Source organism: Carcharodon carcharias, chromosome 22, assembly GCF_017639515.1.
Source record: "Carcharodon carcharias isolate sCarCar2 chromosome 22, sCarCar2.pri, whole genome shotgun sequence".
NCBI lineage: Eukaryota > Metazoa > Chordata > Chondrichthyes > Lamniformes > Lamnidae > Carcharodon > Carcharodon carcharias.
The window spans coordinates 44,370,575-44,514,753 of NC_054488.1; the positions used below are offsets into that span (position 1 = coordinate 44,370,575).

The 144,179-nt window shown below is 43.7% G+C and overlaps 1 long non-coding RNA gene across 1 annotated transcript; it reads left to right on the forward strand.

Moving 5' to 3' along the window:
* Positions 1-138,232: 138,232 nt before the first annotated feature.
* On the forward strand, positions 138,233-139,940 carry LOC121293868. Its single transcript, XR_005946625.1, has 2 exons — positions 138,233-138,287; positions 139,469-139,940. It is a non-coding gene; the product is annotated as an uncharacterized LOC121293868 (long non-coding RNA).
* The last annotated feature ends 4,239 nt before the right edge of the window (positions 139,941-144,179 follow it).

Here is a 144,179-nt window from a genome sequence, read left to right on the forward strand (position 1 = left end):
GGTTACCGATAATCTCTGCCACAGCAAGTTTTGGTCAATGATGTGTGAAAGAAGGATGCAGCCAAGCTTATTTTGATAAAAGAGTTCCTTGTGTACATATTACTGCTGCTATGCCCACTGCTGGATCAATGTGATACTCCAGGCAATGGTCCATCAAGCTAATCTATCAAACACAGAGGCCTGAATTTTTTGGATGGCGGGGTCTCCCTTCCTGCCGTCTGAAGAGTTGGCAGGGATCCAAGTGCCCCGCAGCCATATCACACTCGAATGGGCATCAGTTGGCTATAGGCAGGAATTCTGCCCCTCACTCGGAAGGAAGTAATCTGATTGGCCGACAGCTCTCCAGGCCCTGCAGTGACAAGGGCTGCAGTCTGAGACTAAATCCGGGCACTGGAGGCCAAGGTAAGTTTAAGAGGTCCCAGGACAGGGAGAGTAGGGAAGGCCTGGGGGGAGGGGGGGGTGCAAAAGGGGCAATTGGGGCCTCTGGGGAGAGGCCGGGGGCAGGGGGGAGATGAGTCTGGAAGCCACCGTACCTTAAGGTGGGGGGCACCTGACTTCAGGAAGGGGCTTCTGATGGAGGCCCCACCCTCCTTCACACCGGAGATCTAAGTCCTTTGCTTTTTGTGCTTCCTCCACTCAGGGTCAATCCTCCCTTAAGTGGAGGAAGCCCAAAAGTCAGCCTAAAAATTGAAGCTGGGCAGGAAACGGCCCTTAACTGGACAATAATTGGCCACATAAGGGCCTCAATTGGGGCAGGGGTGGGCTTCCCGTCCGAGGCCTTGCCCGCGCCCGTGTAAAACTGCTGAGCATTCACGGCGGGCGGGAACCCGGAGGACATCCCGTCCCTTCAATTTCATGCTCTCCCACCTCACCCCGCGCCTAAAAGCCCGCCGGTGAGGGGGCATAAAATCCTGGCCAGGCTATACTGCAGAGAGCCACCAGGTTCTACATTCTTGTTCTCCCACAGAGATCTGAAATCTATTTTGACATCCCAAAAGGTTTTTTTTTTGTAGATGCGATTTCAGGTGCTTTATTGTATCTCGCTTCAACCGTTGAACTGCATTTTGGCAGTGTCATCAGCCAGAGCTCCGCGCCTCAGCATTGTTGCACACCAGTCAGCCATGCCAGCTGCCTTCTTCAAAGTATCAAGGTAAAGCCACTTACAGCAGAGGGAGGGAGTCATAACAGAGTCCTATGAAAAGCACCCGGATGGTGATATTTTGAGTTTGGCAGCCAGATGTCAAAGTGCCCGGTGAAGCCAGGACACTTAGAAGAATTGCAGTTATGCAGGGCTTCTTGCTTTAAGATTAACCATTTCATGTCGCCAGACGTTATGAAGAGATTTAACTGATTCATATTCTGAGCTTTATTAATACCTGTTCATTTCACCCCCTTGTTAGAATATTCAAGGTATGGTTTGAGAAATATGCTTTTTTAATGCATCAGGGGATGGGAGGGAGGCATCAGAGGCCTTGGGGTGGAAGTGGAATCAAAGCTCTCAGGAAGAGGTCAGAGACTTTGTGGGGAAGGTCAGGGGCAGATCGGAAGGGTCGGTGGGAGGTGTCCAATTGCAGGAGGTCGCCCAGACAGGCACACTTGACCCAACTGGTTAGTGGAAAGGCTGGGTATCTGAGGCTTGGGGAAAACCAGCCACCTGGCCCGAGTTAAATTCAAAATGGTGAATAAAAATGAGGTTTCATGATGTTTAAAATGTCAACCGTCATCCCGGGAGCAGGTTGGCTGCCTGTTCCCCAGCCCTGCCTCCATTAAAGCCTGAAGTGTGTGGGTTGGGGTTGGGATCAGTTTTTGAACGTTTAACCCAACCCAAAACCTGCCCATTATTTGGAGCCAACAATCCCCCGAAGTGTGGTCCTTGTGTTGTGCTGGTACAGCGTGCTCCTGTTGTGTTTGCCTGCTTTGAAACGAGTTACATGTAATCCAGGGCTATGCAGCAGCAGAATATTCTACTCCTGTGTGGATTATGCTACGGTTACAAATTTGCTTGTTATCTCTTGTTTGTCTTGTTTAGGTGCAAGTTGATTTTAATCAGGGTGGGAGGTGCTACACCAGTTGAAAGACTAAAGAAAGCAAAAAATATTTTCAGTTTCTCTTCAGCTCCTCTGCCCAGTAAAACATACCCACATATAGGATCAAACACCCATAACATTAATCAAATTATACCAGTTTAGTGCAAAAGAAGGAAACCCAACCATTCATATCTACTTCAGATAATAAGACTCTGTACTTTCTAACACTACGGATGCTTTAAGATTACTGTTGAGCAGTTGACAACTACAAGTAGTTAGTGCACATGTATCAAATGCCTTTCTGTTATTTTAACTGTGGTGTGAGCCCATTTTCGTATGATGATTTTCACCATAGGATAAAATCCTCTACTATAGTGCCATTCCCCTATCACTCCTATGCTCACTGACCTGCATTGGCTGTTGGTCAAGCAACGGCCTGATTTTTACAAATCTTATCCTTGTTTCCAAATCCCCCATAGTCTCGCTCCCTCCCTATCTCTGTAATCTCCTCTGGCCTCAACCCTCTGAGATAGCTGCGCTGATCTAATTCTGGCCTCTTGAACATTTCTGGTTTTAATTGCTCCACCACTGACCACTGGATCTTCAATTGCTTATGCCCTAAGCTCCGGAATTACCCCACTAAACCTCCTCACCTCTCTACCTCTCTTTCCTCTTATATAAGACCCCTTAAATCCTACCCTAAACCCACTCTTTGACCAAGCTTTGGGCCATCTACTCTAAAATAGCTTTGTATGGTTCAGTGTCAAATTTTGCATTGTAACACTGATGTGAAGCACTTTGGAATATTAGATAATGATAAAGGCACATATGAATGCAAGTTATTGTTGCTGTTGAAAATACACTCCCAAGCCAATTAAAGCATTGATTAGTAGATACCGGATAAACCCTTTTATATGCTGGTCGGGTAATATGCTTGAACTTCAATATCACAAAGGCACCTGTTACTGCCTCAGTGTAAAACTTTTTCATCTTCCTACCAACCATCCATACGGTTCTAAATGAGACTGTAAATTTAGAGACAATTAGTGCTGAATTATGTTCAATTTTGTGCTGCAGAGTCACATACACTAAGAACTAGATTGAGACTGTTCAGCCTCATTGTAAGATCAATTTTGCTAAGCTTGTATTGTTAGATTCCATTTTCAGGTGTGTTTTGTGAAAAGGGTGTTCTTGACAATTTGACAGGGCAGTAGATAAACAATCTACAGAACATAAATTTTTCATCAAATGCCGCTCACCATGGTCTTTCATCTATTGCAAATACTTAAGTCAAATACTCTCAACTAGTGGCCTGATAGCAGTTCCCACCCTTCTACTATTAAAGTGGATGTCAAAGGTGGTTTTTTCACCTTTTGTACACTCCACAAATGTAAAAAAAAATCACTTTGTGCTGAATGAATGAATTTTTATTTCTCGTTGTAGTTATTTCTCTTTTGCACACTTTCACATTTCCTTCTGCAGGTTCCGTTCTGCGCCTATTTGTAACTCATTTAAATATTCAATTTGCATCTACAATTTGACAGATTGCAACTTAATGTAGATAAGTGTAAAGTCACACATTTCGGGATACAGAATCAGCAGAAGGATTTATAGGATTAAATACTGACAAAGATGAATCAGGAAAGGGATCTGGGAATCAGAGGAGATGGGTCCCTCAAGACATCATGCCAATATCCAGCTAAAACAGCAAATGAGGTGTTTGGTTGTACAGTGTGAAAAAGACAAGTAGGTTGAAGACAAAAGGGAGTTATTCAGCTACTGCATGGAAAAGTGAGGGCCAATTATTTCGGTTGGAGGACCACTTAACAATTTTGGTGAGCTATTGAGGATGGTGTGCAAAAAATGAATTGTCTTAACAACTTACCATTAAAGGTATGAAGAACCTATCTGAGGTTAGTTAATTGGTTAGGTATGATTAGCAATCACGGGCCCCACCCCACCATCCAAATTATAATACGCAAAATGAAAGTGCCACATTTAAACGTGGAGTATTTTAATAATGCTTTTCAGGAAACAGGCATCAGATATGCAAATTTTCCCTCAGTGTTGTTCTTGTTATGGGTAGGGATGAAATAATTATTGACCTATAAATCATTGAAATCAGAGCAGCATAAATGTTTACCAGGTCAATATATTTGATAGGCACAGTTACAGATACATTTTATAAACAACCTATTTTATGCCACTTTAAACCACTTCAGTTCAATGTGTTCCAGTGTTTAACACAAGGTCAGCAGAGATCAGCAGACATTCAGGGGGCTCCTTACATGGTGAATCTTCGTTTTGCTCTCAGTGTTTCTCCATGTATGCTTTCCCTCCCTTCTCATGGTGGCCAGTCTCCCTTCCAACTTTGCAAAACGCACCCCCCCACCATCACCACTACCACCTCTGGCCAGTGCTCCTTGGCTTATCTTGGACCACTTTCTGCTGTCATTCACTAGAGGTATTTCTGTACAGATAAAAACAGGTAATCTGGCTACCTTCCCCTCTCAAAGCCTCCAATTCTTGGTCTTGAGGATATTTCTTGGACACCCTGGATGGCTTGGCAATTAAAGCCTCTATGGATGCAACGTAGCTCAGAGGCCAGATGAAAAGTTCCAGTGGGTCAGATTTGGCCTTTGGGCCATAGTTTGCCCACATCTGATGTAGGACATTGTTTAGGCTGCACCTGAAATATTGTGAACTGTCATGGAATGGACAGTGAGGATGGAGGTGAGCTGAAAAAGATGTGGAGAAGAACTACTAGCACAATGAGGGGGTCTAAAAGGTCAGGATAGCTCAAAGATTGGGACTTTCCCATTGGAGGGAATGCTGAGGTTGGTCTATAATTTACTCAGGGATTATAGAGGTTTAATCAGAGCTATTTGATTTGGCACGAGACTATAGAACAAGGAGACATGTATAGAAACTGAGGTACATTCAGAAAGAATATAAGAAAATATTACCTAACTTGGAAAATGATTGGCTTTTAGAATACCTTACCATTAAAGTTGTAGTGGCAATTAGCTTAGATTTAGTTGCTTGGTAGTACAGAATTTGAGTATTACTGAAAAAAAGAGACATGTAAAAATTTTTGGCTTGTACTCATCAGGGCAGATGGAAGAATGCCAAAATTCAAAGGAAGCAGCAATTTATATTGCATGAGAAAAGGGTGCTGATTGGTTGGAAAATTGCTCCATCCAATCAGAGTTGACTTGCCAACCAATCAGCACCCTTTTCTTATGCATTATAAATCGTTGCTCCCTTTGAAATTTGATTTTCTTGTATCTGTCCGGATGAGTGTAAGGTGAAAAGCTTTGACAGCCTGTCTCTTTTCTTGGCAACACTCTACCTTAGATTTCTTCAAAATACCACTGCTAGGGCAGCAGGAAGGCAGTCTTGATGGACCAATGATCCTTTCCAACCTTGAAATTTTCTATATTTCTAGCTTGTCCTATAAGTCAGTGTATATTCACATGCATTACACATAAGGGTATTCCAGCTTCATTTACCCAAGTCTTTGCACAAATGCAGCATGAACACAAAGGGAGAAAAAATGACCCCAGTGTGTTTTAAAGCAATTTATACAAAAGCAAAATACTGTGGATGCTGGAAATCTGAAATAGAAACAGAAAGTGCTAGAAATACTCAGCAATCTGGCAGCATCTGTGAAGAGAGAAACAGAGTCAATGCTTCAGATCTTTGACCTTATTACGTCCGCCACTGTTAGTCTGTTTGTCTGTAAACAATATATCTCAAAAACTAATGGACGGATTTCAACAAAAATGGTACACAGATAAGGCAAAGTCCAAGGAAGAACTGATTAATTTTTGACAAAAATGCGATTGGGATCCAGATCCTGGAATTTTTTTAAAGAATCCATTAACATTGGGAGTTAAGGTGAATTGACATTTTTGAAAACTGTGGATTGTTCTATTTAAAATATTGTTGATTGCTTTAGAATGTTGTCCAATTTGTCACAGATGCTGTGCTGGTTTGTCATAGCTGTTAAAATGTGAGCAGAGTTTTCAGAGCAAGTTGTTGGATATGGATAGGCCTGGAGCCTCCTCAGTGAGATGGAAGCTCCTATTCAAAAAATTATTTTTTCAGCTTTGTACTTATAGAGCATCAATAAAAATCTGCAATAGTGAAGAATATCTGATTGCAAATTCTGTTGGCACATTTTATGGGGGCAAAAGATCAGCTAGATGTGCATAAATTTTATAATGCAGTTTAACGATGAGTGAACACAACATGGCAGGGGTATTCCCTCTAGTGAGTGCATTCTTCATTTATTTCATAATTTGTTATACACCTAGTTATTTCCCCTTTTCTGAGGAGAATCCGACATGCAGCTGAAGAAAACTTACAATGAAAATATTTCAGCAGGTTTGAACTTAGGATTAATCAATTGTCCCTTTTACAATGTTGTGCTAACTTTCTTTACTGGAGCTGGAGTACAGTCTAGAGACCAAGGCTCTCTTCCTACTTCCCCAAGTAGCACTCTTTATAGACTGAGTGTAACTTTGTTTCATTAAACTGTAGCAGACTCCCTTATGCCAATAGCTATGGTTAGCCTTAATTTTACTAACCAATATTGTTTTTAAATGAGACAAGGATCCTACACAATTTGCGCATTGTATATTTTGTCAATCAAGCTTCACTTACACATTTATGTAAAGACTGTGTTTACATTTCTGCAGTTAATTTGATTTGCAGTCTTTACTTTCTAATTAATTTGATTACTTAGCTGCTTGACACTGCAATCCTTACATGGGGATTAAATTTCCCATCTAATTCTGAGCAGCAAATTTATTTTGCTAGAATTTTGCAGCAGCTTTATAGTAACTGATGAAGTATACGTGGTGGGGGTATTTACACTGTTTAATGCTCAGAGCTCTTTATGGTTGAAAAGCAGTAATTTCACATCAATGGTATTTTAAGCTGTCGAAACTAAACTCCTGCCACTTCATTTAAAAGTTAGTACAGGGGCTGGGCCAGTTATTCAATCTGTCTCAGTAAATGAGTTGATTCAAGGCAATCATCAGTATAATCCAAATTCAAATTGGTCTAAATTGGATCCAAATTAATTTGAGAAAAATGACAAGATTTGCGTCACTGAAAATCCATGTTTCCTAAAGATGATAGTGCAGAGGTTTGTACCCACTGGAGTTTAGAAGAGTAAGAGGTGACTAGATCGAAACATGTAAGATCCTGAGGGGTCTTGACAGGGTGGATGTAGAAAGGATGTTTCATCTTGTGAAAAAATCTAGAACTAGGGGTCACAGTTTAAAAATAGTGGGGTCACCCATTTAAGGCAGAGATAAGGAGACATTTTTTTCTGTCAGAGGGTCGTGAGTCTTTGGAACTCTCTTTCTCAAAAGGTGTTGAAAGCAGAGTTTTTGAGTATTTTAAAGGCAGAGCTAGATAGATTCTTGACTAACAAGGAGTGAAAGGTTATCAAGGGTGAGCGGGAATGTGGGATTGAGGTTACAGTCAGATCAGCCATGATCTTATTGAATGGCAGAGCAGGCTCGAGGGGCCAAGTGGCCTACTCCTGCTCCTAATTTATATGTTTGTATGTGCACAGATTTCATGTTTTTTCCCTTTGAAGGGACGTGCAAATCCAAATCTAAAATGTCCAAAGTAGTTCAATTTTCAGTATTGGGGGAAGTTTGTCTTTCTCAGATGCAAAGTGGATAACCTCCCACTTTCCCCATATTGCACTCCATTTACCACAGTTTTGCCCACTCACTGAGCCTGTTTAGACCCCCCTTTTCAATTTCCTCCTCCCATCCCTACAACATGCTGTGCCTCCTGCCATATTGTCCTTACAACTCTCCATTCCTTCATCTAAGCCATTGATCTATGTTGTCAAAAAATTGTGGCTCCGGTACAGATTCCTTGGGAATGCAATTGTCACATCCCACCAATCAGAAAATGAATCCTTTATCCCTTATCACCGTTTCCTATCTTCTAACTAATCACCAATCCATACCACAAAGTTACTTTCAATTCCACATGTGCTAACTTTTTCTCATAATCTTCTGTTTAAAACCTTATCAAATGCCTTATGGAATTCATATAGGTGACATCTATGGACACTCCCCTCCCTATCCACTATGCTAATGAACTTCTCAAACATGTCAGCTAGATTAGTCAGACACAATCTGCCACAGATCCATGTTGATTCTCTCTGATCAGCTCATACTTGTCCAAGTGCTGAGTCACTCTGATGACAGATTCCAATAACCTCCTCACAATTGATGTAAATCTGACAGCTCTGGTTTCTCTCTCCTCCCCCTTCTTAATGAATGGGTGACACCTGCAATTTTTCAACCCAAGGCGCAATTCCTGAATCTGGAGAGCTTTAGAAAATTATGAGTCACACCTGTTTCTTTTACTTCCTTGGAATGGAGACCATCAGGTCCTGGAGCTTTGTCTATATTAAAGCTTATTATTTTCCCTATGATTGTTTTTAAATTTATATTAATGCCACTGAGTTCATCCTCATGGTTTACGTTAAAGCTCCCTTGCATCGCTGGCATTTTATCCTCTTCCTCCATTGTGAAAACAGATACAAAGTACTCATTTGGCTAGTCTGCCATTTTATTTTTATTCACTATAGCCTTTAATGGCTCCTCACTTCACTCATATAATCATCCACTAGGTCAATCCATTTTTGGTATATTATTTGACATTGGCTAAGTGATAGTATATCACATTGGCATTTTGAAGAAGATGTATCTTCTGCTGCAGTTCCCTGCCTGAAGGCAGGTCTGATCCAAAGCTCCACAACAGTCAGGCCAAGGAGGCACATCCTGAATCCATGCCCAGCCCAGATAGGGATATGAACCCTATGCTATTGAAGCCAATCAGACCCAACTGCCCAGCCAACCCCCCACGGGGGGCTGGGGGGGGCAGGGGGGGGACAAGTTGCTGTGGCGACATGCACTTTTATATGCACATTGTAGTCTGGAGCTATCGTAGAGGTTCCAATTTTCCTTCCATCACATGGAATCTCTCCCATTCTTACTGTCTGTCATTGGCATATGTTGGAAAGATTTAAATGCACCTTCCTCAACCATCAAATGCTGGAGTGGGCCTTGAACCCAGGGCTCCTGGCTCAGGGACAGGAGCACTACCACTGTGCCACAAGGTCCCCTGGATGTATTGTATGATAAGCTGATGTGTCACTGTGATATTATTGTGGTATCGTATCGTCTGGCTGACTTTGAAATGTGGTCTTGTTGTGCTTGATAATACTGCTGCCATCTTTTTTTCTGGATGATTATGCTCCATGTGAGATATTGGGCTAGATTTTTAAGGAAAAAGGGCTGTCTCCTAAGGCTAGGGGACCAATAGGAGGCCTTCCAGCAGTGCCACATCAGCATCCCGCTGGTTGAGGTGGGAGCTGCCAATGCAGGTGAAGACAGAGAGAGAGAGGGCACCTTCAACATGGGGGCACCCCTGGAGACAAGTCTTTTTTTAATTAAAAAGGGCCACATCTGTGGCCTGATGGCCATGTAGGTTGCTCTGTGGGGGGAGGTCCCTCCTGGGGTTAAGCGTGCCCATGCCCCGCACTGTGTTGCTGCCTCATTGCACTGGCCATGTATAGGCCACAGTGCTTAGCCTGAATGCCAACTGGATAACCCCGGTTGGTGTGCGAAAGCTCTTAATTGGCCTCATCTGGCTACCCATCACTTGGGGGCTGATAGTCATTCCAAACCCAACCTTCTTAAAATTGGCCCAGGGTGGGGATCACGGCACCAAACTGGCATGAGGGTCAGTATCATGGACTTTTTGGCCTGCCCACCTCCGACCCCAACCCTACACCCCATAGAGTCTGCAGGGTGTATTAAAGATAAGGCGGCATCCTTCAAAAGATCTTTAATTGCCCTCAATCTTCCGCATTGCAAAACAACAGCTGACTTAGCTAAAACTCAACCAACTACTAACCATGCAGTTACTGAACCCAGTCTTTCCAGCGGCTTTGAAACATTCATTCAACGGGTTTAAAATCAGGCAAGGATTTGGTCACCTCATCCACTCATAGTTCCTTATAAACCATGGGCAGCACTGGAAGACTATCACATCAACACAATAAATATCACATGTATGAACTTTCTCAGACATTTTATTAATCACTAAGGGTAATGCGGCATTAGAAAGAGTTTATGGGTAAACATGAAATAAGCCTCATTCACTGGATGATTGCCAAGGCATCACTGGCATGCTGGCTTTTTATAGTGCATTCATTCCTTTCAACACATGCTTTGTTACTCAATAAATACCTGTATGCAGGATCTTAAACTTAATGGGATACACAACACCTTTCTTTCTGTGGTTTGGAACAGACCAACTTAATTTCCAGTGTGTGAATGGTAATATATAAGAATTTGCAGGGCGATACTTTGGAGAATAATTGGATAAGGCCCAATAAAGGCCAAGGGGATCACAATGCATGATTAAGCTGCACCCATTCATTATGGTGCAGACAACAAGCAAATTTCATGCTCCCTGCTCATTATATTGATAGCAGTGTGTCTTCTTCTTAGGCAGTCCCTCAGGATTGAGGATGACTTGCTTCCACTCTGGTTCATTGGGTTCTGGGATGGCTGAAAGTCCACTGCATAATCTGCAGACTCTGCCACATGTGGGTAAGGTGTTGTTTGAATGGTCAGCCAGATGAGGTGTTTGGAGGTTTGTGCACTCTCCCTCTGATGCCTCAACTTCACCTCGGTGCACTCCCAATATACTCTCTCGATGTATTTGATGTCTTCCAGAGTAATTCTTCTCTATTTTGGTCATCACAAGCCATGGATTCGCATAAGTCAGAGAGGGTGTTTGCTCTCTTCGGGGGTTCTTTGAGAACACCCCTAAAGCAATTCCACTATCCTTCTGGGAGTCGCCTGCTCCCACTGAGTTCCGAGTAGAGCAGTTGCTTCAGGAGTTTGATGTCAGGCACACAAATGAAATGTGTGTAACCCAGTGCTAAATGCACTGCTGAGTGGTTCCACACCTCAGCAGGGGGCTCAACGTTCATGTGAAGCTAGGACCACTAAAAACTAACCCACTCATTTTAAAGGGAAGGTACATTTCTGGCTGCAGCATGTGCTGGAGGTGGCTGGGGAAGAATATGGGCAGGAAGAATTGTGCAAATGTTGCAACAGGTAATGGAGGGTACTTCAATGTTCTCTGATGCAGCGCTACAGGCCTTAGTGCTGGTGGTGGACAGGGGTAGAGACGTCCTCTACTCACAGGGGACCAGGAGGCTTTCCACTGAGAAGGCAGTGGGAGCAAATAACCACCATTATCATTGTAAGCAGCCTAGGCCCAAGGAAATGGATGCAGTGCAAGAAAAAGTCTAATGACCTCACATGAGCATTCAAGATCAGTTAATACATCTTTAAATGTCATATACTTATAAGTGAACCACTAGCCTCAGACAATTTTTCAAATCACCTGCCCTGCTTCTTTCACTTACCAACAATCTCCATCAAGCATGTCTCAAGCCTAACATTCAAAGCCTCATCTCATCCTCACACACTCACACGACTGCATGCCTCATACACATCTCACAGCTTGCACATACTGCAGGCTTTTTTAAGCATGACAGCCAAATCAACCATACAAATCCCACAACTCTCACTGACACACTTCCCTCTCTCTTGCAGGACAAGATAGTTTTATAACTCTGAGCAGCAACATCTAACCGGTGGGGGACAGGTACGGTTGGTTATATGTACTCACTCTCAAGGAGGCAATAGTACCTCAGACATCAGTTGAGCATCTGTGGCTGAGACAGTGGTGAGCAGTGGGTTGAAAGCATTGATTATGGTATTTTCCAACCTAATGCACTATCTCAGATCCAAGTTCCTCCTCATTCCACACTCTCTTCTGATTTAGAAGCTGCAGATGGTGCGTCTCTTACTTTCCCCTCCAAACCTCATTCTACCCTTGTGGCTTTCTCCTTTCAGATATCCAAGAACTGTCACCTGGTCAAGCACTAGTGTAGAGTGCAAGAGGAGCAGAACACCGACAGTAAAGAAACATTGTCGTTTAATCTCACACTTGCAACCATCAGCTCAGATACTGGCATTGTGCAAAATTTGGAGGGCAGTAAAGCAGCAGGATCTGCATGTGCTGAGCCGCTGGGCAAGAGTGGCCTGCAATCAGGGCAGGCAGGGAACAGGTAACACTGGTGCCAGCTCCGCAGAGGGTGAAGTCACACACAGGCTCTCCTGTAGAGGATTCAGATGAGAACTGCAATGGTGCGTTGTGCAATGGTGTGGAATGCATACTGAGATGCTTGGTGTATTAGGCCTGTCAGGAAGCTTGATGTCACTGTCAAAGAGCATGCAGAAGTCCAGTATCAAACTAACACAGGGATTTGTACAGAGCTTGGAGCTCATCTTTTCCAATGTAGGAGTGATGGTGAGTTCCATGACTCATGAACCCAACCATGATGCAGCGTCTGGTGGCCAATATCTCAGCGTCCATTACAACGCAAGCAGAAACCACCCAATGTCTGGGTGCTGCAGTGGAAGCTTAGATTGAGGTCAGCTTGTTGCCATGCAGATTGAGCTTGGAGCCATGCAGGCTCAGACTGCTACCATCATGGGTGTGGATATTTTCTTTTCTTTTTATTCTTTCACAGGATGTGGGCGTCGCTGGCTAGGCCAGCATTTATTGTCCATCCCTCATTGCCCTTGAGAAGGTGGTGGTGAATTGCCGTCTTGAACTGCTGCAGTCCATGTGATGTGGGTACACGGTGCGGACGCCATTTTGGTGGCACCGAAACCAAATTCTGTGGCCGCTATCATTACAGTTTCTACCTTAGTCAACTGCTGCGTCTGTTGAAACTTTGGGATAAACAAGCAGGTTCAATTCATGCTGTTCATCCCAATTCCAGTGCAGAATCACAGCAGAGAGCAGGCTGTTGCATGCTTCTTGGGTAACAACTTACTGTAATTGATGGAATAGGCCTCCGGAGCAGAATTCTGATTGATTATCCTTAAGTCAGATGATGGAGCTTCCTTGCTGCATTTCGTGTTGAAATGTAATTGAATGTGTGGATGACGAGAAAACGTTGCAAGGAAGAAAATAGCCTGTGCTGCAAATGTTGCAGCTATCTTGGAGATTAGTGTGGGATGAATGAGCACAGCAGCTGAATGTTCTATTTTCTCTGCTAGATCACAGATTAGCACATTAATGTAAAACTCATTTGTGCAACATTTTTACGGTTATGACTGTGAACAGGTTACGATGGTACTTCAGTCACATATATAATGGTTTCATGTGAATAGGTTAACCTGTGCACTACCTTAGGAAGTTAGCACCCTAGTAAGATCATTATGAAATTCCTGACATTAAATACAATGACAATTAATATCATCTATCTGAGGAAATAAGTTATCCATTTGGAACTTGTGTAATTGAGTCTGATTCCATTGCCAATGCAATATACAGTGGTGGAATCTCAAGACAAAGATTTGCTTTGGCTCTGATCATATAAAAACATTGTTGATGCAGCATGTAATCCCCTTACAAAAATAGCAAAAAAAACTTACTTTACAAAATTTATTCCTCTTGAAAGAAGTTGTATTTTGTTTCTTTCTTCCCCAGCTTTTTCTCCCACAAGCTTTGACGACTTCCTTCACTAAGATTTAGAATGGTAAGTGCAAAAAAACCTTGATGGTTAACGTCGCCTGTGTCCTGTCAGCAGTGAGAGAAGGTTTGCCTTTCAATAGGAGGAGAAATGGCCAGACTTGATGCCAACATCCTGTGTCTCAGTGAAGGGAGAGGCAGCAACCCAATTGCTGCTGTCTTGAAGGCCTGGGGTTTCTGCTCGATTGCATTGTTACTTCCAGCGCAATTTGCTCGAAATCGGCACAACATTGCAAAAGATCGGAGAATTTCCAATGCAAATTACTACCAGCTCAACTTCAACCTTTTGCGTTACTTTCAAAGTCATTGTGCTAAAAGCTGCCCAAAAAGTGACCGTGCCCCTGGGTTGAAATAACGCGAGTTTCTTCTAATAGCACGTGTCTGTAGCCCTTCGAAGAGGCTCTTAAAATTAAAGTGGTTTTTTGAGCATAAAGACAATAACATTTATGTTTTGGAAGTTTTTGAATACACCTTTCAATATACTAATGACTTTATTTTTTTATTCATTCATGGGATGTGGGCATCACTGGCTGGGCCAGCATTTATTGCCCATCCCTAATTGCCCTTGAGAAGGTGGTGGTGAGCTGCCTTTTTGAACCGCTGCAGTCCATGTAGTGTAGGTACACCCACAGTGCTGTTAGGGAGGGAGCTCCAGGATTTTGACCCTGCGACAGTGAAAGAACAGCGATATATTTCCAAGTCAGAATGGTGAGTGACTTGGAAGGGAACTTGCAGCTAGTGGTGTTCCCATGCATCTGGTGCCCTTGTCCTTCTGGATGGTTGCAGTCATGGATTTGGAAGGTGCTGCCTAAGGAATTTTGATAAGTTTGTGCAGTGCATCTTGTAGAAGGTACGCACTGCTACCATTGAGCGTCGCTGGTGGAGAGAGTGAATGTTTGTGGATGTGCTGCCAATCAAGTGGGCTGCTTTGTCCTGGATGGTGTTGAGCTTCTTGAGTATTGTTGGACTCATCCAGGCAAGTTGGGAGTGTTCCTTCACACTCCTGACTTGTGCCTTGTAGATGGTGGACAGGCTTTGGGAGTCAGGAGGTGAGTTATTCGCTGCAGGATCCCCAGTTCTGACCTACTGTTGTAACCACAGTATTTATAGGGCTAGTCCAGTTCAGTTTTTGTACATCAATATAACTAGCAAATGGCTTTGTGTAGCTTTTTAAAGTCATTTTCAGGTACTTAAAACTGGGTTACACACAGGTGTTATACTAGACACTCCGATCAAAAATGTTCAGCTTTTGTGATTATCCCATTTTCAGGTGCATGACCCAAACTCCACCACATTACTGCTCTTAAATAAGTCAAGGACTGTGTGTAAAATAAAACATTATTAAAGCTTCCACTCATCTGCTGCTGAAACGCTCACCCATGTCTTTTGTTACCTCTAGATTTGAATGTTTCAACATACTCCTGGCCAGCCTCTCATGTTCCACCCTCTGTAACGTGCAGTCATCCAAAACCCTTCTGCCCACATCCTAATTCATTCGTCTATCAGCGCTGTGCTCACTGACCTACATTGGCTTCAAATTAAGCAAAGCCTCAATTTTAAATTTCTGATCCTTGTTTCCTAATGCCTCATGCTCTCACCTCTCTATCTCTGAATTCTCCTCAAATCCTAAAGCCCTCTAAGGAGGCTACACCTCTCCAATTTCTGGCCTCTTGCACATTCCCAATTTTAACCATTCCACCGTTGGTGGCCGGGTCTTCAGTAGCCGAGGCCCTAAGCACTGGAATTCCCTCTCTAAACACGTTTCTGCCTTTCTTCTTCTCTTACCTCCTTTAAGAAGCTTCTTAAAAACTGCCTCTTTGACCAAACTTTGGACCATCTGCCCTAATAACTCCTAACATGGATCAGTGTCAAACTCTCTTTGATGACCCTCCTGTGAAGCACCTTGGGATGTTTTATTATGTTAAAGGCGCTATTCAAATTCATGTTGCTGCTTTAAAAAATGCCATTCTAAAAGCTTGCCCAATTGCCGATTTTATATGCAGTGACATGTAAGTGAATTTGAGCAGAAACTTGATTTAAAAAAAACACTTTGCAAAACCAGCTCAATTTTGGGTGCTTTTCTCACTGCATCACCGATGGGACTAAAGCTGGAATCTTATTTTAAAATAGCGTTCTGAATGAAGAATTATTTCACAAATAACTGCATAGAACTGAAGTGGATCTTCCACAATAGCATGAAAAATAAACCTAATTAATGATGATTCTGTCTGGAATGCAAACATCATTTATGAAATTTCCTAACGTGAGTGCTCAGGGTTTGAAACAGAATAAATGTACTGGGTGAAGTCTTTTTTGTTGAAAACACAGTTGTGGCAGGCACATTATCCATTGTCTGGTGACAGGTGAGCCTGTTCCTAGTTGCTGGATGTTGAAAGACGATGCACTCTGCTCTCTTTCCTCTGTTTGTTTTGTGGAGTTTCAGAAAAAGCCTGATAAACACAGGCTCAGTCTAAACAGTATTCAAACCATGCAGCTGCATAGGGCCTCCAAGGTAAGGGGGCCCGAGCAGCCCAAAGTGAATTCTATTCTAGTTGAAGAATGTTGTGCTTTATTCCATGGTGTGGAGGGGGTGGGTGGGGAGTGTTGGGGTGGTGGGGTGCTGAAAGATGCAGAGGGAAGAGTATAGACAAAACCAGCACTGGAATAACCACATCAACAAAGGACTTTGCATCACTATTGTGCTCAGATCCATATTCTTACAATCGTATCAGGAATAAATAGTGACAGTCAGGGTCATTTATGTGACAAAACTATTCATTGGAGTAATGTGCTTCATTCAGAATTATATGTAAAAGTATATTGTGCATCAAGAAACGAGAGACAATCTGTCTCTGAAGATCACATTGAAAGGGGCTTGTTAAAATATGTGTTTACCTGAACAGGACACATAACATGTCCTTCATGGTGACATTTTTCTCCATATAAGACATGTATGTAAATAGATGGTTTAAGTTGACCATAAAAGCACTTCATCAAAGTGGAGTAGCTGATTCCTTAAGACATGCGGAGCACATATAGGCTGGTTGTTGTATGTATAAATGTCACTAATATTTTAATATTGTATTACCAATTGCACATAATGCATACATTGGATAATCAACTGATTTGCTTCAGTTGCTGTAGTCCATGCTATTCAGTCAGGAATTGCAGGTATGGTGCAAAAGATGCAATATTATAATGATTCCAAAAATCAGTGTAGTGGAGAGGTTGAACTCATACCTGAGAGAAAATAGATATTTTACAGCTTATATTTAAACTTTCTCCTAATTTATTCCATTGAGTCTGAGACGGGTTTTTCCTGCAGTGGTCCTGTCCATCCTGCTGGCTGTAACATTGTACTTCTATATGTTACAGATGCCAACTTGTACATACTCAGTTAGATCTAGCTAACTGTTGGGCAAATATCAAATAAGAACTACAATTTGAGTTTTGCATACTTGTGATATGGCAGTAAATTAAACTTAGCCGCTTTTTCATGTCACAAGCGATCTTACCTATTTATGGCTGCTGCCTTCTGAAATTCGTAGTTTAAAGAAGAAACATTGTTTGTTCTAAGATTGATCAGTCAAAACCGGGAAAATATTTGACAATCTATATGTTTTGTCTCTTGCATTTTACGTCAAAAATAAGAAAGAATGGCTGGCATTTATAGGGGCCTATCACATCTGGGGAGCCTTTGATAATTTTCCATAGAAAGGGTGCACAGTATAAAAACTTTTGATTTTAAAACACAGGAGATTTTATAAAAGGAGGCTGCAAATAGCAGCAGCCATATCTGCAAGATGTACTTTAAAGTCAGACATCAATACCGTTACCCAGGATGTTTGGGGACAATAAGGGGAGTCATTCCCTTATCCCAGTGATGAGAAATAAACATTCACACGATAAGGAGATGGAATGTCCCTCTTTATTGCCCCTCATATGCAGCTAGTTATGAAGAATAGCAGGATTCCAATCCCCAGGTCAGAGGGCCAGAAGTCAGGAACTAAGCCCCAACTGAGGACAGAAGGAGGTGAACAATGATTTGTTTAATTGAAAGGTTTTAATGTTAAAAGAGCAGCATTAAGAGGTAGAGAGATGAGAAATTCTGTAGGAAAGTTACATAATTTTCTGCCCATACCAAAGAATAAGACTAACTTATGTGGGGAATGTGGAATATTCTTTATTTTGTATCACTACATGAATTTAAGTTGTCCCATTTAAAGTAAGTGAATCTGATCATAACTGTTCCTCTCGTCATTCACAATGGTCTGAAATAACACAGTTTAATGATTCACACCAAGCCTCATTTTACTTAGTGTTAGCTTAGTCCAACTTTGAATAGATTAGAGAGGTACTTGGTGTTCTATTCTGAAAAGCCAACTGGTGAAGGATAATATTGGAACCAATCTTTACTCAGTCATACATTTATTTACAGAGGTAAACATTGCAAGCATATACTTCCTAATTCAACCACACCACAGTTTCACTAAATATACCCACCACCTGCAGACACACTATCCAGTGTGTATGTCAAGGAAGGTTCACTGCGTAACTCTATTGCTTTGATCAATAATAAATAACAATCTCAAAGATGCATGGGATGCAATCCTGACAATTACACTATGCTTATGCCTGTTGCCATCCAATGCTGATGCCACTAGTGTTTATATGGGTCTGGTGGGTGTTTGTGCCACAACAGGCAAATGCAAGCTGTCACCTACAGCATGGCACCGGAAGGGTGGAACCCAGGCCTCCCACATGGAAATGACACGCCCCCCTGCGCACCCCACTCCCCCCCACCCCACTCAACGCCCTGTTTAAAGATGCTGATAGTATCAGATTTACCCATCTTAGGCAGTCAAGAATGAATCTCTGCCAGTGGATCTTCTACCATCCAAGAAAAAAAGGACCTGTCTACTTCATCTCTCAGCCTCCTGTGTTATGCTCCCTTCTGTACTGGAGAAGCTTAAACTCCCAGTGTTGGGGGCCTTGTCCTGCTCCATGTGACATGTCTGGCCTTGTAAGGGGTGAGTGAAGAATCTACCCCTACATGGCTGACCAGAAATTCCCAAGTAAAGTTGGCAACCGGTGTATTCAAGTTTAATCTAAGCTGTTCCACCAGGCTCCCTTGGAAGTCTGGCAGAATGGTCAAGGGAGTTTGACCTCCATAATTGGACAACCAGGAAAAAGTGAATTCTCAGTGATGCCCATCATTAAAATTTAAGGTATCTGCCAAACAGGATGCAACAAAAGTTCCCAAGTCAGCAATGAGTAAACAGATGCTGAAAAATCAACAAAGAGAAGATTGTCCAAATGAAATTGTTCAAAATATATTTTGAATGATCTATTTAGCTGCTATCTTGTTTCCTCATACCACAAACACACAGTGGGCCTTCTTCCTCCTTCTTGGATTCTAAGTGAGGGTCTGGTCCTGTATAGGAAATGCTAATGACTGGAATTTAAGGAAGCTCTTTCAGGGCAAAAGTGGAGTGAGTTAGAACTTGCCTTCTCCCCACACCACTCAACCACCACCCAGCTGATGCATCCAGGACCTTGTCACCACAAATTTGAGAAGTAAGCAAATTAGTGGGTAAGTAAGATTTAAACTCTTATGCGGCCCTGAGGTTTCCTGGCATATATTAAGATTTTAAACTGGAGAAGTTAAATCAGTCTTACACCCCATAACACAGCAGTGAATTGAATATACTTTTTAATAAATTGCCTTAGAAACGTAGATATTTATATGCAGAGTTGAAACTCAGAACAAAGGGAAAATTCTTAATTGCGTAAAGAGTCCCTGGACACAGAACCACAAAAGACTCAGTCTCCAATGTCAGATTATACTCAAAGTCACTGCATTAACAGAAGATATTTGGTTAGTTTTCATCCAGGCTACTCAGAGGAACATGTTAAAGCAACAGAAAACTTTCCAAAAAGATAAAGCCAGCAGGGCTTATCTCACCGCACGTACAAATCCCCTTCTCTTTGCTGACTCACTAGACCAACATGGGTGTCTCAGATCTAAACTTGTCCCCTTTCACAAGTGGAAAAAGGAGCCCGAGATTCCTTTGGTAACATGGTGAACAATGATGTGGAGAAGAGCTGGCGCAAATAGAAAGCTTTAAGCTTATTTTTTAAAAACTAGATGTGGTGGACACAGGCAGGCGTGTTCTGAGTTGAGTACCACATGGGTGTGGGCGATGTCAGCGATTGAAAGATTAGTCAGCATAGCAAAGCAGATACGAAAGATACAGCTTGAATTTCATCTCTGAACTCGCTGCCAAAAAATAATTCTGTTGAATGATCTTGACTGCTAATTGCCAGAGCCTTGCTGAGAACTGTAGTTGGTCGTTTCTCAAGGAAAAAAAATGTACTTTTTTAACTACAGTAATTAGAACCACCAAACAGCCATTTGTCCAGGTGAAGGGAGATCCTTGTTGAGCTGGTTCCAAAACATTGATTCTAGGGATAAAATTGGCCTTCGGTGGTTGTGTAAATGGGCAGTAGTGAATCAGGATCCCTGTGTTACACCCTACTTGAACTTCTCTTCTGTGTTAATGGTAAAGAAAATGGAGCAGGATGTGCAAGCAGCTGCCAATTCACAATTACCCATTTTGCGCAACTGCCGAAGGCCTAACTTCACCCACTTTCTTCTCCGTATCGATGGAGCTTAGTCACACACTTGAATGAAAAAGTTGAAAGACGAACACCCAACTCAGTTACAAAATAAAAGTCTTTGAAAGAAACTTGAACAGGCTGGCCTGGGGTGCTCACTCCCAGATAACGCTTTTGGTTACTAAAAACAGGAAATGCCAAAAATATTCAGCAGGTCTGGCAGCAACTGTGGAGAGAGAAACAGAGTTAACGTTTCAGGTCAACAATGTTTCATCAGAACCGGAAGAAGTTGCAGGTTTAACTCGCTTTTAAGCAAGTACAGAGCCAATAAAAGGATGGGTGAAGGAGGATGGGAAGAAAGATCAAGAGGTATAGGGTAAAGACAGGTCTGTTTTACTTATGGTATACCATTCCAGCTATTTTCTCACTGATTGTTTTTACTCAGTATTATACCATTCAATGCAGTCATCCTCCAAGTTGTATAACTTCACTCCATCATTGTATTAATGCACTGATGTAGTCTTCAGCATGTTCTGTATACGCCATCCTTTTCTCTATCTGTGAGCACTTTGTTTGCTCTCCAGAGATACCATTACTTATGTGATTTTTCCCTTCCATTATTTGGTCTCCCTTTTTGTGATTTAAATGTTCACATTGTTTCTTTTCCAGCATATATACAAGGTGTGTCATGCCAGTAGAAGCTTTATTTCCATTCAGACTTCATGCAAATCAGTGCAAAATTACAGCATCCTCCAGACAGGTAACATAATAGAGGGAAGGGAGAGATTGTGCTGATATTGATCTAGCTGTGAAACTTAAACCATTACCAGGATTCTCAAATTTTGTTACAGGCTCTGTTATGGTTCAGATGGTTGTTGAATATGACATACATAGTAATTGCTGGAATTGGGAAGCAAACCATTCAGCATCTTCATGAAGGGTTACATCCAAAACATGAACTGATTGCTTCTTTTTCAGTTGCTAATGATCTGCTGTACGTTTCCAGAAAATTTACACTTTAATTCCCAATTTCTAGCATTCGAGTCTTTCTTTTTCATTGATCATTTACACATTCTTCTCTCTCAGTTTGCAATAATATTTACTCTTTGTGTTCACTATGTTTTCTTAGATGGGCTGGCATCTTACACTGTGGCTGCAAATTTTAGTTATAATTGTTTATATCTTGCAGCCAGCCTTGCTGTTTGTACACTTCAGCTTTGTCCTTCAGTTCTTTATCTTCTTACTTAGGTTGGGTTTATATTCTTCAATGCTTATCCTCTACATCGATTGCCAGGTTTTGCCAGCAGCATGAAAGGATGAAGCAAGGACTGCGATATAAGAGACGTGACAGCAACTTACAGAAAGAGATGGTTGGCGGAGAGATTTTTCACAGAAACGCAGAATTGTTACAATGCAATATGCAATTTGGCCTATCGTATCTGCACCGACATTTTTAATGAGCAATTCACCTAGTTCCATTCTCTTGCCATCTCCCAGTAACCCTGCACCTTCTTCCTTTTCAGATAATTGTCTAATTTCCTTTTGAATGTTTTGATTGAACCTACCTCCACCACACGCTCAGGCAGTGCATCCACACCCCAACCACTCGCTGTGTCTAAAAGTTTTTTCTCACATCACAACTGCTTCTTTTACTAATTACTTTAATCCTGTGCCCTCTCATTCTCGATCTTTTCAGAAGTGGGAACAGTTTCTCCCTATCTACTCTGTCCAGACCCCTCGTGATTTTGAATACCTCAATCAAATCTGTTCTCAGCCTTCTTTTCTCCAAGGAAAACAGTCTCAACTTCTCCAATCTATCCTCATAACTGAAGTTCTTCATCCCAGGAACCACTCTCATGAATCCTTGTTGCACTCTCTCCAATGCCTCCACATCTTTCCTAAAGTGAAGTGCCCAGAACTGCACGCAAATACTCCAAGAGGCCAAACTCATGTCTTATACAAGTTCAACAAAACCTCCTTGCCCTTGTACTCTATGCCCCTATTAATAAAGCCTAGGATACTGTATGCTTTTTTAACTGCTGTCTCAACCCTCCCTGCTACCTTGAATGATTTATGCACTTGTACATCTAGATTCCTCTGATCCTGCACCCCTTTAGAGTTGTACCCTATACTTTATTCTGTCTCTCCATGTTCTTCTTGCCAAAATAAATTGCTTCACATTTCTCTGCATTAAACTTCATCTGCCACTTGTCTGCTCATTCCACTAACTTATCTATGTCCTTTCGAAGTTTTACACTATCCTCACAGTTCACAATGCTTCCAAGTTTTGTATCATTGGCAAATTTTGAAATTGTGCCCTGTACACTAAGGTCTAGGTCATTAATATATATCAGGAAAAGCAAGGGTCCCAACATTGACTCCTGGGGAACTCTGCTAGAAACTTTCCTCCAACCTGAAAAACATCCGTTAATCATCACTTTCTCCTTCTTGTCACTCAGCCAATTCTATATCCATTTTGCAACTTTCCTTTTTATTCGAGCAGCTATAACTTTCCTCATAAGTCTGTATCAAACACCTTTTGGAAGCCCATGTACATCAATAGCATCACCCTAGTCAACCCTCGCTATCATCGCTTCAAAAAACCCAAGCAAGTGAGTTAAACATCGTTTTCCCTCAAGAAATTCATGTTGACTTTCCTTAATTAACCCACATTTGTCCATGTGACTATTAATTTTGTCCTAATTATTGTTTCTAGAAGTTTCCCCATGATTGAAATTAAATTGACTGGCCTATAGTTCCTGGGCTGCCATTGCACCCTCTTTTGAACAAGGGTTTGCAATTCTCCAGCCCTCTGGCACCACCCCTGTGACTAGAGAAGGCTGTAAAGTTATGGCCAGTGCCTTCACAATCTCCAATCACTTCCCTCAGTATCCTTGGATGCATCTCATCTGGTCCTGGTGCCTTACCAACTTTAAGCATGAATAGCCTATCCAATATCCTACCCTTTATCAATTTTAAACCCTTCGAGTATCTGAATTACCTCCTTTTTCACCATGGCCTGAGTAGCATCTTCTTCCCTGGTAAAGACAATTGCAAAATATTCATTTAATGTCCTCTGCCTCCATATGTAAATCTGCCTTTTCGTCCTTAATCGACCCTACTCTTCCTTTTACCACCCTTTAGCTATTTATGTGCCTATAGAAGACTTTGGGATACCTTTGTATGTTAGTTGCCTGTCTCTTTTCATACTTCCTCTTTGCTGCTCTTATTTGCTTTCTCACCTCCCCTCTGAACATTCTATATTCAGCCTGGCTCTCAATTCTATTTTCTACCTGACATCTGTGATAGGCATACTTTTTCTTCTTTATCTTAATTTCTATCTCTTTTGTCATCCAGGGAGCTCTGGATTTGTTTGCCCTACCTTTCCCTTTCGACGGAATATACTGAACTGACTGTGACTGAACTATTTCTTCTTCTGTTCAGTTACTGTTTTTCCTGCCGACCTTTGACTCCAATTTATTCAGCCCAGATCCATTCCCCCTGTAATTTCCCCCAGTTAGTCATTTTTATTCTGCCATTGCTCCTTGCTCTGTTCCATAGGCAGCCTAAACCATATGATACAATGATCACTGTACCTTAAATGTTCTCCTACTGTCACTTGACTCGCTTAGCCCACCTCATTCCAAAGGACCAGGTCTAGCAGCGCCTCCTTTCGAATTGAACTGGAAACAAACTGCTGTAGAGAATTTTCCTGCACACACTCTAGGAACTCTTGCCCCTCTCTGCCCTTTACACTCTTACTATCTCAGTCTATATTTGGATAATTAAAGTCCACCATCATAAGTACTCTAAAATTCTTGCGCCTTTCTGTAATTTCCTTGCAAATTTGTTCCTCTACATTCTTCCCATTAGTTAGTAGCCTGTAGGCTACACAAAGCAATGTAATTGCACCTTTTTGTTCCTTAGCTCTAGCCAAATAGATTCTGTCCTTGACCCCTCTGGGACATCCTCTTTCTCCAGTACTGCAGGCTCTCCTTCAGTAATGCTGCCAGCTCTCCCCCTTTTCTTTTTTCCTATCTTTTCTGAATACCTTGTTTCCAAGAATATTTAACACCCAATCCTGCCCTTCTTTAAGCCAAGTCTCTGTTATAGCCACAACATCATATTTCCACATGGCAATATGTGCCTGTAACTCACGAATCTGATTAACCACATTCCGTGCATTCACATACATGCACAATAACCCTGATCTAGACTTTATTACTTTCTCCCTTACTCTGGCCCCGTCTATTAGCTTACTATTTCCTATTCTACTACTATCCCCCAGCACTCTGTGCATCTTGGTATTCCTCTCTGATATTAACTCCTGGTTCCTACACCCCTACTGAATTAGTTTAAACCCTCCCCAACAGCACTAGCAAAATGCCCCATAAGGAACTCAGTCCCAGCTCTGTTCAGGTGCAACCCATCTGGCCTGTACAAGTCTCACCTCCTGGAGAGCCAGTCCCAATGTTCCAAGAATCTAAAGCCTGCCCTCCTGCACCATCTTTCCAGCCACACTTTCATCTGTTTTATCCTCCTATTTTTATACTCACTTGCGTGTGGTACTGGGGGTAATCCAGAGATCCCTACTTTTGTGGTCCTGCTTGTTAATTTCCTACCTAGCTCCCTAAATTCTGACTGCGGGACCACATCTCTCTTTCTGCCTATGTCATTTATACCAATGTGGACCACATCTACTGGCTGTGAACCCTCCCCCCTCAGAGTGCTCCGCAGCCATTCAGTGACAACCTCGACCCTGGCATCAGGAAGACAACACACCATCCTGGATTCATGTCTGTCACTGCAGAAACACCTGCCTATTCCCCTAACTATCAAAACAACTGTCACTATTGCTCTTCCAGTCTTCCTTGTACCCCTCTGTTCAGCAGAGCCACCCATGGTGCCATGGACCTCGCTCTGACTGCACTCCCCAGAATCCCCAGTATTCAGAATGAAATATTGGTTGCAGGGTGGGGTGCACTCAGGGGGCTCCTGCACTACCCACCTGTTCCTTTTTTACTGTCTGGTGGTCACCCATTCCCTCTCTCCCTGCATGCTCTTAGGCTGTGGGGTGACCACATCTATAAACGTACTATCCACAAAGTTGTCAATCTCACAGATGCACTGCAATGATGCCAGCTCCTGCTCAATTTCAGAAACCCACAGCTCAAGTGCTTCAGCTGACAATACTTGCTGCATAAATGGTGATCCAGGACACGGGAAATGTCTTAGAGTTCCCACATAGCACAAGATGTGCACTCAAGAGGTTGCAGCAGCCCTGCCTTTTTTTCTATTTATTAGTTAACCTTACTACTGCTAATAAACCTTACTAATATTAATAAACCTCACCAATGCTAATAAACATTAGTACTATTAATTAACCTTACCAATACTGATAAATCCTGTTCATACTTAATACATCTTACTCATAATAATAAACCTTACTTAAAAATAAAACATAAGACTCATCAGCTACTCGCTGTTACTTATTGTTAATACTTAATACTTTTTATCATTTTTAATCTGCCAGTCCCCACACAGCGACACTCACCAGCCAATCAACTGACAGCTTCCTTGGGATGTCACACCTCGATTTTTGTTTCTGAATGCAGCTCTGAGCCCACAGACTGCGTAATAGATATAGTCCTGAACTCTCGCACTCTCTTGCCACTTTTATAGCCCTGAACTCTCGCTGTGTTTATAGCCCTGAGCTCTTGCCGCTTTTATGGCCCCAAACTCCAGCTCTCTTTTGCCACTTTCACGGCTTCTGAAACTGGACTCAAATCGTTAACTCTGTTTCTCTCGCCACAGATGCTGCCAGACATGCTGAGCTTTTCCAGCACGTTCTGTTTTGATTTCAGATCTCCAGCATCTGCAGTATTTTGCTTTTATTATCTCGCTCCTTCTCGCTGCTTTTTTCTTATTCGTTCACAGGATGGGGGTGTCGCTGGCTGGGCCTAATTGCCCTTAAGAAGGTGGCGGTGAGTTACTTTCTTCAAATGCTGCAGTCCATGTGGTGTGGGTACACCCGCGGTGCTGTTCGGAGGGGAGTTCCAGGACTTTGACCCAGCGACAGTGGGTCCCTTTCAGTGTTTAGGAATAACTGGGACTATTTAGTGTTGGAAAATAACTGGGACTAGTTGGTGTTGGAAAATAACTGGGACTATTCTGTGATACAAAATCAATAGCGACATATGGAAATACACAAACTACAGTGTTAAAGTTCCGTTGGTTGCAGCTTAGTTTCCCTTTTTGGTCCTTCAGAATAATTATCAACGTTCCATTAGGAAATAGCTACCATAAGTTTTTGTTTGACACATTTCCCATCTTGGTGCTGTTTTATAGAAGTCTAAGAAATGTAACAGAAGTTGGTGATATTTCTGTTTCACCATTACGTTAAGTCAATCAAACAGAATGGCTGATTAGTCAGCCCTTGGCGGTAAGTCTGTCTGGAATTCCCCCTCTCTTTGTGGATGTGGGTATACCAAGAGAACCAGGGAAAACAACATGGGGCATAATGATAAGGAAATAAAGTACTTCATAAAAATGAGAATATATACCATCTGTTATGGCATTGTGACTGCACTGTCTACGATTGGCATGGGAATGGGAAACAACACCTGGCCCCCCAACTCCGGGCCTAGTGCCCTCTGCTGGAGGGTGCATATGTGGACATCATGGGGAGAATTTTGCTGCCAGTAACCGGGAGGAACCAGTAGCATTTGACAGCGTGTTTGTCTGTGGCTTTTTCACTCAACCGTTAGCATCTGGCTCCTCAACCATAAGTGCCATGGTGCCACGGGCCTTCATGATGATGTCTTCATCCAGTTGTCACTTGCAAGGAGCATCAGTCAAGCGAGCACATTCTGGTCCTCACCATTGGCTTTCACGCTCAGAATGCCACCTTAAACAAGAGCATGAAACCCTGGCTTTGACCCTTCATGCCACACTGATGTGCAGCCTAGAGCTCTGCAGCTCAGTGCCAGCAGGATAGTGTGGATGGACCATGACAGGGAAGATGGGGAAAGGGGAGATGGAAGTCGGGACTATGCTCAAACTCCACTTCACACCCATTGTCTTCCTCTCAGTCAGTCTCCCACATGTTGCCCCATGTCCGAGTCTGCCCTGGCACAGGTGCAGTTTCTCATAGGAGCCTCATAGGCTCCAAGACCTAGAGGATGTCAGCCAAGAGCATGTGAGCCGTCCGAGCAGGGATCTGAGCTGCCTCCTCCAACACTAATGAAGCCACAAGGATTGAAACACAATGGAGTAGCAGAGAAAGGAGGGGTAAAGATGTTCACTTTCACAAGGGTGTGTGTATGGATGCTTAACACAATATTAGATTGTTACGTTTCTGTTCAAATTTTCAATAAAATAAGAAATTATTTGTATGCACCATTTTGTCTATTTTTGCCTGCTGCCTAGCAAACGGCCTCCTCACTTGTGATGAACGGTAAAGCAAGAGTCCCAGTCAAGCAATGGGTGCTAGAACAGGGATGCTTAGTGGATCGTAGGACTGCTTTTTGTTGGGCAATGGCAGCAGTTGGTTCAGTATGTGACCTCCACTGATTCAACCCAACTAAAATACACTAAATTGGATCATCTCGGCAGCAATGTGTGTGCTGCTGTTGGTGCCACATTACATTCCTCCTCCTCCTGCTCCTCATGTTGTTCCCCTTCCTCTTCCTCCTCTGAAGTATCAGTCCGCTCAGCACCTTGTTACTCCTGCAGCTGTGATCCTCCCTATTGCACTACATTGTGCAGAACTGAAGACTACCATTCTCAAGACCCTGCCTTGTGCACACTAAAGGGTGCCCTCAGGTCTGTCCAGGCACCTAAAGTGAATCTTCAGCTTGCCAATTGCTTGCTCAATGACAGTTCTTGTGGTCATGTGAAATCAATTGTATGGCTCCTGGGCCTCATTGTCTGGGCTCCTAATTGACAATAACTCATTTAGTGGGTAGCCTTGGCTCCAAGGAGTGAGCCACCTCTGTTCTGAGGTCCAAAGAGCTCAGGGAGAGTGAAAGCATTATGACAGCTACCTGAGAATCTTGCAATAAACGTGCACAATGATCTTTTTGTTGTTGCACAGGAGCTGCACATCAATGGAGCAGAAACCCTTGTGGTTGACAAAGATTCCAGGATGATCTGAGGGCAGCTGGACTACCACATGTGTGCAGTTGAAGACTCCCTGGGCGTGTGGGAAACCAGCTAGAGCCGCAAAGCCAAGGGCCTGCTTTGGCCTCATCAGTCGCAAAGGCCTCTCTGCTGCCCTCTCTGGTGTAAATGAAGTTAGTTCAATAAGGGCTGCCTGCAGCTGAGCATGTATCGATCTGACTCCGTGCAGTACAGAACAACTGAAAAACATGGCATTGAACAGGTAAGCGATACATTTGTGGGCAACAGATTCTGATACTCTGCAAAAAAAAACCTCCAGTGGAGCCCTAGAAGGAGCCAGAGGCAAACAAATTGAGGATGGTGATGGCTTTGTTGGCACTGGTGGCCACCAGGTCCACCTGAGAGGAGATCTTCTTCCAGGAGGCTGCAAATGTCTGTGACCAGGATGGGATTGCACTGGAGGGGGCACAGAGGAGATTCACCAGGATGTTGCCTGGAATGAAACATTTAAGTTATTAAGAGAGGTTGGATAGACTTGGGTTGTTTTTGTTGGAGCAGAGAAGACTGAGGGGCGAACAGATTGAGGTGTACAAGATTATGAGGGGCACGGACAGGGTGGATAGGGAGCAGCTGTTCCCCTTAGTTGAAGGGCCAGTCACAAGGGGGCATAAGTTCAAGGTGAGGGGCAGGAGGTTTAGGAGGAAAGTGAGGAAAAACGTTTTTACCCAGAGGGTGGTGACGGTCTGGAATGCACTGTCTGGGAGGGTGGTGGAGGCGGGTTGCCTCACATCCTTTAAAAAGTACCTGGATGAGCACTTGGCACATCATAACATTCAAGGCTATGGGCCAAGTGCTGGTAAATGGGATTAGGTAGGTAGGTCAGGTGTTTCTCACATGTCGGTGCAGACTCGATGGGCTGAAGGGCCTCTTCTGCACTGTGTAATTCTGTGATTCTGGTGCGCTGTGCTGAATCTCCTGAGGCACTGGTGTTCAGACATGTCCAGGACTGATACTTTAAGGGTCTTGGCTCCTGTCAGCAACAGCTCTGTGCTCATCCCCTCTCTCATGTGGAGTGGAAGGTCAGCAAGGGGAAGGCAGTTGCTGCTTCTGTTGATACTGCCAATCTGGCTGTTGCTGGTGCTGCTCCTGCTGCTGCCACTCGTCTTGGTCAGCAAGGGAAATCAGCAGAAACAGCGCCCGTAATCTCCAAATGTAGCAGATGGAAAATGTAGATCAGTCACAATAACATCAGGGTCACAGAGCTCACCCCCAAAGTCATAGAGATTACGTCCAAAGCAGACTCTCAACAAAAGCCTTGTTAGCAAAAGCCTTTCCATTAGCTGTAAAAACAGGTGTGAAGTCTGAACAGGGTTTTTTTTCAGGATTTTTGCCCTGTGATTTGCCCAGTCCCCTCAATTCCCAGTGTCCTCTCGCCTTGTGTTCACTGGCAAGTTCCAGGACATCCAGGAAACCGGTACAGTCAGAATTACTGTTCAAACCCCAAGCTAAAATATCTATTCATTGCCTCTTACCTTCTTTAAATTGGCAGACCATGTCCCTCAGGGTGGGGGGAATGTGGGAGGGTGGGGGGAATGTAGGGGGTGAGGGGAATGTAGGGGGTTGAGGGGAAACCGATTTCTCACACTGCTACTGCTATTAAAAGTAGAAGGTGGAGGATTCTAGCTGACTTCCCAAAACGCTGCCTATTTTAACCTTTCAATCATCTCATTGCTCCCAATTTTGCTCACTCTGTTAGGTTAAAATCCTCTTCATGTAGGTTCATTCAGAAGGAATTTGGTGCCCAAATGCATTGACCTACTGCCACTTCCAGCCACGTATAGAGCAACAGTGTCCTGAAGCATGATTCTGTTTTTACTGCTGTTTTAACTGCTCCCATTGTGCTTTGCACATAAACTCATAGAATGGGTACAGTTCAGGAGGAGGTCATTCAGTTTTTCTCTTGAATGCCACAGTTGAATCTGCCTCCACCACACTTTCAGGCAGTGCATTCTTGCTGCATAAAAAAGCTTTTTCCTCATGTCGCCAATGCTTACTTTGCCAATTACTCCTTCAAGCAGGTTCTTGATCCTTCCACCAATGGGAACAGTATTGTTGTAATATAATGTTAAGGGATAGTGGCATGACATCACAAGAAGGGAAGAGTGTCATGCGATCTAGACTTAGTTTCATTTTTTTGCTTCTGAGCAGAGCACACACACACACACACATGCACAGCCCTACTGCTGATTCTTTCAAGATTTCTACCTATGTATAAATGTTCTCATGTGCCTATTCTAAATAATGAACCCATACGTGTTTACACAATCCCTTATGAGTGATTGGCGTTTATATCATTATAACATGACATGGTGCTCAGCAATGGCCAAGCAGCCTGGCAGCGAGATTAAGTACAGGTACAACATGGTGAACAACATTAGGGCGGAATCTTTGGCTCCCATTTGCGGGTGTCATAGTGGGTGGGAGCGGAAAATATCAAGAGGTTGCAAAAATTGGTTTCACGTCATCATAAAACCAGTTTGCGATCGTCCGTTCCTCCCATCAATGGCAGGCCACGTTTCCCACTGCCGCATGTCGGGAACCTAATTAGATACTTTTACATCTCATTATAAGCCCTGCTCGCCAGAATCATTCCCTGCGCTGGACCATCCGAGCACATTGGCGCGATTGCACGCAAACATGTTTCACAACTGTACATAAGCGACGTGCACCTGCCGAGCTGCACTTCGCTCGGGACTTCGAGGTTTGGTTGCCGACCTTGCTTCGGGCAGCACTCGTGGTCATTAATGCCAGGCTTCGCAGGCAGCACCACTTCATTTTTAGGGGGGTGGTTCATGGGCAAGTCTCTACCTACCAGACTAGCCATAATGTGGGGGTGGTTTTTCAATAGCTGCAGGGCTAGGGCTTGCTTGGGGAAGGGGGAGAAGCGACCTCAGGCAAGAGAAGAGGCTGTAGGGTGAGGGCTGTGCTGGGGAAGGGTGTTTGAGGGGGCACATGTTGATCTGTGCAAGTTGCCTCAAGATGGTGAGGGCTGAGGAGGCAGTCTCCAGAGGAGATGAGGCTAGATGGAGATGTGAGGGTGTGTGTGAGAGAGTGAGAGAGCTGGCAGTGAGTGAGATGCCAGTGCATGAGATGGCCTTGTGAGTGTGTGAGTTTAGAGTGGTGAGATGGTTGCCTTACCATGATGGCTCAGATGAGATCATTCATCCTCTTTCTGCACTGGATGGCCAACCACTTCTGTGCAGCGTTGGAGCTGATCACCACTGTCACTGCCTCCCAAGCTGGAGTGGTGAGATTGCTGGACCTTCTGTGGCAAGAGGAGGGGGCGGAGGACATCATTGCGGGCCTCCAAGAGGCATTCCAGTGATGGGTCACTGAACTCTCCTTGGCTTTCAGGGCCTGTCTTCACTGGAGCAGTCCTGGGCTGCAGGCATTGAGAACTGTGTGCGCGGCTGCAGTTTAGATATGGCAAGTGAAGTGAGATAATGGCGTGGTGGGAGATTCAGAAAACCCACCATTGCAACCAGTGGGTAAAATTTTGTTTTTCACGCCCACTGCCGTACTTAGCGCAATTCTGGGGCTATTCTGCCCTTAGATTGTGCTTCATGGCATGAGATAACCCTCGATGTTTTGGTCAGACTGTAATGGAGTTGCAGCATCAGAAAGTGTTGAAAAAGCAGCGGGTGACTGCACAGAAAAGCATTGAAAAGACAGTGTTCAAATAGCAGACAGGTCCCTCATGGTGAGATTGTAGCACATAGCCTGTCAGTGCGGTGAGTGGGACAGTGCATCGAGAGGACCCAGCACTGGGTTAGCTCAGTCGGGAAAGGTGAGTGACCAGGATATGGGCCCTATTGATAGTGAGCGAGGGAGAGTCAAACAAGAAAAACCCAACAAAATCATAAAAATCAATCCAGAGAGGGTTGCAATTATAACGGGCGGAGATTCAGAAAAGCGTGTGATAGCAGCTACAGCAACACTCATCCCAGGTACCATGGGAGAAGGGAGGTCAAAGGGACATTGTCAGAATGCCCACAAAATTCACCAGTTTGAATTAGAATGGAGCTGACCTAGGAAACAAGTTCAAAATGTTCAGTGTACAGAGCCTTGATTCAGGTGTGTCTGAACCAGACAAGCAAGCCATAAAAATTTGCCTAGCAATTGGGAATGAAGGTCGACACAGGCTAAACATGTCAGGATTAACAGAAGACAAGCCACAGGATCCCCAAAAGATGTGGACTACATTGGAAAACCAGTTCAGAATCAGGTTAAACTTCCATATTCATCGACTAGAACTCATGTCATTTTGACAACAGCCTACAGGATCCATAGACTACTTCATCAGCAGATGCAGAGAAATGGGTACATACTGTGATTTTTCAAACGCAGAGCTAACAAACAGAACAGTTGAGTTGGTGAATGCATCCACTCCCTTGGAAGAATTCCAGAAAGATCCACTAGACAAGCCCAGAACATGTAGCATCGAAGAGCTACTCAAGGAAGGACATAAGTATGAAGCCATCCCACAGGTCAATGAAGCTTACAGGTCCTAAATACAATCCTAATTGTTGACGCACTTACTAGAACTCCGAAACCAGCAAGACATGTGGAAGGTGTGGCCTTCTATATGCACCAAGAAAATGCCCAGCTTTCCAGCAATTCTGCAAGGTTTGTGGTAGAAAGGACCATTGGCAGTGGCAGTGCATGAGAGCAAAGACTGATGCAGCTGCAAAGAGCCGTGCACTGATCCAAACAGACAGTACACAACGGGTACTTATGAGCAATACGAATGACTATCCATCCCATCAGAAACAAATACATGAGGTGAGTGAGAAACTAGAAAACGCCAATGACGTGCATGAGACAATGAGTGGTGAACAGATGTTTCACACCGTCAATTTCATGGAAAACATGGGCGTCATCACACCATTCAAAGTGTTTGCCAAGATATAAATGATCTATCCGAAGAAACTTGGTACATATTCATTTTTGGTCAAGATTGACACAGCAGCCAACATACTATCTCTGCAGATTCTAAAAGACATGGATCTGTAGACATGGAGGACCTACTACTGAACAACTTTCAGTGTACAACTGTTCACTAATTCAAATACGCACGATCCAGAGTCCTGGGGTGCAAGTATAATCAATCCTCCTGGATGTCACAGATGTTCTACATCATGGAGACTAAAGGCCCAGCGGTTATAGGTCTACTGGCATGCCGTAACCTCACACTAGTGACAATCCATGGAATCAGTCAGACCTCATAAGGCAATGAACTTCAGAAACTATTCCTATCACCTCATTTCATGACATAACATCGAAACATCCAGAATGTTTCCACAACACTGGCAGAGTAAGGGAACAGCAATGATGCACTTTCAGGAGAACACATGCCCTTCAACTGATCTGGTATATTTTGCACAATGTAAATGCCAGCAGCTGCAAGAATGAAACGGTGAAAGATTTTACACTAAAGACATTGTGGAAAACCATCATCGAAGGATAGCCTGATTCAATTCAGCATGTCCGTGAATACGAGACTATTTTGGCCTTTACCGGGATGAGCTAGGCATCTCCCAAGGACTCATTTTCAAAGGTAGTCAATTCATCATACCAGGATCTTTGCAACCTATGTTCTTCAACAACTTCATCATTCACACTGGACGAGAAGACTCACAAGAGATTCAGCCTTTTGGCTGGGTATGAACAATGGCATTGAAGTCATCATCAAGAATTGTAAGGCATGCCAAGAGCATATGCCAAATTAGCATGAAAAAAGACATTAATTCCACATGAAGTTCCTACCCAGCCTTGGTCCAAAATCACATCTGACCTCTTTCATGTCCATGGCACTGACTTCATTGTCATCGTTAGCTACTTTAACAAGTGCCCCATTATTCGTCAATTGCACAATACATCAAGCACAACAGTCACGCACACTAAGTGCTATTTTCAGTTTTTTGGTGTACCTAGAGAGATCATTGCAGATAATGGTCCACAATTTATTGGTAAGCCATTTCAGGATATGTGTGAGAAGTGGAATATTGATCACACTACTTCTTCTCCTCATTACCATAGATTTAATGACCTCGCTGGATGAATGATTTGCACAGTGAAATCCCTAATTCTCAAATGTAGACAGACCAAGCAAGTTGCAATGTTACATCTGAAAGTGACACCTTTAAATACAATTAATCCATCACCGGCAGAGCTCATGTTTGGCCGACCAATGCGCACCAAGTTACCTACTCTTACTCATTCCACTCTCTCAGAAACTCGAGAGAGCAACTTTCAAAATTGCAAGAGAAGCTGACCAGCATGCACGGTAAAAATGCAGGTACAGAATTGCCAAGTTTACAGTTGAGACAACAAGTTCCCATCCAAGATCCCACAAAAGGTAGGTGGCAACCAGTTAAGGTGACAAGGATTTGTTCAGAACCAAGGTCCTGTGAAGTCATTACACAGAAAGGTGTAGTGGTGAGGTGTAACCAAAGACAGATCAAATCCATTCCAGCGCCTCAGCCACCCTACAGGCCAATTGCATCGAGGACAAGATCCCAAATGCAACCAGGAGCAACATCCAAGAAGGACAATCCAAGAAGGACAATCCAAGAAGGACAACCAGACAGATCATTGGGAGCTTTAAAGAAATCTCCAGACAAGATTACCATTACTAGGTCTGGGCATACTAATAGATTAGCTTTACGCTTTAGAGACTTGTGGATTCATCAATTCTATATATCCTTACGTAATGATGTCATGGTAACTAAACTTGAACAAGTACTGCAAATAGTTACACTCCTTTGGAATGGGGGAAGTATGTTTAAAAAGAAAGGGGGATATTTTAATATACCTTTAAGGGATAGCAGCATGACATCACTAGAAGGGAAATGTGTCATGCGATCCAGTCTTAGTTTCACTTTTGCTTTTGAACAGAGCATACACACACAGCTCTGCTGCTGATGTCTTTCAAGCTTTCTACCTATGTATAAATGTTGTCATGTGCCTATCCTAAGTAAATGAACCCACAACGCATTTACATAATCTCTTATGAGCGATGTTCATATCAGTTTAAAAACACCAGTTCCTCTACTCTGTCCAGACCCTCATGATTTTGAATACATCTATCAAATCCCCTCTCAATCTTCCCCTCTCCAAGGAGAACAGTCTTAACTTTTTCTCCAATCTGTCCATATAACTGAAGCTCCTCTAGGGTTGCCAACCCTCCAGGATTGGCCTGTGGAGTCTCCAGGAATTGCAGCTCAGTCTCCAAGATACTGCTGTGTGCAACGCTGGAGACAAAATATAAGGATGTTAAAAAAGATTTTTTTTTTGAACATTTCTCTTTACAAGATATTAAAATATTGAAAATGGGGGGAAAAGGCTGTTTGGCTGACAGTCAAGCAACATCCAATTGGGTAATGAGGCATTTTGCTTTCAAATTGGTGCAGGAAGGTAGTGTGTCACAAGGATGGATGTGTTGGCCAATTAATGGCTGGAGAGTGGGGGCAAGTCATGTGATGAAACCTCCAGGAACACATTTAATCACTGTTGACAGCCCTATCCTCATCCCTGGAACCATTCTCATGAATCACAACTGATTCTACATTTTAATGTCTGCATTTCATAACTAATGCAGATTGATGGAATAACAAATAGCTGCTTACAAAATGCCTGATCGCAACATTACACAATTGCAAAGTTTCCACATTTTGTTTGGGCATGTATCTTAGTTTCTGCTTATGCAGAAAAAGAGAGAGTGAGAGCAGGAGCAAGGGAGCAGCAGGAACTCAGGGGATTGAAGGCAATGTGAATGCAGAGCTGAGAGCATCTCGATCCCGCACTCATCCTCCTGTGTCTTGCTGCCTTGTGTTAAATGTTGCTTTTAACAACACAAGGCAGCACACAGGAAGCTGCACAGGAAGACCCAGGGCATTTTTTCAAATGTTAATCAGGATCCACATGCCCTGAGGATTTTTTGTGGTGGGTATCACCATATAGATGACAATATACACACCACTATGTCCCAATTAATGTTTCAGCTACTATATTCTCATGCTCAATTAATAAACACCTTATTTTTTTCTTTTCGTTTATTTAACAAATTAACATGGACCAAAAGGAGTTCTTCAACAATCATTATCTTTTGATTTTGTTAACTCTCCATTTTGAATGCCTTCTTTTAATTCAGTTTCTTCTGACAACAACCACTGAAGTGTAGCAAAAGTTGAAAGAAAAACACATAAACATTGTTTTAGGCAAAACCATAAAACCCTGTGATGCCAGGAGGCGTATAATCATTTCACACTTCTCAACATAATTAGGCGGTATATATTTTACGTGGGCCTACCTGCAGCTCCTGTCTGTCTCGTGTATGTGATTGTTACTCCCGTACAACGTTGAGCATCCACTAGGGAGATCACTGAACTGAGCTGCACACTCCTGTATCCTCCCTGCTGTCAATACCAATGGCAATCAGCCTATATGCCCCAAAGGCAGGTTCACGTGAGGCAAGCCCTTGTAGGATTCTCCACACATTCCCTGACCCTCACTGAAGGTCTTACAGAAAGGAAAGTGGGGGGATGGGGGATAAAGCATAGAGTTTTTCCACTTTTAAATTCTTCCATCTTCCCAATCCTTCACAGGGCGATTCTAGATTTGTGCAAATGCTCTTTCAAAGTGGACCCTTAACTCTGAATGCTGGAAGTAAGGAATCTTGGTCATTTGGAACTCCCTGCATATGCATACAAGGCCAGAGAATCTGGCTGTTGATCTCAGAAGAGGACAGCAAGAGCAAAGTACCAGGCCAATAAACTGTTTGCATTTAAAAATTATCAATAAATAAACAATGCTCATTATTTCCATAGATAAGCACTAGAAATGTACTCCCTGTTTTGCAAAATATTTCATCTATAGATAATAGCCTCAGGATAATATGAGTCAATGCAAAGTTTTAAGGTACTGTCACCATAGGCAGAAATGGGATGATTTTAAGCATTGCCTGTATGATTTCAGGATCCGTTTGGAATCTTTCATGTTGATGGCTTCAAGTACAAACTGTGCAATTTTAAACAAATGACAGATATAGAGAAAAATTTAATCTGTTGTTTTAATGTTGTTTTTGTTGGACTAGAAACTAACCAGCCAGTAAAAGTGCTCGTCTCAACTTGAAATTAAGATGGCAACAATCAAAGCCAATATTGTTACACAATGAATTTGGATACTTGACGGCCCAGGATATTCTGAGAAAACTTAAGCAAAACGTTAGTTCTGTTCACGGTGTTGGGCGCCAAGGTGTTACAAGCAATGACTGAACACTTGTTGAGATATTGCACAGCACACATGGAATAAAGATGAGCACAGGGCACGTTTTAAAGGCAAAGCTCACAACAACATAAATACAATAGGCTAATTTTAAAAAATTAGATATCCACTATTGTGCCACGCCTTTAGTTCCTAATTCCTAAACTCTGGAATTCCGTCCATAAGCCTCTCTGCTTCCCTACCCCTCTTCCTTTAAGCCTCTCCTTTAAAATCTACCCCTTTGACCAAGATTTGGCCATCTGCCCTAATATCATCTTACAGGGCTTGGTGTCTAATTTTGCTTTATAATTCTCCTGTGTAGCTCCATGCCACATTGTATTACGTTAAAGGCACCATATAAATATAAGTTGTTGTTGTGCTGAACAACACTGGCAGTTTTTCTTATATACTTCATTCCTTCAAAATGCTGATGCCTATCTTCCGATGGTTTTGTTTCATATGTATTGCATCACGATTTGGCATTAATTTCTAATGCTAATTATGAAGTCGAAAATAAAAATGCAGTTAGTCCCAGAGATATCCCTCCATTCATAGCTCAGCGTTCCCTAAAACAAGCAGTGAGTGTGCGCCTCTTTGCAAAGAGACAAAGTTGTGTTCCTAGAGGGTTAAATACTGGAGTTCAGAAAGGTGAAGAAGGAATCACATGACCTATGAACTCTCTAACAAGGTGTCAGATGTGTCTCGCTCTCCTCTAATCAACTGAAGGTCAATGGCCTAGGCTCCAAAGAGTCTGCCACATGTCTTACCATGTGCCTTTTGAACTGATAAACAACCATTGTATAGCTTTTACAGCCACTCTAATAACATAAGCCTGCTGACAGAAGTCATTTTCCGCTGGTGTAAACTGAACAGCTTAAGGGTTTCTTAAACTGGGAAAATAGTTGAAAGATCACTTGTTTCACTATTTTCCTAAACCTTGGAGCAGAAAGGCTACGCGAGTGTACAGAGAGTTAAAGAGAACTGGTTAAATATTAGTGCTGATTCCACCACAACTGCACCTGTACTGGATTGACTGATCCTCGTAAAAATGTCCAGATTAATTACTCTTAAATGCAGTTAAGCCTTAGGCTTGCTTAGCTGAATGTTGGATGGATTTTATCATTGCTGGTTCTGTTAGACAGCTTTATGTGTATTCCGCCAAGCTGGGAAGATGTGTTGTGTAACAATTTCTGGGGAAAAATATGTTTCGCCCTGATTATAACTGGGCCTAGTGGATGAGTTTTGATGTTAGTGCGAAACTCAATCCCTGCAACAAAAATGAAGGCCAGTGTATTTTAACTCAAAGGCCTCAGTTTAATGCCACCGAACGGCTTCTCACCAGTTTGAAACAGGAAGTCAACAGGAAGAGGTGCAAGTTCATGGCAACCGTGTGCCAAGAGCAGGTTTGTAGTATTGACTGGTCTACTGTTCCATGGGAGCTTTCGTGATTGATTTTGATGGTGGAGTGGGTGGGGCACAATTGCAGCACCTAAGGTACTTGCAGGGCCCAGCGGAGTGCCCCTACTTTCTGGCCCACATCAGGCAGTAAGTTTTGAAATTGAAGCTTACCTTTCAGGGTTTCCTCTAGCCCTGATCTGCTATCTCACTATGCAGGGGCTTAGCAGTAATCTCAAATCTATTTGCCACTCAGGCCTACTACTGCCAATTGGTGTCAGGTTCTGAAGGTGTCATCAGGAGTCACCATGCTAAACAGGAATTTGCTATGTGTGGATGTCTGTGTGCTGCCTGCATTGAAGATCCCAGCAGGTCAACTCCCTACAGGCCAGCAAACCAACTTGAAGTTTTAACTTGCCACCCACCCGTTTTCTGCCAGTTCTGATTAAAATCACTCCCCTCCTCTGCAAACCCCACGTGACAGGATGTTGATAACTATTTATATTTGATGTGAGAATTGACTGGATGAGACAGCTGGATTAGGATCTTAATTCTTCCAGAGCAGATAATCCATCTCCATCTGGGAGTTTGTGACATGTGGTAGAATGTTATCCTTCCACCTGTGGAACTTGGATTCAAAACCAGCCCAGACAGGAAGGCATCCTCGCTCTAATGGATATGAATTATTTTCATTTGGTTGAGTTAGAACCCTCTGAGTTCAAGTCCCACTCCGGAAATTTGGAAGATGCATTCATAACGTGGACAAGCAGGTTCATTATCAACCAATACGCCCATGGCAGGCAGTAAGAGTGGGAGAGTCTCCTCGTCAACCAGAACCGTGTGGTAACTGCAGCGCAACAGCCTCCCCATGTTGAAAGGCTCCACATGCAGGTTCTTACCACAGGACCATGGCAAGTGTCATCGTCGCTTTGAGAGATACCAGAGAGAGAGAGAGAGAGAGAGCGCGCGCGAACCCCCTGAATTGGTACAACTCAACATAAGTTGGATCATCTATTTTTCAAAGAATTGTACTCAAAGTTTACAAGGATTAAAAGCATATGGGAAACATGCATCCTTTTTTTTTATTTCTCCCTTTCTAGTGTTTGTCTTCATCCATTCACACATTATTAGTTCTTGCACTGCCAAATCCTTCATTAAGAGGCACGGCAATCCAGGCCTGCCTCAGCAATGTAAAAAAAAAATACCGCCTATGTTGGAAATCTGGAATACAAACAGAAAGTGTTGGAAAAACTCAGCAAGTCTGTCAACATCCGTGGACAGAGAAACAGAGTTAAAGTTTCAAGCTCAATAAGACACTTCTTCAGAACTTGCATGATGCAATGTTGTACATAGGTGAAACTGGAGTTGTGAACCCATGTGAAGTGGTTACTATCAAGTAAATCAAACCACTTTAAAAAGATTGGTTTGAAATGATGCTAAAGACACTGATAGCAACTAGTGCTGTTTAGGCTTGTGTACTCAGATACAATATATAACTTAGATTTATTGGATTACTAAGTAATACCATATATTAAAATTTCAAAACCCAGTAACAATTTTGGAAGCCAATATATAACACCGTGCATAATTACAGTGATACAGTTCAGGAAAACACAGCAAGAAATATAATGGCTATCATTTTGACATTACGTTATTATAACACTACGTGATTCATTTTGAAAAGTGACATAAAAGTGTGGTTCATAAGGAACTGAAGCCCGTCCAGAGACAATGAATGCATTAATGGTAGATTAAAGCAAAATACCGCGGATGCTGGAAATCTGAAACAAAAACAAAAAATGCTGGAAGCAGGTCTAGCAGCATCTGTGGAGAGAAAGACAGAGTTAACGTTTCGAGTCCGTATGACTCTTCTTCAGAGCTAATGGTAGACCTGTTTATCTTTAGAAGAATAGGAACAGCCAGACAAAATAGACAAAAGACAATTTAACTTAATGATTCTCAAACTTTTTCACTTGAGTTCCACTTATGTGGGGCAAAAGACCCTCTGGACTACCTACCAGATCTACTATATCCACTTTCACTTGCCACTAATGCAAAAGAATTAATGGAAACCTTAACCATTTGCTGCTTTCTCACTACTAAAAGTAATACATTTATGTACATTATTTTTGACTAAATATAAGTAAATTATTAATTAATGTCAGAAAAAGCATACACATTTTCATATTGAAAACATTAATACTGCAAGACAACATGTTTATTTGAAACATTCTAATAAATGTCATAAAATCGTCACAACAATCTTCTTCTGAGAAACCAATGCCTATCTTACATTGAAATTAGTCAAACAAATTCAGCAGGAACATATACTTACAAAACTACGTTGCTTTTGAATGCACTTATAATGACTCATGTCGTGCACATGGGAACAGGTCTGGTTGTTCAACGTCAGGTGAGTGTTGGTGATGGGCTCTCTCCACGTGGCCTCGTGCGTCAGTGACTTGCATGTTGCAGAAGCCCACAGACCACAGTTTGTGAATCACTGATCTAGCTCACCTTCTACCATCTGAGTAGTAGCATGATATAATTACAGTTGAGTTGTTGACTAATCATAACAATCGATTTCTATCAATTAGTCCACAACAGACTCAGCAGTGACATGAGGAAAATCCCAATGTCAGACAGCTTTGCAAACTATCGGTGCAAGGTAACTTGTTCCTCTCAAGTGTGCTATGCTCACCACCATGCCATGTCCCAAACTACTCACGTACTGTGTCCCCAAAAGTGATCCCAACAGAGATTGACAAGGATACCTCCTAATGGCTCAATTGGTAAAGAGGTTGCTCAGTGCGACACTGCACAATACAACGCAATGAATAAAGCAAGACAAGGCGGATACTGGGAATCTGAAATAAAAACAGATAATGGCTGGAAAAATTCAACAGGTCTGGCAGCATCTGTGGAGAGAGAATCAGAGTTAATGAGATCAACCCCTGCAGTTGCAGGTGAAATCTCTCTCGCTCACTCCATCGCTGGAGGCAAGGCCAAGCAAATTCCACAATCAAAAAGGAAGTAGAACAGCGTCTTCAGCTAACCTGAAGAACCACGTGTCTCCACACCCACTGCTAAACTGCCAAAATCAGTTCTACCAGAATCACCCAACTTAACAGCAGCAATATTTCACCAGGTACGCCTCACGGACAAGCCAACAACTGATTCATATATCTTTTCAAACTTTTAGTTGGACTCTTAACTTCTCATTTTTGATCTGTATGTCGAATTTTTATTATTTTTCTCGGGTTTTTAGTAGCTAACAAACTTACGCTTTCTTTGACTCAGGAAGGACTGGTTGAATCGTCTCCTTCTAAGACAATAAATACATTTGCACTGGGAGAAGGTATTCATGGAGGAAGGGGTCCCTTTTCAGCTAACCTTATTGTGACCAGCCGAGGGGGTTGAATATCGAATAATGAAGGGGAGCCAACTCATTCCTCCTCCTAACAAAAGCAAATAAAATTGGGGATTTGGGACTTTAACAAATTGGGGGAACTCGTCCTGGGACTGCTTGTGTGTTTCTCTCTCCACAGATGCTGCCGGACCTGCTGAGTTTTTCCAGCATTTTCTGTTTTTATTAAAACACAGTGAGTGTTTTATGTTTACTTTGGGCTGTGTAGGGTTGCCAACCCTCCAGGATTGGCCTGGAGTGTCCAGGAACTGAAGGTCAATCTCCAGGAACTGAAGGTCAATCTCCAGGAACTGAAGGTCAATCTCCAGGACAACAGTTCTGTGCAATCCTGGAGAAAAATCATCGGGACATTAAAACATTTTTTTTTTTGTCATTTTCTTCAAACGCTTCCCTTCACTATGTATAAAAATATTGAAAATGGGAAGATAAGGCTGTTTGGCTGACAGTCAAGCATCATCCCAATTGGGCGATGAGTCTTTTTGCTTTCCAATTGGCGTAAGAAGGCAGTGTGTCACAAGGATGAATTTGTTGGCTGACTAATAGCGGGCGTGGGTAGGGCTTGTGATGAAGCCTCCCGGAATACATTTAATCACACGTGGCAACCCTAGGGGTGAAGTGATGGTGGTTGGGATGCTACAGTTGACCTCTGCACTGCTGGGTTGAGGGAACAACTCAGTCATGATTATTCACCAGTGGATGGTACAGGAAAGACCAGTTGCGTGGCTGGTATGGAAAACCAGCAGACAGTTCGGCTCTGTATCCCTCCCCTACTTTAAACTGAGAATTGTTGTCTTTTAAAAGAAAATCTGTGTGTGCGGTTCTTGTACACAGTCTCCAGTACTGTTTCTTCTTTGAGTAGGGCTGCCTGGTAGTGCCAGCAGAGCAGCTGAGCTCAAATTGGCAGCAGTCATTTTAAATGTCGAGTACTGATTACTGCTTCGGGCTCAGCATAAACAAAATATTAGACCCCGAGCTGGTTGATTATTTCAGAATTTCTATATAGTGGATACACTACCCTAGCTGGTCTTATCCATGAAAAAGCTGCAGGCAATTCTTTGGAATACTGAGGCTTCCTATGGAGCCTCGCAGGCACCCTGGCGTAGCCTTGAAATGGGGAAGCACTATGGCCTGAGTGTACTAGAGTTTCATTGTCTCCACAATGTTCCAAAAGCAGAGTGAAAGATTGCATGTTTCCATCAACTGTGATTGCCACTGTCAGTTCCGAAATGCTTCTGCTCATTTTATGTTCCCCTGCCCGCCCCTCCACCCCCACCCCCGAAAGACAAGCCATTGTTGCTTAAACTTAGCTTGACAGTTTGGAATTTTTCTAAATTAATACAAGCCCTGAGGGTTAATGCAACTAAATGAAGGCAGTCACCAGAAATGTGGCTATAATATTAATTACATCCCTGATGTGGTCAAATGTGGGGTTAGGCAAATAACGGGATTAATTTGGCTAAACTTGTCGTGTTATGATACAATTAAATGGAGAAAAAGCACAGGAAAAGTAAATGTTAATTGCATCACCAGCATAAACAGTGCCTATCTATTCCATGTAAATAATCTGCCCGAACTTGTTGTATTACAGCAAGGCTCATTGTTAAACCTTGCTTAGCTTCCAGGAACTCATCTTTGTGATATAAAGTTGGAAGTGAGTCAACTTTGTCTGAAAATGAATTGAAATTCACTTCAACTGTCAATTGGTTTCTGTTAGCGATTTCCAACTGCTCATTTCATTGTTCCATTGCTCCATTCTTTTGGTGGAAAAGATCTGATTCATTTACACCTCTATTTGCCACTGTAAAGCACTAAATTTTCTGTTACAAAACTGCACTAACGTAAATGAGGCCCACTAGAAGTAGGCCTCATGTGGATTTGATGCAGAGATGCTTGCCAATCTAACAGTGGGAATGTCACATAATGATTATTTAAACCAACAGACACCTCCTCAATGACCCAACTTAGTTTTTAATGGCAACAAGCATTGAGACTGATTCATTATCCATTGCTCTCAAAAATATTCTGCAGAACTCTGAAGGCAATAAATTCACTTTTTTCTTTCCCTCTTGCTCTTTTGGCCAAAAGTGCTGCTTTAGACTCACATCAAACCAAAGAAAAAGCAATTATGAACACATTAATGCCCCCATTAAGATAACAGATAGAAAATGCCATATGAAGGTGGCAACCAGTGATCTTAGCTCAGATTTTTTCTTAAATAAACAATTAAACTGATTAGTAACAAATACCCATTCACCAGTTCCCATCATTTCAGCTCATTCACTATGGTTACAGCACATCACAAGTACACATCATTATTTAGAATGAAGCTTACATAATGCAGATGGAGCCCTCCTCTCACCAAGTAACTTTGAACGTTAGTAAACAAGCACAGAACTGTTTTTTTTTCCCCTTACTGTTATTGGTGATTTACTGTGGCATTGTTCACAGACAGAATGCTTGTCGCATTATTGAGGGCTGAGAGCTAATATTAGCAGAAATGAAAAGAAAAATACTGTAACTGCTGAAAACACACAAGTCCTCCATATTTTTGGAAAAAGGAAAGGCAGACCCCAATGAAGGTGCCCACAGCAGAAACATTAAGCTGTCTTTTCTCCTTACTGGTGAGCCATGCCAAAGTGCATTCTTCAGGCAAAGCAGAGTGAGAGGGCAGGGATAAATCGGACCAGGGTGTAAAAACATAAATCAGTCCCCATTTCAAAGTTATACGATATATCCTAACATATGTATTTTGACTGGATAATATAACTTTTGCTTGAATACTAGAACATACCAATGTTCATAAAGCAACGTAGATTTGGTTGGAACTTCTCAGCATTACAAGCTTAAGGCTGGAGAGAAGCAAAACCCGGGACACTTTAGTGTCCCAACTGGTGGAAGCATGTAACTGCAGTGTGACAAGTGGTCCATGGACCGTTTACATTATAAAATTGAGTTAATGGAAGAGATTGATAGGAAATGAATGCAGTGGTATGATTTTATATATTATGAATTCACAAACTCTGCCTTGTGGGAGAAAGAATTGATTATCTTTCAACGTCACTACAAACTAACAGTATGTCTTGTGACCTGAAGCCTGACGCTTTTTCCTTCCCAACACATTTACTCTTTTGCTGTTCACAACTTCCTCCTCCCTGCAATGGAGAGTCCACACTGTACATGTGCACACATGGATGTGGTGTATAGCCCAGTACATTCATGCCTGTGCACGCAGGGTGTGTCTCTTAATCTCAGAATCCAATCAGTACGGCCAGGAATCAGGACCCTCTGCCATCACCAAAAATGGCAGACAAAAATGCCCCAAAGCAGCTCTTGGAAGTGTGCTATGAAGTAATATTTGCCTTCAGCTAGTATCAGTTGATGAAATGTCCTTCTTGCAGTCTTAATAGAAAAGGAAGATTTGTAGTTATATACCGTCTTTCATAACCTCAAGACATCCCAAAGTTAATGAAGTGCTTTTGAAGTGTGTGTCACTGTTGTAATGTGGGAAATGTGGCAGCCAATTTTCACACAGCAAGGGATAAATATTGGCCAGGACATCAGAGAGAACTCCCCTTCTCTCCTTTGAAAAATGCCATGGGGTCTTTTATGTACACCTGAGAGAGCAGAGCAGGCTCCAGTTTAACATCTCAAACAAAGACAAAAGCTTAAAATTCAAAGGCAGAACCTGTAGACAGGTTCATTGCTACTGGTGCATGACTGATTAAGGGCAGCCCAAGGTGGATTACGTTGGGTTGTGCTCCATGTCTTTGAAGCTGCACTTGTACGAGACCGACAGCTACAGGGAGCAGTTTACAGCCCGTAACATCTCGTATTGGCTGAGAACCCAAACTCCTGCCCTTGTGTAAAGCTCTGTGCATATGTGTTGGCACATTTGCAGCATGGTAAGTCTGAAATGTTTTGAGAGGCAGGAAGAACAGCCACGTTCTCAAAACATTTCTAACTCTGGCTCGGTTTATAACAAGAGGCCCCGCAGATCCCTGAGCAGTTTTTTGAATAGCTTGTGTCATATCCAATGCAATGAAAAGCCCAAACTGCCTACAGCAGCCATCCTGACGGGATATTACAGAGTTGCGCTAAAAAGTTAGATATGGACCTGATATAAGGATTACGCTGTTACTTCCCCTATGACAGTGATGGCAAAGAGACCACATCCTGCACCGATTAAAGTGCAAACTTTGGGATTTTAGCAATCAGGGTCTAAATATTTAAAATTTGTTAACTGGTATCCAAGATACTAGACTTGTCCACTCTATCTTGCATTGTTGTGGTGTACTGATATCCCCATTCATGTGTGATATAATCTATTCGTTAAACAATACTATCTGTCCAATACACCCATGATAACACTCCCATCTGGTCAACTTGCAAACACTGCATTGTAGTCAACATTAAATGAATATTTGATTGTAAGATAAATATGGAGGGGGCCTACTGAAGCAGAACTCAAATACTTTAAAGGGACAATATAAACCTTATAGGTGTGAAGTGTACATTGTCAGAGCAAAAACTGCATGCCCCATATATAAAGTGTGCATACTAATACCTGAAATAAAGCAACATTATAATCATATAAATCTGCCCTTTATTTACATAGAAACAACAACAGGCCAATCATCCTTTTGAGCCTGTTCCACCATTTTGTTCGCTATGGTGGTTTGTCTCTTTAATTCCAATCCTCTACCTTTTCTCACATCTCTTAGTACCCGTACTTCTCACTAAAGTGTCTACTTCCTATTACACACCTCATTTGAGCCTGTGGGCCACAACTACCGAGGAGTGGTCATCACCGTCAGATTTGCACTCTGCTTCTACTTGCTTAACTCACACCTGAGCTCCCTATTTCTTGCCCGGGACTTCCGAGCAAGGCCTCCTCAGAAATGTGGAGCGTACCTGCTCTTGGACTCCTTCCTTCGTAGTGCAGGGCAGTCAGGGGAGCCAAGCCACAGCCCCATTTTACAGCACTAGCTGTCATACTCCAGTAAGTTTAAGTGTCCCAAAGCCAAAGTCCCAAAGAAGGGAAGGTAAGTGGGTGAGGGTTTAGGGTGGCAAGTGGGTGAGGAGGTGGGACGGCAGCTAGGTGGATGAGGGGTAGAGTGGCAGGTGGGTGAGTGACGGAGGTAGAGGGGTAAGTGGGTGATGAGTAGAGTGGCAGATGGGTGAGGGGGTAGGGTGGCAGGTGGGTGAGTGACAGAAGTAGAGGGGTAAGTGGGTGATGAGTAGAGTGGCAGGTGGGTGAGGGGGTAGGGTGGCAGGTGGGTGGGTGAGGGGCAGAGTGACAAGTAGGTGGGGGAGGGCATAGGATGGCAGGTAAGTGGGTGAGGGGATATAGTAGGTCAAGGAGGTTGGGGGCATAGTTGGGTGTTCAGGGATTAGTCAGGTGGTCAGAGGGGTAGTCAGGGGGATGGGCAGTATAGTTGGGGGGGTAGTTGGGGTGCGGGGTTAGATGGGAGTCAGGAGGTGGTTGGGGATATATCAGGGAGTAGTCTGGGGTAGGCAGGGTCGTGAGGGAAGTCGAGATCAGGAATGGTTGAGGGGGTTGGGGGGTAATCAAAGGTGGGGAGGTAGTTGGGGGTTGGGTTGTTGGAGGGGTATTCAGGGGTAGGGGCTATGGGTGGTCGGGTGCAGTAGGGGAGAGGGAGGATAATTGGGCGGACAGAGAGTAGTTGGAAGGAGGTGTGATGTCGGGGGGCCCAGTGGGGAGTTGGGAGGGTCAGCAGTGTAGTTACCCAAAAGTTAGAACTGGTTTTAATCTTTCTAATTTTTCTTGGGTAACTATTCGGCTGAGAGAGTCAGAATCATCCAAAGTCTCCAACTCTCACATCGAGTTTCAGAGGGTTCCAGACACAGGGAATTTGCCTAATGGAAGTTGAAACCTCCTTTGGGAAGTCTTGCGGAGTCCTTGCATTGGGACTTCTGAGGAGACACCAGAGCATCTTCTGGGATACCTCTGGGATACAACCACCGGGAGACTGGAAGATCTGGGCCTGAATCTATGGGCTTCTAGAATCATCCAATCTCGGTTCCCTTCCTTGCGGCAAAGTTGTTATTGATTTGCATTTAACGGGTTCAGCTCTAACTTGTCTCTTCTTGTTCTGCCCTCTCAAACAGCAGAGGAAAGTCTTTTCCACAGACATCCACAATTTCCTTCATTATTTGAAATGCCTCAGCTGGAACAGGCCTCAGTTTACTGATCATTCAGGCAACGCTTCCCAGGCTTTTTCCTAATATGACCCCCACTCCCACATTTGAATGCCTCAGACATCATGTGACACCAGAGCTGTTGAGTTGGGGGGGTGGTGGTGGGAGGGTTAGGAAGCCTCTGTTGTTGAGCATGTCGGAGGGACGGAGAGATGGGTGGGAAGAGGCTTCATTGGTTCAGTGGAGAGGGGCTTTAGCTCTTGACCGGGGGCTTGTGGGGCAAAGCAGTTGAGAGTTGTGGAATAGGCAGAGTTTCTACAAATAAAAGAGCACCTACCTGTGCGCAGGCATTTTTTTCTTACGCCAGCAATCAGACCTCAGAGAGCAGTCCATTAGGCCAGGTCTGCCAATGAGGAAAAAAACACAAGGATTTAAAGGAGCCTCGCAGATGTCAGTAATCCGCCCAAGCTCCGTGGCAGCTCATGACCCCAAAATCTTGTCTCTTGACTGCACGGGGTCGGGGTGGCGGGGGGTGGGGGGGGGTGGGTGGGTTGGGGTGGGGGGGAGTCGGTGTCAAGGCCCACGGTTTGGGAAGCCCTGCTCTAAAGAGTATAATCAAAGTTTATTCTGTATCTCACTGTAGCTATGTCTTCTTTACCCAGGGAGTGGCTAAAATGTGGAACTCAGCACCACAAGGAATAGTTGAGGAGAAAGGCATAAATGCATTTAAGTGGGAGCTTGATAAACATGAGGGAGAAAGGAATAGGGTGTGTCGATAGCATTAAAGGAAGAGGAGCAGGAGGAGGCATGTGTGGAGCATAACCATGAGCAAGGACCAGTTGGCTGAATGGCTTGTTGCTATGCAGTGTGTTCCATGAAATTCCATGTAAGTTTCTCAAATCCAAATGAGATCAGACCAGGGTTCTGTAAACTACTTTCATATTCCATAACTCCTGATCACTTTTTGCTCCTTTTAATGACTTATGTACCTGGATCCATCCATTCATCTATCTACACACTGGGGTGTATCACCATTTATATATTTTTTATTCATTTAAAGGATGTGAGTTTCGCTGGCTGGGCCAGAATATATTGCCCATCCCTAATTGCCCTTGAGAAGATGGTGATGAGCTGCCTTCTTGAACAGCTGCAGTCCATGTGGTGTAGGTACATCCACAGTGCTGTTAGGGAGGGAGTTCCAGGATTTTGATCCAGCGACAGTGAAGGAACGGCAATATATTTCCAAGTCAGGATGGTGAGTGACTTGGAGGGGAATTTCCAGATGGTAGTGTTCCCATGTATCTGCTGCCCTTATCCTTCTGAATGGTAACGGTAGTGGGTTTGGAAGTTGCTGTCTGAGCAGTCTCGATGAATTTCTGAAGTGCATCTTGTAGATGGTACACACTGCTGCCACTGTGCATTGGTGCTGGAGGAAGTGAATGTTTGTGGATGGGGTGCCAATCAAGGGGGCTGCTTTGCCCTGGATCGTGTCAAGCTGCTTGAGTGTTGTTGGAGCTGCACTCATCCAGGCAAGTGGAGAGTATTCCATCACACTCCTGACTTGTGCCTTGTAGATGGTGGACAGGCTTGGGGAGTCAGGAGGTGAGTTACTCGTCGCATGATTCCTATCCTCTGACCTGCTCTTGTAGCCAAAGTATTTATATGGCTTGTCCCATTCAGTTTCTGGTCAATGGTAACCCCCAGGATGTCGTTATTCTATTCCCACGTGCCATTTTTGGATCTGGTTTATTACCTCAGATTTTGTTATAATACAACTGCTTAATCTATAATATTCTTCACCAATTTTGTTTGTTTTTTCTCAATTAACTATATCTGCTGATTTCAATCTACCTTCCTCTATCCCAAAATCCAGCTCATCTATTTATAAATATTATATATTTTATGTATAAATCTTTATAAATCAAAGGCACTGGATACTGAAAAGGCTACTGGCCCTGACAACATTCCGGCAATATTAATGAAGACATGTGCCAGAACTTGCTGCGCCCCTAGCCAAGCTGTTCCAGTACAACTACAACACTGGCATCTATCCGGCAATGTGGAAGATTGCCCAGGCATGTCCATCAAAAGCAGGACAAACCCAACCCAGTCAATTACCGCCCATCAGTCAACTCTTGATCATCAGGAAAGTGATGGAAGGTGTGGTCGACAGTGTCATCAAGTGGTACTTATTCAGCAATAACCTGCTCACTGATGCTCAGTTTAGGTTCCACCAGGACCCCTCAGCTCCTGACCTAATTACAGCCTTGGGCCAAACATGGACAAAAGAGCTGAAATCAAGAGATGAGGTGAGAGTGACTGCCCTTAATGTCAAGGCAGCATTTGATCGAGTGTGGCATCAAGGAACCCTAAGCAAAATTGGAGTCAATGGGAATTAGGGGGAAAACTCTCCACTGGTTGAAGTCATACCTACCTTCCAAAGGAAGAAGGCTGTGGTTGTTGGATGTTAGTCATCTCAGCTCCAGGACATCACTGCAGGAGTTCCTCAGGGTAGTGTCCTCGGCCCAAACATCTTCAGCTGCTTCATAAATGACCTTCCTTCCATCATAAGGTCAGAAGTGGGCATGTTCGCTGATGATTTCATAAGGTTCAGCACCATTCGCGACTCCTCAGATACTGAAGCAGTCCATGTCCAAATGCAGACAATATCCAGGCTTGTGCTGACAAGTGGCAAATAACATTCACGTCACACAAGTGCCAGCCAATGACCATCCCCAGCAAAAAAGAATCTAATCATCACCCCTTGACATTCAATGGCACTCTCATCGCTGAATCCTCCATTATCAACAACCTGGGGGGTTACCATTGACAAGAAACTGAGATGAACCAGTCATATAAATACTGCGGCTACAAAGTCAGAGGCTGGGAATTCTGCAGCGAGTAATTCACCTCCTGACTCCCCAAAGCCCCTACAAGGAATACCATCCACCTGCCTGAGTGAGTGCAGCTCCAACAATACTCAAAAAGTTCAACACCATCCAGGACAAAGCAGCCCGCTTGATTGGCACCTCATCCAAAACATTCACTGCCTCCATCACCGACGGACAGTGGCAGCAGTGTGTACCATCTATAAGAATGAACTGCAGCAACTCACTAAGGCTCCTCAGGCAGCACTTCCCAAATCTGTGACCTCTACCACCTAGGAGGACAAGGGCAGCAGATGCATGGGAACACCATCGCCTGGTAGTTCCCCTCCAAGTCACACACCATCCTGACTTGGAAATATATCACTGTTGCTGGGTCAAAATCCTGGAACTCCCTCCGTAACAGCACTGTGGGTGTACCTACAGCACACGGGCTGCAGCGGTTCAAGAAGGCAGCTCACCACCACCTTCTCAAGGGCAATTAGGGATGGGCAACAAATACTGGCCTACCTAACAACACCCACACCTTGTGAAAGAATTAGAAAAAATAGAATGAAAAACTGGGAATCCAGCATAGATTTTAGGGAACACTACTTGCTCCTGTACATCAGTCTAAAAAGTTTGTTTTAATCCTAACTGTTTTGTAGTTTGTCTTACGGCCTAACCTACACTGGGACAACATCCGTCTCCCCATGACTAACTCGGGTCTGACTCAAGTAGGTTACTTCGAAACTACTTTATTAACACTATGTACAGGGTAGGCTACAAGATAAGTACATCTCTCTTGTGTACAGGCTATTCTGTCTGCTCTACAGAGTCTCTAGCACATGGCTGCTGATGTCACTGATGGTCATGATATGTAACACTTTCTCATTACCATAACTATCAACCCATTATACTACACCTCCATGCAAAGTATAATGTCAACTTTTTTAATGACATTGTTAAACTATTTCTTAAACTATTTACAACATTTTTTTGGACTTCTGTAACCTCCTTTACTTTTACAGACTCTATCCAACTCCTACTCTTCCCACCCGCCACCCCTCCCATACCTCCCACTCCCCCGTACACCCACCCCAAGTCAATGTTATGAGGATTTCAGTCTCTTGCAATGTTCTTGGCTCTCTGAGAGGACGTTGTGGTTACATGTGGGCTCTCGTCTTTTCTCTGGAAGACAAAAACATGGGAGGAATGTGACAGCATCTTTCCAGGACTGCTGGTAACTGGACTGTGATCACAACAGCTAAACTGTGAGGATTATGGATTACCGTTTCAAAGAAAGCCTGTTCTGAGACAGAAGAGGTCAGGACATTGACACTTGCACTCTCTTGAACAGGAAGAGGTTAGACCAGCATTCACTCAGCTCCCTCTTAGTACGCCAGGGAAAGGCCTGACCAGATGACATATCTTCAACTCCGATGCAGAATTTCACTCCTGCATCATTCACTGCTGCATTGAGGATGAAAAAGTTATTCAACATCTGAGATTTGGACGAATCCCCATGACAAGAAGGGATGACAAAATTGCAGGAAATGAAGAAGAAATGATTTCCCTACTACATTTAGGAAGCGTCTTTCACTCTCTGTAGGCACTGGAAACATTGTCACACCTGCTTCAGCGCAAGACTGCTCCGCTGTAGGCAATGGGATGACTGTCAGCATAAAAAGATAGGACAACATCATATTCAGCCATGGAATGAATCTTCAGAACTAAATCAAGCAATTCTTGTACATGACTCTGCAGCTGGAGAAGCTCTGAAAATTTAGCCTTGGCTTCTACACTGAAGGACAACTTTAATGGAAAGAAGGTGTTCTGATGAGATTGAAGTGTGGGGGTCAATTTACTTTCACCCATACTAATAGGCTGTCCCACCTAATTAAATTTATTTTTATTTTTAATCTTCTTATTTTTTATTTATTTTTATTTTTATTAATTTATTCATTGTTTTATTCCATTTTTATCCCCCTTTTGATCCCCTTTTCTATCCTTTTTTCCATAACCACAACCCCCTCCCCCACCCTACCCCCAAAAGGTCCAACTGTTACTTGTTCCATGTTGTTCTTTCTCAGAGTGCTGACCCTTGTTCTGCTATTAACACATTCTGCTTTCTTACCTTTATGCCACTATCAACACCTTCTTTAGCCCTTACCACTACCATTAACATTCCCTTTGTCTTTTTGTCCATGACACGTTTGTCAATCTGTCCTCAACCTCCATCTATCACTGGCCTTCTATCCAGCTTCACCTGCTCCACCACCCCCTTAAGCAATATAAATTCCATCACACTTCTACTTCTGTTTAGCTCTGAAGAAGAGTCATACAGACTCGAAACATTAACTCTGTTTCTCTCTCCACACATGCTGTCAGACCTGCTGAGTTTTTCCAGCATTTCTGTTTTCATTTCAGATTTCCAGCATCCGCAGTACTTTGCTTTTATCGTAAGGCTGTACCAATGCTCTGGCAGTGCGATTCTCTATGGAATCAAGCATTTTGTTCTCCCTGGACAACTCTTTGCAGCCAGCCAGTGATATACAATGCAATTTATTGGTGGGTTCAGTGGGACAAAGAAACAACTTCTGCTCATTGACAGCAAACGCAGCTGACTCCTCAAAATAAAAACAGAGCCTTCATATGCTCGGGCAGTAGATTTAAATAGTGTACCAGTCTTTAGGATCTCATCTCCCAATGGATCACTGCAATGGCTTCTTTCTCATGACATTCTTCAGGTAAAAGCCAACCTAGGTCCAAGAGGTCCTATTGCAGATGGTTACTGTCTGCTGCAATGCCTTGTGTTTCCACACCTTCCAGCCTAGCTACAAAAGGAACAGAGAGATCCACAGTCTCAATCTCCTCCCAGGATCTAGCGAATGGCCTCGCTGTGATGGAGAATGAACCATCGCTCAAGGAATAAACTTCACTAACTGCTGTTGGTTGGAAAGTCGTTTGTTCTATACCCAACTTTGGAAATTCCTCCATGAAAGGCGTCCAGCTGTCTCGCTGTACGTCATCATCTACATTATAAAAATACCCAGTTGTGCACATACATCCCTACTCAGTGAAGCTATGCATTGATTGTAGATGGCATAGAGGGACTCAACAATATGTCACCACTTGTAGCAAAGGGTGGTGGTTATCTGACCTTTTACTGGAAGACTTGTGTCACCCGGATCTTGCAATAATACATTTGATGGCATGCTGGGTACTGTTTTAAGCCATTCCAAATGATGAGCCAGCATTGTATCGCCAGCTCCAGTGTCAATTTTAAAGTCAGCATTAAAGCCTTTAACTGCCACTGTGATTGAACAGAAGCCTTATTCATGACCCTTTACTTCTCCTAGGAATTCTGTAAATCCATGGCTTTCGTTATTTCCAATTTCATGAATTGTCTTCTTAGATGTTCTCTTGCCTTCTTCCTTTATTGAATATTTTTAGACTTACAGAACTGCTTAATGTGTCCTGTCTTTCTATATTGGGAACACCCTGTGCCCCCAGTGGGCAATCTTGCCTCTGTGCTGCTTTTCAGCAGCGCAGCATTAGCACCTCAAGATGGCTATTGCAGGGTTTTCTGCCCTTTTGCCCATTTTGGTGGGCTTTTGAGTGGGTGCATCTGCCACCCTTGGGCCTACCCAACTAACAGACTCACCTGAAGCCTTGACAGATTATAGCCCAATTTAGCTCCCTAAATTCAGCCTGCCTGGTGTATTGAATTGCTTGATCAAGTGTTAAGTCATCATTTGTCTACGTAAGATCTGTCGGTTTTTCAATGCAGACTCCACGACAATGCAGTCGTGAGTAACTTTATCTTTCAATACACCATACCCGCAACCACTTATACAAGTTGGTAAGAAACAATTCAACAGATTACCCTCATCTTTCGGATCTCTGATCAAATTGCGCTCACTCGATTACAAGATTCCGTTTTGGGCCGAAATATGCATTGAATGCCTTTAGGACAGTTTCAGTCTGCAGAAGGCTCCTCTACCCCTGTCTCAGGAGGACAATGTTGGCAACAAGGAATAAACTAACCTGGTGGTCCTGCTCTTTATCATGCAAACCCAATGCTGCTTGATACCTTAGGAAGTGTTTTTTCCGCAACTCCCAATGCTGGCTTCCCTGTGGATCCTCAAGGTTTTTGAACAGCTGCTGAAAGGGCTGTGACTGCTTGACTGGTACTGACATCACCACTGACTCTCAGTGCACCCCTCCAGATTCATGCTATAAGCAAGTCTTTTTTCACTTTCTCACCATGGGTATTCTGTCAAAGGCACCAAATTGTTGTTAGATTGGTGTCACCACTGCTGTTACCATGTTTTGCGGTTTGTCTCTTGGCCCAATCTATACTGGGAAGGTTTCCCTCTACTCATGAGTAACTCGGGTCTGATCAGGTATGTTACTTCAAAACCTCTATGAACACCACGTACAGGATAGGCTACAAAGTAGGTGCATCTCTCTTGTGCACAGACTATTCCATCTGCTCTATAGCGTCTCTAGCACATGACCACTGATATCACTTTTACACCATGATACACATCACCATCTCATTACCATAACTATTAATCCATTATATTACATCAATGTTCTGCCTTCTCCAACCCTAACAGTTTTCTATTTCATTGTGAAGTTCTGTCTGAGTCACTGAATCATCATCTTAGCTGATAGCCTCTGGTATCCATTGAACCTCATCTGTCTACTGATTCAGTGGCTCTGTTGAAGAACTCTATTAAATATGGTGGACATCACCTAATTTTAACAAAATCAGTTCTTTTTTCAATCAGCTTAAGCCTTTCCAAGTGTATACAACAATGTAATGGCACATTCTATGTATTCTATATGGAAAGGTGAAAAAAAAATGTAACAGTGAATACTGTGTAGCCTATATATAAAGCGTACAGTTGTAGAGTAACAGAGCAATCTTTAACTTACACGTAACATGTATGCCAGCAGTGTGTCACTTCAGAAGGAAATCATCAAAGATAGTGTAATAGAACTGAGGGCCGAAACTGTTCCACACTCAACAGCCACCAGATAAAATAAGGGTGTTAAGCCTTCAAACTTTTACTTTGCAAAAATGCTGATATCACATATGGAGGAATTTCATGGATGCATTGCTTGTGAGCTATTTGGCCATTCAAGGAGTGTTTGATAGAAGTGGAGTACAGCAGTGATCAATGAGAAATACCCTCTACCGAAGAGACTAACGTGTCTCTGTTTGCAGACTTTTTTTAGACTTTTTGAAAATGCTATTTCAGAGGAGTATTTTCAAAAAGTCTAAAAATATGCCATAATAGTAGTTCTTAGACCTTGAAGTGGTAGATTTCTTTAATGATAGATGTTCTTCAAAAAATTACAAGAAACATTGAGTTGTGTGATGAAGACTAAATACTCCTTATCCCAAATGCTGAACAAAGATAAATTATGACAGTGCACATCTTTGATCAATAAAAGTGATGTTCTATCAGGTACAAATGACAAGAAGGGATGAATGCAATTAATTTTTAACTACCACAAACCAATGGGGAACTTTAATAATTCATTAAACATGGCCCTGCATCTTCTCCTAATGAGATGTGAGGGAGGTTTTCATTAATGTTAAACTCACTCCGTGTTTCATGTCCATGTTAGTTAAGAGACAGGGTCATGCTGATGGGCCAGTGGAGGTGGGATTGAACGCTAATGCATAAATGTAATTTATATCCAAATTAAATGAAAAACATTGTGTACAACACTGTGCATAATACTAGCATCTTCTGATGTAAATTGTCAATATATTATGTCGTATTGACACATGCTACCTTCACACACACAGGCATCTACATCAATACCAATACACCAAAAAAAAAACCTCAGGGACTTGTGTTCAGATTTGACATGAAACAATACAAAGTGATAAAACATTTACTTAGCCACATTAATAAAATGCCTTCACAATAAAGTTGCTGTACTGATTGCTCATCATTTATAGAGATCAAACATTGAGAGATAAATGCTAATTATGTACTGAATTTAACACATTTCTCTCAACTGCTTCACTTACTGTTCATTTTCATGCCAAGAACCAAAAGTTGTCCAGCCCAATAAATAGGATTGCCAACCCTATTTGAATTGTTTTAATTTTCTAGCAACAATTTACTGCATGCAGGAATAGCCAGGAGTCTACTGGTATAGGCATACACCTCCCAGTGGTCAAAGAAAGCTTTCCGGGAAATTTTAAAACAATATTTTACATTGACGCCATTGAATGACTTAAGCCAGCTTAGTCCACAAGTATCATCAACCCCCAAACCAGGAAGGAGAGCAAGTATCTGGATGGAGAGCAAACTACAGCTCCCAGAAGGCACTGCAACCAGGTGGTGGGAGGGATTGGTGACATGACTTGTCACAAATGAAATACCAGAAGTTGGGGTAACAGTTGAGAGTAGCGGCTAGATACAGCTGTGACAGAGGGTAAGTAGCAGCTCAGACTGCCACAGAGTATTTCTGTAGTCTTAGGGTCTTATACTGACAGTAATTTACAGGCTACAATTAACAAAAGATATTGTCTTAAACTTTGCTGGATAAATAATTGTGAGTTTATGCTGCATTCTGTTACTAATGCATAAATCAGCTAGCAAGTTCAGGCAAAAAGGAGCTACGTTATGAATAGCTAATCATCAGGACTTGCTGAGCAATTTGCTCCATTCTGCTGTTTGCCATGCACAAGCAGCACCTCGCTCTCAACCTCCCTGTTAATTTTGAGACCATTCTGGATTTACAGTTTAACTGCTCATTAAACTTGCAGCAGAAAGTTACAACTCATATTTAGAGCATAAATACCCTTTATGCAACATTATAATTGTTAATGCAGCTTCTCCAGCAGAAAGAGAACTATTTTAGACTGTTGGCTCTCATTCTTGCATGCAGTAAATTGTTACTAGAGATTTTAAAATTTAAAAATTTTGAACTCTTAATTGTAAATGAATTGTAAAATTCAACAGGGGCAGCAGCGGCAGCCTGGGCTGGAATGGAATATTGAATGGTTACATGGGCCAGAATTTTTACCTTGTTGGGTGGGCCCACGCCCAATCTGAACAAGCATAAAATGACGTGCAATGGCTTTGGGCAAGCATCCTGACGTTATTGCGCACTCGCGCGATATTTTGGTCGGTGGGTGCGCACAGGAGTCGGGAACGTGCCCACCAACAATTAAAAGGCCTATTAAGGCCTTTAAAATACCAATTAAATGTAATTTTTCACTGCACGTCCAAACTTATGGTTGGCGGGCAGGCGAAAAGGCCAAGTGGCCTTTGCATTTTTTTAAGAAACCTCATCCACGGGCGGGATGAGGTTTCCAACAGCAATTAAAAATAAAATAAAAATTTTAACTTTTCATTAATAACATGTCTCTGCTCAAGTGACAGAGTCACATGAGGGGTCATGTTTTGTAACGTTTTTAAATTCTTTATTTTTGATGTTTGATATGTTCAGCTCCTTGAGGCAGCTCTGTGCCTCAGGGAGGTTTTCCTGTATGTACCCGCGCGCATGCGCCAAGTTTCCCACTCGCCCTCCTCCCCCTCCCCGCCCCCGCACACAGGCAGCACTGAGCGCTGTAGCGCCCGCTTCACGCCGGGCGGGCCTTAATTGGCCCACCAGCGTGAAATCGCAGTCGTTTTCCCGTCCGCCCCTGCCCAAGTTGGCAATAGTTGGCAACCATAAATAATCACCAAAATGGCCATAATGATGGTTGTTGTGAGTAATTCCACTGTCATCCTGGCCATGATGTTCCGATTCCAGTTCCATCGGAGTATCAGGATTCCAATTTGGAATGTTTCTGCCTGTGTCAATTGCGGGTTCACAGCTGCAACTGTATCAAAAGCAAGTCATGTTCACAGCGCAGTCTGGCAGAGGGCTTTATTATATAGGCTTGAGATTGAGATATTATTGTTATTGATGTTTCCAGTATCTCTCACCCCACCACCCCCCTCCAATTATTGCACATCAACAGTGGTAAGAGGAGGTGAGGCAGGATTTGTATTTCTGTATCTCTGTTCGCACAGCCAACTCATAAACCAGGAACCCACTCACTCACGCCACCGGCTTTCTGTGAAGTAACTTCTGTCAGCGTCTCCTGAGTATGTCCAACCATGGTTGGCAGCCATAAATAATCACCAAAATGACCATAATGATGGTTGTTGTGAGTAATTCCACTGTCATCCTGCTGCCACGTTTAGCAGTCCCTTCCTGCAGTTTGGACTAATGTACGTTATCGAGGGAATGTTAGTTCTGCATTGCATCCGTTCACCCAATGCCTGAGCTGGAAGTTCCTCATACTGTCAATGGGGACTGCAAGTGAGGAAGTGGATGCCTCTGCCACCATTGTCCTGGTAACGTTTTAGAGAGCGGGAGAGTAAATTAAGAGCAGCTTATTCAACAGGCAGATCTTTATATCTTCACTGGTTCTCTCAAGCAGAAAGAAGTTTGTAATCTTATTCTTATGGCTAGGAGCCAGAACTGTGACAGCCAGTATTTAAGAAAGCATTCATTGCTTCCAGTGGAACCTATCCTTTACTGGCATTTTCATTTGTTATGTATTGGCTTGACATTTTTTATTGTGGTTTATTTTACACTGTAAGCAAATAATTTCTGACCATTTTGAAGTAACTATCAGTCTAACCTTTCAGGAATATAATATTATGTCTGTGCACCTTAATTGAGTGTGTTACTTGTACTAGGTATATTTAATAAATACCATTAAAGGGGTTCTCGTCTAATGGTTCACTGGTTTAGCGGTTTTAGTTTAGGCAAGGAATGAAAATTGTCCCGAATTCCTTTTGGAAATACGTGTTTGCTGAAATTAGGTAAGAATAGCGTCAGAAGCAATTCTGATAAAACTGCCCACTGACACTCTCTGTCCAGGCTTATTAGTACTTTAGTTAGATGGTGGATGGTTGCTGGAGCCCATGGAATTCTGCAACATGGGACCACCACCATTAGAAGAGAAGTCAGAGGACAATTAGAGGAAAGGAAAGTATAAAGAATGGACATTTGGTTTCCAGTGCTTGAGGAACCATCCCCACTATAGGTTACTGTCTAGAGGAGAAAAGATGGAAGAAGGGAAAAGTTGGACGAGAGAAAAAAACAAGAGGATGAAGAAAATGTTTTTTCTAATAATTTTAGGAATTCTGTAGAAAACAAATTCGGAGAGTCCCGGATCAGTTTTAATCGGGACATTGTCAGTTCTGAACAATGTTAGCTACAACTTAAAGAGTTTGATGCATTTGAATTCTGTAACTAATTAAAATGTTTTTATTAAAACAGCTTCTTTACCTTATCTTAATGTGTGCAAATCCAAAATGAAGGAAAATATTGAAGAGCACAGTCCCCCGTCCATGCTAGCCAGAACTGAAATGTTTGTCATCTTTGTGACTCTGGTTAGCATATGGACTTCTTAATTACTCAGTTAAGGTTTTGAGAGATGAGAATGGTACAACAGTGCACGACTGTATTCAATGTTTTTTTGGGGGGAGTCCCAAGACTCCATGGGCAGAATTTTACATTCCGTGGGCGCGCGCCTGACCCAATCGGGTGTAAAATCGTGCGAGATTGCATCGGGCGAAAGTCCCGAATCATTGCGCACCCATGCAATATTTCACTGGGCAGGCATGCGTGGCAGTTGAAAGGGTACCCACTGACAATTAAGCGGGCAATTAAGCCCATTGAACGCGATTTTCCGTGGCCCGACCAACCTTACAGTTGGCGGACAAGCCAATCCCGGCCTTTACATTTTTCATCAAACCTCATCCAAGGACGGGGTGAAATCTCCGGTCGGATATAAAATAAAAAGAAATATCTGGGGACAGCATTTTTATGAGGTGTGCTTTCAGGTGCTTGATTGTGATGCATGGGCATTTTTTGCAGCTTTTTTATGCTTTATTTTATTATTTGCAGGTCTGCAGCTCCTGGAGGCAGCTCCCTGCCTTCAGAGGGCTCTCTCAAAGCTCTCACCCGCACCTGCAGTGACGTAGTTGCCCACCCTCTTCCTGCCCCCCTAACCTGGCAGCGCTGAGCTTTTCAGTACATGTTTCACACTGGCTGGCCATTAACTGGTGCGCGCCTAACAAGGGAAACATTCAGACCCATGTGTTTAGCTGTAGGTCTTTGAATCTACTGAGAAGTTGACCTTATGTGTTTGCTGATTCCCCACAGTGGTATAATCAAGAAATCACTTTATGGGGGCTGGTGGTGGGGGGCTAGGTGGGGAATGCCTCAGGTTTACCTGAACCAGGCAGACTTACAATGTTGTGATTCCCAATACCCTTTGAGTGTGTCAGCAATGGCTCAGTTGGTAGCATCCTTGCCTTTAAGATAGAAGATTTGGGGCTCAAGTCCCACCCAGGCCTTGAGTATAAATGATGAGGTTGTTACTGAGGGTGTGCTATGCTGTTGGAGTTGCTGTCTCTCAACTGAGATGTTAAACTGAGGCCCTCTCAGGTTGATGTAAAAGACCCCATGGTGCTACCCTAGAGCAGAGGAGTTATCTCTGGTGTCTGAACCAATATTTATCAACATCACAAAAAATGGTTATGCTATGTGCAAACTGGCTGCACCTTTCTTCCATTACAACAGCTACTACACCTCAAAGTCATTTCGTTGCCTATAAAATGCTTTCAAATGTCTGGTGGGCATGGAAGGCACTATATCAATGCAACTCTGTCTTCCACTTTTGCCATTATATTGCATTGGCGTCTCACTCCAGAAACTAACATCATAACATGCTTGAAGCATTCACATCATCAATACTTTGTAATTACTTTAACATCATAACATCATGTAATTATGTTAGCATTTTACACAGGCTGTCACTCTTACAAGAGTTTGAGGTAATTCGAGTTTTGGAAGTTCACCGTCATTTTCAGTGACATTAGCTGGTAATTTTTGCTCTTTAATGGGAACACAGGAATATAGGAACAGAAAAGGGCCTTTCAGCACTTCGAGCCTACTCTGCCATTTAACTAGATCATGGCTGACCTTTGCCTCAGCTCCATTTACCCGCCTTGGCTTCATATACCTTGGACATCCTTACCTAACAAAAAGGTGCTTCAGATTTATAACTCCATATAAAATAATAACATCATTTTTTAAATATTCTTTCATGGGTAGTGGGCATTTCTGGCCACACCCCTAATTTGCCCTTGAAATGGCTAGGCCATTTCGGAGGGCAATTAAGAGTAAACCACATTGCTGTGGGTCTGGAGTCACATGTAGGTCAGACCGGGTGAGGACAGCAGATTTTCTAAAGGACATGAGTGAACCAAATGGGTGTTTACAGTAATCAATGATAGTCTCATGGTCACTAGCTTTGATTTATTAAATGAATTTAAGTTCTACCAGCTGCCATGGTGGGATTTGAACCTATGTCCCCAGAGCATTGGGCTGGGCCTCTGGGTTACTAGTCCAGTGACATTATCACTACACCACCATCTCCCCTATACCTTGAGCAAGTGAAGAGGGCACTCAGCAGAGCACATACTTTTGTGTGGTGTCAATGTTATTACAATTGTGCAGCTCTTTCTTGAGGCTTTTCCCTGCCTGGCTGATGCTCTGTAACTATTAAGCTGAAAAATTAATATGTTTATTAAGAGCTTCCATCTCACTGAGGTGGCGTCAGGTCAATCCACATCCAACAAATTGCACTGAAAACTCTGCTCACATTTTGACAGATGTGACAAATCATACCACAGCAACTATGACAATCCATACCATTCTTAAAAAAAAGTCAATTCGCCTTATCTTTCATTGTTAAAAGATGCTTTAAAAACTTCCAGGATCCAGTGTCTTCACCAAAAACTATTCAGACCTTCCTTGGGCGATGCCCTATCTATGTGCCAAGTTTCACTGAAATCTGTCAATTAATTTTTGAGATATATTGTTTACAAACTGACTAACAGGGGTAAAAATATTACCTCTGCCATTTCAGCTGGCCCACTACTCATGCAACTGATTCTTAGAATTACTTTATATGTGATTTTATATATATATAACTCATATACGACTAATGACCATCATTCAGTGACAACACAAGGGTGGTGTTCATCCAAGTAAGTTATATTTTGTAAGCTTTATAAAGGAGCCAATGTCTATAAAATTACACTTATGTAGTGCCTTATCATGTCATCAGTATGCTTCAAAGTGCTTCACACTCACTTTCCTTATTTTGAAGTGTAGTCATTGTTATTATGTATGCAAATACAGCAACCAATTTGAGCAGAGCACATATAACAAAGAATGAATGAAACATGTCAGTTTGAACTGTTGAAAAGGTATGTGAATTCTTCTGATGTGTGTAACTGCCTGGAATGCACATGTGATACAGGTGCCAGTTATAGCAAACACTCCAATCCTCTGATGAAAATAACCAATAGCCGTTAAAACAACCAATAACATAACACTGCAGAATTTGATATTAAACGCGCCTGTCATTTTCTGTTTTTTATATGTAATAGAAATAATTGTGGTCTCCACCAGTCAGCCATTGTATTCTCAGTACTTAATCAAAGATTAATATCAAGCATTGTAAAGACAGCTATGGATGAAAAGTGATAGTTAAGCAATACTTATTTAATGTTATTGATATCTGACATTGTGCTACATTGTATAAATGTAAATGAAATAAAAGTTGTTATTTGATATAGAATCCACACGACCAGAATGGTACATTGTATTTTGTTAAATTCCTACCTTGACTATTAGGCAGTCTCCTCACTCTGCTGGCTGGAAGGGCTGTGAGCAGATTTAACTCAGTTCCTAATGGACTTTGGCGTTCAGCAAAAAGCCACCCACAAACTGACAATCTCACTCAGGCGGCAAGGATATGGGAAAGCAACTTCACACTAGTAAAGGATGATAATTCTGCAAGAAAAACAGGAAATGCTGGAAAAGCTCAGCAGATCTGGCAGCATCTGTGGGGAGAGAAACAGGGTCGATGTTTCGAGTCCATATGACTCTTGTTCAGAGTTGATAAATCCGCTGATGGCTTTAATTGATATTGTTGGGGTAAAGGAGTATTTGATAACACTTGATACTGATGCCTAAATCTGACATCTTCACCGCAGTGAGCACAAACAACAAAAAAAAACTACTCAAAACTTATCTTCCTGTGGATTATTGTCTTGCTGCTGTGACCCTCTAGTGATAGGGTACATAATCCCACATAACACAGCTTGTTCAGTAACTGCTGAATTTGAGTGCACGGCCCTGTAATGGAAGTTATTTAGCAGATTGTACAATTTCTGTTGACACTGACAAGGATTAACAGCAGCTGCAGGATGTACCATTTTTAATCCTGCTGGCTAACAATGGAAATGTTGTGTGAGCTATTGAATGCTCTACCTTTTCAGTGTTAACTTGTCAAAAACATAGGCAAAGGCTTTCACCGCCCCACCACAGTGTGTTTGCCCCCGGTGGGTGTGGTGAGCCATTCAGTTCGGCAGGACAGTAATATCCCACCAGGCGGGAGGGCTGTAAAATCCTGGCCATGGCTGCATAAGTACAAATGGAATAAAAATGGAGGTTTAATGCTTAATTCGCCTTTTTCCCATTCCCGTTACTATCGTGTTCATGTGTGACTCATATTCAGCAAAACAAGGTTTCTATAAGTCATGAAGGAAACAAGGTTAAGCACACATTATGAATCTTTTATTCAGCACCAACTCTACTCCCAATTCACTGGCTACCCAACATCACAAACTGTGACGATATTTCAAAAGTACTTTGTGAAGCATTTTGGGGGCATCCAGGGCTATAAAAGGTGCTAAATAAAGCTATATTCTTGCTTCCTCTCTTGCAAAAAACTTCCAATTTTTATCATCTCTGGGTTTTGTAATCCTCAGGCAGCGACTTGTGTTACACTGCACAAGAAACGTACAAATCAGCACCAAACCCTCATTTCTTATTAACATTGCAATAGTAGCTGATTAGAGCAGAGTTAGAGCTGGTAGCAGTAGGAGGTTATAAGCCTAGCTCCACTAACTCTAACTTTCTAGACTAGGGTCAGTACTCCTCTGCATTCGCTTTTCATTTCTTACACTGTGTACGATTGAGCTGTGATATACAAACAGTTGTTAACAATTGATCAGTTGATATAGTGAGATTAAGTAATTGGGGATGAGGCTAATGTGGAGCATAAACTCCAACATAGACCCATCAGGCAAAAGGGCCTGCTTCTGTGCTGTATATACAATGTATTTTAGGCACTGTGGGTTTGAGTCCAACATCCCAAGCATTTTGAGCCTTTCCCTCAAATATACTAGTGCGTAAATTGTTTCGGAGATAGTTCTCATAGCAAACAGTACTCCTGGTGAGTGTTAAACTACCTGCTGCTTATAACTCTATTCCAGGATTTGTATGATTATGATTTTTATTGATTGGAATTTGTAAATCTCTAATGATATTCCCAGTTAATGAAACATCATGAATGCTAATAACAGATTGATGTAAGTAGCGAATAATGTTGCTGATAGATGTGGCAAAGATATGCCATCCAACCTATACATGCAGGGAGTATTGATTCAAGTCTTCACGGTTGTTACAATCTAATCTCATGTACTATAATACTGGACTATCTTCATAAAACAAAATGTGTCCATATAATGACATGCAAAAATGAAAGATTCTGCCATTATTAGGGCTGTATGTGTCAGGGCAGTGAAAAAATACAAATGCTGAGAAAGACAAATCTGTTAGCTGAATCCTTAATGAGGACATCTGAATGATGTCATGTTTATCTAAGGTTAAGTCCAAGTGCCTGTTGTAAAATGCTTCAGCAGGATTAAGAGCCAGTGTTTTTATTGCTTGGTACCTTTACAACCTTTTAACCAAAGCCTAGGGGATGACAAAAGTATTCCTGTTGCTATTTTCCTCTGTTGTACTACACTTAATCAGAGTGTTTGTGAACACAAAGTACAATTTAACTATTTAGTGCCTGCAAGCTCCCGAAACATTAAAGAAACTTCTGAAAATGCAGGCTAGTAATGTGAACAAATGTTTGCTTCACAATGCTGGATCTATAGATAGTGACATTTTTGGCTCCCTAAAACTTCACGGGCAATTGGTGAAGTAAATGTTATGTTCAGTAACATTGCTGTGTACGTTTCCCTTTCTAAAACCATTAAAGAGATTGATGCAGGTTGGTAAAGCAAATTATTTATGGTGGACAAGCCCAACAGTGTGAGGACTCTGGCAGCTCTCAAAAAAAGGAGGAAGAGGAAATACCAAAGGTTTGTCAGCATCTCGCTCTCATCTTTTACGCTACTAGACCATTTCTGCCATGTTTACCCCCAGTATCATACCAGTCAGAAGTTATCTTCCCCTCCCCCCAGGTATTTTACAGAGGGGCTGTGCACTCCATAATACCCTTGCTTATTCTGCTGTCATTTCCACTTCATGAACCTACTTTTAACTGCAATGAAAATAAAGCTGCCCACTCATTTCCTCCAACATGAATATCTCAAGCCCCAAGAATTCTTTCTGTCTGAGACATGCAATTGTCCATCATGGTGCAGCCTCCTCTGTACTGTGGAGACCAAAAGCAGATTGGGAGACTGCTTTGCAACATCTCTTGTCTATCTACAAGTGTACTTCTGACTTCCATGTGGCTTTTCATTTAGCCTCCCCTTTCCTTCCATTCCCACCCAGACAATTCTGTTTTGCTCTCCTGCACTCTACCCACCTAGGCCAATACAAACTTTAGGAGTGACATTCTATCTTTCCCTTTCACGTACTGCAATCCTTTTTGCTTTACAAATGTACTTTCATTGTGACTAGTGCATTGTATCCCTGTATATGTTATATTTAGCATTAAAATAAAAGAAATCTATTCACAAGCTATCATCCTTTAAATGCTGCTTAGTGATAAGAACCAATATACCTGAACCTACGGTTGCCAACCCTCCAGGATTGGCCTGGAGTATCCAGGAATTGAAGATCAATCTCCTGCTCAGCTCTGGGAAACAGTTAACAACCCTACCTGAATTTTGGGGGTCGATTTTGACCTCTGAGTAGAGTCCACCAGCCATACTGGCAGCAAAGGGTATGGCTGAATTTTGAGGTTCTGGCCTCACTTAAGTTTGACAGGCAAGCTGCAGGCCTGATACAGCTCGCTGGCTTTCTTAGGACCTGATACAGCTCGCTGGCCATCTTAGGACCTGATACAGCTCGCTGGCCATCTTAGGACCTGATACAGCTCACTGGTTATCTTAGGACCTGATACAGCTCGCTGGCCATCTTAGGACCTGATACAGCTCGCTGGCCATTTTAGGACCTGATACAGCTCGCTGGTTATCTTAGGACCTGATACAGCTCGCTGGCCATCTTAGGACCTGATACAGCTCGCTGGTCATCTTAGGACCTGATACAGTTCACTGGCCATCTTAGGACCTGAAACAGCTCGCGGGTTATCTTAGGACCTGATACAGCTCGTTGGCCATCTTAGGACCTGATACAGCTCGCGGGTTATCTTATGACCTGATACAACTTGCTAGCCATCTTAGGACCTGATACAGCTCACTGGCTATCTTAGGACCTGATACAACACGCTGGCTATCTTAGGACCTGATACAACTCGCTGGCCATCTTATGACCTGATACAACTCACTGGCTATCTTAGGACCTGATACAACTCGTTGGCCGTCAGCATGAGGAATGTTGTCCAAGGCGGTTCTTGAGGGGTGAAACAGGGAGGTTGGGCTGATAGTGGCCAACAGTGTTCTTGTGAAACCAGGAGCTCTCCTCCTTCCAGCTATGTATAAAAGAAAACAGTAAGAAAAATGTCAGCCCATTTCCTCATTAGATTGCCAGTACAGAGAGGCGGAACACATGCATCAAATGCTCCATCGATGGCTTCTTAAAATTGCAATCAGTGTCTTAACCATATAGTTGGAGCCTGGTTTACATGAGGAACAGGCCTACAGCTTGTTTTCAGGAGGTGCTTAGCCACTCAGCAGTAGGCCTATCAGGCTTAAAAGGGTGGCAATTTACCAACCCCATTTTTTAACCCTTACCACTGAATTTCCTAATTAAAAATCAGTTCCTTGACTTTCAACCCAGCTTTGCTGGGTTTTCGCCAAAGTGATTTTCCTCCAAACAGCTAGTTCAGCCTTACCTGAAATGTTAATCTACCTTTTTATGTACAGATGTTGATAGATTTGGTCTGAGTTTAAGAATGTCCTGTTTTTATTTCACAACGCTGAGAGTTGCATGTTTTTTTTCTCTTTTCGGCTGTGCTAGTTTTCAGTTAAGTCCCAAGATGAAGGTGACTCAGAGCAATCTTATCCTTGTGCCTTGCGCCCAGTGCCTCTCATGAGTGAGGAGATAGTGAAAACATCTACAGTCTGAACCAAGCAAAAGGAGGTAACGTGATGGAGAGAAACATCTGTGAGGAAGGGTAATTAAAATTGCTTGGTGGCAGTGGGGAGGAGGGGTGGACTCATTGGAAAAAGGAATAAAACAAGAAATAAAAGAATAATTCAGCGCTTCTCGATTTAGCTACAAGAGAGATTTTTAGAGCTCTGCTAATAAATCATAGTTTAATGTCTAACGTTGCAACAGTGACTGCACTTCAAAAAATAATTCATTGGTTGTAAAGGGCTCTGGGGCATTCTGAGGTGGTGAAAGGTACTATATAAATGCAAGTTTTTCCTTTCTTTTTAGATATTTCATGAGTTTTAAAAAAAAATACGAAGGTTGCTTGCCTCGCCAGCATTGTATTTACACTGACCCACTTTCTGACAAGTTTTCGATCATACTGCCATTTTACAGTTTCTGGACACTCTGGGCTGAAAACTTCCGGCTTTTTCCACACCCACACCTACAGCAGCAAGACAAGGAATTAGGCCAGGGCACTGACGTGTTCCTGTGGGGACTCTACCTGACCCACACAAAGTTAGAGGCTTAAGAGACGATGTAGCTAGGGACAAGGACACCTTAGGCTAAAAGGTTCCTGGCATAATTCTTTCAGGGCAGCAAATGAATGGAGGTAAATGTGTGGTGAGCTGAAATGGGTTCACTTTGATTAAATCTTATCAGAATTTAGTTGGTGAAAAGTAATGCTTTTTGCAAGTCTTCAGAATAAATTTAATTCTTCCCTATTAAAATACCCTTCTTTCAGCACAAATTTGAAATTCATTAAGTTGAAGATTTGGGAAAAGGATTGTTCCTCACTGATGGACAAATCTCTAATCTGAAAATTCAGATCAGTTTGTATAATCAACATAAGTAACGTTACATGACAGAAACATTCATATCAACCATAAATGTGACGGATGAGAGTCCACAGAACACATCTAATGCTCCACGAAGAAACTCCTATGACTAAAGGTGCTGTTGGGTATAGTACTATGGTATACTCACGGTAGGCTTCAATGTGTGCTAAATTACTTGATCAAGGATAGTGCAGCCATTGTGCTGTAATTAGCCCTTGTGTTCCTTCAGCTAGTTGGGTGGGTGGGAGACAATCAGCCAAAGCTTCCAGTCATTATCTAGTAATCAGTACTGGAATGTGCTAATATCCAACATCAGGTGACCAGAGCACTGGGTTTGACTGTGATACTGTCTGGGCTTGAATGATCATCTGATGATCAGAGATCTCATTTTAACCTAACCTGGCCAATGGAAACTCTAGTCAATGGAACATAAAATCAGTAGCGTGAAAAATGAGCAGGTGATCAGACCCGCCTCAGTTTTCTGATGGGTGGGTGAGGTTAAAACGGCCCTGTCCATGGCAATGCTCACACTTGGCCTTTATTGCGAGGGGGATGGAGTAAATAGAACTAGGAAAGTCTTGTTACAACTGTATAAGGCAGTGGTGAGACCACACCTGGAGTAATGCTACAGTTTAGGTCTCCTTATTTAAGGAGGGATAGACTTGATTTGGAAATGTTTCAGAGAAGGTTCATTGGGTTGATTCCTGGGATGAAGGGGCTGCCTTAGAAGGGAAGATTTAGCAGGATGGGCCTATGCTTATTGAAGTTTAGGGGCAGAATTTTCGCATCGGCGGGGCTCGCTTGCCGACATGTAAAATGACGCGGGATAACGTCAGGCGGAACTCCCAACATCACCGTGCCTCATTTAAATTTTCAGGTAGGTGGGGGCGCAGCAAAATCAGCTGTGTGCCCATCGACCAGTCAATGGCCAATTGAGGCCATCGACAGATCAATTAAAGTACTTAGTGTACCTGCCCGTCCAACCTTAAGGTTGGCGTGCAGGCCAGGAGCCCTGGCGGGCATTAGAAAAAGCATGAGACCTCATCCACGGGCGGAATGAGGTTTCATGAAGGTTTTTAAAAATGTTATTAAAGGTTTTTAAAAAGTTATGGACATGTCCCAGCTGATGTGACAGTGTCACATGAGGGGGCATGTCAGGGAATTTTCTTTCCTCTATTTTTAATATTTTTGACAGTAGAGGCGATCTCCCTGAGGCAGCACTTAGCCTCAGGGAGATGAGTGCGCTCTTTCATGAGCATGCACGAAAGAGTGCACCCTCAGATTTAGGGAATTCCCCCCCCCAACCACCCGCACAGGGAGCGCATAGCACTTCCATGCGGACGTCACGCTGGGCGGGCCTTATTTGGCCCCCCACGTAAAATGGTGGCCCGTCCCCAATTGGGGGCGCTGATCAGGGATGCACACCCGCATTTCAACTTCCACCCTGATGGGGGGAAAATCCTGCCCTAGAAGAATGAGAGGTGATCATATTGAAACATAAGATTCTGATGGGACTTGACAGGATTGATGCTGAGAGGATATTTCCCCTCATGGTGAATGTAGAACTAGGGGGCACTATTTAACAAAAAGGAGTCTCCCCATAAGACAGATGTTTCTTCTCTCAGAGGGTCATTAATCTTTGGAATTCTCTTCCCCAGAGAGCAGTGGATGCTGGATCTTTGAATATATTCAAAGCTGAGCTAGACAGATTTTTGATCTACGAGGGAGTCAGGGATTAGGGGGGGCATGCAGGAAGTGGAGCTAAAGCTGCTGTCAGATCAGCCACTATATTATTGAATGGCAGAGCAGGTTTGAGCAGTTGTATGGCCAACTCCTGCTTTTATTTCTTCTGTTCTTATATACATGAAGGTTGGCCATACATGGTGAGGTTCTGTCACTGTGCAACTGCTCTTTGCCGTGAGTCAGAAGGCTGGCTGGTTTTCCTACCACCCCCTATGGGACACAGAGGCCGACTGAGATTCTCCAACCACCACCCCTGCTGGGCCAGCTAACCAAAGCGCAAATCAGAGAATTGGACGAGAGGCCATCCTGATCTATGTAACTCTGCTACTCACTTACTAAACTTGCTGAGCCACTGGGGGAGTACTTTAGATTTCCAAACAGGAAATCCTGCAGTAGAGTATCAATTTAACACCAACTGCACAGGCCAATGCGGTGTATTTTTTTTTAAGTTTTACTTGTCAGATTTCCAACCACAAACAACTGAAATCCAGACCTTTAATGATCTTGTTTTGAACTGGTTGTTCGCGAGATGTGGGGGAACTGACAAGGTCACATTTATCACCCAGCCCTAGAAGGTGGGGGTGGGCTTTCACCCTCATGCTGCTGTCCATGTGGTGTCACTGCTCGCTCTATTGCCCTTGGGGTGTTAGCCCACGAGGGGTACTTATGGCCAGGAATCAAATGAAGTGAATTCCAACAATTCATTTGTTGGTATTTTGTCTCCTGCAAACATGTCCCATATGTAAATGGGCCTGAATTTTTCGCTCTTTGGGCGCACACGATCAGCGGGCCTAGGAGTGGGGAGGAAATGGGGCCCACGAGCGGGGTCAGGCCCTGACAGTGGTTTCATGCTGGCTGCCCCAATTAACGGCTCAGCCAGCGTGAAATGCGCGGCGAGTAAGGTTCAGCGCTGCCGGTGGGGACGGGGGAAGGGTGGGCGCCAACGTCACGGTGGTTGCTGGTGAGCGCTTCCATTGGGCTCCCTGAAGGCAGACAGATACCTCAGGGAGCTGTGGGTCTCCACAGGATAAACATAGCAACAAAAACACTGCAAAAGATGTCCCTGCAGCACCGGCAAGCACCTAAAAGCACACCTCATAAAAAAAATCCAGTCCCCAGATACCTCTTTTTATTTTATTGCCCCCCACGGAGATTTCATCCCACCCCAGATCGAGGTTTGAGCAAAAATGTAAAGGCCGCCTGGCCAAATTGGCCCGTCCGCCAACTGTAAAAGTGGACAGGCCATGAAAAATCGCGTTCCATTGCCTCCTTCATGGGCATAGTTGCCCGCTTAATTGGAGGCGGGCGCACTTCCAACTGCCGTGTGTGCCCACCGAGCAAGTTCTCGACCGGGTGTGCGTTGAGGTCAGGACGCTCGCCCGACATCAACTCGCGCCATCTCACAGCCGGGCAGGACAGGCGCAGACCCGCCCACAGGACCTAAAATTCTGGCCCATGGTTTCTGTTCACAGCCTGTTCATTCTGGGCTTTTGCTTGTACTTTGTTGGGAGTACAGGGGGAGCCAGGTACAGGGAGTATCTTCCTTCCGGCATTGGCGATCAAAGAGGCGGGAGATTGGGGCGCTGGAGCCAGCTCTCGTCTTGCCACCCGGATCACAATTTCCCACCAGGAGTGCTGCTGCCCATCGTCTGCAACTGGCGATGGGAACCAGCCCTGAGCACCTCAGGTCTTCCCGCCTGTCTTACCCCTGTTTCCCAGAGCTTCCATGGGGCAAGGTGGCAAGCAACATACCACTAAATGCCCTAATGTACCTCAACAGAGGGAGAGGACCTTGCAGCATGCAGCCTCCTCCTTTGCTCTTCTGTCCCCGATGACTCACTTGTTTGCAGCCCCCCCCCCCCCACCCAGTTTCCAGCAGGTTTGCATTTTCACCTCTTCACCTACCCTCTCATTGTCGCCACCTGAAAGAATGTTATTTTTTTTCTTTCAGTCAGCAGCACACCTGCTCGAGGCACATCTTTTGTTTCTTTCTTTCCTTGGCCCATCACCATTCCCTTTGTTCTGTTTGTTAATGGCCGAATGTTGTTCATCACCAGAAACCGCAAAGTAGCTCAGTAAGTTGTGTCAAATGTTAACCAACGATCTGTGGGAGCCCTCATTATTCTGAATTTTAATATAGATGGTAGAGCACAAATTACAACGTATGAATGTGGGTTTTTTTAACCTTCCATGTCTAAAATATTTGTGACATTTGATTTTTTTTTTTACTTCCTGATTTGATATTAGGAAAATAAAAATAAGTTGGGATGACCTGATTGATTTTGCCAATCTCAGGCTCGCTTTACTAGTGAAAGCAACGATTCAGTATATTCCAGGCCTCAATGAACAAATCCATCTGACAAGCCTCCGAGCCAGCCAAGGATTAAATATTGGCGCTGACTTGTAGTACTAGGCCTTAGTATTGATATGTTTTCAAGTCAGTACTGTATTCATAGCAGGAGTTTCAGTTATAGGGATAGCACAGGGCCACGTCAGGAGCAACAGACAGAAGTATACTTGCGCAATTTAGTCAATGAGGTGATATCCCTGCATTACAAAGTAGTCAGAAATGAATGCTGAATGCTGCAGTTATACTGCAATTATACTTTAATTTAATATGAAGCGTTCTTAGTTGTGCAAGTGTGTGAAAGGGACAGGACATTTCCAAAACCATGCCCCAGTTTGGCTCCTGCTCACATTGAAGAGAAGCAAGTGAGTATCCTCCAGGCAGCATCGCACTTTGGGTCAAGTTCACCACCTAGTAGAGTATGGCTGCGACCCAGTGAGGCGAGGTTTGAAAAGCGCTCATATAGTACATTCGCCAGCTGTGCTTTATATTCTGCAGCTACCTGACTCAAGCTGATGGTGTGGTATAACAGTACTCAGATTGAGGTTAGCATGGTGAGATTTATGTGTATGGGGCAACGGTTAAAAATTGTTTGATAGTTTATCATGCTCAAGTACAATATGAAGAGGACTGTAATTTTTAACCATTCGTGTCTGGGCTATCTATATTCAGTTTTTGTACCGATTTAATGGTCAAATGTTTAACATCAACTTCAGAAAGTTGATTTACTGTAAGGTCCCCGCAGGATTTCAGCCCAGTTTTTACGATGCAAATAGAATAAGTTTGTTCAGAAAGGGGAATGAGTCACAAATTTCTAAATGGGTGCAATATTTTTTCTGAGATTCGTTGCTGAATCTTCATCCATACTAATCCTCACATCCTCTCCTATGTGTTATCTTTTGCTGCTCTTATTTTTGTCCTTGGAATCAGTTTAGTCCTAATTTTCTTTAGGAAGGCATTCCCAACTACTGTCGGACGCTAACCCTCTCACCAGACAGAACTGGGGGTCAGACTTTCCCTCTGCATTAATTTTAAGCAGAAGTAAATGAACACAAAGTAATATCCTACTTGGAGTATTTTTTTTATTCATATCTTTTTTTTCACAAAAAATTAGTAATGAAAAAGAATTTTGGCACATGCAAGATCTGACCTAGTAATTCTGGTGCCACCTACTGGGATCTGTTAACAGAGGCGCAACCATTTATCACTAACTGTAGAGGACATTAGAGCTGTTCCAAGATTAGAAACAGGGAGAAGAGGGACACCTAACCTCTGCCAGAAACAGTGAGGGACATAGGTTGTGCCTATTTATGCTGTGGATCTCCTGTCATCACCACAGTCCTCCCTTCCCTTGGCTGCTGAATTCTGCTGATGGTTTAGCCTGTGCTCTATTTGCATTGTGCAGTTTGAAATTTTGATATTACTGTTACGTTATACCATTCGCCATGTCTAAAGCTTTCAGTACAATAAACTATACTCCTCATTTTTCACATAGAGTTTGCGGGAAGGAGGGATTGGATGATATTCAACTTCGATGGTAGAGTATTGACAGCCTGTTATACACCCCACCACTGCCACTTACACCAGCCCGATTTACCTTTCTAATGAAGTCAATGAAAAGATTGGGCGGGGCACAGATAATGGCATCTGATCCTTTACCAGCTGCTTTACACCAAGGCCAGAATTTTGAGGTTGGCGAGTGGGCATGGTTGACAGGCCCAGGAGCAGCCAGGAAATGGACTGCCGCCCACGATCGGCCACTGATCGCCATTTCACCTTGGTGGGCCAGTTAAGGCCCCCTGAGCATGAACAGCGGCTCCCCAATGATCTGGGGCCTGTTGGCCGCCGGGTCCAATGGTCACCCGGTAGCAGATTTAAAGCCGGCACAGTCAGGCCCTGGAAGGCAGCCGGTGATGAAGACATCTTTGGTGTTTGTCAGCAGGAGAGTAAAAAACTATGGATACAGGTGTGGCTGCAGGTGCCAGGTGGGAGGGCAGGACAGGTGGGCACTCGGTTCCCCCGTTTTTCTGATGAGTGCCTCGCGGTCCTCCTGGAGGAGGTGGCTTCTAGGAGGGACACCCTTGTCCCCAGGGATGGAAGCTGGAGGCCAGCACACCTTACTAAAAGAGCTTGAGAGGAGGTGGCAGTGCTGGTCGGCAGCTATGATGTGGTGAAGTGCACCTGGGCCCAATGCCGCAAGAGGTTTAATGACCTGCTGCGCTCAAGGAGGGTGTGTACCATATTGGCATGGATCAGTGTGTTGAAGGGTTAAGGGCTGGCCGTCCCCCCTGTGGAGCTCAGGGGTGTTAGAGTCTGAGTTCCAATTGTCAATGACACCGGAGTTGGCCAAGGAGGTGAGCCCTTGGCCTTGTGGCTCGAGGGCCACGACTCGGATGTGCCCTGCGAGGTGTTCCTCAGGTGGGATTGGCCAGGCTGCAATGGTGCTGCAGGTAGAGAGTGGACTGATCAATGCTCCTCTGTCCTTTCAGGAGAAGACGGCCCATAACAACATAGAGAGGTTGCAGACAGGGGGAGGCCCCCCAAAATGTCCTAAACCTAACCAGATACGAACAGGGTGGCTTGCAGCTGGAGAGGAGCCACGCATCTCGGTCAACCGGCCGCGGAGAGGCTGGGGTGTCAGACGAAGGTAAGAGTCCAGTGCACAGAGGTGAGAGTTTTAGATGGTGCAAACATTCCTGTGTATTTTCATCACTGATGGGAGCCTCAAAACTGGATTCCCCATTGATCATTGAAAGACGATGGCACCATGATGCGGATCTCCATGGTCTCACCAGGCTGCCTGGCATGCACAGTGACAGTGTGATGACTGTAACATGTTGTTGTTCTCCCTTAGATTTGCCACCACGCACCCAATCGCAGGACTCTGAAGACCCACCCCTGACACCAGAGGACCGCTAGGCTCCAGGTGCACCTGCGTCACATCCAGTCTCTGAACCTGGCACCAGATACCAGCACCTCGGTGGGCATTAAGTCTTCACTAGAATGTCAGTGCACAGCGGTGAGGGCACTTCACACTCACTTGAGGTGCAGGCGGAGGCAAAGAGTACCCAGGGCGCCAGCAGTCGGAGGACTGCTGGACACCAGAACAATGCTCTTTGGAAGGCTGATGATGAGCTTCTGGAAGCGTCTAGTGAGCTGTGCGGAAGGATCTGGCGGAGACCCATGAGGGTCTGCTTGCCATGGTCTCTGTTATGGAGAAGTCCATGTAGAGCATAAGCACTGCATTGACCCTCATGGCCGAGCGCACTGCCTCCTCCATTGAGAGAGTGGTGACTCTCATGGAGAGGCAGCTCCAGGGACAGAATCAGGGGTTCCTAGAGTTGTGCTCAGACCTACAAGCCCTCACACAGGCATTGACCTCAGGTAGTCAGTGTCCGTGTGGGAGATGGATGAGGCACCCAGTATCCCAGCTAGGTGCCCGTCCATCAATGGTGAGCAGGGAGGTCCAGAGCAACCTCCATTGGCACATGAGCTGCCTGTCGTCTCTGCAGGCTCCTCTTGGAGCGCTCTGGATGAGGGCAGCAGCTCCTCCACCCCTCTGCCAGTGACCATGGCATCTGATGAGGCTGCAGCGACTGCAGAGATTCCAGCCATGGAACTGGCCACTCCCTCCCAGACGGGGCCAGCAAAGGCTCCACTGGCCAGAGGACGACTGCCGAGGTCATCAAGGCCAAAAGGACAGGAGAGGCAGCACGCTGTCTCCAATGCCGGTGCCAGGGAGCGGGGAGAACCAAGATGTAGCACTCGTAAATGTAAGTTTAAGCCACCATGAGCACAAGAGGGACAGGTCATGGGTGATCTTCTGTTGTGCAATGTTTTGTTTAACTGGTCTGGAATTGAAGACCAGAGAAGGTTCTGTTAATTTGATTGGACCATCAAAATTAGATAAATTTTCTTTTGTCCTAACGGCCTGAATATGCTTCACATTTTTATTTAATGTGGTTTGGGGCATGCCAGTATGTAATGCTGGATGTGGGTGGCTTTAAGCTTTATTGCACAGGCACTGAGTGGACTTTGGGGTCAAAGGAAAGGGCCATTTCATATATCTGGGCTGGAGGTGGCAGTCCTGGCATGAGGTGGTAGTGCTTATTTGGCAGCCTAGCTGAAGGGGGCGTTGGATCAAGGCATCCCTGGTGTCCCTGCCTCTCTGGAGGTTACAGAGGTCTACCTCCATGTCCTCGGTGTTCTCCTCATCGTGCTCCTCTTCTGACTCACTACTGGATTCATCATCTATGGCCTGTGGAGCTGCATCAAGGTCCTTTTCTTCCAATGGGTCCCCCCTTGCCAGTGCCAAATTGTAGAGAGCGCAGCATCCAACCACTATCAGTGATACCCGCTCTGGGGGTTATTGTAGTTCATCCCCTGAACAGTCCAGGCTTCAGACATGAATCTCCTGAAGACCTATGGTCCTCTCTATCACCGCTCTTGTGGAGGCATGACTCCTATAATAACGTTGCTCTGCCTCTGTTCTTGGGTGGCAGAGAGGCATCATGAGCCACCTTTTCAAGGGATAACCTTTGTCACCCAGCAACCATCCATCCAATCGGGCTGGAGCACTGAAGAGCCTCGGCACCTGGAAGTGTCTCAGGATGTACGTGTCATTGGAGCTGCCTGGGTGCCTTGCACAGACTTGCAGAATCTGTATCCTGTGGCCACACACTATCTGCACGTTCATGGAAGTGGAAGCCCTTCCTGTTGATAAAGGCTCCCAGCTCACTTGCTGGTGCCTTGATGGCCACATGTGTGCAGTCAATGGCACCCTGGATGTGGGGGAACCCAGCAATTACTGTGAAGCCTCAGGCTCACTCAGTCTGGCTGGCCTTGTCCATACAGAAATGAATCAAAGTCAATAACCACTTGAACAGATCTTCTGTCAGCAGCTTGACACAACTGTGGACAGCTGATTGGGAGACTCCACACAGATCCCCCACTGACCCCTGGAAAGAGCCTGAGGCATAGAATTTGAGGGCCACTATGGCTTTCAGAGCCACTGGCATGTGGTGTCCACCCACATCATCGGAGGTGATCTGAAGGCCAATCATCTGACAGATGAAGGTCACTGTCTCCCTTGAGAGGCGGACCCTCCTTCAGCATTGCACCTCGGACATGTTGAAGTAGCTGCATCGCTGCCTGTAAACCCTGGCGGCAGGATAGTGGCTTCTTCCCCCCTAAAGCCCTGGACTACCTGTTGGCCCTGAGTCCCTTGTGCCTGCGAATCCCTTCCCACAAGTTGCTCCCCTGGAAGTTGCATTGGGACACCTGGCCTCCTCTCCCTTCTGCCCCTCTCTTCTTCCTCAGAGGAGGTGCCTCCAGCGGAGACCAGAATGCCCATTACCAGGGTAATGGAAGGCTGTCTGATACCTGGAAGGGTCCATATGGTCGGAATCCTCCAGGGTCCTTGGAGACATCCAAGAAATTCCCACCTGAAGTCAGCTGGTCCGTAAAGACTTCTGTCCTGCCTGCGACGATTCCCGCAGACCGGAAAATTCCACTCAGGGATTTTTGTGAATTTAGAGAGGATTAAGGAATTTTACTCAGTGTCTGTGTTTAAGCAATTACATATGGGTTGCAAAGAAACGAGTCTGATTGGCTTCATTGAGGTTTAAACAAAAATGGGGTAGCTTTTATTAAGTTTAAAACCCACCCAGGTAAAGCTAGCAGAACATTTAAAAAGGTAAACCTCTGCTTAAACCCCTGCTTCATGAATTATTGTAACCCACATTCACACACATGCAAGCATGCTAAATTTGCAAGCTATATTGCAGGTAGTTACTTTCTTAGCCAAATAACAGCTCAATGCTAAAAGATAAAAACTTTGAGAGTTTCATGATTTATGAGTCCTTGGCTGTGTCACTGTGGCTGCAGCAGAATTCTTTCCAACTTCCTTTAGATTCCAGGAGTTGAGTTGAGACCCATGAAATTGCAATTGCCAGAGACAATTTCTTTTTGATCCATAATCTACATCTTTCAGAAGTCGATAAGTTTTGAACCTGAAGTTCCTTTCGATGGAATATTCACTATCTCTGAGTTGGATTTTCAAACTCTAAGAGATCAGGTCTTAACTTGGTGAGTAAAGAAAGAGCTCCCTACTACTTCATCAGCAGGTTTTCCAGACCTTCTGCTTGCAGCTTGCTTGCTGTATTAAAGACATTTCAAAATGGTTCAGTCATGTGACCTCTTCTCTTTCCCCATAATGATTTCAGAAGGGGTTTGTTTATCAGATGTCTGATGGTTGCTTTTATTTCATGGCCATGGAGTGAGTAGATACTGCAATGTTGCAGCCATTAACCCCCCTGAATGAGTCATTATCCACTCTGATGAGATAGGAAAACATCTTTCATATTTCCTGTATCTGCTAGAAAGGTAGTCTTATAGAAATTTAAATGCTGTGCCCAGTACATTTCAGTATATCCCTTTGAAGTGTTTCTTCACATTCTCAGGTGTGAAATTCCAGAGAAGGATATCATAGCATGTCCGAATTGTATTCCACATTGGATCTCTCCACAAATAGGTCACTGGCAATATCAGGTGTCATGTGATGTGTGGCAGCCCTCTTTAATCAGCGTCTTTTCTTGTCTTTAAAAAAAATCGTTACTAAACATTTCAGTATATATTTGATCAGTCAATGAAATTGCAGATTAATATCATTCATGCACAAGTCATATCACCATGATAGTGCCACTCCAGAGAGTTTTGGATACAGAAGTGAAACAGTTAGCTACAGCTCAAGTTCTAAAGCTTTAGTTGTGTTGTGTTTGGCACCAGGGTAAATTTGTGCAACCACGCATGTCATGACTGCTCAGAACATTTTCTTGAAATTGGCCTTTAGATGTTAGTTTTGAAATTGATATTTATATAAGCAGATATAATCAAAGATATTGTGCATGCTTTTGCAGCCCTAGACTTAAGCTAACTTAATTCAGACCAGCCATTGAACCTGGAGTCTTTCAGGCCTTTATGGCTCTCAAATGGAGCCTTCACTTCTAAGGCATTGTTGAAACATAGCAGTGACTCCTATTAAAAATATTTAGCCTATTGATTGTTTTTGACAAATCAATATTCAAATTCAATCTTTATTCCTCTCTTAAACATTTGGATCTCTAAAATTATTCAACTAAGAGAGAGATGTGTATTGCATTTACCAGGTATTTTTATCGGTATTTGCTCAGCTAATTCTCAGATCCTTTCCTCCAGTTGTCATTCAGAACACCTCTGAAATGCTTTTCAGTGGATGGTGAACATTCATGTTGATTACTTCTGTTGATGCTTTCTCTTTTTGCACCACATTATTCAGTAAATGTACCAAACTAACAGTTGCCATTAAGCTTTAATTGCCAAATTTGCAATGAAGCCTTCACAGGAGCAGTTGAAGCTGACATCCATTGCTAGGAATGTTGAGCTAACTGGTTTTAATACAACACCAAAAGTCGTGGACTTACCTGTCTTAGGTAATTCTTGATATAAAACAATCATATCAGAAAGATGATAGAACTGCTCCTTGCTACAGCCATGGCTGTTGTTATGCCATCCAACAGACAAAAGAGATCTGGTTCTTATGATGCTTACTCATTATCACATTATGATAGGCAAACTGGAAGGTTTTTCTCATTTTTTTCACGGGATGTGGGCATTGCTGGCTAGGCCGGCACTTATTGCCCATCCCTAATTGCCCCTGAGAAGGTGGTGGTGTGCCGCCTTCTTGAGCCGCTGCAGTCCATGTGGTGTAGGTGCACCTACAGTGCTGTTATAGCTATAGTGAATGAAGTGACTTTATCAAGATCAAATGGCACATGTGTTTTATTGTTTATAATGTAGAAGATTTCAAGTTGAATCAAGTACCAAGTATTTCAAACTCTTATAGCAGTTGGGATGAGATGTAAGCATTTAATGGCTACTGATGAGCCTGAATCACCACATAGAACACTCCGCCATTCCTTTCTATTGGCGCTCAGAATATGAGTGACAGTGAAGGCTGCAGTTATTAACCATCCCTAGATACCCTGAGAAGCTGTGTTGTGTTGGTTAGACTCACCATGAAATGCTGACACTTAGGCATGGAATTTTAATTTAGAGGCTTCCCTGATTTGGAAAGAAAAAGTCTTGTTTCGAGAATGGAAAACGTAAAGTAAGCAATTTCAAAACAATTGTGCATTTTAGCGGCCTTTAATCAACCAGCTCAGAGTATACAAAAACTGAGCACAGATCTGGGTGTTAGGATTGCTGTAAAATCTCTTTGAACATCACTTGTTGTCTGATCTTCACTGCTGATTGTACTTGGCTTAGACTTGAGGCAGTTTCCAGTTTGATTTTCTCCCCTCCCCCCTGGAAGACAATGAGGGGGTGAAGTTCAGCTTTGGCAGGGACATAAAATGGGTAGAAGCAAAAGGGACGCCCAAGTTTCCTTTCTGTTGAAGTCAGTTGGATGGGTGTATGACAGACAGCTTGTTTGTTAACATTGTTTTGCACCCACTTCATACCTTGCCGGTGGTATGGTTCCACAGGCACTACGTGCTCTCTGGTGACAGCCTCCTGCGCTGAAGACACTGGGCAGAACCTTTCACTGAGCGGCCCGACTTGAGCATAAAATAGCGCGTGATGACATCGGGTGAGGGTCCCAACGTCGTCAGGCATTCGAGCGATATTTTCTGTCAGTGGGTGCGAGCAGGAGTCGGAGCCACACTCGCCATTAGTTAAGAGGCGAGTTAAGGCCATTAAAACGGCAACTGACGCAGATTTTATGTTGCCTGTGCAATTTCGCACTCGTCGCCTGGTCAAAACAGGCAGGCGGCCAGCCAACAATTTGCAAAACCTTATCCACAGGTGGGATAAAAAGGGTCAGCAGCATTGCCAGTGTGACTGGTGAGGAGTTTGGTAGATAGTTTGCTGCTGGTGATATATTGGTACTTGGCAGCTTCGTCTCTGTTCGGGGCTTCATTGTTAGCATTTCCAGGCTTCATTTCAGGTCTCCTTGGTGGCTCCAAGGACTCCAGAGGATTCGGACCATGTGGACCCTTCCAGGTACCAGCCAGCCTTCCGTTACCCTGGTAATGGGGATTGGTCTCCACTGGTGGCACCTCCTCCTCTGAGGAGGAGAGGGGCAGAAGGGAGATGAGGCCAGGTGTCCCTATGTAGCTTCCAGGGGAGGGACCTGTGGGAGGAGAGGCGCAGGCACAGGGGGCGCAGGGCCAGCTGGCAGTCCAAGGCAGTAGGGGACGCAGAAGACGCCACTATCCTACTGCCAGGGTTTACAGACAGCGATGCAGCTGCCTCAACATGACCGAGGTGCGATGCCGAAGGAGGCTCCGCCTCTCAAGGGACACCGTAATCTTCATCTGTCAGATGATTGGGCCCTGACATCACCTCCGACTGTGTGGGTGGACACCCCATGTCAGTGGCTCTGAAGGCCATAGTGGCCCTCAGCTTCTATGCCTCCGTCTCTTTTCAGGGGTCAGTGGGGGATCTGTGTGGAGTCTGCCAATCAGCTGTCCACAGTTGTGTCAAGCTGACGACAGACGCTCTGTTCAGGTGGGTACTGACTTTTATTTCCGTACAGACAAGGCCAGCCAGGCTGAGTGAGCCTGAGGCTTTGCAGCAATTGCTGGGTTTCCCCCGCGTCCCAGGTGCCCCATCGACTGTATACATGTGCCCATCAAGGTGCCAGCAGGTGAGCCCGGTGCCTTGTCAACAGGAAGGGCTTCCACTCCATGAACGTGCAGATAGTGTGTGACCACAGGATGCTGATTCTGCAAGTCTGTGCAAGGTACCCAGGCAGCTCCCATGACGCCTACATCCTGAGACACTCCCAGGTTCTGAGGCTCTTCAGTGCTCCAGCCCGATTGGCTGGATGGTTGCTGGGTGACAAGGGCTACCCCTTGAAAAGGTGGTTTATGATGCCTCCCCACCACCCAAGAACAGAGGCAGAGTAGCGTTATTATAGGAGTCATGTCTCCACAAGGACAATGATAGAGAGGACCATAGGTCTTCTGAAGATGCACTTCTGATGTCCGGACCGTTCAGGTGGAGAACTACAATACCCCCCAGAGTGGGTGTCACTTATCGAGTCACATGTTGCTTTTGCCACAATCTGGCACTGGCAAGGGAGGGTCCCACTGGAGGAAGAGGATGTTGACGCAGCTGCACAGGCCACAGATGATGAATCCAGTAGTGAGTCAGAAGAGGAGCACAGTGAGGAGAACACTGAGGGTGTGGAGGCAGACCTCTGTAACCTCCAGGGAGGCAGGGACACCAGGGATGCCTCAATCCAATGCCCCTTCAGCTAGGCTGCCAAATAAGTACTACCACCTCATGCCAGGGCTACCACCTCCATCCCGGATGTTTGAAATGACCCTTTCCTTTGACCCCAAAGTCCACTCAGTGCCTGTGCAATAAAGTTTCGAGCCACCCACGTCCAGCATTACATACTGGCATGGCCCAAACCACATTAAATAAAAAAGGTGAAACATACTCGGGCCATTACAACAAAAGAAAATTTATCTCATGTTGACAGTCAAAACAAATGAACAGAACCTTCTCTGGTCTTCAACCCCAGACCAGTCAAATTAAACAAAACATTGCACAAGAGAAGATCTCCTGTGACCAACCCCTCTTGTGCTCAAAGTGCATTAAACTCACATTTGTGAGTGCTATGTCTTGATGCGGCCCCCCTCACTGGCACCCGCATTGGAGACATTCTTGTTGGCCTCGATGACCTTGTTCATCGTCCTCAGGCCAGTGGAGCCTGTGTTGGCCCCGCCTGGGAGAGAGTGGCCTGTTCCATGGCTGACATCTCCCCAGTAGCTGCAGCTTCATCAAATGCCACGGTCACTGACAGAGGGGTGGAGGAGCTGCTGCCTGAGAGGAGCCCACGGAGATGATGGGCAGCTTGTGCGCTAATGTGAGGTCCCGCTGGACGTCCTTGCTCAACATTGATGGACGGGCACCTAGCTGGGATACTGGGTGCCTCATCCAACTCCCACCCTGACATCGTCCATATGAGCTCAGTGCCTGTGTGAGGGCTTGCTGGTCCGAGCACAACCCCAGAAACCCCTCATTCTGTCCCTGGAGCTGCCTCTCCATGAGAGTCACCACTCTCTCGATGGAGGAGGCAGTGCGCTCAGCCATGAGGGTCAACACAGTGCTGATGCTCCACATGGACTCCTCCTTAACGGAGACCATGGCATGCAGGCCCTCATGGGTCTCTGCCAGATCCTCCTGCACATCCTGCTGGACATCCAGCATCTGTCGCCTAATGGATGACTCCAGAGGCTAATCATCAGCCTTCAACTCAGCATCATCCTGGTCTCCAGCAGTCTTCCGACTGCCAGCACCCTGGGCACTCTCTGCCTCCGCCTGCACCTCAAGCGAGTGTGAAGCGCCCTCACCGCTGTGCACCAACATTCTAACCAAGGATCTAATGCCCACCAAGGTGCTGGAATCTATACTGGTGCCTGGTTCAAAGAGTGGGTGTGACACAGGTGTATCTGGATCCTGGTGGTCCTCTGGCGTCAGGGGTGGGTCTTGAGGGTCCTGCACTTGGGCTCATGGTGGAAAGTTGCAGGGAGAACAACAACATGTCATTAGTTAAAGTCATCACACTGTCACTGTACATGCCAGGCAGCCTGGTGAGACCATGGCAATCCGCATCATGGTGCCACCATCTTTCAATGGTCAATAGGAAATGCAGTTTTGAGGCTCCCATCAATGAGGAGACTACACAAGAATGTTTGCAGCATCCGAAACTCTCACCTCTGTGAGCTGCACTCTTACCTTCGTCTGACACCCCAGCATCTCCGCGGCCAGTTGGCCAAGGCTCTCCATCTCCAAGGCATCCTGCTTCTATCTGATTAGGTTTAGGAGGTTAGCGGGGCCTTTGCTGGTCTGCGACCTTTCAGTGTTGTTGTGAGCCATCTTCTCCTGAAAAGACAGAGGAGCATTGATCAGGCCACTCTCTACCTGCAGCACCATTGCAGCCTGGCCAACCCCACCTGAGGAACACCTCGCAGGACACTTCCGAGTCGGGGCCCTCGAGCACGAAGCAGCCAGGGCTCATCCCCTTGGCCAGCTCCAGCGTCATTGACAGTTGACACTCAGACTCTAAGTTCCATGGGAGGGACAACCAGACCTTAACACTTCAACACACTGATCCATGCCAACCCGGCACTCACGCTTATCAAGCGCAACAGGTCGTTAAACCTCTTGCAGCATTGGACCCAGGTGCACTGCACAACATCGTGGCTGCTGACCAGCGCTGCCACCTCTTCCCAAGCTCTTTTTGTCAGGTACAGTGGCCTCCTCCTTCCATCCCTGGGGACAAGAGTGTCCCTCCTGGCAGCCACCTCCTCCAGGAGGACCGCGAGGCACTCATCAGAAAACCAAGTGCCCACCCAACCTGCCTTCCCGCCTGGCATCTGCAGCCGCACCGGAAGCCAGAATTTCCTGTTGACGACATGGAAGATGGCTTCTTTGCTGGCAGCCTTCCCGGGGTTGCCTGGGCTATGCTTAAACTGGCCACCGGGTCGCCATTGGACCCGGCAGCTGACAGTCCCCCGCCCCCGCTTGGCCCTTCCTGACCAGTGAGGAGCTGCGTTTCATGCTGAGTGGGCCTTAATTGACCAGCGTGAAATCGCAGCCGGGGGACGATCGCAGGTGGCAGCCCATTTCCCGGACGCTCCCAGGCCCACTGACCGAGCCCACCCTCTAAACTCAAAATTCTGCCCACTGGAGTAGCATCTCACATTGTAATTCCACCCCTGCGTCAACTTCCATCATTGTCACATTTACAGAAGCTCCATTAAATTCATATTCAGGGTGTTTGTGAACTGGGTCTCAGCAGTGACACTGCCAAATCCACGTTCTGCACCCTGGCAACCGGATCTTAGACCCATAAAAGACAAGATCTGCAAGTCTGTCACTGGGACAGTGGAGTTAGGTTTAGGACTGAGAATGATTGCCAGGAGGCAGATTATCAGCACCTCTCTCTCAGAATCCAGAATAAAACAAGAGCAGCTTAATCATGCTTCGTTTCATTGAGGCTAATTGAGATGTTAGATGGTTAGAGTAAGGCTCCGCAGTCTTGGTCTATTTGAACCACTGGAATACATTTCAGCCTTATTACTGCCTCCAGCCCTGTGCCATTGTGAGTATGTGTATCCCTACATTACAAAACTAACTGCAAAGTATTTATTTGGCACCTTGCAATGTCCTGAGGCCATGAAGGATGCTATACGAATGCAATTTTTTTTGTTTTATTTTCTTTTTATTCAGTAAAGTTATCAATAGCAAACAACAATCTACATTTTTGTAATGGCTTTAAGGTAAGAAAATATCCCAAGACACTTCAAAGGAGCCAACTCAAGCACAGTCTGTGACCAAGCCACTTACAGAGACATTAGGAGAGATATTTGGTCAAAGAGTGTTTTAAAGGAGTGGAAAGGTGGCAGAGAGAATTAGAGAGAGAATTCCAGAACTTATGCCCAGGCACAGCCACCAATGGTGGAACGGCTAAAATCAGGAATGAGCAAGGGGCCAGAATCTGAGGAGCCCAGATATCATAGAGAATTGCAGAGCTGTAGCAAGTTAACAGGGATAAGGAGGAACTAGGCTGTGGAGGGATTTGAAGAATGGGAATTTTAAAATCGAGGCATTGCTTAATTTGGAGCCAACGTAGGTCAGTGAGCACAGTGGTGAACGGGAGAAGGATGAGGGTTTCAACAATAGATGAGCGAAGGCAGGGGCGGAGTTGGGCAATGTTACTGAAGTGGAAATAAACTCTTTAAACTTGCAATCTATTTTGTTTGCAAATTATTCACAGAATGTCAAGAAACTGTCATCTTTTATCGGCCGAAGAAAAAATATGGTTACTTTGAAGAGAAATAGTTTATTGCCAGGGGATGTTTTGTTTAACCCTAAAAATAAGGGACAAGAAGCATTGGGAATCAGCCTCTGAGAGATATTTTAAGTGTGTATCCGTCACCAGAATTGACATGGGGAAGTGCTCGAAATGTAGCAGCAGGCCTGGGAAAAGATTAAAGTGAAAAAGGGATAAAGAGAGTAGTGTAAAACAAATAGCTGCAGCTTGCAGTATGACAGGACAACAGGAAGCCTTCAAATGCTGAGCTCATGAACAGGAACAGAAAATAATCAAAAAGGCTAATGGAATGCTGGCCTTTATATCTATTGAGGACTACAATACAAGGGGATAGAAATCACCGTATCAGCTGTACAAAGCCCTAGTTAGACCACAGTGTTAACTGCAGCTCAGTTGATAGCACCCTCAGGGGGTGTAAGTTCAAGTCCCACTCCAGAGACTTGAGCACAAAGATCAAGGCTGACAGTACAGAACTGAGGGAGTGCTGCACTGTCAAAGGTGCTGTCTTTTGGATGAGAGGTTAAACTGAGGTTCTGCCTACCTTCTCAGGTGGATGTAAAAGATGCCATGGCGCTATTTCGAATAAGAGCAAGGGAGTTATTCCTGGTGCCCTGGCCAAGATTTATCCATCAATCAACATCACAAAAACATATTATCTAGTCATTGTGGGAACCTGCTATGTACAAATTGGCTGTTGTGTTTCTTATATTGTAACAGTGACTACATTTCAAAAATGCTTCACTGACTGTAAAATGCTTAGGGACATCCTGCGGTTGTGAAAGGCACTTCATAAATGCATGTTTTTCTTTATTTTCTTTCATACTGAATTACTGTGAGCAGTTCTGAGCATCATATCTTCCTAAGGATATGTTGGCCTTGGAGGAAGTGTGGGATAGATTCACAAGAATGATACCTGGACTCCAAGGTTAATTTACAAGGAGAAATGATACAAACTGGGATTGTATTTCCTGGAACTAAGGGGTGACTTGATCAAAATTTTCAGGATATTAGGAGTTGATAGAGAGAAACAAATTCGGCTGGTTGCTGAGTCTAGCATGAGGGGGCATGGTCTAAAAATTAGATCCAGAACATTCAGGAGTGAAATTAGGAAACACTTCCAAACATAAAGGAGCTCTCTCCTGCAGATGGCAATTGATGCTAGACCAATTGTTAATTTTCAAACTGAGATTAATAGAATTTTGCCAACCTAGGTTCATGAGGCAAATAGGAACGTATAGGTTACAGAACAGCCATTATTGCATTGAAAGGTGGAACAGGCTCGAGAAGTTAAATGGCCTCCTCCCATTCCTATGTAACTCCTCACACTTGTACAGGTAAAGCCAGTGATCCTTTGCTTCCAGTATTGAATCATGTCCATGGATCAGAGCTAGGGTTATGGCCCTGTCACCTTAAATCTCCAAATCCATCGTCCTTTGAACAGAGCATGAAGCTGGGTGTGTGGGATCACTGAATTTACCCTGTGGAGTCAAATCTACAAATGTCACACCGTAATGAAGGATCCTAATATTGCATCAGACTGGATCATTCTTCATATTGCAGTCTTATCCCTTTGTTTAACTGACAAGAAATTACGAAATGAGATGCCTGCGTTTCACATGATATAATGTGCAGGTTCTGGCCTCTCAACTTTGACATGAAAAGTGTATAAACGAAAGCTTTTAGATGCGTCTCAAAGCACTATGTGGTATCTGCATTACGACCAGGCACCTCAATACTGCACTGAGGTATCCTAATGTAAATATTGTTACTGTTGACTGAGAAACTCTGTTCTGTGCTCTTCAAAACCTTTTTTGGATTCCAGCGTGCAGGGATGGTGAAAAAAGATGCGGCGTTGTAGCTACTAGCGTCAGTGATCAATGACAATATGTCCAGCACCATGGCAACTGAATAACTTAAGAAAGTTTAGGAGTTTGTCTTACTAAGAGGAAATCCAGTTTTCAAAGCCTTCGTCCGAAGCATCGTACAACAAATACCCTTCTCTTTGGATTAGTGGGGTTAGCAACTATTGTACCGCATAGACAAGTGAGGATACAGAGGGTTAATGAAATAGGAGGAGAGGGAATCACAGAACAGGTTGTAAAGGTACAGTAGTCTGTAATAAGTATTCTGTTGTGATGAACTAAGTACATGTTTGAGCCTGAGTGACAGGATGATTTACGTCAGGCTCAGTATTGTACAGCAGGCTCCCACAGTGAGTCTGTACACAGCCAATCCTTACAACCTTCCTCAAAGGAACACCAACCTGCCACTGTCTTAAATTATTCAAATGTCTTCACACAGTTTACAGCACACTAAAGAGCCAGCAATGCGCAAATTGCTCAATTTTCCTTCATTTAGGAGACCGCGGAAGACAAATAGCTAAAAGGGGAGCAGGTTTACAATATTTTATCCCATGTGCCAAAACAAGCCAATGTTCACCTTCCCAAGCTGGCCTGTTTGGAGAGCTCTGAAGGGAAGTCTCATGCTGAGTCTGCATCCATCATGCCTTGCTTCCAGGCCTGTTACAGAAGACAGGAGCGGTGTGGAAGCCCCAGGTCAAACAGATTGTGAGATTTATAACGGCCTCTCGACAGCCTAATAAAGCAGCTGAGGTGTATTTGCCGGTGCAGGGGGTTTGGGGGTGTTCAGAGCACAGGGGGCTGCACACAAAACCTGTCTAGAAAATAAATTCATTGAGCTAATTCATCGGAGCTAAAGCAGTGAGCCACTCACCTCCAGCCTCTATTGTACTGTTTACATGGAGCTTTATAATCCAGAGGGAACCAGGACTTGATTCAATTCCATAGTTAAAAAAAACCAGATGAAGGCAATGTTTAGACTCATGTAGTCGGGTGAATTTAGATCAGCATATTTTTACTTCACCTCAATCCCCTCTCTATTCATACACATCGACTTGATTTGGATAAAGAAATATCCATGTTTGTGTAACCTGAGGCTGAAGTATGTACCGCTTTTTCTTCATTTTCTTTCATTATTTCTCTCTCCCTAAATGTGCCTCCCACCATTATGTTGGAAGATCTGCCGATGGCCCTGAGCGCTAAGGATAAGGGCATAACTCAGTTGAAATACAACAATATAAGGGCATATTGCTAGGGGAAGAATTGGACTAAGAGCCATTCGAAGCTGATAATCTGATGGGTGTTCACTCACAAAGCATTAAGGCATTCCACATAATATCTAGAGAGAACACGATTTACTGGCCTAAGTCCTGCGCTATATTTAATCTGCATTTTTAATGTTAGTGCAGGGAAGGAGAGAGAGGCCAGCAGTGATCCTGGTAGAGTTGGGGAATGGATGGAGAGAAATAAAGGTTGGATGGTGAGGCATTGCCAAGCCTCACCCACTCTTGTTTTCCTTCATTCTCCCTCGTGGTGCCTTTCAGAAAGAGGAAGATCCGGTCTTTAATGATGAGGTTCCCAGATGGAGAATAACCACTTGAACAAAGTAGAAGAGGGTATTCATGGCTTCTGAGGAGACCAACTTACTCGGGAAAACTTGGAATCTACTTTAGTGAAAGTCTGTGGTTCACAAGACAAAGCATCTTCTGAAAATAGTGCTGAAGGAGATGGAGTGAATGAAGCCCAAGGACCTCAATACTTGCAGAACGAAAGTTGTGGTATTTTCTGTTGGCAAGCGCTGCATGTTTGGACACCCTTTCACCAAACCGGCAAATGAAAATATTTCATTCACATTTGCAAACCCTGAAACAAGAAGTCACAGATTACCTCGTATAGTCTAAACTCTTTCAAAAGTTGGCCCCTATGCTATTGCAGGGTAAGGCTGCAGTGAAGTGTTTGTATCAGATAGTCCCTGCGTCAGTATGTGTTTCTCCCCAGTAAAAAAGTTACACGCAATCAGGAGAATCCCTGTGAGAATTCAACCCCATTGTGGCTTTCAAGGCTTAGCCTGCTCCAGCCCCCAAACTGCACAACCAAGAATGCCCATTTACAAGCCATTTTAGCTCTTGTGAAGATTTAGTTGTAATGAAAAGTCATCGGTTAAGGTGCTGATGACCCTATGACTGATATCTTAAATGTGTGTGTGTGTGTGTGAGACAGAGAGAGAGAGACAGAGACAGAGACAGACAGACAGACATACATACAGAGAGAGCTGTTTTCTAATTGGCTAAGCATGATTTCCATGGGGATGACCAATCACAACAGGGCCTCTGGTCATCACCATGGAAATCATAGCTAAAACAAACACTTAATGAACCCATGTGATCACTCTGTTTCTATGAGCTTATAATTAAGATCAGGCTCTAATGGGACTGTTATATGAGTCTTGAGTTTTGATGTTGGTGAAATTCAGTCTCCCAGAACAGTGTGCTCTAACAATAAGAACAAGGAGGCACCAGCAATGTGCTCTACGGCTGATACGAGTGGATTTGCAATATTGGAAACTCTGTATTCAAAGCATGCCTATCTAAACAGCTCTCAAGGATCAACGAGAAAACTACAACATCTTACCACAGAGAGCACAGTTTTATGCTCTTTATCGCATCATAAAGAGAGGAAAGCACTTTGAATTACACTCACATTTCCACTATGTATGTACAATCATAATTCAGTGCATAAACACATGCAAAAGCAAATGTGCCTAACAAATAAATTGCCTTCCACTTCCATTATTGCCGAGGCAGTCAGATTTCCCTTTTTATTTGCATTAAGTGCTTTAGCAGGAATAGTCCATGTGTCTTCTTTCTCTCCACTGAAGAGGCAGGTGTTTCAAAACTACAAATCAACTTTCCTTAGTTGTCAGGCAGACTAGAAGAATCCAGCGGGTTGGTAAAGGAATGGCACTCCGTCCATCCATCTTCGCAAACTAAGCAGCACAGAGGAAATCACTCTTGAGATTTGGGGGAGTATTCTGGTAGGACACTGGTCTCTCACCTCAGGGACCTGTGTTCGATGGCCTCAGGAGAGAATCCTGAAGATCTGGGCTGTTTAAGGATTTCACTTGAGATACATTTAAATTAGGCACCTATGATTCCTATTTCATTGAAGTATTAAATATTTTTCCATTAGATCACAGGGACATGAGTTAAGCAAACCGTCCCACCAATTTGGAAGGGGCTGTGGGTAGGGGAGGGGGGGGCGATGGGAGGAGGGTAGTTTTACAGTTTTCCCCCTAGACATAAAATGGGCATTGCAGATCAGCTGCTTTTTACATGAACTGCCCAATTACCCTTTCCACTGGTGGCCAGGAGGCAAGGGGCCTTAACTTTACACCCGCATGTCCCTGGAAACAGTTTCAGGAACCAGGGCATGATTTCCCATCGATTGTGGGGAATGTACATTGGATTTTCTGGTACTGGCTCCGAGCAGGCGAGTTAGTAAAAGACTCCCGCTGGTTCACGTTCTCTAAAGCTGTCTCGCTACCTTCTCTGTAAATATTAACAGGCGCTCGGGACTCAGGCTTTAGCATGCCATGTGTAGAACATGTCCAAAGTTGCCATCTATTTCCAAACTCATGTTTATGCAAGGTTTACTATGATTCACAAAAAAGGACTAGAAGTGAGATCTCCGGTCCTGACCACTGGTGCAGGCCTGAACAGGGGCTGGGATGTCTGGTAGGTTGGGCCTACCCAACCTAGGAACGCTTGGCACTGTCACTTGTTGAACACATGAGAACACACAAAAATTAAATTATCTAAAACATGAAAGAGTGGGCAGCCTGCTTTCCCATGCTCCCAATATTAGTGACTGACTGCTTTTGTTCCCCCTGCACCACACCCCCCTCCCCCACCCCCCCACTCCTTTTTCAATGCTCAGCTCTAGGCGCGCATGCCCTGGGGGAGCAGTATTGTTTGATCAAATGATTCCTGTATCCATTTATCTCCAGAAGACATGAAGAGATCTGAAAAGGAAGCACTGTTACAAGTGGTCAAAGGAGTGAAAAATAAGCTGTGAGTCTACAGTCATTCTGTGCAAGATCGCTTTGAAAGCTCCACCAGATTCTTTGTTGGCAGCAAAATAGATGTCGTATGAAATTTGCCAAAACATGTCAGGGTTTTCATCAGACTTGGTTCCTTGAGGCGAATATTTAAAAATATGGAAACCTCCAAAGGACCAACTGTTTTTAGATGCAAAACCACCCATTATCTGTTCTTCTTATCAGTGCCCCCAGTGGTGTCTCTTTTAAAAAGTACCTGGATCTGCACCTAAAGTGCTGTAAACTGCAGGGCTATGGGTCGGGTGCAGGGAGGTGGGATTAGAAAGGGCACCTGGGTGTCCCCAGGCTGGCATGGACAAGATGGGCCGAATGGCCTCCTTCTGTGCTGTAACTTTTCTATGGTTCTATGGTTCTTCTAGATAATAATAAACTCAGGAACATAAAATATAGAAAGGAAGCAGTTTTTCTACTGCTGACTTTAATCCTTTATATACAATTCCAGGTATTCGATATAGGGTTCTTCTATGTGAATGGATTTTTTTTTTATTTTAATCCTCTCCTTCTATAGATTGGTGACCAAGGGCTCAAAACAGAGACTAAGGCCATGGTTTACCATGTGACAGTGATCCCTGTGCTCCCATATGCTTCAGAGACTAGTGCAACCTGCAGCAGGTACATCAAAGCACTGGAGAAGTGTCCCCAGTGATGTCTTTGCAAGGTTTTTCAAAGCTGGTGGCAAGAAAGGCGATCCAACTGCAGCGCCCTCTCCCCAGCCAACCAGCCCAGCAACGAGGCGCTAATCACTCAAAACCAGCTCCGCTGGGTAGGGCATGTCAATCATATTCCTGACTCCAGACTCCCAAAGTAACTGTTCTACTCGGAACTCGGTCACGGCAGAAGACCCTCAGGAGGACAGCGGAAAAGCTTTAGGGATGTCCTCAAAGCGTCCCTGAAGATGTCAAACATCCCCCACTTACGGGAGCCTCTGGCTTGTGACCGACTAAAATGGACAAGGCTCAGCTGGGATGATACCGAGCACATCGAGAGACTTTGTGGGAAATGCGCGGAGGCGAAGATGAGGCATCAGAGAGTCACACAAACCTCCAAATGGCCCATGTTGTCAACCTTTTAAGCACCACCTACGCCGCATGTGGCAGAGTCTGCAGATCGCACATTGGACTTATCCACAATCTCAGAAGCTGCCGAACCAGAGTGGGAGAAGTCATCCTCAATCCTGAGCGACTGCCTAAGAAGAAGATTATTTTGAGCCGTGGCTTACACGGTAGCACTCTCTCCTTTGATTCCCACTCAGGAAACTTGTGCACATCATTCATGCTGACATTTCAGTGCAGTACTGAGGGAGCGTTATACTGTCAGAGGTGCCGTCTTTCACATCAGCCATTAAACCGAGGCTTCGTCTGCCCTCTCAGGTAAATGGAAAAGATCCCATGGCACCATTTCGAAGACAAGCAGGTGAGATCTCACACAACCAACATCATTAAAACAGATAACTTGGTCGTTATCACATTGCTGCTGTGGGATCTTGCTGCACGCAAATTGGCAACCATGTTTCCTACATCATAACTGCGACTGAACTGCAAACATACTTAATTGACTGTAGTGCTCAGGGACATCTTGTGGTCATGAATGGTGCTGTATAAATGCAGGTCTGTTTTATTATCTCTACCCCTCCATTTCAGATGTCCTGTGTCAGTAACGAATATTTTTCCAATTGTTTGCACCTTTTCTTATTTCTTCACCTTCACTGCTCTGCTCTCCTCTCCACACTGACTCTTGCTGGTGTGTAGACAGCCAGTGCCACCCCTGTTCAGACTGTTTGCACTTCCCCTTCCTGGGGCATATCTCACCAGGTGCCAAAGAGCATTTTTGCTCTGGTCGGTATTTCTGGCAGCAATTTTGCTGCGGTTTCTGTAAATCTTGGGCTTTGGTCATCCCCAGATGTTGCAGCTGGCTGGACAATGCTGCAGGCCGGGCACCTCCTGATCCCAAACACAGGAAATGGGTGTGGAAAATTCAGCCGGTCTGTGCTATTATGGTGGCCAAGATTTCACTGAATCTGCTTTCAAAGAACAAAGAACAAGGAAAAGTACAGCACAGGAACAGGCCCTTCGGCCCTCGACGCCTGCGCCGATCATATTGCCCGTCAACTAAAACATTTTGCACTTCTGGGGTCCGTATCCCTCTATTCCCATCCTATTCATGTATTTGTCAAGCTGCCTCTTAAACATCACTATCGTACCTACTTCCACCACCTCCTCTGGCAGCGAATTCCAGACACTCACTACCCTCTGCGTTAAAAACTTGACCCGTACATCTCCTCTATAGTTTTCTCCTCTCACCTTAAATCTATGTCCCCTAGTAATTGACTCTTCTACCCTGGGAAAAAGCTTCTGACTCTCTACTCTGTCCATGCCACTCATAATTTTGTAAACTTCTATCAAGTCGCCCCTCAGTCTCTGTTGCTCTAGTGAGAACAATCTGAGTTTCTCCAACCTCTCCTCATAGCTAATAACCTCCAGACCAGGCAGCATCCTAGTAAACCTCCTCTGCACCCTCTCCAATGCCTCCATATCCTGCTGGTAATTTGGCGACCAGAATTGCACACAATATTCCAAGTATGGCCTAACCAAAGTTCTATACAGCTGCAGCGTGACTTCCCAGCTTTTATACTCAATACCCCTGCCAATGAAGGCAAGCATGCCATATGCCTTCCTGACTACCTTATCCACCTGCATTGCCACTTTCAGTGACCTGTGGACCTGTACACCCAGATCCCTCTGCCTGTCGATGCACTTAAGGGTTCTACCATTTATTGTATAATTCCTGCCTGTATTAGACCTTCCAAAATGCATTACCTCACATTTGTCCGGATTAAACTCCATCTGCCATTTCTCCGCCCACGTCTCCAACTGATCTATATCCCATTGTATCCTTTGACAATCTTGTTCACTATCTGCAACCCCTCCAACCTTAGTGTCGTCTGCAAACTGACTAATTAGCCCGGTTACATTTTCCTCCAAATTATTTATGTGTACTACAAACAGCAAAGGTCCCAGCACTGATCCCTGCGGAACTCCACTAGTCACAGCTCTCCATTCAGAAAAGCACCCTTCCACTGCTACCCTCTGTCATCTATGACCAAGCCAATTCTGTCTCCATCTTGCCAGCTCACCTCTGATCCCATGCGACTTTACCTTCTGTACCAGTCTGCCATGAGGGACCTTGTCAAAGGCCTTACTGAAATCCATGTATATAACATCCACTGCCCTTCCATCGTCGATCATCTTTGTCACTTCCTCGAAAAACCGGATCAAGTTAGTGAGACACAATCTCCCCTTCACAAAACCATGCTGCCTCTTACTAATATACTCATTTGCTTCCAAATGGTGGTAAATCCTGTCACGAATAATCTTCTCCAATAATTTCCCTACCACTGATGTAAGGCTCACTGGCCTGTAATTTCCTGGATTTCAACCTCTTGGATTCCATTAAGATTAAAGCAAGTACTCCGTGCCTCCTGAAAGCTAACCTTCACCATGGTGTGGCTGAGTAGTGAAAGGATCCTACATTGCCTGAAACTAGATGGGTCACTCTCTGGGTAGCACATATTGTCATAATTCTTCAGGTGGCTAGCATCACTCACCACCTGGACATTCAGGGAATTTAATCCCTTCCTGTTGATAAAGGTCTTTCTGAAGGTGCCTCTATAAACATATGGGGACCATCAGTAACACCCCATACTTCTGGGAATCCAACTACATGGTGGGCCTCCCTCTTCATTTCCCTGGCCCACGTGAAACTGAATAAACTCAGAGACAATCCTGAACAGGGCATTTGAAACCAATATGATATATTGATGAACTGCTTTAAAGCAGATCTGGAAAGAGATGCATTGGTTTTTGTCAATGTTCATCCTGAACAACTCTGTAACACAGGACTCTGTGCTCTACCAGCTGTTCCCCTTGTTGCATTTCAAGATAAACGTCAACTACTGCTGGACCATCAACTCAGTGAAAAATGCTCTTTGGTCTAACTGAAACTTGCTGATCTTCCAGTGCAAAGAGCTGTCGATGACCGTGTTGCAGACTGGCACATTCGAAAGTCCAGGACTATGTGCTGGGGGACGCATTAAAGCTTGGAGCAGCTGCTGTAAAGGTTCAATGGAGAAGGGTCACACTCCTGCCATAGAATACTGAGGGGCCAGAAGCCGAGTGAAACCCCTTGGGCTGTGTGTACCAGAAATTGTTTGGCATAAAATGTAAATGCACATTGTAAATATAACCTGTAAGTGTAGGGAGGCACCTCAGAATGCCAGATACCATTTCGAAAGAAACTGAACTGTATTACACTTAATGTCATGTCGAAGTGGAATTTTATATAATATACTTTTACAAATTTTATCCATAAAGTATATTTTTGAAGCACTGACTGACTAATATCACCAGAAGCCAGCTGGAAGCATCTAGATGTAAAGAAGACAAAGCAGTGCTCCTCTGGAAAGAAGCTACAAATCAGATTCTAACAGCTGACACATCTGTAGCACACAGTCAGCCTTGTCAAACACTGCCCAGAGGAAAATTCCCAATAGGGCCTCCATGGTCTGTAGACCTTGTTACCAGGATACCTGCATGTTGGATGTTCACTCTGCATGCTGCTGGACCCTCTTGACTTCCATCCATTCCTTCTCTATCATTATCCTCCTCCTCAAAGAACAGGGGCCAGGGAGAAATCCATTATTTCATTATGAAGCGGACCCCTTTAAGCACTCAACAAGTTTCACAAAGTCAGTTTAAAAGATCAGAAACAACATTGCTAAAATAATGGAAAGGGCTCCCAGCTAATGTTGCAGAATAGCATTCGTATGTGACCTTTCACCTTCTGGTTGGTCGCATAAGAGTCAAAATTCACCCTTTGTCTTTGTGGAGCACTTATTTAGAGCTGGACAGGTTGCTATAGGCTGTATTTAATTCAGCGAGCTGCATCAGGACACCCATTTGACACAGATATGGGTGACTCTGCCTTTGTTCTTGCCATCAGTTGCCTAAAAGTCAAAGTAATCCTGGGGTGGTGAAAGTGGTCCTCAGCGGTAGCACAAAATAGCAAGGGAAATGAAAATTGGGTGTAAAATGGGCAGCCAGTTCGATATTGTCCACTTTGTGTCACGTTAGAAAACCAATCTCTCCCTATTGTGTTATCCAGTCTTGTAGAACCTACAGCAGGTGATGAGGGAATCAGCAAGAGGGAAAAACCTACTGGACCTCGTCCTCACCAATCTACTGTCGCAGATGTGTCTGTCCGTGACAGTATTGGTAGGAGTGTCCACTGCACAGTCCTTGCGGAGACAAAGTCACGTCATCATATTGTGAATACCCTCCATTGTGTTGTGTGGCACTACTACTATTCTAAATTGGATCCAGCAACTCAAACTGGGCATCCATGAGACACTGAGGGCCATCAGCAGCAGAATTGTATTCAACCACAATCTGTAACAATATGGCCTGGCATATCCCCTATTCTACCATTACCATCAAACTTGGGGATCAACCCTGGTTTCATGGAGAGTTCAGGAGAACATGCCAGGAGTGGTATGCCTAAAAATGAGATGTCAACCTGCTGAAGCTACAACACAGGACTGCTTACATGTCAAGAAATGGAAGTGACATGCAATAGAAAAAGTTAAGCAATCCCACAGCCAATGGCTCAGATCTAAGCTCTGCAGTCCTGCCACATCCAGTCAGGAATAGTGGTGGTCAATTAAACAACTGACTGGATAAGGAGGCTCCTCAAGTACCCCCATCCTCAATGATGGAGGAGCCCAGCACATCAATGCAAAAGACAAGACTGAAGGATTATCTTCTGCCAGAGGTGCCGAGTGGATGATCCATCTCGTCCTCCTCCTAAAGTCCCCAGCATCACAGATGCCAGCCTTCAGCCAAATCGATTCACTCCAGGTGATACCAAGAAACGGCTAAAGGCACTAGATACTGCAGAGGCAATGGACTCTGACAACATTCCAGCAATTGTCATGAAGATTTGTGCTCCAGAACTTGCTGCGCCCCTAGCCAAGCTGTTCCAGTATAACTACAACACTGGCATCTATCCAGCAATGTGGAAAATTGCCCAGGTATGTCCTGTACACAAAAAGGAGGACAAATCCAACTCAGCCAATTACTGTCCCATCTACTCTCGATCATCAGCAAAGTGATGGAAGGTGTCATTGACAGTGCTATCACAGCAATAACCTGCTCACTGATGCTCAGTTTGGGTTCCGCCAGGGTCCCTCAACTCCTGACCTCATTGCAGCCTTCGTTCAAACATAGACAAAAGAGCTGAACTCCCAAGGTGAGGTGAAAGTGACTACCTTTGACAGCAGCATTTGCCCGAGTGTGGCATCAAGAAGCCCCAGCAAAACTGAAGTTAATGAGAGTCGGGAGAAACCTCTCGACTCGTTGGAGTCATAACAAGCAAAAAGGAAGATGGTTGTGGTTGTTGGAGGTGAATCATCTCATCCCAGACATCACTGCAGGATTCTTCAGGGTAGTGTGCTAGGCTGAACCACCTTCAGCTACTACATCAAGACCTTAATTCCATCATAAGGTCAGAAGTGGGGGTGTTCGCTGAAGATTGCACAATGTTCAGCACCATTCGCAACTCCTCAGATACTGAAGCAGTCCATGTCCAAATGCAGCAAGACCTGGACAACATTCAGGTTTGGGCTGAGAAGGGGCAAGTAACATTTGCGCCAGGCAATGACCATCTCCAACAAGAGAGAATCTATCTCCCCATGTCATTCAATGGTATTAACATCAGTGAATCCCCCTCTATCAACATCCTGGGGTTACCATTGACCAGAAACTGAACTGGACCAGCTATATAAATACTGTGGCTACAAGAGCAGGTCAGAGGCTGGGAATTCTGCACCAAATAACTCACCTCCAGTCTCACCAAAGCCTGTCCACCATCTACAAAGCATAAGTCAGGAATGTGATGCAATACTCCCCACTTGCCTGGATGAGTGCAGCTCCAACAACACTCAAGCAGCTGGACACCATAAATGACAAAGCAGCCCATCTGACTGGCACCCCATCCACCACCTTAGACATTCACTGCCTCCACCACCACCAACACAAAGTGGCAGCAGTGTATACCATCTACAAGATGCACTGCAGCTACTCACCAAGACTCCTGCGACACCAGCTTCCAAAGCCACGGCCTCTACCACCTAGAAGGAAAAGGGCAGCAGATGTGTGGGCACACCACCGCCTACAAGTTTCCCTCCAAGCCACACACCATCCTGACTTGGAAATATATCACCATTCCATCACTGTCACTGGGTCAAAATCCTGGAACTCCCTTCCTAACAGCACTGTGGGTGTACCTACACCACATGGACTAGAGCAGTTCAAGAAGGCAGCTCACCACCACCTTCTTAAGGGAAATTAGGGGTTGGCAACAACTGCTGGCCCAGCCAGCGACACCCATATCCCATGGAAGATTTTTTTAAAAATGATTATAACAACCATTGTGAAAGAGAGTGAAAAGTTACTGGCAATTAATTCTTGTCAAGAGTAAATCTGCCAAATTTCAACATAAGGTGCTACGAGAATGAACCTCACAAATATTCAATCTTGCTGCATGTTGATGCAACTTCAGGGTGCTTTCTACAGTTTTCACCACAGAGGATACCTAATTAAACAACGCTATGTTACACTTTACGGTGCAACAGCACATCTATTCTCTTGTATTCTTGATCTCAAGCTCCTGTAATGTTTACTCAGGAACAACAGAATGCAGATGGTTAATGGTGATGGCATTCAGTAAAATGTAAGTACCCTGCCGATGTATTATATTGTAGGGGTAAATTTATGTAGAAAGCATTGGTGGGTGATTAAACAGATTGTGATAAGTAACTTGTGGTTAATGTACTTGATTTATTTACATGGAAGATTTCATAAAATCTCTCCTTTTCGAACATCATGATTGGGCTGCTCTGAAAAATACAAAGCACAGATTTTCCTGCAGTTCCCTGAAGCTATCGGGACAGTCAGTGTCCCTCACAATCATGCCCATCAGAGATCTGTCACACAGATATTAGAAACGAGCGCAATAATCGGAGCCCTGCCCCTCACAAACTTGCCACGGGGTGTTTCTTTCCCTCTAATGCATCACACATGCCAACCTTTTCAAGCAGAGCAGTGAAAGATTTTTTGCGAGATGTCATGGAGACAGCTAGTCCCTGCCTCGTGGGTAATCTGACTGAAACCTGCCCTAACACTCAACTCTGTGGGCACTGATGATACTTTCACAGTCCAGAAAAGTGATCTTTCACACCAGTGAAAATGAAAATATTACAGTGGTGTGATAAATCGCACAATAATATAACTTAATAATGCAGGCCTTGTCACTTTCCACAGCTCGTTTATGTGCTGTTTGGTCTATCTTTCTTTGCGTTTAATTACCTTTGACCTTTGGGGCTGCTGTTTTCTTGCTCAGTTTACAGTGATCTGCTGATATGGTTTTTGTGTCTATTCCCTGCCATTCTTTTTCTGATTTAGTATTTTCTCTCAGCCGAAGTGCTTAATAGAGATAAACATAAGAGTTGAACATAGCATGTAATAGTTTTCCATCTGAAAAATATAATCTTACATCCATTCCACTTGCTTAATTTTTCAGTTCAAGCAAACCACGGCCCCAAACCTCTTGGTGGTAGACGAGGTGGATTTCGGGTATAACCTTTTTCTGTCAGGATACAACCATTGTCATTGATGTTTTCAATTCTCGTGAGTACTCTCCGAGATCCTCTGCCTGACAACCCATCTGCCTATTTTAAGGGAGAATCTCAGAGCCAGTTTGTTTAGCCCAGGAAACCTGCCCTCAAAACGATCCAGCAGAACTCATGCTAGCTCATCACATTGAACACTTCAGGTAGGCCCCTGGCCTTTAACAGTAAGGACTTGCATTTATGCAGCACCTTTTATGGCCTCAGGGTGTCCCAAAACCCTTGACAGCCAATAAAATGTAGCCAATACTGTAATGTAGGGAGATGCAGCAGCAAATTTTTGCACAGCAAGATCCCACAAACAGCAATGAAGTACATGGCCAGATCATCGGCGTTAATGATTTTAGTTAAGAGTTAAAAGTTGGCTAGGATGGTTGAGCAAACTCCCCTATTCTTATTCAAAATGGTGCAGAGAAATCTTTTGTCATGTAACCTAGGATTGTCTTGAGCAACAGCTTGAAGGAGTTTAAAGTATATGGAATGCTTTTGCCTAATCTTTCGGTATGGAATTCCCTCAGACAAATAATTTTTGGTAGTTAACAAACATGCAAATCCCAAATGGGTTAATTTGCCTGTCTACTACCACTCTCTCATCCTTCAAGCCCTTCCCTAAAACCCATCTCTTTGATCAAGTCTTGAGTCACTGCTCTTGATATCTACCTTCTTTAGCTTAGCGTGCAATTTTATCTTGATTACGCCGCTACGCAACACTGAGGTGTTTTTCTAAAGGCATTTTTTTTTATTCTTTCATGTGTCGCTGGCAAGGCCTGTATTTGTTGCCCATCCCTAATTGCCATTAAGAAGATGGTTGCGCCTTCGAGAACTGCTGCAGTCCATGTGGTGTCGGTACACCCACAGTGCTGATAGGAAGTTCCAGGATTTTGACCCAGGGACAGTGAAGGAACATCAGTATAGTTCCAAGTGGAATGTTGTGTGGCTTAGAGGGAGCTTGCAACCCAGAAGGAAAAACAGTTCGGAACAGTACTCTTATTTCCCAGATTTACTGTTGTTCCATTTTAAGGTATACGAGACCACTTCAGACCAGTATTCTTATTTCCCAGTTTTTACTGTTTTTTCCTTCTGGGAGGTTGTGTTGTTCCCATGCATCTGCTGCTCTTGTCCTTTTAAGTTGTAGAAGGTCACAGGTTTGGAAGATGCTGTCGAAGGAGCCTTGGTGAGTTGCTGCAGCACATTGTGTATATGATACATGCTGCTGCCGCAATGCATCTTTCATATGGTATGCACTACTGTCACTCTGTGCCGATGGTGGACAGAGTGAATGTTTAAGTTGGTGGACGGGGTACTGATCGATCGAGCTGCTTTGCCCTGCAATAGAAGTTATTTTTTGTTCTATTTAATGAAGTGCAATGCAACCGTACAGTGGTCTGTGCTGGTTTTGAGCTTCACCATGTTTGTTTGTTAAGGATTCCTATAAAGAGTATATAATTCCACTCTGTCTGTGCTGAGATAGCTGGGGGTGGCCATTGCTTTCTGCAACTTGCCCTGGGGTAAGGAGAAAACTGTCCCGAGTTACTGTTCCTTATCGCTATCTAGTGGCTTCTGTTGGAAAGTGCGTGTGGGTGGACGGGTAGGACCAGCCTCTGTCATGTTGCTCCCAATTTCCCTGCAGGGCAACATGCAGGAGTCTGTGGCTGGGAATTTCCTTGGAACTAAACTGTTCTAATTTTACCAGAAATGCAACGGGAGCCCTATTTAAATATGAAACAGGTTCTCCGACAGACTTCCAACGTGGCAGCAGAGCACGAGTAGCTCCAAGCAAATTCCAAACCAAAGGTTTTAGGATACAAAGTAAAGCAATATGAGAGAGAAAATAATATTTCAGTTAATTGCAGAATTTAGCTGACCTGACATACAAACAAAGTATTAATAATGTCAATTAGGACCGTGTCTAAAACTGGGCAATTCAAAATTCAGGCTGAATCATTCAGAACAGCACAGGATTGGTGGGGTCAAGTACCCACTACTCATCAGCCAATGCGTTTTTAACTGAAATGTGTTTTCTCTTTGTTCTCCATTTCCTCCTTCCCTCTGTTATTCTCTCCTGAAGGTGCCTGCTTAGGTTGGAACATATTTTGCAGGCAGCAGGCATATACCCTCTATTACAACATTTAAATGATCACTCTTCAGGTGTGAGCCCAGAGGGTGAATGTTGGGAGGAATTCCAGAACATGAGGCCTAGGTGACTGGAGGCCAAAGGTTTGGAGAAGTGATTGGAGGGAATGAACAAGAGGCCACAGGCAAAATGTAGAGTTCTGAGAGGGCTGTAGGGCTGGAGGAGATTACAGAGATAGGGAGAGGCGAGGCCCTAAAATCTGAAATATAAAGCTAGTCTTGGTACTGGTGACATTGACTGTCGTAAAAACCCATCTGGCTCACTAATGTCCTTTGGCAAAGGAAATCTGCGATCCTTGCCTGGTCTGCTCAACGTGTGACTCCAATTTGTGGTTGACTTTTAACTAACTTCTGAAATGGTCAAGCAAGCCATTCAATTTGAGGGCAATTAAGGAAGGGCAACAAACACTAACTTTTCCCACGATACCCCCATCCCATGAAGGAATAAAAAAAACAAGACAGAAATTTAAACATTAGGATGAACATTTTAAACTGGAGGCGTTGGGGACAAGGAGCCAATGTCGATCAGCAAGGATGTGTTGACAGGACGTGACACGCTAGGATACTGCTGTCTATATTAAACTCTCCAAACAGCAAGGAACATACTGCAGATGCTGAAACTCTGAAATTAAAAAGTAAATTCTGGAAAGACTCAGCAGATCAGCATAAGCTCTCAGGCAATGAGAATCCTGTAAAGATGTAGAACTAAACAAGCACTACTGTCACTTCGCCTAACCTTGCCCCCTCCCCCTCATCCCTCTACACAAGGTTGAAATTGGTTGTTGAAGCTTTATAGCGTCAGAATTATGTTTATCCAAGGACACTTGTTGTTAATTTTCCCATTCACCAACAGTGATAATTCACACTTCACTGAATACAAAAGCGATAACACTGTGCACACATGTGAATCATCACTTAACGCTCCATGCTGCATGAAATGTTTCAGAACCATTTGAAAAAGCCATTCCCCAGTCTCTGTAGATGGTGCTAGGTTCCCATTGTTCTTTCACTGTTGGGGTATGGTATTGTGAAGGTATTTCTTAAAACTCATTGAAAGAGATGTCAGAATCTTCTCACAATACCCTGACAATATTTTGAGCTACAAAGATGCGTTAAGATTTTGCACATTTACAATTGTGAGATATCTAAAATATAATTTCAGATCCTGGTAGAGTGGCAAGAATGTTTCCATTTCCCCTTTTATTCTTTTCAAACTGTGTCTTAATTTTTCAGCTTTTGGCAATGTAATCAGAAGATTAATTATACCGCTGTTTGAACCTAGGCAATCCTGCTCCCTTTAAGACCTTTTTATATTGAAGCAGATGCTCTCTACCTCCTGTTATCAACTATGTACTTTAATATAAAGGGATTGACCATCAGTGAACCCCACAACATTGTTGTTCCAGATTTTGTTGAATGTCACAGGCTAAATAGACAGCCTCTATTTTAACTATGGGCACCCTCGGTTTTCGCCTTCCAACAGAATTTGATTGGAGCAGCAGTTGGAAGCAAACTAAATAAGGGACAAACATTGCACAGGGGTCACAGGTCTCCGTTTGAGACCTGATTCTCCCCTGTGTCCCAAGACGACTTAAGACAATACAAAATATTTCATTCTCCACTTTCAGTTTTCCTGAAAGCATTTTGAGCTAACACATTTAACAAAGCAGAAAGCTACACTCAGATTATTTTTGATATTTTCTCATGACATTTTTTAAACTATCACAATCTTCTGAACTGATTTAGGGGCCAGTGATCACACTCCATTTCCACTTTGTCACATCCCGTTTCATGCGCACATTTTGGGGTGGGTAAACTCAAAGTGACAATAGCAGGGTCTGGTCTGTATCTGGAAACAATTTGAAGGCATTTCCGAATATTTCAAGCTATCTCAAAACGAATTTAAAATATCGCTAAATGAGAATTTGTCTTGCCACCAAAGCATAGAAGCGTTCAGCTGAGTGCGAGTAACAAGCAAGTCAAGCTGTCTGGGGTTGAGGTGCTGTGTAAATAGCTGGAGCTAATCTCGCCCCACGTGGCTTTGACATGCCCGCCCGTCTGTATCTTCATAGGGCTCTTTCCAGCCAATCACAGCGCCTAAAAATCTTGGCAACTCCTCATTGGCTGCGAAATCCTTTTGTTCTCTCTTCTTCGAGGTTAACTCCTGCAGTGCTGAAATCTTGGCCAGTTTCCTATTTAACAGCATTCCTGTCCCAATGAATGATGTTAAATTTCTTTCACCAGTTCAAGCCCATAATAAAGATTTGAACAAGCTGCCCCCAGGATAAAGTTAACCTTTATTTAGGTTTGTTCCTGCTATTTTCTTTCTTTCTGCAATCAGGAAAACCTTTAATCTGTGTGACAGTGTTCTGTGACTTAGGAATTATGAAACAGATGAAGCTTCACAAATGCTAACTTTTCATTTGATTAATTGTGATATTGATAATAAGAAAATTTCACGACCAACTTTGCATCAGTCAGAGATTCTATTATGCAATGGGGATAAGTGGTGTGGATGAGAGAACAGTGTGTGCCTCCAAAAATGGTTGTTATTTGTCAAATGTTTTCAAATGTTATTCATCTATTTACAGCACGTAAAACAGAGTACATATAATAAAACTTTATACTAGCCTTTGCCTGTACACAATGTTGCATTTTGCACCACAACTGCAGTCTCCTCAGACAACAGCCTATTTATAACCCCAACCCTCCCTTATGGTTGGCCTGTTACCCCTCTGGGACTCTCTCCCTCAACATCTCCACCTTTCTCCCTCCCTTTCTGCCTCCAAGTGCCTCCTTAAGACCCTTCTTTTCTGTGCATGGTTTTTACACCACACCTTCCCCACCCTTCGCCCCTCCCCTCCCCCCTCCCCCGCCTTCAATCTCCAACAGCTCTCTTCCTTTTCACTTTCCTGTTTAATGTCCTCTTATATCTATCACACCATAAAAAGATCTGACATGTCACTCCTGGTATAATGAGTGATATCAAAATGTCATTTTTGCCCCTTATATTATACTTGGCATTTGACTCGACAGTAAGGACATTGTTGTGCTAAGGGAATCAGTTGAGGACGAGAACCTGCTGAGAGTGACACAGGACTATAGTTATACTGCTGACTGTATTCTAATCAGATAAAAGAGAACTTAGCAGAAATGTCACGACGATATCTGAATAAAAGTTAAACCTTACCATGATTAAGAGTTGTGAAACCTGGCAGGCAGATGGGACCTCAGTTTAACACCTCATCCAAAAGACACTCCCTCAGTATTGCACTGGAGTAGGACTTGAACCCAGAACCTTGTGATTCAGAGACAAGAGGGCTTCCAACTGAGCCACAGCTGAACAACACAGCACCTGAAGTCCTGGACTGAGTTGCAGGTTGGTACATTCCATCCCAATTATCTATTTTTCTTCTTATAATGTACAACATAATGAAGAATCTATCTCACTTGTGAAAACACCCTTGCAAAACCCTCCAACCATTCAAGTGATCGATATCTTGCATTTACTTATGTCCAAAAATCTTGTATCTTGCATTTGGTAACATCACAACAAAGAGATCCATAGATTAAAATAAACTAATCTAGATTTCATTGTTATACACAGAATAGGACCATTGGAAAGCAAAACAGGTGTACTAAAGTGAGTAACAAAGAAGTTTGTACAAAATTAGAAGCGTTAAAGATTATGGGCGGAATATTTAGCTCAGCTTGCGGGCATGTGCCCGGCCTGATCGAGCAGAAAATAGCACTTGATTACGTCAGGCGAATGTCCCGATGTCATCCTGCATCCGTGCGATTTGCGGTTCCAACGCACAAAAGTTGGAAGTGCGCCTGCCAGCAATTAAGAGGGCAGTTAAGCCCACTAAATTTCCAATTATCCCTCATTTTTCATGGTCCGCCCAACCTTACAGTTGGCGGGTGGGCAAATCTGCCTGGCGGACTTTGCATTTTTGCTGAAACTTCATCCTGAAGCGGGATTAGGTTTCTATCATTAAATGGAAAAAAATGGACAGAATTTTCATCATGTATATGTTCAGGTGACTGATTCTGATGTGTGGACATTTTTTTTCCAGTTTTTAAAATCTTTCTTTATCGCTTTTAAATTCTTCAGCTCCCTAAGGCAGCTCCCTGCTTTCAAGGGGCTTTCATTCCGCGCTCCCCAATGTCCGTGTTTAATTCAGCGCCCGCTCTCCTCCCACCCCACCCCAGCAGCGCTGAGCCTTTCAGCGCGTGTTTCACGCTGGCTGGCCATTAATTGGTCAGCAAGTGTGAAATCGTGGTTGGGGGCCGATCGCAGTCGGTGGTCCGTTCCCTAGCCAATCCCAGACCTGCCAACCATGCCCACCCACCAAACTGAAAATTCTGCCCTATAATAATGGTTATGAAGTACATGGGCATAATTTTCCGATCGCCATCTCGAGGAACTTATCCTGGCTGCTAGAGTGTCCAAAGTGTTGGTTTGTGGAGCCCTAGCTTTCCCCTCCCCCAGTCTGAATATTTAAATAAATTTATTATAAAACATTACAAAAGGCACAAATGCCTTTCAGGGCTCATGTTCAGTCTTCCCTAAACCCTTCTTATTTTTCTATGTGTAAAACATAAAAGCCTTACTGTGTCAAAAGGTAGCCTTGTTTACGACAGCGAGCAATTGCATATAATGGCAGCTTTAAAACAGAGTATGATTCACTGGAAAAAAAATCATTTTACTGTCACCATCCATTCCTCTCCCAAAAACCCTCGCCCTGCTGCAAAATGTTTAGAATAATTTTATCTTTGATAAGAGCATAAAACAAAATTACACCCTTTTTACAGATTCCAACTGATTTGAAGATGTGTTGTGATGTGGCATCAATAAATGTGGCATGTACATTCGAGCATGTGACTGATGGATCACCACATGAGATGCTTACTATTTATATAATGGATATTGGATATTAGTAAGCATTTAAAAATATCTTTGTTTGCCCTTTCAGTTCCCAATATTGTTGTCTCACCACCATCCTCATCCCCATGCAGAATGGTACAATTTGGGACACAACCTGTCTGTAGTGACCATTGAGATTGTAAAATACTTATAGGTGAGGAAAGCCATATTCAGTCTCATGTTAATTCATTCATCCAGAACAACCCTATATCCGCCACTCCACAGTATCTGGCTGTTCCTTAAATGATTCCAGAACTTTTGACTCTATCACTTTTCCCAGGAGATCATTCCAAATGTTGGTTGCACTCTGCATGAAGGAGAATCTCATGATATCAGTCCGAAAGTTACATTTTACAAGTTTGAGTCTGTGTCCCTTTATTGCATTCCCAATGTTCTATTTATGGTGCATTCCAGGTTTTTCTTTCATAACATTTGCTACATTGCATACTTTTATATGCTCATTGCTCAAAGGTCTATCATGCAGGCTGAAAAGTCCCAGGTTCTCCCACTAGTGTTCATAAATCAGAAGCCTGGACAATCAGAATCAGTCTCCTTGTGGCTATTGCTTGCTCTGTCTCTAACAGTTGAATGCCCACCTTGTTCCTTAACACCAAAACTGGACATGGTACATGAGGTGTGTTCTCACCAGGTGATTGTATATTTTGACTACATTCCTTGGACTTGTATTCTACTGTTTCAATTATGTAACTTAATGTTCTGTTGGCCTTGCTGAGTGCTGCTCTGCATTGGTCTGGCATCTTAAGATTTGCGTATGCTTAGGTTTCTTTACATTTCACTCTTAGCTGTTTCAACAGCATTCATTAATTTTGCATATTGCCCATTTATCCTTCCACTATGCAGTACAATACCTGTGTTGTATTAAATTTCACCTGATGTTGTTTGGCCCACGCTCAAATTTTTGTTTAGCTCACTCTGTAGTTTCCGATTTGCCCCCTCTGAGTCCACTGGCCTTCCTGGTTCACTGTCACCTGCAAATATCACAGCTGGCAGGAAGCGAACAGCTGCGGTACTGAACCATTGCTGACACTCTTCCATGCCCAAGACAGAACATTTGATTGTTGCCAAATGCTCCCTTTTATCATTTCACGCACAAACCAGCAAAACCATTAGGCACCAGAGCTTCCATTGGTCAAGCTTAGGAGTAGCCTGAAACTCCTGGGGGTTCACTCCACCAGGGCAACTCTAGCGGAATGAAACCCCCGAACAGCCAAACTGCTAGCTGGGACATGATCATTTGCAAAGCTCAGACAGGGGCATCACACTGGCAAAGGCATTTGAGTGGCACCCACTGTAAACATTTCTTTGAAGGTGAAAAGCCTGTGAGGACCAAGGTGAACATTGTTTTATATTTGCTCTTTGGGACGTGAGCATGGCTGGCAAGGGCAGCATTTATTGCCCAGAGGATGTGGCGGTGAGCCACCTTCTTGAACCACTGCAGCCCATGTGGTGTAGGTACATGCACACTTTCTTTCTGTAGTAGTTTGATTCAACTGAAAGGCTTCCTACGCCATTTCAGAGGGCAGTTAAGAGTTAGCCACATTGCTGTGGATCTGCAGTCACGTGTAGACCAGCCCGGGTAAGGACAGCAGATTTCCTCCCCTGAAGGCCATTGGTGATCCAGATAGGTTTTTCTCATAATCTGGTAGTTTCATTATCATTATTAATGAGGCTATCATTTATTAATGAATTGAATTCAAATTTCCCCAGCTACTGTAGAGGGATTTGCCTCCAGTGCATTAGTGAGCCTCTAGATTATAGACCCATTAACATTACCGCTATGTCTCTCCCTCTTCCCCACACCATCTTCAGTATTTTCATCTTCTCCTCCCAAGGGAACAAGCGAGCCTCTTGGGGAAGGCAATTGAGCCCATGGGGGCTGTAGTGGGGTGGAGTGACCAGTGAGGGTCTGGCAGAATCATTTTTGACAAACCCTGGTAAACCTGCTCAGGCACCTCTTTCACCCAATTGTCTTAAACAGCAACAGAGCGAGAAACAAGAAAAGCAACAATAAAGGAAGAAAAAGATTTGCACTTTTAATATTTTATGTGTAAATCTGTAGCATCCCAAAATTTTGTTCTTTCATATTAATGAAAAGTTTCATTGAATTAATTTTTCAATAAATACAATTGCTCTGAGGTTAAAGGAAGACCCTGTCACCAGTGTGCTGTCCCATCTGGTCCTATGCAGTTGAACACTGAAATGCAAGATCTTGATTGAGTTGTACCAGTGTGAATCCTACAGTATCTGTGTTACCCATTTTGAACAGTACCGGGCATCAAACTCATCTGACCTCTGCGCTCCTGTCAGCTTGCTAACCCAGTCTATGCATACTAGGATGATTTTATGAGGTAGGAAAATAAATGACTATCAAAAAATGCTCCTGCCTCCCAGAGCTGGCTTGCCCTCCCATGCGTGCATGTATTACGGGACTCCCAGATCTTGTTCTGTCTTCAACGAAGGTGTCCCAGTGTAAATATTTTCCTGTGTACTTAACAGAAACTGAAGTGTGCAGTTGTGTTATTTTAGCAGATTAATTCTGGCTGTTACATTTATTTTAATTTGCCCTGGAATATATCAACCTTCGAGGATCATCCATAGCCCATTGGCCTTGACTTGGAATGCTGCACCTACTGTGAAAGGACTGACCCAGGCCACTGAAGGGGGAAGGGGAGGATGCTGTCCATTATGAGCAGGAATTCCTTTGGTATCCAAGAGTATTAACTGCAATTTTTTTTCAATCTAATTCTCAGTGCAGGGTTTCTCTTCTTTCTGGCAGCCCCTGTGCAGCAGCTGTCTAGGTACATGGAAAGGAAGCATCTGTACAGCAGCCTAGCTCATGGGCAGGTGGGATAGCCAGGTCACCAGCAGATATTTTGCCTTCGGTTCACAGTGCAGCTCAACTGAAACCCAGGAGTGCAGGGTCCAGCTGTGCAGGTAGGAAACCCAGAGCAGTAGGGCCACACTCGTCTCCTCTGCTGCCTGGAGACAGCCAGAACTCATCAAACATTGGCTCCAGTGTCATACCAGGGCCATGTTTGTGCCATACCCAGTGCCAGTGTCATGCTGGTGTGAACCCGTGCAAAAATTCACTCCAGAATCCCGAACGAGCTTTGGAAGGTACATGCCTGAGATTATCCTGCTCCTACTCCTGGAAACAACATCCGTAACACACAGACTGTTTAATGAATATTTATTTGATTTGTGCTAGAGAACAAATAAAATGTAAATTGTACCAGCCTCCTGCCAGGCCTCACAGACGCGACTCAATATTAGTCAGCCATTTTTAATGATTCACTGCATATTTTGCTTTTCCTGCACTGTGTAAAAGTCAAAATTATTTTTTTAAGGGAAATAATGTCACTTTAACTTAGATAACCCAGAAATATTTGAAAATTGTGAAAAGGAGATTCTGTTCTCATCTTTGGAGCAAAAGTTTTACCTCTTCAGAATTTTAATTCACAAAAGTACCTTCTTTTTTTCCCCATCATTTTCCCACAGGTCTATTAATTCCACAGAGCCTCCTCCTTCAGCTAAAAGAGTGGAATAATTCCCTTCAAAGCAAGAGTGGGTGAGGGGGGGGGGACAACACTCAAGCACCAGCCCTTCCCACAGCCCCCTCCCAGGGGGAGATGCTTGAAACATGAATGTGTAAATTGGACAAACAAAATTCACCTTCCTTCAAATTTTGAGGGATGCACAAAGACAATAAAAATTGAAAAAATGTGAAGATATCATTCCCTAAATAGAATTACTGCTTCTGGTTTATTATGTAGTCACAGTGTTTGCTTCTTTTTTCTAATTTTCTCCCATCTTTTCTTAGATATAATTTCACGGGCAGTAACCACTTACCAATCCTTCATCCAAGTTACCAATATTCACGTCTCAACATTGCTATTGAGCATTCGCAGGCCTTAAGGCTATGGAGGGTACCAGAGATGAGCTTGATCCTGACTGGCGGCCACACGCACAGGTGCTTCCAACAAAGGTCACTGGATCAGGAGATGGAACTTTGGTCAACTGTCTCCTTCTCTAACCCAGAAACTGCTCTCGTTTGGAGTGCACCTACTGATGTCCTGGCTGGTATCAAATATTGAGGTAGAAATCATGGAGTGAACCTGGAACCAGGTCAGTGATGGATAATTTACGTTGAAGCTATTGGGGTGGGACGGAAGGGTGGGGGTGGGGCGGTCAATACACACTTAATCAAAAAAACCATTAAGTTTTGAACAGCCTGTGCAATTTATTTTTCTCAACATAATAAAACTTACACCCAGTTCCAGACCAAGCAATACATGTTAGATAACATTTTATTCAACCTCCGTTCTCAAATACCAGATGTGCAACATTTAGAATTGAGTATGATGAAAATTTGGTGGGGGTGGGGCAAAGGGAGAGATGGATCCCAAAGTAACAGAATTTTTCACATAAACCTACATCAAAGCAAAACAAAGTATTTTGTAGGTCATGTGTATGTGATTATACAGGAAAGCATACTGTATTGAATAATCTGTAACATGCCACATTGAAGATAAGCTCAGAAATTTTAAACAATTTTAGGAGGATAAAACATCAAATGTCATATTACATTATTATCAAATCCACATCAGGTGATCAGCATGCATATGTGTATATAGATAAAAAATAAAATAATAGATCAAAATGTTATCTACCATCCTGTCAGAATGCAATAATTACAATTTAAGTATGTGTTTATTGTATTACTACTTATTTTTTACTATTATAAATCCCTCTTATTGGACTTTGCCAAAGGCAGTTAAAATTATAGACAATTTTCAAAATAATGTAGAAATCTTACATACTTAAAAATCATGTATACTTATGTGAAAGAGTCAAAAGAAAATAAGGAAGAATGGTGAATATTGTAAAAACTGGCTGAAAGAGAGAATCATGTACCTCAAAATGGGCAGTAGTGCTTATAACGTCACCTGAGATTTAAGCACCAAATAAACAGGCTTTTTTTTTAGTGCTGAATAAAGAGTCAACCACTTATGTTGGTTTGTAAGATCACAACGATCTCAAATTTCATTAATAAATGATCCAGTGTATTATCAGGTTGCTGCACATCGAGAAATAATCTCTCATACAAGTTTCCTTTCCAACCTTAAGAAGATCATTAGAAGTTAGATCTCTGAATATTATCTTTAAAGCTTGCTTTTGGATTAATTCCAACTGATTGGATGCCCCAGATGTTAAGCCGGAATGCCAAGCCTGGCTAGCATATTTCATGCAGAATCTAGTCACTGTTCTTTAAAGGAATAATAAATCATCAGTACTGAGACTAGCATTTTAATACAATCCCTTCCTTTATTTTTCATACAATGAATCTACATGTGTGTCCCATTTCATCATTCGACATTATGGATACTGGATAGTGTAGTGGTGGTGATACTTTCAAAGAGCAAATTGCTTAGTAAATTTGGAATCACCCTTATTTTTACAAAAGGAAACATAGTTTTTTCCCTTTGCACGATTGACAGGTCAGGTCATTTGTTTCTAGCTTTTAAGCAAACATTTCAGGATGATCCTAGAATAAATAAAATGTCTGAAAAATGACTGTAATTCTCAAAAATTGTACTGCCATCAGCATAGCTGAACACTGGCAATGTAATTTCAAATTATTAATAGAAACACACGAGTATCTAATACAATTTCCTGAGGTGTACATGTATTCAAGCCCAATTTGATTGTATCGAACCATTTTTAATCCTTTAAATCTTCTTTGTTAGGAACATATCTGTTCAATTTACAACAGAGTAACAGATATAATCCTTCTACTTACTTAACAGTTTGTAGCGATTGGTTAGATTACAAACCTTATGATGGATAATAAATGGTCTTGTGATGCTTTTTTTAGTTACTGAATAGCATTTGTACCTTCAATTTAGCAGACAATGGAGCTTGGCTGATTTTTTAAAATATATCCAAATTAATAAAAGGTCAGAGTGCTTGTTAAAGACATCCTACACCTCATCAAAGATGAAACTCTCATACACCTTGTTAATAATAGGCTACCGATACTTCCTCTGGTCATTGACGTATTCACTCTGACTAGGGATACAACACTGGCAGACTTCCAGACCCTAGGAACCTGCCTGGAAATCACTGAAGTATTAAGTAATAACGGTCATCTGGCTGTGCCAGACTGGGGAATTTGAGGATAGGCAGGTTGATTAAAGGACAAGACCACAGGTTGAGTCCTTCAGTTGTTCTGCTTTCCGTAGTCCCTTGGCACAATAGACAGTCCATTCTAAGTCTTTGATCGCGGCTCCAGCTACTGTTGTGCTTTGTTTCTCTGGTACTTTTTTTTTGCAGCTTTCTAATAGTACACAGTTGGCTAGTGGTGGAGAATGTTCTAATGCTACAGATGACATGCTGATTGTTGATGGGGTGATTTTTGTACCACTCAGCTCATGAGGCCTAACTGTACTCAATCAAGGTTGAAATGACACCATTCAACCAGTCAGAATGTTGCCTTTTTAGAAACACAACACAAAGAGAGCAGCCAAAGCCACAGTACTGATATTCGACATAACCTACAATCAGGTCTGCTGAATTCCCTCACATTATTTCCAGTAAGTATTAACTACACCCACCCAGAGCAAGATTTCTTTTACAAGTTATGAGGTTCTCTACTCGCTCAGCAGATTAGACCTCTAATGCAACCCAGAGCAAAAAGACTTACCCCTTCAAAAAAAGATTGTCCATCACCCTCGAGTGCTGTGACTTTAATAAAATTTCACTAGAATCTAGTATCAGAATGCTTTAAGATCTCACATTTCTATCGGAGGTTATTATTATCTATTCATTTGCTCCTTTAAGTTTGAACAAATTTCTTGCCTATTTTCTTTTGTATGTCAAAGCTCTAAAACAGTTATAGACTCAAATGTGTGTCTGTACAGTAGAATTCAAATGTTTTCAGAAGTATTCAGTTGTCATGGCATTGTGAGACTACCAGTAAAGCAATTGTTACCGTGCTGAAGCCCGTCAGAGAGGTGCAATCTGTCAGTATGTGTGACCCTCCTTCCAGACATCAATCTCTGCTGGGATACTTGCGTGATTAGGAGCAGGCTGAACCACCACTGTCATGTAATGTGAAAGCTCTGTAGGAGCAACTAATAACTAGTAAACATTCACCATGTTTATTACCATAACATTTAAAATACTGGCTCTCTAGTTAGGGCATTTATGAGCTGTTTAAAGTAACAAATAAAATTCATAGAAAGCCTTTTAAAACAGGCCTTCAGAGGAGTGACATGAATATGGAATAAATACATGTATCAGCAGAAGGAAGTAACATAATGAATCCAGCAATAAAGGGTTACATTTTTCTGGGAATCTGGGTGGTCTTAATCTGACCCAGATTGTTTCGATATTATCACTTCAAAGAGACACAGAAGTCTAGATACCGTGGATTGCGGAACAAAAACAAATTTATTTAAAAAATTGCACTTTTTGCGTTTGGTCAGTAACTAAACAATGAGGCGTCAAGCTGATCCAAATAAGAGGAGCACAATTAACTGATTAACAAATGCAAAGGTAAAAATTGCGCATTAATCTGCTACTTAAAATGTGATATGGTGTGTGTAGACTGGGAAGCAGATGCCTAAAGAGAAAATGACTCAATATTATACACTTAACAGAATGGGTATCTATGGAAACAAGTGGGGTGTCTGGGCTTCAAAAAACGTTTTTATAACAGAATTACGCCGAGCCTCAGTAGGTTAAGAAATATTGGATTAGGGTGCATTTATTGTGGGCTTGGTTGCAAATGGGGAAAAAAATATATCATTTGCAATATTTCAACCTTGTGCCGTCTAATGATTCATTCTGCGGCTGCATATAATTGGAAGAGAAAGGACGTGGCTTTAGAAATCTATTTTACTGCCGTTTTATAGAAACAATTGCAAGAGCCCTTGCATCTTCCACACACAGGTGATAATGTGCGACAGAATGGACTTCTAAATGTGCTGCCGCAACGATAGTCAACGGGCTGGTAACAGTGTTCAGAACACGCAGCACTAGCACTAGCTGCTGCATAAAGGTTATTTTTGGATAAGGTATTCTGCCCAATGGAAGGGTTGGCGATGGCGACAGAGACGGTTCTGCAGAAATTCGGCGGCTGAATCAGAAAGTCCGCCCTGAAAGGGCATGAATGGGAAAGATTCGGAATGTGAATTCTATGCTCGATTAGAATCAGATCCCATGTAATATGTCGCAGATATGAGGAGTTGGCATCAACGATTCAGTCTTTATTTTTTCAAATCATTCTGTCTCGACCCATTGGAGAGCTATCACTCACGTGGTTAGCGGATCTGTGTGCTGGTTCCTATTTAGGCTGCTAAGCAGAATGAGCCTCATGCAGACGGAAACCTTGTTGGACTCTGCTTGCTCAAGCTGCTTAAAAAGCAGAACATTCCATCCTGCGAGGGGAAGGAGAGACGTTGAGGAGCACGCTCGACTACATCTCCAGTTGGCTGCTTGCAGAGCACCACTGGCAGCAGCTGCCGAGAGAATTCCTTATTTGCCCTCCCCGTTCGGGAGGAAATACCCGTGAAGAGAGCGAGTACTGGGCTCAATTCAGAGCGACTCCACTTTCAGCAGAGTCGATGTGTCACATCGTTCGCTAATGACCCATCTCAATATTACAACATGACTTCAATCTCCTGTCCCCACCCAAAAAAAAAACGCTTTTGATTATCAATTCACCATCTCAAACTTTTTTCAGCAGAGGGACAATGGCAGGAGTTGCACGACACACTGCTATATTTCATTTTAAGGATTGGGAAGTTAGGTATCCTTCCGATCTCTCCGCTCCTCCAACTCTGGCCTCTCAATTGTGCCTCCTATTTTAATCCTCCACTATTGGTGGCCGTGCTTTCAGCTGCCTGAGGTCTGGAATCGCCTCCCTGAATTTTTCTGCCCCTCTACCACACTCTCTACGTTCCAGACGCTCCTTTACAAAAGGTGCTATACAAAGGCAGGTTGTTGTAGTAGCACCACACAGTAAACCTTCTTCCCTGTATCTTCCTCAACGAGGAACAACCGCTGCTCCCCCCACCCCCAAATTTTATTGTTTTTGTCTCTGGCATCTTCTGCCTCTTGAGATGTTTCTGCACCATCAGTAAGAGTCGCACAGAAAACATTTGGCTCCAAGTATCCACTTGGCTCCTGTGCAGAACATTGCATTGAATACTTATACAAATAATTAAACAACATGTCAAAAGCTGGCCTCACAAATACAGCAATAACTCACAATAATTTAGCATTTTTATTGCAGTTAAACAAAAAAAATGGCGCATCACTGGAGTGTTATCAAACAAAATTTGATCTTGAGTCACTTAAGGACATATGAGGACAAATGGCCAAAAGGTTGGTGAAAAAAGTACCTATGAGCTAGGAGCAGGAGTAGGTCTCTCGGCCCCTCAAGCCTGCTGCACCATTCAATAAGATCATGGCTGATCTGATTGTAGCCTGCCAGCTACTCTCGATAACCTTGTTAATCGAGAATTTATCTAGCTCTGCCTTAAAAATATTCAAAGACTCTGCTTCAACTGCCTTTTGAGGAAGAGAGTTCCAAAGACTCACAACCCTCTGAGAGAATACATTTCTCCTTATCTCTGTCTTAAATGAGTGACCACTTATGTTTAAACTGTGACCCCTGGTTCTAGATTTTCCCACAAGAGGAAACATCCTCTCCGCATCCATTCTGTCAAGACCCCTCAGGATCTTAAAGGTTTCGATCATGTCACCTCTTACTCTTCTAAACTCCAGTGGATACAAGCCTAATCTGTCCAACCTTTCCTCATAAGGCAACGCGTCCATTCCTGATATTAACCTAGTAAACCTTCTTTGAACTGCTTCTAACACAGTGCCATGTAAAACTGAAGCATAACCTCCCTACTTTTGTAATCAATTCCCCTCACAATAAATGATAACATTCTATTAGCTTTCCTAATTACTTGCTGTACCTGCATACTCACCTTTTGTGATTCTAGTACCTTTTGCACTAGGACACCCAGATCCCTCTGAATATCAGAGCTCTCACCATTTAGATAATAGGCTTCTTTTTTATTCTTCCTGCCAAAATGGACAATTTCATATTTGCCCACATTATACTCCATTTGCCAGGTTTTTGCCCATTCATTTAACCCATCTATGTCATTTTATAGCCTCCTTACATCCATCCACTTACAACTTACTTTCCTATCTATGTGTTGTCAGCAACCATACCATCTGTCCCTTCATCCAAGTCATTTATATAAACTGTAAAAAGTTGAGGCCCCAGCACTGATCCCTGTGGCACAGCATTCATTACATTCCGCCAAACAGAAAAAGACCCATTTATGACTATCCTCTATTTCCTGTTAGCTAGCCAATCTTCTATTCATACCAATATGTTACCTCCTACACCATGAGCTATTATTTCCTACAATAACCTTTGATGTGCCACCTTATCAAATGCCTTCTGGAAATCTAAGTATAGTACATCTACTTGTTCCCCTTTATCCATAGCACATGTGACTCCTACAGAGGACTCCAGTAAATTGATTAAACGTGATTTTCCTTCCACAAAACCATGTCGACTCTGCCTGATTGCTTTAAAGTTTTCTAAGTACTCTGCTATAACATCTTTAATAATAGCATCTAACATTTTCCCTATGATAGATGTAAAGCTCACTGGCCTGTAGTTACATTTCCTATTTCCCAATTTAGTGGAATGTTCCCCAAACATTGGGAATTTTGGAATATTAAAACCAACAGATCAACTATTTCATTAGCCAATTTTTTCAAGACCCCAGGGTGAAATCCATCAGGACCAAGGGATTTGTCAGCCCGCAGCTCCAACAATTTGCTCGATACCACTTCTCTGGTGATTGTAATTTTCCTGAGTTCCACCCTCCCTTCCATTCCCTGATTTACAGCTATTTCTGGGATGTTACTTGTATTCTCTATAGTGAAAGCTGATGCAGAATCCCTCTTCAATTCATCTGCCATCTCCTTGCTTTCCATTATTCATTCCCCAGATTCACTTTCTACAATGTCTTAAAGGAAGAAATAGAGGCAGAGAGACTTAGGGAGGGAATTCCAGAGCTTATAGGATCCATCAGGCAACTGAAAGCACAGCCACCAGTGGCAAAGCAAGTGAAAATCAGGAATGCTCAAGAGAAAAGAATTTGAGGAGTGATTGTAGGGCTCGAGGAGGTTACAAACAAAGAGAGGGGCAAAGACATGAAGAGAGTTGAAAACCAGGAGGGGAATTTTAAACTCTAGGGACTGCTTAACCGGGAGCCAATCTAGGTCAGCGAGTATAAGGGTGAGCAGGACTTCATGGTACAAGTTAGACATGGACCTCAACTTTGCAGAGGGTGGACAATGGGAGGTCAGCCAGAAATGCACTGAAATATTTGAGTCTAGAGGTAACAAAGGCAGGGTGAAGGTTTCAGGAACAGAAGAGCTGAGGCAGGGTTAGAATCAGGCAATGTTATGAACGTGGAAATAGGTGAGAAGTACAAAATAATGGTGGTCTTAGTGATGTCGTAGATATGTGGTCAGAGTTCATCGCAGAGTCAAATACAACACCTAAGTTGTGAACAGTCTGATTCAGCCTCCGACAGTTGCTGATGGAGGGAATGCTAGTGAACAGAGTTGGTGGTCGGGATGGTTAAAACCAACAGAAAGAGGATCACATTTATTACAAAACTACAACATATAATGTTGGGTGTAGAAGGAAAGAAAAGAACTTGTATTTAAGTAGCACCATTCATAACGTCACAAAATCTTAAAGTGCTTTACAGCCGATTAAATGCTTCGATAGACCAGGCACTGTTGTAAAACGTAGGGAAATCGAATTTGTGCAAAGTGACATCCCACAAATGTGAGAGAAAGATCAGATACTGTCGCCTGTTTTTGTGATGTTGATAAAGGGATAAGCATTGACAAAGACATAAGGAAACCTCCTGACTCTTCTTTAAATCATTCGTCTGAGAAGGGACCTCAGTTAAGGGTGTGGGAATCGAATGTCGACCTTGACCTCAGGTGGTGTATCCTGGAAACGAGCTGCTTCCAGCAAGGGTGAGATGGATGAGGAAAAAGGCACAAACTTCATTTTCAACCAGTGTGGGATGCAAACACCATTTGCCTGTGCCCTGGTGCTGCCTACAGCCATATGCAGACGGGATTATAATGATAATGCAATTCTAAACTAATTGACAAACTTAAAAGACAATTGCTCATCTGGCAGAAGCACATCAATGGGATAATCACTGAAAATATTCCTCTGCTTGTATTCTTTTAGTTCCTGCACTAAATGTATTCTCACCTTGTTCGAAAAAGACTCATGATGCTTTTAAAATAAGAATCTAATCTTTTTTTTATCTCGCATGAACATACAAAACCTCGAATTTGTTCCAGAAAATGGTCTGCTTGACTTCAGAGCAAACTGCCCCGCAGCAACTTCAACTATAGCATGCAGTTGTCCCCTTTCGTTTATATGGCACTATTTCTGTTGTGTATATAAACTGTTTTAGTGAAAACCATCTTGGCAGCTGCGTTGTTCCACCATGATCTGGGTGACCTTGCATCCCTTTGATCCATAAATCTTCCTATTAATCACTGGCTAACAGCCCACAAACCGCATGGAATACAAAAAGCACCTCAATAATCTATTCATTACAGTAAGCCCATCTCATCTCCTGGCCCCTTTACATCAGAGCATGGGCACTGATGGTGCCCCCTGCACACCCCTCCCATTTTATATCAGTCACACTTGTAAATGGTCCAGATGCACTGAGAAGAACATCAGTAAGTAGATGAAATCAGCACTTCTAATAAGGCAGAGTATGGTCTTTCCCTATCTCTAGATGGAGTGAGCACAATGGCTTGTAAAAAAACTGTGCCAGCACAAATATACATATTGTGTAGTTCTTGCCCCATTGGCCCAGAGCTGCAGAATCTTTTCTCAATCTTTCCAGGGCAAAATCGTATCGATGATGAAGCTGCAAGTTTTTAGTGTCTCCGGTGCTGTAATGAGCTGCCATCGGGTAGGGTGCTGGATGTGGGTTCTTGCCGTGATTTCCCATGTCTCGAATTACCAGTCATTCTGCTGGTGGCGCCATGTTACCAGGTAATTCCCCACGAGGTGGGAGTACGGACTGGAGAAAGTAGAGTGTCACCTCGTACCCTATTATAGGAAAGGGCGGCAGGAGAGCAGTGCTCAAAAGAGACATGTAAGCTCTATGTGCAATTGTCCCCAATTTGTTTTTCTCTCTGCTGCTCCTAATCAAACTGAGAGAGACCAATGATGCCCATCATTCAAACAGAATGGTATCCCAGTCCATGCTAGTTTTTACGAAAATGTGGTGTGTCTGACCTCCAGAGGTCAGCTCATTGATATCAAAGTGTGCGGTAAGGTGCAAGAGTGCAGTGCATCTACAATAAATGCACTCCATTAATGGAAAACTATCGTTGAAGATTGCTCTTATACACCCACAACAACTGGCTAAGGGCAGCCACTCACCCCCTCAGTTTAGGTACATTTCCTGGCCAGACAAGGTGGGACAGTGTGGGAGAAAGAGATAAACAACTACCTTGATGTGCAAAGTCAGAGGCAAAAAGATTAAAATAAAACATTTAGTTACCAAGCTACGTGATAGTGAAATGTTAAATATGAGTCATTTTCTTTTAAGGGCTAGTTTATAATTTGGATGGAGGAAAGCAATTCCATTCTGCCTCAAAAATATTTGGCTTTATGAACAAGGGAAGTCATAGCACATCCTACAGAATTCTAATGGAGCAAGATCCAGCCAGTTATAATGATTTTTAGGTTGTAAATATAAATAGCTGAGTTGTTGAAAATTAAACAGGTAGCCTGTACAGTACTGTGCAGCACAGGTTGTAATTTCAAAACCCACCCTTGTCATTTAAAGTTATGTTTGACCCTGCGGGGATGTATAACAGGTTCTTAGTCAAGCTTTGGTGAAGGAAGGGCTGGACGAAGCTGCCACGACCTCTCCTGTTCCTCTGTTGTTGCCGAGTCGTGGATTGCCATTAGACAAAAGTGATTCTGCTGGGCTTTCCTCTTGCTTGAGATCAGCACTGTCCATCTAACAGGCCTCAGGGAACAGGCAAAAACTCAGCGAATGAGGGCAAACAAATGTGAATGCCAGTCAAGGCCAGGATTCAAACCCATGGCCCCTGGTTTGGCACTCCAGTGTCTATCAATGTTGTCACTGGCTGTCTTACCCGATTACTGTTGATAAATTGCATACACTGCTGTGCCATTGAGTTCTAACCTTCCTGATCACCCATTGAATCCTCATATATAATTCAATCAAACCAATGAATCGTCCCAGATTTGCACAAAGTGGGTGGGAGGAAAGTTGCTTTACCCACCATTCGCAATGGTAGGTTTCTGCACCGTGTCATCCCATTTCCTCCTCATTAGCTATGCAGCCACAGGAAACACGCTGTCTCGCTGGCGGGCTGTCTCTGATTTGTCCACCACGCCATTACCTCGCCGCTCTCTCATGCGGGCTGCCATATTTAAACTGCAGCCGCGTGCACTCTTCTCAATGCTTGCAGCCCAGGGCTGCTCCGGTGAAAACTTGGCCCCAAAACCAAGAAGAGTGCAGCCCCCCAATTCAGTGACACATCCCTGGGACGCCTTCTGGATGCTGTGGAGGCCCCGCAATGTCCTCTACCCCAGCTCCGGCCGCAGGAGGCCCATCAGTCTAACCACTCTGACTTGGGAGGTGGTGGCAGAGGTGGTCAGCGCCAGTGCTGCACACATGAGGTCAGCCATCCAGAGCAGGAAACAGATGAATGTTCTCATGTGGTGCTAGGGTAAGTCAACCATCTCATCACGCTGAACTCACACACTCACAAGGCCATCACATTCACTGGTATCTCACTCACTGCCAGCTCAGGGACATCACCACTCACTCTCTCACACACACACCCTCTCATCCCCATCTGGCCTCATCTCCTCTGGAGACAGCCTCCTCAGCCCTCACCATCTTGAGGCCACTTGCAAAGATCAACATGTGCCCCCACACACACCCTGGGATAACCCCCCCTCCCTTCCCCAGTACAGCCCTCACCCTGCAGCCTCTTCCCTTGCCTGGGGCCAGTTCTTCCCTTCCCCTAGCAAGCTCTAGCCCTGCAGCCATCGAAAAACCACCCCTGCCTCATGGTTGGCCTGGTAGGTTGAAACCTGCCCGTGAGCCCCTCTAGAAGTGATGTGGTGCTGCCTGCGAAGCCTGGCACTGATGACTGCGAGTGCTGCTCGAGCAAGATCGGCAAACGAACCTCAAAGTCCCGAGCCAAGTGCAGCTCACCAGGTACATGTTGTTTATGTACAGTTGTGAAACACGTTGACGTGTCCGGATGGTCCAGCGTCGGGGGGATGATTTCGGTGAGCAGGGCTTATAATGAGATGCAAAAGTATTGAAATTAGGTTCCCGACATGTGGCGGTGGGGGACATGTGGCCCACCATTGATGGGTTGAGCGGACCATCGCAAACTGGTTTCATGACAGAGAGAAACCAATTTTTGGCCATCTTGCCATATTGTGTGTCCCCCCACTAACTCCCAGCCCACCATGATGCCCAACGCCAATGAAGCCGGAAAATTCCTGCCTAGGGATTTTGCCTGAGGAGGATGGGGAATCAAATGGCAAGTCATCATGTGACAGTCTATCCATCTCCAAGGGTCTGTCTCAAGAGGTGGGGCGGTGACACAGGCCCCTGGAGTGATAAGTTGCAGCTCCAATGTCCCGCTCCATATTACTGAGTTCTTTATTTCAGCCACTCCATTGCATGGGGGACTCCGAGTGGAGACGGTAAGGGCACAAAATTGAGGGAAGTGTCATCCACATGTTGATTCCATGAGCTTTGCAATGTCAGAAGACAATGGCCCAAGTTAGGGAATATATCCCACCCTCCCACCCACCATCTCGGCCTCGCATGGCACATCGTCCGTGGGATTAGAAAACGCAGCTGGAAATGAAAGAATTTCACACCGGCATCAAAAAACGAAAGCCTTCAGGGAGAAATCTTGGAACAGGTCCATTTCTTCCCTTTCTGTGAGAGAAATTATACACCGAGGATTTGCAAGAATTGAACTTAGGAAATAATAAATACAATCAGGCGTTCGTGTGAAGTTCGGCCGGTTAAGGTGATGAATAGCTCAGCTGTGGGAACCAGATCATTCATAATTTAAAGGACAAAATTCAGTCTTTGTGCTTGTGTGATCCGGTGGCTGATCTCAGTGGGGTTGAGGGTGGGGAGATGTAGGGTTGAGTCAAGAATTGGCCTCAGCATCTATTGGACTTTGGGAACTCAGTCAGGTTTCTTGATTAGGTGGGAAAATTGCTGAGGGTTCCTACACTTGATCCATTATTCAACAAACCCATTGGGGATGCACATCTGTGGATGTCAGGCAATGACAGGACTGTAATTGGGCCAAATCCTACTGTCAGATTCTCAAGGTTCACAACCAACTGTGAGGATCGATGACTGTGTGGTGCAGTACACCAGCAAGAAGTGAAAGTCTTCAGGAGAGCACAAGGAAAGGAGAAATATTGGTGAAAAAGAGGGAAAACAAAATGAAAAACACATAGTTTAAAAAGTTGGTGAAGTTTCTGCAGTTAGTACCTTGCGCGGCATCTGAGTCACGGGATTTCCAAAGAAATCCTCACCCTATTTCTAGTGACAGAAGAAGCTAAGCGAGTGCAAGGTTAGATTTACCTGCCTGTGCCAGGATGTAGTGCGCTGAAATACATTATTGCCCCCTGGAGTCAATGTGTGTTACTACATGTGAGAGTGTTGGATTTGATTGTAAAGTGACTAAAATAAATGCAATTTTACAAGAAAAGAGAATCAGACCCTGTGAACAGTCTGCGCTTCTCTTTACTAATTGTGAAGGAAATGCTGTGTGAGGGAACCACGAACATCAAAATCCATCTCATACGTTTTAGGGTTTTAAAAAATTCTCTCCAGATAAGACCCTATTAGTCCGTCTTTGATTGTGAACCTTGAGGCTCCGACAGTAGGATTTGGCCAAATTACAACTCTGTCAGCTGGGTCAGTCCATTTTATTTAATGACACCACCTGTAGCAGTCCAAAAAGATTGCTTGTATTTCTAAGTACACTCTTACACGTCTTTGTGGCAATTAATCATCCTTCATTGACAGCTTGGCTGTAAAGAAAGATGAGATCCTCTTTTCTTTTGTTTATGTGGAATGTGATAATTACTGTTTTCCCTTTTATGTGAATTAAATAAATAACTAGGGCCTTAATACTGTTCGATCTCATTTCACTCAGCACCAGTATCAGTTGTCAGGAAGAGGGGTTGCCACTCAAAGCCAATATTGGAGCTGAGGGGGCACTGTTCTACATTAATGATCCCCATAGTTCCAGTGACAAGGGAGTTCACTGTTGTTATGCTGCAGTACCCTATTTAAAGTCAACTCTAAATGAAATAGCTCCATTTATTTAGACTCCAAGAGTATCAAATCTGAAAACACTCCTGCCCTCACTTAGTGTCCACACACACTCCCAGTAGGGGGGCACATCATAACCTACCTATTGTAAATGGGCTAACGCCTCTGTTAAAATAACAGACAGGAATGTGTCAAGCATTCGGACACTAACATTGCAAACGGGGATTTTTAGGCATATGTTATGACTAATTGAATAATCGTCTGACAGGAAGCATAGTCAATTCCCTTGCTGATGTCATTCTTTATTTATGATGTTATGGTTCGGATTTAACACGGAGGTAGTGGCCCCACCCTAACAGCTGGAAAGTCAGCGGCTCTTCCTCTGCTTCTGCCGGCCATGGAAGCCACCACTGTAGTTTATGTGATTCAGGCAATTAGTTGCCTGAAGTCATGGCTTCTGCCCCTCTGAGGCAGGCTGTAACGCCTCCAAGAGCTGCTGGTCCTCCCAATTAGAGGGGCGGCAGTTCTTTGATGCCAACAGCACCATTGCGAATAGTGGCCACTGCTGGGACTGCAGCCGGCCCAGGACCATCCACCCCAGTTCAGTGGGGTCGAGGATCAGCGAGGCCAATTAGGTGGCCCAGAGTGGGGAGGTGATGATTGTGAAAACAAGAGGGTCTTCTCGTGGGGTAGCCCTTGGCACTGGGTTTGGGGGTGGGGATGGCTTCCTTGGGACAGTGGGTGCCCAGTAGAGGACCCCACAAGGTAGGCTGCCAACTTTTACTGGGCAAACTGCCCAGATGACGAAGTGCCCACCTGCTGTTGCTAAATTAGAAGAGGTCCTTAAGTGAAGGCAGGAAAGCAACACACATGGCACTGTCTCCCAAACATCTTTACTGATCTTACACCCCCTGTAGCAACCACCCCCACCAACCCCCTCCCCCACCCTTCAGTCCGTTCACAGGGTAGGGAATGTAAAATTACAGCCTATGTAATATCTCATTTGGTCTTATTTGGTAGAAATCTCAACTCTGGGTCAGGCAGATGTAGGTTCTGAGCCCCATGTTAGACTTTGCTTATAAATCACTTTCACACATTAGTCAAGGAATGCTATGTACACTTGGCAAGTAATTTGTTTAACGTGAATCATCTCAGAATTTTCTTAGGATGTGTTAAGTTGTTAGATAAACGCAACTTCCTAATTTCCTAACAATTTTTCCTCATCCCTGTTGGCCACATTGCAATGGAGAAATTGAACCAAATGTCTGGTTATATGCTCCTTTTACCAAATTGGATAGTGATGAGTAAAGCAATGACTCAAACTGCTCTGCTCAGGATATATCCCCCATTGCTGCTCCTCCCTGTCTCCTGGAATTGACCTTCAGATTGCTGCCTGCAAGGCAAGATGACAACTGCTGACAGATCAACGCAAATATTATTGAGGCCAAAGGCTCAATTTCTGGCTGATCTTGGGCATTTTGGTTAGGACATACCCTCCATCCATGACGTCCATTTCAGGATCAAAAAACAGACTAAATCTGTTGCTATGCTTACATGTGTAGTCGCAGGCAAAAACAATATGTCCTATTCCAGAAATCGTGATGGTGAGGGGTCATAGGTCGTACTAGAGCCAGCCTTTACTCAGTCTTACATTTATTTACAGACTGAAACATTACAAGCATATGCCTCCTAACTTAATGACACCGCAATTTCAATAATCTTCATATGTTCTCAAGTAAAATCCCAATTAATGCCCTCAACCTGCATATAATTAAACACAATTCATATTCAATTAACACAATGTCCTGTCATATGCACACAACACATGCAGCATTTATTTTTCAAGTAAATCTGAATTTGTTGTAAGTGCTTTTTCAGAACAACAGCACAATTTGAAAAATGTTTATAGAGGACCCTTTATCTAAACTAGACATCTCTGAAGCATGTTAGAACTGCCCAATTTTTATCTATTAAAAGTCATTGTAATCTTTGCGCCACTTTCTCTCCATAATTGGCATCCTTTCATCTGCAAGAGATGATGGGAATGTAGTCTCAGAACTTGGAAGAGCTCAGATGAGATCATCTGCTGCACTTATTTTGATGACTGAACAAACTGATTTGGCAAAGTCTGCCACAAGTGCCACATGTGAAGTTGTCCTTTGCCAGTGGTGCGGGCTGGTCTCTGGTGGCGCCTGTGAGCAGGGCCGGCTTTGGGGCTTCTGACATGTTGTCATGGCGGTGAATTTCTGTCCCCAGCTGGTGTCTCCATTTGCATTGGTCGTCAGCTAGTTTTCCATGCGCCGGGATTGATGTTAAGGATTTCCATGTCTCTTTTGACAGTGCCCTTGAATCGGAGCCTTGCTGGTCTCTTGGCACGGGATACCTCTCCACACAGCATATCCTTCGGGAATGTGCTCCTCAATCTGTAGTTAAAGCCACCACCCAGTAAGCCACAGCTCAGCAGGGTCCCATGAAAACCAGTTGGGATGGAAATGAGAGAGTAGGAGGTAGGTGGGCCAAGGCCAAGTTAATTCACGTTTGTCATCCACCAATTTTTATAGTAGCGGGAGCTCTGAGTTTAAAAGATTCTTGAATAAAACCTGCCAATGATTTGGAATGTGCTCCGTGGTTTGCAGAGCTAAGTATGCACAGAGATAATCAAATACTCCAGGGAACAGTCGTCGAAACATTTTGTTGTGCAGATGTACATGAATATTCCATGTGTAAAAAGTGGCTAAATTTGAATAATGAAGGTATAGATGCATGTAGACATTTTGTCATGCATCGACACTGCTTGACTGTGTCTGGGGGTGGGGTAATACCAATGAAAAGCTTGCCCTCAGCTGATTGAATAAATAGGCTAAATTTCATTATCGGAAATTTGTACGGACATTGTGCAAGGTATGAGCTTCATAGGCCAAATGTGCTTTTCTTATTAGATATTGTGGTCTAATTTTGTTTTTGATTTTTCTAAATTCTCAAAGATTAAGAGTGGAAAACGGGACCCAATTCATGCAAGATATTTTGTTCTTCAAAATTCAATCCGTGTTTCTTACTATCAATAAAATATTCCATGGTTCTATAAAAATGGTAAAATACTGCAGATACTGGAAATCTGAAATGAAAACAGAAAGCAGGCTTTAGCTAGCATGTGTGAGGAGACGAGGCACGTTAATGTTTTAGGCAAGGGCCCTTTTTCAGAGTATTGCTTTGTCTGGTCCAGATTTTGAATGCAGGCACTGGAGGCATGGGGACAACAATGGAATCATCCCTATTGTCTCAATAATATGAATCAGCCTGATCCAATGTGAAAGTACCTAACATACTACAGAAAGAGGTTTCTAAAGAACCGTAATAAATGCACATTTAAAATTATAGTCTAGTAATGTTGATAATTTATCTAGGTACTAACACATCAAGGCCCATTTATAATCACATTATATAAAAGCAGTTTGAGATACTAAAGCTAGTTCAAAGCATCCCTGAGGAGGACAAACATCCCCGCCAACTCATGGGAGCCCCTGCCTTGTGACCGACCAAAATGGAGAAGATTCATTTGGGACAGCACTGAACACATTGAGAGGCTTCACCAGGAACACGCAGAGCCAAAATCGAGGCATCAGAGAGAATGCATAAACCTCCAAACAACCCATCTACCCAATACTCCAAATGCCAACTGTCCTACATGTGGCAGAGTCTGCAGATCGCGCATTGGACTTATCAGCCATCTCAGAACCCATCGAGCAGGAGTGGAAGCGAGTCATCCTCAATCCCAAGGGACTGCCCAAGAGAGAGCAGAAGAGAAGTTCAAAGCAAACCCTGAGTTTATTATAATTGAGATCTGTTGACTACGCCCTTTATAGAGGCAATTCTTGTGTGGTTATGCACCACAGGAACATCAAGTTCCTTTACTTACCTTTGATCTGTATAATTTACAAGATTCATTGAAACAAAATCGACTTTAATTTATTTAAAGGGGCTGTGTCATCTCTGTGAGGGAGTTGGCAAGATGAGCAGTGTTTCAGATGTGGAGCCATCCAGCAAGTAGGAAATGGAGGCCAAAAACATCTGTGCAAAAGCTGTGCTCATCCACAGCCAGAAATAAGCATTGAGTTCACTTCTTTGAAACTATTAAAAAATAGTATCCACTGAAAACAATAGCAGACTCTGTGACCACTACTATGTTGGATGCCCCTAAAGTGCTCTGCAGTGTCAATTGGAAGAGTATCATTGACAACATAGCCTCTTTAGAGAATGATTTTAACCTCACTCTAATTTTAAGGGCATGCAGCTCAAGTTGGGACCGATTTCTGTTGTCCTGTAACATGCGTCTGTTTTGAGCTGCTGTGTTCCATTGTGGCTTGTCATCATTGAGAATAAAGTGATCTCCTCAAAGCACAGATCGTAAGACTCAAGCATTGCTAAGAGCAAGGTTTTGACATACGCTCTTGTGTAGTGATACTGGGATGATATGTTTTTTTAATAATATACTATGATAGCTACCTCTCTACCTTCCAATTATAGTGGAGTACAAGGAGGAACATGTCAGAAACACTACCACAAGGCTACTAACTGGATAGATCTGTTTCAGTGAGTGCCGGCTAATCAGAGGGGAGAGAGTTAAAGACTATCATTAAAACATATAATAAATCACATGGTGATGGGTAACAAGAGAAACGGTCGGTAAGTAACACATTTTTAAACTTAGAGACTTTTATTTTTAAGATGTCAAAATATTTGCTTGATAAGGCTAAATTGTTATCTTGTTGGGATATTTGTATTTTTGACAGGTTTCAATAAAAATGAGAAAAATGTAAATGTCACATTGGTGGAGCTGGAGGATTCTTCTGAAGTTGGTGCTGTGTGGAGTTTCTCAACACTGTTACCCCAGCTCAAGGCAACAAAGTTAATTAGCTGTTTAATGGCGGCTTGTGCAGTAGCTTCAGGGGAATGCATCTGTTCCCTTTTCTTATCTGTCACTTCACCAAATGATTTTTTTTTATTATCATGCTTTTGTCTTAGATCATTTTTCTGTGCCCAGGCAAAAGATGTTGCAGGACATACAGCAAGGTCCACTGGTCTTTCTGTCCTCTGCACAATGCTCCTAATTCTGATCGCACTCAGACAGGTATTGCTCTTGCATGCTGTACATTATGCTTGTGTAGCAGCAGGTGTTCAAGAATTTAAACGCCAAATAAAATATGCTGTCCCTCATCCCCTATACTATAATTCAATAAGTAGAAGTTGCTGTTCTTCAAGGGCGTTTTACTGCCAGTAACTCCTATTTTATCACTTTGATTTTAACGCCTCAGTATAAACTGATGGATAAATATTACATTGGGCATGTTAATAGTGGCATTAATTATGTTGCCTTTAACATTTACTTTAAAGAACTTTCCTCCAAAAATTTAAGAATCGTTACATATGAATTCAATTAGGAAAACGCATAAGTCAATGTTTGGTGTTCACATTGTATTCACGAGACCACAAAAATGTCAGTTTTGCTTTTCTACAAAGTGAAGCTCAGTTCTCATACATTTGTTTCCAAACTGTCCAGGATTTGGATTTCTCAAATAGTTATCGGCCACTGTGAATGGTTGCTTTAACAGTCGCAACAGATGAACCAATCAGAAACCTGGGACGTAAGCCTGAACTGGACCAATCAGGAAACCCCTGTTTGAAGCTATGGGCACAAAAGAATTCTCAATTAAAGATTATCTTTCAGGCATTGGCATTAAAAATAATATAATTGCTTGATAAAATGTTCTCAGACAAACCTTTCCAACTCAACTAGATGCCTCCGGTGCAGATTGGAATCACCAAATTAGTATTCAGGAATTAAAATCAAGTTCTATTCGTCTTTGTTTCCCTTCTTTCCCCCTTACCTAGTGAGTAAGCACATCAGAAAGTCCACGATTCAATCTGTGGTCTGTGTTTAGCTAGCTGAACTCAGCTGGGGAATGATTTGGTGCACTGTAATTGTCCTCAACGCCTCTGGATTCAGAAGAGGGAGTCACAACTTCCCGGCACCTGATTAAGCATCCTCCTCCTGTAAAGTGTATTTCTGTGAACATTGGATGGGGGCAGCATTGGATTTAATTGTAAAACCTTCCATGCTCAAAGAGCCTGTTCACTCTCACTGTCCAGATGCACACATAAAAATGTGGCCACTTTGACTGGATACTGAGGAGCTGTTGGTGATAGTGGAACCCTGTTGCAATGTCAACACTATCAGGAGAGGATTGAAAAAGCTGGGCTAAAAAAGACCCATTCAGAGATGATTTAAACACATTTCTGCTTGTTAAAGACTTACAGGCCGAATCTTCCGTTCCGGAGTCTAAGTTCAGTGGTGGGCACGGAAGTCAGAGTGATTTCTGCTGTGGGGGGTGTGGGGCAGGATGGCTGACTACATGCGGTCTTGCGCTATTACCTATGCATCCATATGGAGCATGGTGAATCTCGTGGCCGGGGAAGGCAGGAAGCCACTGTCCCCACGAAAGTCCGGACACCATATTTAACGGGCACCTGGACAGCCTGCCACCTTTGTCCGGCCAGTGCTCCACCCGTCCCCGCTAACCCTGCCTCGTTCATCCTCCATGCGACTTGCACTGCAACCACCTGGCCTCAAGCATAGGCTGGCAATTACAGACACCCCCCAAATAAGACAATGTAGCGGCAATTCGCCGTTAATCGTGGAAGAAGTCTACTTCACCAGGGTGCACGCCATTTTTGCACAGCTGTGAAAGTGAGCGTGCTAATTTCCTGCTGGCGGGGAACTTAATTTTGACGCGGGAAACTTAATTCCAGCGAGGTGGCCTTTTAATGCATGACTTGCTAATACACACAAAAGGGCTTCTCAATGTTGTTCATCGTGAAGCTCGACCTGCCTTTAACTCACCTTTAAAGTCCTGAGAATTTAATTCCTAAAATTCATCCCACCGTCGCAAAACGGATTTTGGGCCTCACGCTAAATTAAGCCACCCCCCGCCCGCCAAGCTTCCCGCTGCTGGGAGAACCAGAGGACCAGAGGATTCCGTCCACAGTATCTGCCCGTTGCAATATCTCAGCAATTCTCTCCAAATTATGAATTGTAACTAAATATTATTCATATAAAAATTCAAATATAATCTGTGTATATTTTTGTATATCTGTGTGTTCTGTCGAAGGGTCATGAGGACTCGAAACGTCAACTCTTTTCTTCTCCGCCAATGCTGCCAGACCTGCTGAGTTTTTCCAGGTAATTCTGTTTTTGTTTTGGATTTCCAGCATCCGCAGTTTTTTTGTTTTTATCTCTGTATATATATATATATCTGTTATATATTAATATATAATCAACTCCAAATAAGGCAGTTTTAGCGCGTCAATTTTCAAGAATAAGTCAAATACTAAAGCTTGTTATAAACAACTTCAATTAATGGAGAAAAGTAACACCAGGGGAGTCAGCAACAAAATAGTTTCTAACTGGACAGTGATAAATCCATTCATTGTCACAATACCTCCCTCTCAATAAAAGGCTGGTGACAGCAGTGCTGACAGACACTATCCAGTAGCAATAATTACACAACATTACTTAAGAACCTCCTCAGTAAGGCTCGCAGGTCCTGACAGGGTGACACAGTCCAGAAACTAAGATGGCGCAACATACAAAATATGAATGAATTCTCATAATTATCAGCTGGGCTTCAGTAACGACTCTTTTCTCTTTGATATAAGGAATGGAATATCATGGGAACCACTTATGTAATACCGTCCAGATCGACAGCGGCACAGCTCTCTCCAGGTGTTGCTGATCATGACATAGCTGCACACGATGATCCCGAATGGGACAGTGTGTACATGTACCGGGTGGCATGGCACTGGCCATACAGGCCAGGAAAGAAGGCCTCAGATTAGCATTTACGAAGTTAGACAAGGTGAACAAAGCAGTGTGTCAGCTGTGGCTCAGTTGGTAGTGCTATTGTCTGTGTTGCACGGTTCCAGGTTCAAGTCCCACTCCAAAGCTTATACATAAAAGTAGGAGCTGACACTTTAGTGCCATTCTGAGGGAGTGCTGCTGCACTGTTGGAGGTGCTGTTTTTTGGATGAGATATTAAAACTGAGGCCCTACCTGCCTACTTGGGTGGATGTGAAAGATCCCATGGCACTTTTTTGAACGAGGGGAAGTATCCCTGTCCTGGCCAATAGTTAAATCATAACCAACATCACAAAAACAAATTAGCTGGTCATTATCACATTGCTGTCTGAGAAGGTTTTCTGTGTGCAAGTTGGTTGCCATGCTACCCACATTACAACAGTGGCTACACTTCAAAAGTAATTCAGTGGCTGTCTGGTGGTTGTGAAAAATGCAATATAAATGCAAACCTTTCTTCCTGTGTAACCAGAGACTGACCAAAATTGGCTTTAGCATCAGGTAGCTTTGCCATGTCCTGGTGACTATCCATTCGCAGTTGTGAAATGCCCAGTTAGGGGGCAAAATTGAACTTAGCTCAAATTATCAGCACAAGCCAACACTGACTATGTGGGCTCAGTCAAGAAACTAGGATGCTCTCCATCGAACCCTATCCTAGAATAATCAGCAACAGTCTATAGCGCAATCTTATGGGAATGAATAAAAGAAAGGCATGCATTTATATAGTGTGTTTCATATAAACTGGGGATGTTCGAAAGCATTTTGTAGCTAATGAAATGTTGTTATAGTCACTGTTACAATGTAAGAAACATGGCAGCTAATGTACACAACACAAGGACCGACAAGCAGCAATGAGATAATGATATAAGGTTATTGGTTGAGGGGTAAATATTGGCAAAGGCACTAGGGAAATGTCCCCTGTTGTTATTTAAAATAGTCACAGGGTCTTTTATGCAAATCTGCAAAAGCAGGGAGAGCCATGGTTTAACGTCTCACCTGCTAGTGCGGCACACCCTGAGTACTGCACTGAGTGGCAGGCTCGATTTTGTGCTGAAGATCCCTGAGCGGGATGTGGAGCCCATAACCTTCTGGCTCAAAGGCAAGAGTGTGACCAACTGAACCAGGGCTGACACAAAGAAAAAAATTGGAGGGCAATAAACAGGTGGATGGTAACAGAGTTCCATTATATCATCAAATTCATTTATTCTGTTGTCAAAATGCATTAATTGATTGACAGTCCTAGTGAGGTGATTGTTTGAGAATGTGAGTGAATAAAAATTACAGAAAATGCTATATAAACCTTGTCTCCAGTGAGGCCTGCTGTTAAATTGGTGATTTGATAATGTTAAATATTGGTGCTATAGTAATGTCATAAATCTTTCTCCTTTTAACCTGCTGAGTTGCCATTCCTTTGATATGAAACCCAGTGTACGGCAGTTATAAAATGAAAGATTTAGGACCTGAAGTTGTGCAAGAGATCTCCCAGTCTCTCAGCCAATCACTAGCACTGTGATACTGGGAAAGTCCACATGGGACTTTAGGGTCTTATTCTGCTTTGCCAACGTTCTCTGAAATTTCAACTGGGCTTTTCTTTCAGGAAAGAACCAATAATTCCATCTATGCGTTGTCGTGTGGCTACCAATCATTTCAAAAGAGGAACTGAATAGCTTTGTGTACTAGCTCTGAATATTTTTCTAGCTGGCAAAGTGCCTGTTTATTAAAAATTACACATAGGTCTACGAGTTAAGTTGGTAGATTCTCAAAGAGGTGGCAAAGCCACGGGGCTGGATTTCATGGCCCCCTGGTGGCAGGCTTGCAGGCAGGGAGCCTGTAAAATGCCATGGGTGCTCTGCCCATCACCTGCACATCACCCCTACCCCTGCTGCAATTTTCATAAATGCCTACAACACAGAAGGAGGCCATTCGGCCCATTGTGTCTGCGCCGGTCAACCAGTGGTGGGGGTAAGTGTCGGGTGACCCAACTGCCCACGGAGCCAATTGAGGTCCTTAAGTGGCCAACTGATGGCCAATGACTCTCACTCCCCTCACCTGAGCCTTCTAGCCTGGCTCTGCCGAAACCGTGCCCTCCCCCCACCCACCCCCCCCCTCAACTTATCTTTCACTCCGACTCCGGCTCCATGGCTCCTCATGGTTCAGGACTGGATGACTCCCAGCAATGGCCACTGCTCCTGGTAGCGCTGCTGGGACTGGAGAGCTGACAGCCATTTCACAGGCCGGCAGGTCTCAGAGGCAGGACTTGCTGCCTAGAAGGGGGTTGAAGGTCCTGCTTTAAACCAATGAATCGGGGGGCCCGCTGGAGCAGAGGTGGGCCCGGTCCTGGCTTTGCCACCAGAGTGCAGGGACCCCACACCACATGAAAAGCAGCTCTTAGAATCTGAGGACAATGTTAATATGGTAGGGCTTCATTAAAGGGAAACTAGTATACACCTACCGATTATTTATTTTGCATACCTGGTGTGTCTGCGTTGTTTGTAACAGGCAAGTTTAACAGTCAGGTGAATGTTAGAAATAAAGAGCCTCTTACAAAGGTAGGATCCTCACTAAAAGATAGAATGCAAATTTATATTTGAATCTGAGATAAATATTTATAAAATAATGGCCTGCAAAAGTATATGTCCTGTTTGTTGAGGAGAAATTCATGAATAGATCATAAAACCCTGACTTTTGCTTTACAAGTTAAAAAAACTGCATAAATGTCAGAAAGCCAAGTTTAAAAAGTATACACGGTCAAATTCAAATATAATGCTTCCTCCAGTAACTTGCCTGTATCTGTAGCACAAGATGTGCCCGGATTTGTTTCTGTTGTACTTCCTTTTACCTCATTTCCTCATTTTTTTCCTCATTTCCTTTTATACTAATTAGTTCAAAGGATATTGTCAGCTTTTTTAGAGTTTCAAGAAGCCTTATTTCCTGTCGCAACTGGGAGAGGTTTATTCTGAAAAAAAAATCCCTTTTGGCCCAATATATTTTCATAGAAATTTTACTGAGGTAGGGCAGAGTTAATCTCGCATGATACTTTAAAATAAAATGTATTGCCTCTCTTTTTGTTATTTCATTCACAGGATGTGGGTGTCACTGGCTAGGCCAGCATTTATTGCCCATTGCTAGTTGCCCTTGAGAAACATGGGAGTGAACTACCTTCTTGAACCGCTGCAGTCCATGTGGTGTAGGTACACCCACAGCACTGTTAGTGAACGAGTTCCAGGATTGTGACCCAGCGACAGTGAAGGAACGGCGAAGTATTTCCAAGTCAGGATGGTGAGTGACTTGGAGGGGAACTTGCAGGTGGTGGTGTTCCTGTTTATCTGCTGCCCTTGTCCTTCTAGGTGGTAGAGGTAGCGTGTTTGGAAGGTGCTACCTTTGAGCAGATCCTACAGGCACCAGGTGCAGGATTTTCAAATCGGGTTGGGAACCTGACACCTGCATGAGTTGTAACTCCTGGCCCCATGCCTAAATTGCGGCTCTCTTGTGACACTATTTTAAAATCTAAATGCTCTAATTGGACAGGGGGAGAATTTGCTGTCCAATCAAGGGCACTAAGTGTCTCCAGGAGGTGAGAGCTGCCTGCCTGGTGCCAATTGCAAAGGCAAGTGGCAGCCATTTTGAGGCCTGCCACTGCCTTGCTGAGGCAATGAAGCAGCTCAGAAGAAGGCCATGAAGGATAAATTATTGATAATGAGGTTGACCGGGCCAAATTAAGGTAATGGGACTGTTCTGGTGCAGATTACCAGAGGACCTGAAAACTTTTACTGTTACAAGAAGATCTTCTCCTTGGCCTTGCAGCAATCCCGATAGCTGTGCGTCCAATTGATCAGGTTTGCTGAAGTCAGATCTAAAAACTGACTTTGCAAATGTCCCAGCCTCTTTACAAGCTCCTAAAGAAGCTTAATGGAATATTAAGTGGCGCCAAATGGGGTCCCCATTCCCTCCCCAACCGCCAGCCCTTTGAAAATTACCATGTGTCCAGGGGCGTTGCGATCCCAAGATCTCCTCCGGGACCATGATTTTCAAATTGTGGCTGTGCTGGGTCTCGACCCCGCAGGCATTTGAAAATTTCTGGTTTACTTCAACCGAATGGTATCCAAATATCCCTGCCGGGAAAGCGTGTGCACGTGGACAGTAGTTGGCAACTGGATTGGACTCAGCCGCGCTGCACCAGCGGCGGAATAGCTCGCTGACGCTCACTGTCTAGTCTCAGTTTTCAAAGTGATCACCTGGAACCATGATATCCACAAAATAAACGAGCTCCTTCATGACATAAATGGAGAGGGGGGGTGGGGGGGGTGAAAGTTGGAGAGAGAAGTAATAAATTCTGGGCAAGACCAAGTGAGCATCAGTGTTTCCTGCAGGTTAAAAATAGGAAAATGTACAAGGAAAGTGCTGCATGTACAAAATTCTTCCTCGAGACTGGGAAAACTGAACCATGTATCTTCTTACAGTGCCAGCTGAGAAGTTCTGCTGCAGCGCCGAAGGAGTTAACTGCATCTGTTCTGTTGCAGTAGGAGTGACAGCTCCCAGCAGCGCTGCCTGCCTCCTGTGAATGGAAGACCACAAATATGGAAGCCCTAACCTTGGGGTCACGCACACAGAGCCACAACAGCTTGTTCGACATTTCTGTTTACAGATATCTCATCCCCTGCCCAGCAGCCCTCTAGCAGACCTTCCCCTGCCATTGGCTACCAGCTAATCCCTTTCGCAAATCGGAGGGGGGGCATCAGCTCTGCAGCATCCAATGAAAGAAGGGCCTGGCTCAGAGGGATTAGATTCTGCAATCAGTGGGTGCGAACAATTTCAAATAGGTTTAACAAGAGATTACCAGCGTGGAATTCAACCTTGCTCAATCGGTACACTTTCCTATAAATGATGATTGCTCCTCCCCTGTATGGAAGTAAGTAAAAGGTTTGGATTTGACACTTCCTTTGAAGCCAAGAGATTCACTTTCTGTTTAAGAGAATGGAATATTTTTTCTTCCTTTTTTTGTGTGTGTTTGTCTGAATAAGTACCAGAACACTGGGTTTATGGTATAATTTCAAATTCTTCTTGGCAAAAGGTTCTTTATTGGACTTAATTCCTTCAATCTTGTTTTTAATGAGGCCTGTATGGACTCATTAACGCAACAATCCACTGTGTGTGGGTGTATTTTTGTCTTTTTAAGGATAAAAGTGCTAACATCTTACCGAGAACTGTGGGACAGCCCACGGTTGAGAGAAAGAATTTCTTCAGCAATGATCAAAAGAATAATTAAAGTGTGCAATAAATTTCCCCCAGGGATTGTAATAATCCGAAAGCAATCAGTTCACATTCACTGCCCCACACGAAAAGAGAATACAGTCCATGCTGTTTACAGACGGTTTTGATCCCTGGGTTACGCTGGTCTTAGCGGAGGCCAGGCTGGGAGAGGTTGAGTATATCTGGGTTAAACCGGAGGGGGGGGTGAAAACATCAGGCTGTGAAAATATCATCCTGCTCCTGATCACTGTCCAGCAAAGAACTCTGCAACAAATGGATAAGTTAGAACTTGGATTCAATTGTTCCCAGTCTAATGACTGTTTGACACGTTAAGGTAGATTTTACGCTTTTGTGGAGCTTCACCATTGGGATCACTTCAGGTGTGAAGGTCGGCGATCTTCGCTTGACTCTCCATCTGTTCATCTGGGTGGATGAAAAGATCCAGCAGATCCCATTAACCTCAGTGCCTGAACTTCCAATGTATCCTCCCGGTGCATAAAGCTCTATGCTGGAAGCATAAATACATAAAAGCTCATTTGGAGAAGGAACGAAAGGGCTGAATAATATTTGTCATATTTTTAATCACAACTGAATTTGAGAAAGCTGAAAGGCACTTGGTATCTGTGAAATGTGTTCTTAAAAGTAGGTTTTTTGAAGATTCTTTTGCTGTATTTGAGCAACCCTCCCATAAATTCTTCAGCAAACTGCTTTTAAAAATGTATTTCATAAATGCCAAGTATTTTCAATTTTTGCAATTCCCATTATTATAAAAAAAAGGACAAATATTCCAGCCCGGGAACTGGCCCAGCACCAGCTTCCAAAAGGAGCAGTGAAGTGAGAGAAAAAAGAGAAGGAAATGTCGATGGGGAGAAAATTAGATTGACAGCAGCAAGTTCGTTGTCGGAGGGTCATTTTACCTACGTTCGACAGGGGGCTTTTATCAACAAGCGTATTAAGGAGGAAGAATACAAATCAGAGTGTGCTACCTTTTTTAAGCAGTAGTACGACAATGAAATGGTGCTTTAAATGGTATAGATTGGAACCGCTGTGCTGTTTTGAGGCTCCAGTCAGGCACTCTGTTTATACGCGCGGTAGCATACAGAGCCCTGCAGTGCAACATGTTCAACCTGTAACTTTTGTTTCTGTCTGCTGCACCTGGCTCAATGCCTGGGGAAAGCCCTTACAGGCGAACGCGCAACAAACTGGATTAATTAAAATAACATGTTTAAAGGATATGTGCACAAAGTCTCTGGGAAGGTAATTTCCTGGAGCCACTGCTATCCTAGTGGTGATCATGCTCCAGTAATCATATTAATTACCAGTTGTTTGACCCAGCCACAGTGTAAAAAATGGCGATATATGCCCAAGTCAGGGTGGCACGTGAGTTGGAGGTGATAATATTCCTATGGCCTTTCTGCTCTCAGCCTTCCCAGAGGTGGAGGGAGGTGCTATCAAGCTAAACCTTGGCTGCAGGACATCCTATTGACAGTGCGTACTGTCGCCACACTGTGCCTGTGGTGAACGTGTGGCTATCTAGCGCTCTGGATTGTTCAAGTGTTGTTGCAGCTGCATCCTTAAGTGTCGCCATCACTCTCCCAACTCGAACCTTGTAAAGGCGATGGAGTGGCCTTGCGCGAACAGCGGGTGAGCCGCTTATGCAGAATACCGAGCCACCAGCCTGATTTTGGAGCCGCAGTGTTGTTGCTAAGGCTGCTGGAATTAAACTTCTGGTAAATGGTGGGCTCAGAGGTGTTCCTGGGGAAGATTTCAGCAATGGCGGTAGAGGGAGGGAGTGGGGGCTTTTTATTGTTGGATTTGGCGCTCATGTGATGTGAATGCTGCTCAAAGCTATCGACTGACACAGGGCTGCTTCTTCAGGAGAGGAGTTATAATCAGAGCTGAACATTGTGGAATCAGCAGTGGAGAGTCCCGTGCCTGACCTTCCGATGGAGAAGAGGGTATTGATGACCCAGCTGGAGATGGTTGGGATCTTGCCCTGCAGCAATGTCAGAAGACGATTATGATTGGCCTCTGACAATAATGAGCGTCTTTCTTTATTGCTGGTTATAACTCCCGTCATTGAAGATTAAGGGGATGGTTGAGGGGCTGGGATTTTTCATTAAGCCCCTCACCCTCGACACACCCGCCCCCCCCCTCCCCAAACCCCCACCCCCTCCCCAACTTCCGACCACCATTCCTCAAATTTGCTAAGTTTTCTTGGTGCCATACTCCATTGATTCTGGTTTTGGTACACACAGAGAATGCTCGGTCTGCCAATAGACAGGAAAACACTTTTCTCGGGTAGTAATATTTCTTACCAGTGGCAATGCTTTCCATCCTGGTGCTGGCAAGCCACCTTTTCAGTAGGTCTCAGCCCATCCAGAAAAAACTGCCTCGTTTATAGAGCTACTGCTAGGTTCTGTTTCCAATGGAAGGCTTGCAAAGAAATACAGCAAAAATGACTGTACACTTGCATTTCAAATGAGTTAATGCCTCTGCTAAAGTGGTGGAGAGAGAGGAATGTCAGACAAATATGTGAAGGGTTTCAAGCATCTCACAACGTCATTTCATGCCCTAATTTACGGACAATGGTGTCCTGGGTATTTACCCGTTACCATAGCAACACAGAATGATCTGGTGTCATATTATCAGCTTAGCAACATGGAATTGGCCATTATGACTTCACACATCTAGCAACAGGTCCCACTGGTCCAACCTGTTCTATCCTTTATCCTTAAATCTTATCAGATGTACATGGGAACATTTAAAGAGGGTTGAAGGTGTAGCCTTTGTTCGCAAAAATATGAAAGTTTGCTAATTTTTCATAAAATAGCCCCAGTGTTTTCTTTGTAAATTCTTATGACTGGATAACAAGTACGAATGAGGAAACTTTTTGGCATTTGGAAATATGCGGTGCTTTTCTAATCTTGTGAAAATAGACACTCTGGCGGGTTCAAATCTGGCAGTTTTGTTTATTGATGCAAATATTCTCTTCACATTTCTTTCTGAATTCTAATTAACGTTAATTGAGGTAACAGGGTGTCACAGTGTGATGGTCTGACCATCCTGAGCGAGAGGACAATGATTCCTTTTGGCCTCAACACCCTTGAAAAGGACGAGAAAAATCAGCCAGAGTTCCTGACTATGACTCAGTGGTGACTCCTACTGGAAGTGCTCATGTGTGGTCATTATGTGATAAAAGGATCACGCTCACCGGAGATGCCTCCCAAGACGCAGCGCACACAAAAAGTGGCCTCTGGTAACAAGTAAGGCCAGATCTGGAGTATTGTGTTTTGTTCTGGAACCCTTGCCACAGGACAGAAGCGACTGAGTTGGAAAAGGTACAGAGAAGACTACTTGAATGCTTAGGAGAATAAAAAATAAAACAAATTAGAACTTTTTAAAATTCTTTCATGGGATGTAGGCATCACTGGCAAGGTCAGCATTTGTTGCCCATCCCTAATTGCCCTTGAACTGAGCTGCTTGCTCGGCCATTTCAGAGGGCAGTTAAGAGTCAACCACGTTGCTGTGGGTCTGGAGTCACATGTAGGCCAGACCAGGTAAGGATGGCAGATTTCCTTCCCTAAAGGACATTAGTGAACTGGGTGGGGGTTTACAACAATTGGCAATGGTTTCATGATCACCATTACAGAGGCTAGCTTTTATAAAAAAAATCCCAGATTTTATTCATTGAATTTAAATTCCACCCACTGCCATCATGTGACTTGACCCCATGTCCTTAGTCTGGGCCTCTGGATTACCAGCTCAGTATTATTACCACTACAGCACACATTGCAGAGGAGCAGACTGAAGGGGGACAAGATTGAGCTTTCAGGTTAAGAAGGCACTGCGATATCGATCAGGCAGGGGCTTATTTGATTTGGAACAGGGCAGCAGAATGAGGGTCACAAGCATGAGATG